The sequence below is a fragment of the Haliotis rubra genome, unplaced genomic scaffold (genome assembly GCF_003918875.1).
Source record: "Haliotis rubra isolate DU_JTF1 unplaced genomic scaffold, ASM391887v1 Scf281, whole genome shotgun sequence".
In the NCBI taxonomy this organism is placed as follows: Eukaryota; Metazoa; Mollusca; class Gastropoda; order Lepetellida; family Haliotidae; genus Haliotis; species Haliotis rubra.
Window position 1 is genome coordinate 1017072 of NW_025766903.1, and position 122463 is coordinate 1139534.

The 122463-nt window shown below is 44.3% G+C and overlaps 6 protein-coding genes and 1 long non-coding RNA gene across 13 annotated transcripts in view; 3 read left to right on the forward strand and 4 right to left on the reverse strand.

The window, feature by feature from the left end:
- LOC124281272 overlaps nucleotides 1–1364 on the forward strand; it is a 16107-nt gene extending 14743 nt beyond the window's left edge. Inside the window, exon 14 of the mRNA XM_046717302.1 lies at nucleotides 669–1364. Within this exon, the coding sequence (XP_046573258.1) occupies nucleotides 669–1008 (340 nt within the window). The 3' untranslated portion in view covers nucleotides 1009–1364. The remainder of the gene's footprint in view (nucleotides 1–668) is intronic.
- Nucleotides 1365–3096: 1732 nt separating this feature from the next.
- LOC124281270 (gamma-tubulin complex component 2-like) lies at nucleotides 3097–75223 on the reverse strand. 3 transcript variants are annotated; one of them, XM_046717301.1, is made up of 32 exons: nucleotides 75103–75223; nucleotides 74376–74480; nucleotides 73727–73808; nucleotides 73525–73616; nucleotides 73085–73142; nucleotides 72673–72804; nucleotides 72486–72585; nucleotides 62357–62445; nucleotides 61475–61552; nucleotides 61134–61215; nucleotides 60524–60601; nucleotides 59191–59258; nucleotides 58737–58790; nucleotides 55672–55764; nucleotides 55330–55391; nucleotides 54461–54503; nucleotides 52132–52203; nucleotides 47146–47207; nucleotides 46877–46989; nucleotides 45519–45669; nucleotides 44930–45021; nucleotides 44565–44652; nucleotides 32416–32489; nucleotides 30946–31046; nucleotides 27098–27168; nucleotides 17214–17388; nucleotides 16459–16602; nucleotides 16223–16339; nucleotides 9455–9618; nucleotides 9246–9334; nucleotides 8854–8882; nucleotides 3097–4812 (listed from the first exon to the last, which is right to left on the reverse strand). In XM_046717301.1, the coding sequence occupies exons 2-31, from the start codon at nucleotides 74426–74428 to the stop codon at nucleotides 8866–8868; spliced, it is 2694 nt and encodes an 897-aa protein (XP_046573257.1). In that variant the 5' UTR covers nucleotides 74429–74480; nucleotides 75103–75223; the 3' UTR covers nucleotides 3097–4812; nucleotides 8854–8865. The 3 variants fall into 3 exon arrangements, with proteins under 3 accessions (XP_046573257.1, XP_046573255.1, XP_046573256.1); XM_046717300.1 differs by lacking the exon at nucleotides 8854–8882 and adding an exon at nucleotides 9031–9060 and having other exon boundaries at nucleotides 4703–4812; XM_046717299.1 differs by lacking the exon at nucleotides 8854–8882.
- Nucleotides 75224–76766: 1543 nt separating this feature from the next.
- Nucleotides 76767–89413, forward strand: LOC124281273 (transmembrane protein 138-like). Of its 2 annotated transcripts, XM_046717303.1 has the most exons (6): nucleotides 76767–76895; nucleotides 77491–77729; nucleotides 78268–78439; nucleotides 80545–80562; nucleotides 86915–86993; nucleotides 88543–89413. In XM_046717303.1, the coding sequence occupies exons 2-6, from the start codon at nucleotides 77605–77607 to the stop codon at nucleotides 88650–88652; spliced, it is 504 nt and encodes a 167-aa protein (XP_046573259.1). In that variant the 5' UTR covers nucleotides 76767–76895; nucleotides 77491–77604; the 3' UTR covers nucleotides 88653–89413. The 2 variants fall into 2 exon arrangements, with proteins under 2 accessions (XP_046573259.1, XP_046573261.1); XM_046717305.1 differs by lacking the exon at nucleotides 80545–80562.
- A 5542-nt stretch (nucleotides 89414–94955) lies between these two features.
- On the forward strand, nucleotides 94956–100727 carry LOC124281274 (uncharacterized protein CXorf65 homolog). Its single transcript, XM_046717306.1, has 6 exons — nucleotides 94956–95032; nucleotides 95373–95459; nucleotides 96569–96688; nucleotides 97682–97756; nucleotides 98230–98280; nucleotides 100487–100727. Exons 1-6 carry the CDS (start codon nucleotides 95008–95010, stop codon nucleotides 100615–100617), a joined length of 489 nt encoding a protein of 162 aa, XP_046573262.1. The 5' UTR covers nucleotides 94956–95007; the 3' UTR covers nucleotides 100618–100727.
- Nucleotides 100728–101899: 1172 nt separating this feature from the next.
- Nucleotides 101900–103062, reverse strand: LOC124281275. Of its 2 annotated transcripts, none has more exons than XR_006899888.1 (2): nucleotides 102236–103062; nucleotides 101900–102135 (listed from the first exon to the last, which is right to left on the reverse strand). It is a non-coding gene; the product is annotated as an uncharacterized LOC124281275 (long non-coding RNA). The 2 variants fall into 2 exon arrangements; XR_006899889.1 differs by having other exon boundaries at nucleotides 102200–103062.
- Nucleotides 103063–104362: 1300 nt separating this feature from the next.
- Nucleotides 104363–117344, reverse strand: LOC124281276 (nucleolar pre-ribosomal-associated protein 1-like). Of its 3 annotated transcripts, none has more exons than XM_046717307.1 (15): nucleotides 117272–117344; nucleotides 116625–116645; nucleotides 116344–116414; nucleotides 115233–115402; nucleotides 114129–114239; nucleotides 111428–111491; nucleotides 109974–110136; nucleotides 109272–109368; nucleotides 108351–108623; nucleotides 107802–107908; nucleotides 107242–107385; nucleotides 106924–107033; nucleotides 106244–106390; nucleotides 104953–105938; nucleotides 104363–104672 (listed from the first exon to the last, which is right to left on the reverse strand). In XM_046717307.1, the coding sequence occupies exons 2-15, from the start codon at nucleotides 116640–116642 to the stop codon at nucleotides 104377–104379; spliced, it is 2757 nt and encodes a 918-aa protein (XP_046573263.1). In that variant the 5' UTR covers nucleotides 116643–116645; nucleotides 117272–117344; the 3' UTR covers nucleotides 104363–104376. The 3 variants fall into 3 exon arrangements, with proteins under 3 accessions (XP_046573263.1, XP_046573264.1, XP_046573265.1); XM_046717308.1 differs by lacking the exon at nucleotides 116625–116645 and adding an exon at nucleotides 116927–116947; XM_046717309.1 differs by lacking the exons at nucleotides 116625–116645; nucleotides 117272–117344 and adding an exon at nucleotides 116739–116761.
- LOC124281251 lies at nucleotides 117316–119098 on the reverse strand. The gene is made up of 3 exons (XM_046717279.1): nucleotides 118931–119098; nucleotides 118380–118514; nucleotides 117316–117461 (listed from the first exon to the last, which is right to left on the reverse strand). The coding sequence occupies exons 1-3, from the start codon at nucleotides 119079–119081 to the stop codon at nucleotides 117316–117318; spliced, it is 432 nt and encodes a 143-aa protein (XP_046573235.1). The 5' UTR covers nucleotides 119082–119098.
- Nucleotides 119099–122463: the final 3365 nt, after the last annotated feature.

Below are 122463 nucleotides of genomic sequence, written 5' to 3' on the forward strand. Positions count from 1 at the left end.
CCACACCTAACATATCATACACCCGACATACCATGTTGTATATAGAGTCACGTCCATCACTTGTACATAGTGTCTTATCTAACATATGCTGTATATTGTTCATGCTGCGTCTTATGTCACATCCAATGTGTATTGTATATTGCGCCACATCAGACTTATTGTGTTGTATGTTGCGTCATATATCCGCCCTATAATAAATGTTCCCAATGTTACATCAGTGCACCTACAAATATGTTAACTAATTAATCAATACATAAAGATCAAGATTTTACAAAAGCGGTTGTTGCATACACAGGTCAGGTTTGAATACTGGGAATAATGGATGCCATTTATTTGCAAATTTCTTCATTTCATTCTTTCTTTTGGCAATGAAGCTTTCAACAGAAAAAATATCTTTTAAAGTCTTTATAAAGTTATTGCATTTTGGAATGTTGTTTTTCAAAGAAGAGACATAAATATGTCTTTTTGCTGAAATTATTATATGAAAATTATCTTCATGTACATGTCTACATTTTAACCCGATCGTCGGGGCAGGTGAATTTGAGAATCCTTGATTCTGAAGGTCACGGTTTACTTTCTGTTACTGGTATAAATATCCCATACATAGTACAACACTGTAGACACCAAGTTCTGTACAAGGCACTAATTGCTGTTTCTGTTCCTGGCAGACAATCGCTGGATGACATCATAGCTTCTCTGGCCCGCATACATAGTGACGGGGGTTGCCAGACACAGACACCCTCCGCCTCAGACGGCAACCTCAACACCCCACAGTCGCCAACGTCTCTACAGAGTGTGTCCGACATTGACGTCTTCTCTACAGCCGCCGACGAGCACAATAGAAAGCTTGTACAAGACGCTGAATCCAGTTCTGTAAACGGAGAGATAACCTCACGTACAGATAGTAATATGGAGTCCACCCCCAAACCTACAGACATGGCTCCAACCACAGATACCACTGAACAGACCAGTCCACCTCCAGACGGCTCACCACACAAGGACCAGTAGCAAGAGATTTAACCCAGCCTTAAAAACAGTAGCGGATTTAATATGACAAGTGTCATTGTAAAACAATGCTTGTGTCTCGTGTTACAATATAAACAAGTGAAAGCAGCGTTGGTTCATGAGCACAACCAGCATGTATTGGTGACGTGTATTGTCGGCTTTGATCATCATAGCTGAGAACCATCACCTCTCCCATTAAATGGTGGCGGTCCTATCTGTGTGTACAGGACCTGTGAACGCAGTGACTATCTATGTGGCGGTCCTATCTGTGTGTACAGGACCTGTGAACGCAGTGACTATCTATGTGGCGGTCCTATCGGTGTGTACAGAACCTGTGAACGCAGTGACTATCTATGTGGCGGTCCTATCTGTGTGTACAGAACCGTGTACAGAACCTGTGAACGCAGTAACTATCTATGTGGCGGTCCTATCTGTGTGTACAGAACCTGTGAACGCAGTGACTATCTATGTGGCGGTCCTATCTGTGTGTACAGAACCTGTGAACGCAGTGACTATCTATGTGGCGGTCCTATCTGTGTGTACAGAACCTGTGAACGCAGTGACTATCTATGTGGCGGTCCTATCTGTGTGTAATATTAACCCGTGAACGCAGTGACTATGTGGCGGTGACTATCTATGTGGCGGTCCTATCTGTGTGTGAACGCAGTGACTATCTATGTGAACCCTATCTGTGTGTAAGAACCTGCGCAGTGACTATCTATGTGGCGGTCCTATCTGTGTGTACAGAACCTGAATGAATGAATGTGAATGAATGAATGAAGAATTCACTTTTGCAAGCATATCGACGATGAAGACGACAGCAAGAACGTATCTAAAATGTCAAGTATTGTGTCTATAGGTCCCGGATACATTCTGTCGGAAGGTTTCTGTCATTTCATCATGGATACTGACGTGTCTTGTGCGTTCCGACTGAAACAATGAGCTTGTCCACAAGATGATAACTTTAACGTCAGGTGTCCATGAACAAAAGCATCGCGTGTCTTCAGTATCAACAGAAACGTACATGTATTGTCAAATCTTACTGTGATATTTCCAAGACTGAATTGTGTCGGTCTGATCATTTTCTGTCTCTGCTAAAAGTCGACTGTATATTATCACGACTTATGTATGCCAGTGAACTCTATTGCCAAATTACCATGTAGCCATATGTCCACGTTTAGAATAATTTAACTACTGTTAATGATTTTAATTCCTACTGTTAATCCTCATTGTCTTGTACATGGACTGTCTACGGTCCTGAACGATTCATGTACAAGGTAGGCCACATCGAGCACGCACCTGGGTGATGTACTACGTCAAGGGGCGAGAGCATATCTATAGAGCATGTTTGGGACATTATGGGTCGAAGAATACGACAGAGATCTTCAGTACAAAATCTTAATTTATTGGAACAAGCTCTCCATAAAGACTGGAACGCAATACCTCATCTTCAAATTCAATGACTGATACAGGTGATGAAGTCAGCCAGGGATGTGATTGCAGATGGCGGAGGTTATACCAGATATTGACGTTGTGCTTGGTTATTGACATGTGATTTGTTGAGGATCACACGCCAGCATCTTGCCAATGACCGACCGTGTTAACGTCATACGACCATAGTTGTCAGTACTACAAAATGAGTGATATTTTTGCCATGAAAAGCCTATGAATAAACTAGTTTTTGTTCTTTTTCGTTGAGATCTGACATTTAATTATTCCGTATGGACCAAATATACTATTCACATTTTGCTAAGGATCAGATCATGGATTTAACAGAAAACTATTATCTGGGGTCAAATTTGGTTTAAATATATAAACTTATTGTAAGCATGGATCCTAGGTTCTCCATGCAACACTAATATTTCGCCCTCAGGAGGCAGGAAGAAACATTCCAGTTCTTTTTATTGCCAATACTTCACACCAGGCAATAATCAATCAATGGTGTTGATCATATGAGCAGTGTTCCACTAACTCGGATCACACGTTTCCACTTCAGTCAGCACAAGGTGTTGTGGATGTAAGGGCACAAGTATAGGCTTCTGACCATCAACTCCCCAGGTAATTACACAGTAAGGAAACACAACACACTGCTGTTTCAACATGTATTTATGTTACACTTCAATGTATAAGTACAAGTTATGGTGAAGCAAGCAGGAATCCCTGTCACCATGGTAACAGCTGTCCCATCCTCTGGTAGGTTCAGATGGAGGGGAGTCATCACACAGGTTCTTAAGTTCACTCACAGACAGACACAATCAAACACTAGGCCTTGACATTTGGGACATAACTAAACAATACTTCTTTTCCTTAAGGACAAAATACCAAAATACATATGAACTGATTATATGATAAATCACTTAGTTTAAAAGGGAAACTGAAATCAAATGTGTGTGTGTGCGTGCGTGCACACACACTTTATTTTCACACCTTTTCACAAGAGTTTCAATGGTCATTTAATAAACTTTTAGGACAAAAGGGGGGTGCGCACCCCTGCTCTCCCACTCTGGATCCGCCTATGCATTCTCATCTGTCTAGAAATATATAATCACCAGCCTGTATGTTGTGGAGCAACACTTGTCGTACACAGTCCAGTACTTTGATCATTGTTGTGTCCTAAAGTGTCCTGATACTGTCTCTATACAAGACATGTACCGAAGTAACCCATTTAGTAAACTGACAACCTGACAATCCATCCTGTAAATGGGGATCATGATACAGTTGCTCTATTTCAATTCCCCACGTGTACAACGTGTGACAGCCATCTGGGGCATCTCCAGCTGTGACATCACAGCAACATTGCTGAACGCTGTGTACAACGTGTGACAGCCATTTGGGGCATCTCCAGCTGTGACATCACAGCAACATTGCTGAACGCTGTGTACAACTGTACTCACGTATTTCATGTCTGGTCTAAATATAGAATAATTCTTTCTTTGAGGGCAGATCCAAAAAAATCAACTAAAACATTTGGGTTTTGTTTTTAGCAAAACATGATATTCTGACCAAAGGACCTGGAATCTGTTCTGTTTGATTGGCAAAGGTCTGTGTGAAAAGTAAATTGAGTTTTATTGTCCAGAGACAGGTTTCCTCTGAGATTCAATATTTCTGTACCAGTCAATAAAACACATACATGGTGGCAATACATAGGGATATATACAGTAGCGAATGTTTACTCAGGTTATTAGGGGAATATCACCATTATTGCCTTTCCAACTCACACATGAATATATCCACCAGAAAAACTGACAGCATTTAACAAGTCATTATATAACAAGTCATTATATAACAAGTCATTATATAACAAGTCATTATATAACAATCCAACAAACAAGTTTTCTCATTACATAACAATGACTTCCATCGAAATCTGCATGATAGATATTGCTTAAAAAAACAAAGCACCCCAATCACCCCACTGTCATATTTCAGAGTAGGTAAAATAAATATTTCTGTGTGACCTCAACATGTTTGACCTTGAAATTAGTGACCTTCAAATGATGACCTTAGTCATGAAAGGTTACATGGCCATCATACTATATCTGACTGAGGCTGGTTACTTGGGGCTTGATGTGTTGCCCTTAAATATTGTCTGACACACAAATCTGAAATAGAAGGTCATGAAACACAATCTGGAGTTCTGCCACTTGTTTTGCTTTACAAGATTGTGAAGAGAGAAGTTCCATGTTTCTCCCAGACCCCCCAACAATCAGGACGTCCCAGGCAGGTTCCTGTGTATCCCCGGGACATACCGGGCAGTGTCTGGTCTCTGACTGGTGAAGGTAGCGGTAGGCCAGGACCCTGAGGAACCTGTGGACACAAACATCTCTCACTAGACACAAACATCTCTCACTAGACACTCAAGACAAACATCTCTCACTAGACACTAACATCTCTCACTAGTCACTCTCACTGTAAGGCTGCATTCACAGTTTTACCTGCCCTGGCTACTTATACAATCAATAAAGGAAATGAAGAGTATAATACAAAATGAAACACTGAATTCATGAGCTTTCATATGAATGTATTTGTATGACGTATCAGTGATGGGGCCTGTTTCATGAAGCAATCTCAGGGTTTTACACAATGCAGAAATGTGCTTCCAGTACCTACCAATGTATAGTATGGACACAGAAGCACACATATACTGGGTCCCCTGGGAAGTACAATAATATTCACTGTTCAAAATTTGCAACAAGAGACATAAAGTTCATGTCATTAAAATAATCATTAAACCTTTTTGTAGTCTGCTACATCATTTCATTATGTTCAGGATCCTTTTATTTCATTGGAGGTCCGTAAAACCCTGCAAACTAAACATTTTGTAGAACTATGAAAGTTAAACAGGTGCTGATCTCTGTTTGTAATGTGGCCCACGATCCTTGTTTTGATCTGTGCCACCTGGCCAAGAAATCAATAAATATATCCAATGTCTGATGGCCTAATCAGAAAAATGTCATAAGCAATATGGCAAATGTAAGCAAATGATGAATAGAACTATGACGGCCTTACAACTATTCTTCAAGTTGTCAGAAAAATTCAAAATATTCACAAGACAGTGAGAGAATGGAAGCAAGCTGAAGTGAGGCAGGCACACACAACGCTGCTGGCAAATACAATCAACACCACTTTTACTTGATATAGTGTCTAAGACATCGAAGTCTGTTGTTCTTGCAGAGATATTAATTAGCAACAAACACTCTACCAGGAATGTCCCATAAAAAGTTACATCATCCCAAACCATAAAGATAACTGGGTTTGTTTAATGTTTCGTTGTAACTGTACACAAGCATGCACATAAAACAAAATATTCCGCTGAAAGTGAGTGAGTGAGTTGAGTAAAGTGAGTGAGTTGAGTAAAGTGAGTGAGTGAGTGAGTGAGTGAGTGAGTGAGTGAGTGAGTGAGTGAGTGAGTGAGTTAGTTTACACCGCTTTTAAGCAATATTCCAGCAATATCACGGCGGGGGTCACCAGAAATGGGCTTGACCCATTGTGCCCATGTGGGGAATGGAACCTGTGTCTCGGCATGATGAGCGAACAATTTAACCACTAGGCTTCCCGACAGCCCCAAGAGAAGGAAAAAGCATGTAACTGTATGAATGAGTGAGAAAGAGAGTGAACAAAAGAGTGTGTAGATCAGGAGACATCAGAGAAATAAGTAAGTATTAGTGGGAACTGTTAACATCTTAACATCACATCTACTTTATTTCAGCCATATAGCAACAAGAAAAAAGTAGAGTGAGTGAGTGACTAAAGGAACGTGTGAGTGAATGACTAGAAGAACGTGTGAGTGAATGACTAGAAGAACGTGTGATTGAATGACTAGAAGAACGTGTGAGTGAGACAGTCACCTCACAGACATGTCACCGCAGTCTTTAATCAACTAATCACTAATCAGACAAGCCAGTATAGACAGGTCAGCCAGGTCACACACAGCAATCAGCCTATATCTAGGGGTGAAACGCTACGCCCTTGCGACGGTACGGTACTTATTGCGGTACAAGGCCTTCGGTTCGGTCCGTTTCGTCTCGGTATATGATACACTATCATAATTCAGAAAATTGACAACAAGAGGCTAACCTTACTCTGTTTAATAACATGGGAAACAAATCATCATAATCTTTATTTTGAATGAACAAAACTGTCATTTCATGACAAGATAGAAGAATTAAAATATCACTGGAACCTTGGAGCTCACAGCTGTGTGGCAAAATAGCAAGTAGCCAAGTATGATTAAAAGTCACTAAAATCACATCAGCATTTACTGCAGTGAAATCACCACGTCCCAGAAAATGTTCATGCTTAAAAAACACTAAAAACAATTCACAAATCAGATCTTGTCGAATGTGACTCTTGTTGATGACATATCACGGATAAATAAATTTAACAAATTAACTCAACACAGTTGTCATAAGGCAGTTACAGTCTGTGTGACAGATGATTGTCCTTGATCTAAATCATTTCAAATTCATTCAAAATATCTTTCAAAGTTCACCCAGAAATGTATTTCTCCTTTTTGAAACAAATATGTTTTAGCCTGGGAAAGCTGCTTTTTCTTTTTATCGGTCGTTATGGTTTATTGATATAGCTTGTAATGAGATGGTAGCAACAACAAACAAACATAAGGCATAAGAACTGTGATGGGAAAGCCACCAGATCCATATGGGGGTCTATGGATGATCCCCCGAGTTATGAGACACCCGCCTTTTACATAACCCAGAATAAAGGCCAAGTAAAAATTATTTTCCATGGACATAACAGAACTGCTTTTTCAGTCAAAACTATATCGTATCGTCGGAGGTGAAAAAACAAATTTTGTAAAATAAATATGTGTATAGGAAACCTGCAATCAAATTAAAAATCATTAGACACAATAATTCAGTTGTCCTTCCTGTTATGCTACCTGTTATGTAACTAAGCTGGAAATAACAATCAGCTGTGTAGTGTGTACTCATGTTTTGCTCCAATCTACCGGTGATTCAGTTAAAAACGACCTGAAAATATAACATCAAAGGATTTCTATCCATTATCAGAATAATTTATATCTTAAGCAGTTATTTTAACAGAGATATTATATATTGCTATCGTATTAGTATAATGCATGTTTTCTACGAACGCATTTAACATAATAATTAACATAGGTTCAGCACTTTGGGTTACGTGGCTGGATACATTTTACGTATGAGGCAGTTTGACAAGTCACTGTTGACTTCCCGCGCGGTACCCGTCTCTTTGATTGTAAAAACACAATATTGGCAATTAATTGTGAAATATGACTTCAATGAGTCAATAACACGGGTCTTGGGGTCCATGGATGACGAGGCGGTAATTTGTTCGTGATTGCTGAGAATAATGTGAAATTGGTGCTAATGCGGATTGTGCGAAAAGCGGACCCTTATGAACAAGGTAAGCGGAAGTGGTACGCGTATAGAATAAGGTGATGTCATTTCACACACGTTTTCTCCAATGTTACTGTAAACAGTTTTAATAAATGAAAATGGGATTAAATTTAATGAAATAAAATGAAATTGAGGTAGATCGTTTTATTATGAGTTTTCTGACATTATACGTTTTCGGATGGCAGTGTTTCCTCGTGCTATAACGCGGAGTGTTGCATCACTGCAAACATCGTAAGTAACTTCAATAAGTTATTACAATGTTTCACTGTTCGTCTGATTTGAAATAACTGAAAAAGAAACAGAACTCAGCTATTGATTTGGTATCTGTAGTTGTTGTCTTGCTGACTTTCTAAGTAGACGACTTGAGGCGATCTCGAACTTACTTCCAGGAAAATAGCGGCCGTCAAGCAAAGAAATGCATAGATTTTGACCAAATGAATCAATTTCTAGACATTTTAGAAAAGGTTTAAAATGATTAATAAAATGACTGTATGAAAACCGAAAAAAACGAAGTTTTGGATTGCATTACAGTGTACTGAACTGAAGGCAAAATACCGCAGTTCTACCAATACCGCGGTATACCGTTTCACCCCTACCTATATCCATGTTTGTTGTGTATAACTGCAGGCAGCAATATTCCAGCTATGGACGTCTGTAAGCATCTTCAACAAACCAGGGATTGATGTTACTGGGGTACAGTCACGCACCATCAACAAGTCACGGAGCTCACCATCTGCCTCTCAATACAAGCAGACTTGCCTAGACCAACTGTCACTCAGATACAGTAAACAGACAGAGTGACTGGGGTCCTTCTCTGGGACCAGTGCTGGAGTTGTAGGGAAGGAAGTGTAGTGTAGGAAACTAACAGCTGGATGTGCGGCAAGACGAGGCAGTTCCTGCTGCCATGTGAGATGTGTGAGAGTGGGTACAGGCTACAAGATGTCAATGTTACCTAGAGATGTCATCATGTGTACGTGCCAACTGGAAGTTAGTCAAATATCATGTACAACTGTATCAACTCAAAATAACATGTTAATATAACTTGAACATTTCAATATAAGGGAGTTCAACTGTAATATCATTACAAGCAACACAAACAAACTTTTCCAAACTAATCTACAAGATTTACCAGCTGGTATAAATCAGTCGTCTACTGAGGCTAAAACAAAGAACACAAGGATACATCTAGATATAACGGGAACTGACAGGTAAGATGGTCAGATTTATTCAAACTACTCATATTTAATATCTACTTACTTTGTATTGTGTAACATACTCAGTCAGACGTTTTCATGGAACCAGATACATGTAATTACTTAAACTTTAAACGATGCAAACACTCACTTGACCCCGAACTGACGGATGCATCAAGACGAACCCGCTCTGCAGACTTGGCCTCCAGCTTCTCAGTGTAAAACCCGTTGAAATCCAGTCTGAAAGAGATATTCATACAAACTAGTATGTCTCCACACCAATCTCATTACCTCAACATCACGATGAACATACACACACCTACTAAGATAGAAGGAAGAACGTGTAGTTGTGGTTGCTACCTGTACAGAATGTTGAAGAGCTTGTGTTCGTAGTTTGTGCTACTGAAGTCCATGATCTTGTCCAGCAGGTCGACCAGGAGACGAGAGAAGTTGGTGTCAAAGTTGTGGATCGTCCGCTCAAAGTTCTCACTGCTGGCCAGTTGATCAACATGCTCTGTCACGACCTAATAAAAACATGTCACAGAATTAGTAAAATCTAACTATTTTTTATATTTGTATACTTATCCTGCACTACTTAGTTCCTGCACTTATTGCTTATGGCTTGAAAGGCGTGGCTTGCCAGACGATGTTAAAAGATGTAGAACTGCAATCATTTCCTGGTCTTGGCTGCTACTGTTCTGCGCATGCGTCACCGGAAGGTGACGTCAGCCACCTCAGATTATTGCCAGAAATCCCACAGATGGCATATGAAGCGGGGAGGTAGCTGATAGCGCAGGGTGGGCCCTTATCATAAGTAGTGCAGGATAAGTATACAAATATAAAAATATTTAGATTTTACTAATTTTTTAACTAATCCTGCACTACTTACTTCCTGCACTTTATCCGACAGGCTGGAAGGTGGGCTTGTCATCTGAGGGATCGCCTCGCTTATGTAATAGCAGCCAGCTCAATCCGTAAATCCCGTGCTCGGGAAGCGTTGGTAATGCGCCTATAACAGAGAGCAAATCAGCGAGTGGCGATCAGGTAGTGGTAATTCGCAAATAAGACCAAGTCTTAAATGAAAAGAAACCACTAATTTTAAAGCTGGGGAAGCTTAAGGAATGCAGTAAAAAGCATGGACTTGAAATACAAGGATAACTCCTTAACTGACATACCTAGTAGTTTCTGAAGAAAAACAACTCATTCCCCACATGGTGGTCCGTGGGAAGAAAACACAAGGCAGGAGGGTCACTCTCTTCGGGGCATGGCGAGTTGCTGGGCAACCACCAATGGTCCGAAGCTGTGGACATCGTCAACATCCTTGACGGCCATGTCCGCAAATAATGACTGGCAAAAACTGTGTCCGACCGCCAAAAACAACCTTGCATAATGGATGACACAGTACAAAAGTGCCATAGTCGAAGCAAGTGCTCGAATCTCGTGTGGATGAGAGGACGTGGAGGGTCCAGCCCAGCCGCTTTATATGCCTGAAGAATGGTCGTTCTTAACCATAAGGCAATTGTGTTTTTGCTGACATCTGACTGTGACGCCCGGGATAGGGGAAGAAATAACCGTTTCCTTGTACCACGGACACCTTTGGTGCGATCAATGTAAGTTTTGAGCGCACGAATCGGGCATAAAAGCAATTCAGCATCGTCTTCAGTGCCAACAATAGATGATAATGGCAAAATGGAAAACTGTCGATCAGGTTGACCTGGTAGTTGGTTTTTAGTGATGAAATCCAAACACAGACCCAAATGCACAGAACCATGATGACGACGTTATTAGTCACGTCTAGGGCGTGAACCTCACTCACTCTAGCCGCAGTTGCTAAAGTCAAAAGAAAAGCCGTCTTCCTGGATAAATCAGCGAGGGAAGTGTTCTCAAGAGGTTCATAAGGTGCACCATGGAGATGGTCTAAAACAGTGTTGAGATTCCATGCCGGCGGACGAAACTTCAACTTCTGGTCTTCAAGTCTGAACGAACGAAGCATGGCCTGTAATTCTGGGATTTTGGAAATCCTTCTGTCAGTGGGAACCGCTAAAACTGAGCTAATTGCCGCCAAATACGTGGCAATGGTGCCTCCCTTGAGACGCCTGGACGTTTGGAGATAAAGTAGGAAGTCTGCTATGAACTGAGGAGACACTTTCAGCGGTTCCTGCTTCCTGGTAACACCAAATCGTTCAAACGACTGCCACTTGTCGTCATACAAGTGTCTAGTAGAAGTTCTGTGCGTCGTCGCAATGGCTTTGGCTGCTCTGGCCGAAAACCCCTTAGCACTCAGTGCTTTCTGCAAATGGTCCATGCGTGCAGATTGAACCGATCTGGAGCAGGATGCAAGAGACGGCTGTGAGGGTGCACAAGAACGTTCCTCCACGTGGGTAGAGGGAAGGGATCTCCTACCACTAGGTCTTTTTGAACGGGAAACCAGTTCCTGGCTGGCCACCAAGGTGCGACCAAAATCAGTCGCAGGCAAGTTGTCTCCTTGACTTTTGAGATCTTTAGGTAATAGAACTAATGGCGGAAACGCATACGCGTGAAGCTCCTCCCACGATAGGCTGAGAGCATCCACCGCCCAACCGCTGGATCTGGGACTGGGGACACATACACAGGCAGTTGATGGTTTTGGCTGGTGGCAAACAGATCTATGTTTGGAGAACCCAATGCGTGACTTAGGAGAGTGAAGGCCTCCTTGTGTAGCATCCATTCCGTGGGAGCAACTCTGTCGGGTCTCGAGAGAGCGCCTGCTAGTATATTGTGGCACCCCGGAATATGCCGAACTCCCAACAGAATGTGGAGATTGTCGACCAGTTGAAAGAGACGAAAAGTATGATCGAGAAGAAACTGTGAGCGTGTCGACCCTTGCTTCCGGATGTACCACACCACCGTGGTGTTGTCTGTGGCCACCAGAAGACAAGTTCCTCGTAGTCGATGCGCTCAGTGATGAATAGCGAGGATTACGGCCTTCAACTACAGACTGTTTATATGCCAGCTTTGGTGTTGACCCGACCAAAGGCCGGCGGCTGTCTGGTCGTGTAAGTGAGCGCCCCAACCCTGCATGGAGGCGTCCACGAACAGTTGGTAATCCGGAGGCCGCTCTGTCAAAGAGACTCCTCCTAAGACGTTCAATGGGCGAGTCCACCAAAGCAGATAGCGATGTAACTGAGGTGGAAGACAAAACCGTTGATGAACGTCTGCCCGACCAATGTATGGTTGAAAATAGCGCTGCAGAGGTTGAAGTTGAAGACGCCCTCTGCTGGTAAGATCCTGCGCCGACGTCAACAATCCCAGGAGCGCCTGCCACTCTCGGAGAGACAGAGGTTTGGAGAGCGCACGTGGTATCAGAGACTGAATCTTGTCCCACCTGTCCAGAGGAATCTGAACTAGGTTCTTGTCCGTCTGGAAATGGCCTCCGATGAATGTGTGTGAGATGGGGACAAGCTCCGATTTGTCCAAGTTGACCAGCCAACCTAGTTGGCGCAACAGACGAAGGGTGAAATCCCGTTGTTGTATAAGAAGCAGACGGTCTAACAGGTGCATAAGGCAATCGTCCAGGTACGGGTCGAAATTGATGCCCCTCAAATGAAGATACCGGGAAATAGGAGTTGTGATACGCATGAACAACCACGGGGCTGTTGAAATTCCAAATGGGAGGACAGCCCATTGGAAATGTTGATTGTTGAAAATAAAGCGCAGATACTTCCTGTCGCTAGGGCGTATTGGAACATGGAGGTATGCATCCTGCAGGTCCAGGCTGATGAGGAAGTCGTTGACACATACCATAGTTTGAGGTATTCGAGAGACGTCATTTGGAAGTGCAGAGGACGTTCCAGGAAAGTCTCGTTGAAATAGGACAGATTGTGAATCATCTTCATTTTCGTGGACACTTTCTTCGGCACTAAGAATATTGGAGAATAAAACCCTGGTGTTGTGACGGGATACGGGAGTAATTCGACGGCTCTTTTCTCCAACAGAATCACTATGTTCTCCGCTAAGAGGTCGTGTTGAATCTGGGAGTGATTGTGCCGGAGAGGGAACAGCGTCAGAGGTGGATCGGAGAGGAGGGGGAGCCGAAATCCCTGCCTCAATATATCAGTGACGTATGGATCCTCTAGGATGGACCAATTTTCCCAAAAGATCCCTATTCTCCCACCTACGGGTGTAGGATAAACAGGGACGACTAGAGGTGGGAGTGTCCAGTCGTGCATGTCCCTCACTTCACTTGCCCCTACGCCTGTCGCCTCTGGGCGGGAGCACGGCAACATTGATATCCTCCCCTGTCTGATCTAGGCTTGGCACCACGTCCCCTGCCACGACGGCGCTGGGTTTCTGGCACGACGAACATATGGTCGCCGAGGCTGGTAGGTGTTGAATGGCATGGAGAAAGGACGTTGTCCCTTTTGAAAAGCTTTCAAGGCAGTCTCCCCTTTGGCAAATTCACTCACCTCCCGATAAATGTCATGAATGGCGTTGTTAAATAGTATCGACGATGACCAGGGTTGGTGGAATAATTTCCGTTGAAACTCTGAATCCCATGAAGAAAAGGAGAGGAAGCCTTGCCGACGAATTACGCATGTGTTGGCAAGCGCTGACCGAAGGTGCTCACGCATGTCAGTGAGGACTTTGCCCTGCCATAGCATCATAGTAATCGTCAGAGGTGGCAAAGGTGGCTGGATGCGCTGTAGGAGGGAGAGGCGCCGATGTTGCTGGTGGCATAAATGGCATAGGCGCTGAGGTACCGGCTTGACCTGATAATAAAGTCAAGAGAGTGCTGAGCGTGGACACATCAAACTGCTGGTGGCCGTATGGCGTCTGCATCATAGACACCTGAGGCATTGAAACCCTGTAGATGGTTGATACGCATAAGGCGCCTGCCCCGGGAACACTGGAAAGGACTGCGACACGGGAGCCTGAGCCACCTGACACGGCGCAAACTGCTGACCCATCGGTCGTTGCGGTGACAACATCGGCAACAGCGTAGGAGGTGAGGGAGCGCCAAGCGCCGAAGCGTCAGGCGCCGAAGGTCCAAGCGACGAAGCGCCAAGCGCTGAAGTTCCAAGTCCGGAGGCGCTAAGCGCCAAACGCTGTAACGCACGGTGACATAAGAGGCGAGGTCATCATCTGGATGCTGGTGACAGACGCACTCGGAGAAACAGTGGACGCTGCAACACTGGATGTAGATGTAGCGGTCGTCAAGACCGGCGTCAAAGTAGAAGATATATTCTTCCGTCTCTGTTGTCCCAGGCACTTCCTAGAAACCTGGAGATAAACGGAAAAACTCTTGGGTGAAAGAACAGCGCAGCTGGCACATTTATGGCCATGGGAACATTGAGTGGTACAATTCAAACATCGGGGATGAGGGTCTTTATGAGACTTCCCACCCCTACAATGTATACAACTTGCGCTGTACATGGATCTGCAATAAAGCAGAAAACCCAGTAAACGCACATAAAAACATTACATACAATGGTAATGAATACAACAGCATAATTGAGAACAAAGTCTCAAAAAACTGAATGATAAAGAGACCATAATACAGACATTATAAATATACCACTATTATATGGTATAGTATATAAGCCTGAACCAAATAAAACACAACGACTACAAATACGGTGAAGTGTTGTAATGGCGAAGTGATAGAGTGATGACGGGACCGTGTTATAAATGAACGACATCACTAAACAGAACTACTGAACTAAAATAACAAGAGAAAGTGAAAGATAATACCTACACTTCTCGTTGAGGACAAAAATAATAAGTTTATTAAGCACACACAAAAAATCCCATAGGATACAATGAACAGCTGGCAACCCACGCGTCCAGCGAGGCGTGCAAAAAGCAATAATCTGAGGTGGCTGATGTCACCTTCCGGTGACGCATGCGTAGACGAGTAGCAGCCAAGACCAGGTAGTGATTGCAGTTCTACATCTTTTAACATCGTCTGGCAAGCCACGCCTTTCAAGCCATAAGCAATAAGTGCACTAAGTAGTGCAGGATTAGTTGCTGCAAAGTAAGTGTTGTTTGAACAATCAAGTAGGGCCTTCCAAGTGTTGATGTATTGTGTGAAAATAGTGGATATTGAGCAGGTACTTACCAGAATCTCCATGAGCTTAACACACAATGTCCCAATGTATGTCAACATGTAGACAGACTGACTGGCAGACCCACATGTGTAGTTGACAGACTGACCTGCAGACCTACATGTGTAGTTGACAGACAGACATGCAGACCTACATGTGTAGTTGACAGACAGACATGCAGACCTACATGTGTAGTTGACAGACAGACCTGCAGACCTACATGTGTAGTTGACAGACTGACATGCAGACCTACATGTGTAGTTGACAGACAGACCTGCAGACCTACATGTGTAGTTGACAGACAGACCTGCAGACCTACATGTGTGGTTGACAGACTGACCTGCAGACCTACATGTGTGGTTGACAGACAGACCTGCAGACCTACATGTGTGGTTGACAGACTGACCTGCAGACCTACATGTGTGGTTGACAGACTGCCTTGCAGTTGACAGACAGACCTGCAGACCTACATGTGTGGTTGACAGACTGACCTGCAGACATACATGTGTAGTTGACAGACAGACCTACATGTGTGGTTGACAGACTCCTGCAGACCTACATGTGTGGTTGACAGACTGACCTGCAGACCTACATGTGTAGTTGACAGACTGACCTGCAGACCTACATGTGTAGTTGACAGACAGACCTGCAGACCTACATGTGTAGTTGACAGACAGACCTGCAGACCTACATGTGTAGTTGACAGACAGACCTGCAGACCTACATGTGTAGTTGACAGACTGACCTGCAGACCTACATGTGTAGTTTACAGACAGACCTACATGTGTAGTTGACAGACTTACCTGCAGACCTTCATGTGTAGTTGACAGACTGACCTGCAGACCTACATGTGTAGTTGACAGACAGACCTGCAGACCTACATGTGTAGTTGACAGACAGACCTACATGTGTAGTTGAGAAACTGACCTGCAAGCTACATGTGTAGTTGACAGACAGACCTACAGACCTATATGTGCAGCTGGCAGACAGACCTGGAGGCCTACATGTGCGGAGAGGATCACAGTACACAGTGTGACAGACTTACCTTGGTAGCGGCCTTTTTCTTCTGGGATTCCTCCCTCCTCTCACTGCCAGTGGCCTGGAGAGTAGCCTGGGTCAGCCGGTCAACCTCGCTCTCCACAGACGTGCTCTGATTCAGCCTCTACAGAGAAAACATTTAACAACAAGATAAATACTACAATACAACATGGAAATTATATGAGTTTATATTTCTCAGTTTTAACAGCAAGACCCAGCAGGTCATCAGACTGTTGTACTGACCTGTATAAAGTTGGAGAAGGTGACACACACCATCATCAGCTTGTGGACAATCTTCAGCAGGTCGGGGTTCGTGAGCATGCAGTCCTTCAGGCAGTTGTTGAGGAAGTCCGTGTGGTACGCCAACACATCATCCACATTCGACACCTGCAACAATCACATTCCTTTACATGTTCTTTCAAGTTTTGTCAAAAGATGGAGGTAAGAATGACCTTTCTTTTGAAAATTTGTACTTTAACATATGTACTCATACAGACTTACAGATATCTAGTCATCAGTATTAACAGTCTGAGGGTCCTCCACTGTAGCCAGCACATGTTAGTCAACATGAATGTGTTACTTGGAACCTTCCCTGTCCTGGAATCAGTATTGACAGATCTTGCTCAGACCTTCATGTCGGGCCTATACCGGACCGTTGCGGAGTGACTCCCCCGAGGGCTTCTATCGTGCCGCAACGGTCCTGTATAGGCCTGACATGTAGAGGGTCGTCGAGGTGAGCTTGGAAGCTTGGGGCGTGAGCCTGAGTGGAGCCGCCTCGGGTGCAGATCTTGGTGGTAGTAGCAAATATTCATCATGCTCATACTACAGACAAGGGAATTTAGGATTCATCAGTTTATTTCATCAACATGTGGCATGTCATAAAGCAGGTCTGACATTGTACTCATGGTGATATCAAATAAGCCCACAGAGAGAACACCTGAACCACGTGGCTGATACCATCATGCAACATGGCTGACAAGTGGTTCCTGCACACTCACGGTCTCCATGTTGTGGCCGAAGATGTGCCAGTTGGGTTCCACCACCTCAAACATCATGTAGTATTCGAAGTTCTGGACAAAGTTCAGCATCCGTTGTCGGAGAGCGAAGGCGGAGGAGTACCAGCGAGACCACTGTAGGGAGGAGCTCTTGGCTGACTTGCTGCCGATCCACACACTGCAGCAAAGGACACATACATAGGGATGAGAATGGGTATGACTGAAAACAGTGGAACATGAGCTGGGGCTGTTGGGGGCCGGGGGTGTTGGGGGCCGTAGGTCCCCATGCCAGATCTAATGCCCCAGCACAATCAAATCCACGCAAAATTTTCATCCCTGCATACTTGGAGGTGAGGGAACTCTTGGCCAACTTCTTTCAATAAAGAGTAAATTGATTTTCACTACAAGGAGCAAACAGATGGCAACATAAACTCCCAGGAAAACTTATAAACAATTTTCAATGTCTTTTGAAGCATTCTGAACCCATCAAAGACAGTAACTGACTCAAAAAACATGTGACAGTAGATCAAATATTACGTCATGTTTGTGACGACCTGACAGCCAACTTGTACACACATTTTTTTCATAGAACAATGACTGACCAGTGTGGAAGCTAGATTTAACACAATGAAATACAGTTACGTCAATTTTATAATGGTGATCTCATGTTATGATCAAAGATAACATTGTGCTTATAGATTAAGGGGAAACAGTTACGTCAGATATTTTGTTTGAATTCAGAAATTATTGATCTATCAATTAAAAAGAAGCCTAAAAATATATGGTGATTATGGATCATGGAATAAGAGATAAGAAAGATTCCTGTTTGGGAGGTGCTAAGCAAAGGCTTCAGGAACAGACCAGGCCATCTCAGTGTGCCTGTTGTCTGCCACCTGAAGGCTGTGGGTCCTGGACACAGACCAGACCATCTCAGTGTGCCTGTTGTCTGCCACCTGAAGGCTGTGGGTCCTGGACACAGACCAGACCATCTCAGTGTGCCTGTTGTCTGCCACCTGAAGGCTGGTGGTCCTGGACACAGACCAGACCATCTCAGTGTGCCTGTTGTCTGCCACCTGAAGGCTGGTGGTCCTGGACACAGACCAGACCATCTCAGTGTGCCTGTTGTCTGCCACCTGAAGGCTGTGGGTCCTGGACACAGACCAGGCCATCTCAGTGTGCCTGTTGTCTGCCACCTGAAGGCTGTGGGTCCTGGACACAGACCAGGCCATCTCAGTGTGCCTGTTGTCTGCCACCTGGAGGCTGTGGGTCCTGGACACAGACCAGGCCATCTCAGTGTGCCTGTTGTCTGCCACCTGAAGGCTGTGGGTCCTGGACACAGACCAGACCATCTCAGTGTGCCTGTTGTCTGCCACCTGAAGGCTGTGGGTCCTGGACACAGACCAGGCCATCTCAGTGTGCCTGTTGTCTGCCACCTGAAGGCTGGTGGTCCTGGACACAGACCAGACCATATCAGTGTGCCTGTTGTCTGCCACCTGGGGCTGTGGGTCCTGGACACAGACCAGACCATCTCAGTGTGCTGTTGTCTGCCACCTGGAGGCTGTGGGTCCTGGACACAGACCAGACCATCTCAGTGTGCCTGTTGTCTGCCACCTGAAGGCTGGTGGTCCTGGACACAGACCAGACCATCTCAGTGTGCCTGTTGTCTGCCACCTGGAGGCTGTGGGTCCTGGACACAGACCAGACCATCTCAGTGTGCCTGTTGTCTGCCACCTGGAGGCTGTGGGTCCTGGACACAGACCAGGCCATCTCAGTGTGCCTGTTGTCTGCCACCTGGAGGCTGTGGGTCCTGGACACAGACCAGACCATCTCAGTGTGCCTGTTGTCTGCCACCTGGAGGCTGTGGGTCCTGGACACAGACCAGGCCATCTCAGTGTGCCTGTTGTCTGCCACCTGGAGGCTGTGGGGCCTGGACACAGACCAGACCATCTCAGTGTGCCTGTTGTCTGCCACCTGGAGGCTGTGGGGCCTGGACACAGACCAGACCATCTCAGTGTGCCTGTTGTCTGCCACCTGGAGGCTGTGGGGCCTGGACACAGACCAGACCATCTCAGTGTGCCTGTTGTCTGCCACCTGGAGGCTGTGGGTCCTGGACACAGACCAGACCATCTCAGTGTGCCTGTTGTCGGCCACCTGAGGCTGGCATGGTCCTGGACACAGACCAGACCATCTCAGTGTGCCTGTTGTCTGCCACCTGGAGACTGTGGGGCCTGGACACAGACCAGGCCATCTCAGTGTGCCTGTTGTCGGCCACCTGGAAGGCTGGTGGTCCTGGACACAGACCAGACCATCTCAGTGTGCCTGTTGTCTGCCACCGAGGGCTGTGGGGCCTGGACACAGACCAGGCCATCTCAGTGTGCCTGTTGTCTGCCACCTGAAGGCTGTGGGTCCTGGACACAGACCAGACCATCTCAGTGTGCCTGTTGTGTCTGCCACCTGGAGGCTGTGGGTCCTGGACACAGACCAGAGCCATCTCAGTGTGCCTGTTGTCTGGACACAGCCAGGCCATCTCAGGCTGTGTGGGAAGGCTGGACACAGAGACACCAGGCCATCTCAGTGTGCCTGTTGTCTGCCACCTGAAGGCTGTGGGTCCTGGACACAGACCAGACCATCTCAGTGTGCCTGTTGTCTGCCACCTGGAGGCTGTGGGTCCTGGACACAGACCAGGCCATCTCAGTGTGCCTGTTGTCTGCCACCTGGAGGCTGTGGGGGTCTGGACACAGACCAGACCATCTCAGTGTGCCTGTTGTCTGCCACCTGGAGGCTGTGGGTCCTGGACACAGACCAGACCATCTCAGTGTGCCTGTTGTCTGCCACCTGAGGCTGTGGGGCCTGGACACAGACCAGACCATCTCAGTGTGCCTGTTGTCTGCCACCTGGAGGCTGTGGGTCCTGGACACAGACCAGACCATCTCAGTGTGCCTGTTGTCTGCCACCTGGAGGCTGTGGGTCCTGGACACAGACCAGACCATCTCAGTGGGCCTGTTGTCTGCCACCTGGAGACTGTGGGGCCTGGACACAGACCAGGCCACCTCAGTGTGCCTGTTGTCTGCCACCTGGAGGCTGTGGGTCCTGGACACAGACCAGACCATCTCAGTGTGCCTGTTGTCTGCCACCTGGAGGCTGTGGGTCCTGGACACAGACCAGACCATCTCAGTGTGCCTGTTGTCTGCCACCTGGAGGCTGTGGGGCCTGGACACAGACCAGGCCATCTCAGTGTGCCTGTTGTCTGCCACCTGGAGGCTGTGGGTCCTGGACACAGACCAGGCCATCTCAGTGTGCCTGTTGTCTGCCACCTGGAGGCTGTGGGTCCTGGACACAGACCAGGCCATCTCAGTGTGCCTGTTGTCTGCCACCTGGAGGCTGTGGGTCCTGGACACAGACCAGGCCATCTCAGTGTGCCTGTTGTCTGCCACCTGAGGCTGTGGGTCCTGGACACAGACCAGGCCATCTCAGTGTGCCTGTTGTCTGCCACCTGGAGGCTGTGGGTCCTGGACACAGACCAGGCCATCTCAGTGTGCCTGTTGTCTGCCACCTGGAGGCTGTGGGGCCTGGACACAGACCAGACCATCTCAGTGTGCCTGTTGTCTGCCACCTGGCTGTGGGGCCTGGACACAGACCAGACCATCTCAGTGTGCCTGTTGTCTGCCACCTGGAGGCTGTGGGGTCTGGACACAGACCAGACCATCTCAGTGTGCCTGTTGTCTGCCACCTGGAGGCTGTGGGGCCTGGACACAGACCAGACCATCTCAGTGTGCCTGTTGTCTGCCACCTGAGGCTGTGGGGCCTGGACACAGACCAGACCATCTCAGTGTGCCTGTTGTCTGCCACCTGGAGGCTGTGGGTCCTGGACACAGACCAGGCCATCTCAGTGTGCCTGTTGTCTGCCACCTGGAGGCTGTGGGGTCCTGGACACAGACCAGGCCATCTCAGTGTGCCTGTTGTCTGCCACCTGGAGGCTGTGGGTCCTGGACACAGACCAGGCCATCTCAGTGTGCCTGTTGTCTGCCACCTGGAGGCTGTGGGGCCTGGACACAGACCAGGCCATCTCAGTGTGCCTGTTGTCTGCCACCCACCTGGAGGCTGTGGGGGCCTGGACACAGACCAGACCATCTCAGTGTGCCTGTTGTTTGCCACCTGAGAGGCTGTGGGGGGCCTGGACACAGACCAGGCCATTTCAGTGTGCCTGTTGTCTGCCACCTGAGGCTGTGGGTCCTGGACACAGACCAGACCATCTCAGTGTGCCTGTTGTCTCACAGGCCGAGCCACCAGTGTGCCTGTTGTCTGCCACCTGGGGCTGTGGGGCCTGGACACAGACCAGGCCATCTCAGTGTGCCTGTTGTCTGCCACCTGGAGGCTGTGGGTCCTGGACACAGACCAGGCCATCTCAGTGTGCCTGTTGTCTGCCACCTGGAGGCTGTGGGTCCTGGACACAGACCAGGCCATCTCAGTGTGCCTGTTGTCTGCCACCTGGAGGCTGTGGGTCCTGGACACAGACCAGACCATCTCAGTGTGCCTGTTGTCTGCCACCTGAGGCTGTGGGTCCTGGACACAGACCAGGCCATCTCAGTGTGCCTGTTGTCTGCCACCTGGAGGCTGGGGGGCCTGGACACAGACCAGGCCATCTCAGTGTGCCTGTTGTCTGCCACCTGGGAGGCTGTGGGGCCTGGACACAGACCAGACCATCTCAGTGTGCCTGTTGTCTGCCACCTGGAGGCTGTGGGTCCCTGGACTGAGACCAGGCCATCTCAGTATGCCTGTTGTCTGCCACCTGAAGGCTGTGGGGCCTGGACACAGACCAGGAGGCTGGAGGCTGTGGGGCCTGGACACAGACCAGGCCATCTCAGTATGCCTGTTGTCTGCCACCTGAAGGCTGTGGGGCCTGGACACAGACCAGGCCATTTCAGTGTGCCTGTTGTCTGCCACCTGAGGCTGTGGGTCCTGGACACAGACCAGACCATCTCAGTGTGCCTGTTGTCTGCCACCTGAAGGCTGGTGGTCCTGGACACAGACCAGACCATCTCAGTGTGCCTGTTGTCTGCCACCTGAGGCTGTGGGGCCTGGACACAGACGAGACCATTTCAGTGTGCCTGTTGTCTGCCACCTGAAGGCCCTGGACACATGAACAAGGGCATCTCAGTGTGCCTGTTGTCTGCCACCTGAAGGCTGTGGGTCCTGGACACAGACCAGACCATCTCAGTGTGCCTGTTGTCTGCCACCTGGAGGCTGTGGGTCCTGGACACAGACCAGACCATCTCAGTGTGCCTGTTGTCTGCCACCTGAAGGCTGTGGGTCCTGGACACAGACCAGGCCATCTCAGTGTGCCTGTTGTCTGCCACCTGGAGGCTGTGGGTCCTGGACACAGACCAGGCCATCTCAGTGTGCCTGTTGTCTGCCACCTGGAGGCTGTGGGTCCTGGACACAGACCAGACCATCTCAGTGTGCCTGTTGTCTGCCACCTGGGGCTGTGGGGCCTGGACACAGACCAGGCCATCTCAGTGTGCCTGTTGTCTGCCACCTGGAGGCTGTGGGTCCTGGACACAGACCAGGCCATCTCAGTGTGCCTGTTGTCTGCCACCTGAGGCTGTGGGTCCTGGACACAGACCAGACCATCTCAGTGTGCCTGTTGTCTGCCACCTGGAGGCTGTGGGTCCTGGACACAGACCAGGCCACCTCAGTGTGCCTGTTGTCTGCCACCTGAAGGCTGTGGGTCCTGGACACAGACCAGACCATCTCAGTGTGCCTGTTGTCTGCCACCTGGAGGCTGTGGGGCCTGGACACAGACCAGGCCATCTCAGTGTGCCTGTTGTCTGCCACCTGAAGGCTGTGGGTCCTGGACACAGACCAGACCATCTCAGTGTGCCTGTTGTCTGCCACCTGAAGGCTGTGGGTCCTGGACACAGACCAGGCCATTTCAGTGTGCCTGTTGTCTGCCACCTGGAAGGCTGTGGGTCCTGGACACAGACCAGACCATCTCAGTGTGCCTGTTGTCTGCCACCTGAAGGCTGTGTGGTCCTGGACACAGACCAGACCATCTCAGTGTGCCTGTTGTCTGCCACCTGGAGGCTGTGGGTCCTGGACACAGACCAGGCCATCTCAGTGTGCCTGTTGTCTGCCACCTGAGGCTGTGGGTCCTGGACACAGACCAGGCCATCTCAGTGTGCCTGTTGTCTGCCACCTGGAGGCTGTGGGGTCCTGGACACAGACCAGGCCATCTCAGTGTGCCTGTTGTCTGCCACCTGGAGGCTGTGGGTCCTGGACACAGACCAGGCCATCTCAGTGTGCCTGTTGTCTGCCACCTGAGGCTGTGGGTCCTGGACACAGACCAGGCCATCTCAGTGTGCCTGTTGTCTGCCACCTGGAGGCTGTGGGGCCTGGACACAGACCAGGCCATCTCAGTGTGCCTGTTGTCTCTGCCACCTGGAGGCTGTGGGCCTGGACACAGACCAGACCATCTCAGTGTGCCTGTTGTCTGCCACCTGGAGACTGTGGGTCCTGGACACAGACCAGGCCACCTCAGTGTGCCTGTTGTCTGCCACCTGTGGGGCCTGGAGGCTGTGGGTCCACCCTGAAGGCTGGACACAGACCAGGCCATCTCAGTGTGCCTGTTGTCTGCCACCTGAGGCTGTGGGTCCTGGACACAGACCAGACCATCTCAGTGTGCCTGTTGTCTGCCACCTGGAGGCTGTGGGGCCTGGACACAGACCAGGCCATCTCAGTGTGCCTGTTGTCGGCCACCTGGAGGCTGTGGGGCCTGGACACAGACCAGGCCATCTCAGTGTGCCTGTTGTCTGCCACCTGAGGCTGTGGGTCCTGGACACAGACCAGGCCATCTCAGTGTGCCTGTTGTCTGCCACCTGAAGGCTGGTGGTCCTGGACACAGACCAGGCCATCTCAGTGTGCCTGTTGTCTGCCACCTGAGGCTGTGGGGCCTGGACACCTGGCCCACAAACTGATGTCTGGGTAATGACTATTGTTGGGGTTTGGGACGAGACGAGAGATATGACAGTGTGACTATTGCTGGGATTGCTATGTGGCACAAGGCAATAGCTTACAATTGTGTGGGCTGTTTGGTATGTGGGAACAAATATAGCATGGAACACTCATAATTATACGGATAGACAGTCTCAAGCAGGATATGTAAACAAAATATTACCTGTTTCTACTAAACATTAGAAACATCTCAAACAAATTATATTTCAGATATTTTGAAGGGTTGTTACATCTATCAGCACTAGTACATACATTACTTGCCAGTGGCTGTAATCTGGGATTAGTAATGCCTACAGGAAAATATTACACACATAATCTCGTCATGACTGCTGGGATTATGACTGATCAGGAGACAGGTAAAAACAGATTACGTGAAGAGACAGACAGAACAGGTTGGATCTTTACACTGACTGTGAGCATGTCTTGATACCATTTTAGTCCCTTGCAGAGTCCGAATCTAAGAAAGGTTACTACCAGTTTTAGCTATAGCAAGGTTACAGGGGATGAAGTGCTGAGCCTCACAGACAAATAATAGTGAAATCTTTTCTTGTGGACATTAACAGATGTCATTGAGGTATCACCATAGAAAGTGGAGTCACATCAGCAAACTGTTTCACTGTGACAAGTCAGTAAAACAAGCAGGAGAGTCTGGGACCTTTAGAAAATTGGTCAAACTTGAGGAGAAGCAGTGATTATGTACTCGCAGAACAAGGGCTCAATACCAAGAGCCACCCATACAGATGTGAGACCTTGGGAAGGACCCTGTTTCTGTGCCAATGTAAAGAGATGGGTCTAGGAGTTTAAGGTTCTAGAAAGAGCCTTGACGATGACCTCTGTCCTGGCCTCAGCAATGCCAGAAATGATCTCGAGAACTCATGGTATGGTGGTGAGTGACGGTGAATGACTGCACATCATAGAGCTACCTCAGTTGTCAGTACCAGGGACAGGAACGTATCACCTAGCTGGGTTCCAAACAACCTGACATCTCATAAAAGAAAGCAACAGGCACATGTCTCATAAAACTGTAGCCCTGTTTGTAGCTGATTCAGAAGGATTCTTGCAATAATTTGTTACTAACTAACTATGAATGAAACCTTAGTTTTATTACTTTCAAGCTGCATCCAAACATCAGCCTGCTTAATCACTGCATGATACAACCTGCTCAGCAGACTCAAGCATCCAGCCTCAGTGGGTATACCTCTACAACATCAAGAAAAGCCCACAACAAAAGATTTCACTCCCTAGTGAGGATTCTCATCAATCATCCCTCAGACATCTGAACGTAGGAAACACGTAGACAAACCAGTCCCGTTACCCTGGAGCATTGCTAGTGATCTGAACATTAGTATATCTCAGACTGACAGGATTATCTTACCAGGAAACTAAAGAAGAGATGACTTACCTTCTGAATCTCTGCATCCTAATTAAGACAAACTATTCATTTAAAGCAAGTCCAATATTCTACCTAGCTCACTTTCACAACTGTCAAAAGGAAATGAGGTTCCCAGGGGGGCACTTGTTCCTCATAAAACAGAAGTTGATGTTGATAAATGTCCCCCTTTCATTTGTTAACAGTATTTTACATATAACCTATGTTATATTTGGGATTACACTTTCTTAGTAAAGTACAGATTCTAGTACTTCTGTTGGGTTGAGTCCCATCCGGGATTCGAACCCACACTCCCAGAGTCAGGCACCTAATCGCCAGCACATAAAGTACACAAAGGACTCAACCCAACAAAAGTACTAGAATCTATACTTTACTAAGAAAGTGTAATCCCAAATATAACATAGGTATTTGACTACTTTCTAAATGGCTTTGTGTATTTTTATTGCTGCATTCATAAGAGCTACAACATCAGTTTCTTGATGCATCATGGTAACAGCATGGTGCTGGGCCATGGTATCAGCATTCCATGTCAATGCTGACTTCTGCACATCCAGATTGTTGTACAAGCTGCCTCACACATCTCCTGGCAGTATATCATAACTCTACCACATGCATCTCCATAACATAGCCATCTGAACTCCTGCAACCCTTTAGTGAACTTACAAATGTTAATATGAGTAGCCTTCAGACTGACTGACTGACTGACTGAGTTTAGTTTTACGCCACTTTTAGCAATATTCCAGCAACATCACGGCGGGGGACACCAGAAATGGGCTTCACACATTTTACCCATGTGGGGATTCGAACCCGGGTCTTCGTCGTGACGAGCCAATGCTTTAACCACTAGGCTAGCCCACTGCCCTAGTAGCCTTAAGAGCAGACAGCGGAAGTATCTGGCCCTCTAAGACATTGCGCCATGTTTATGTATTAAAGCTGCTACTGAAAACTATCACCCGGGTCTGTATCTCAGTGGCCATTTACTGTGTTAAACACACATCCAGACTAATTTACAGTCATGTGAACCACAGTCCATCCGACTCTCTTCTCCATCCCGCTCTCTTCCCCATCCCACTTTCTTCCCCATCCCGCTCTCTTCCCCATCCGGCTCTCTTCCCCATTCCACTCTCTTCCCCATCCCACTCACTTCCCAATCCGACTCTCTTCCCCATCCCACACTCTTCCCCATCCCTCTCTCTTCCCCATCCCACTCTTCCTCATCCGACTCTCTTCCTCATGCGACTGTATTTCCATCTAGAATCAGGTCTTTGACAGACATTTTGAAGATGACGATTTGCTTTGGGACAATGTCTTGTGTCTCTATCTATCTTTAATGACTCATAGTTAGAGGCATCACTTAATTGACTCCCAAACCTGAACAAACATGGCTAGACCCCAACCAACACTGCACAAGGTTAAACCACAAAGGTGTGCATACAAAGTCTACCCGCAGTGCACAGACCAACGTATTCCTGCTGTCAACACCTACCTGCACAACTGCCTCTCAACGTGCTTGCAGTAGAACAGGTGACGGAACAACATCTGGTAGCGGGTCAGGGCCTGGCAACGCAACAAGACAGTGTCAGAAGGCTCTTGAAGCAAGTTGTCTCCACGAAGGTCAGGGAACAGTGATGTGGGTGTTACCAGTATCATCAATTTTTAAAGGTCACATAAACCCTAGGGGGTACAAATACATAAATCACTAACTGGCATCGTTATAAATGAAACCCCGTCATTAAAACTACTCATTTCGACCTTTAATTGACTTAAATCGACCTTTTTGACAACAGTGCACAATTCTCACCAGCGAACGAAATTTCAACCAATCAGAGCGGCGAGCCTCTGTGACGTCATATGAGGAATAGCTTTGAGAGCCGATGCAGAATTCATCTACATTTTAGGGGGTAAATTATCGTGTTTACTGGCTTGTATAAACCTGAAATCGCGGATTAATTGTTGTGGAAAATGAAAGCTATATGTTCTCACAATCTACTGTCATTTAATTTTGTCTCCTGCTTTGCCTAGTTTCCGAAGTTACAACTTGTTTTCATAGACGATTCTGACAAAATCGATTGGTGTCGTTAGGGCCCTATTTGTATAATGACTGATCCAAATTGATCCCATTTCTGTGTTGTTTTACCTCGATATTTAATCATGTCATGTAAAAATCTGTTTGTATTCTCAAAACAGTGTCGGCCCATAAGTTTTCACATGCAATACAGCAATTAATACTCCCTCGTTGTAACCCGTGTTAAGTGTTATAAACCTACACATGTTATTTGTCATCATTCACTTGATGGTCAGTTAATGAATTTATAACAGGTATAATTAGTGGTAACACATTTAGATTACCCACAAAGGTTCCCATTTGGCTTTTCTTGTGTCTGAGTAAATATTCAACATTATAAACATCGATCAAAGGATTAACCGATAACACGCTGATTGATTAATTACTTTTATCTTACACAGCGGAATTGTCAAAAGGTAGTGTTTATGTATGTAGATTTACTAATCTATACTGAGTACACTCTGTCGTGGTCGGTGTTCAAGCATTAAAAACAACGCCCTTCTTCAAAGGATTAACCGGCAATACATTGATTGATTGTCCATTATTGGCTAACTAAATTACTGTTTTTAAAGAAAGGCGGACATTACGCAAATTAGTTGCCAGGTGTGCTATCTTGGTGACCAATGAGACTATACACCAATACCTGAAAAGATTTATCACTTTTTCAGATATTAAACTGTTAAAAGACACATCATTTGGAACAGTTTTGTGGATATTGATGGATACATTCCTAACAAGGTAATGGCCTGATATTGTTCCTATAACTTTAATCTGTTTTAGTTTTAATATTTGCATTTTGTTTTTATTCATTTGTCGTGAGCATTCAACAGAATCATTGTTTTCACTGCGGAAGCCGTAATGAGACAGACAACATGCACTAGGTGTGTGTGTGCTTAATTATGATTCACATTGGCAAACTATAAAATGTCTAGATATTACAGTTCTGTTATAAATTACGCTGGTGGGCTTGAAGCTGGCTAAGGCAGTTTGTTGGCTAGTGATCCAGCGAGGTTGAGGTGTCGGATCGAGCCCACCTGTGACCGGTGTAAAACCTTGGAGTCAACTTTGTGTACAGACTCTTTCAGTGTTGTCGCAACCCCTAGTGTACAGTACACAACCCTGTGCACTTAAAAGAACCTACTTAATCCGTTGGTATATGACCAGATGGTGGCTACATGAATACGTGCAAACACCCAGTTGCGGGTACAGCAACGTGCAGTAAACTTGGACAAAGTACTGTGACTATGTGTCCCAGTCCACCCAGCTGTGAATGGGTACCTCGTAAGGATGAGAAAGCCACAATAACTCGGTGCGCCTAGTGGCTGCAAGAGTTGTATACTCCCCAAGGAGTTGAGATTGATAATACGATGTGCTGTTGAGATTGACATTCAATGATCGAGGGAAAAAATACCAGCGCCTTGAGCATGCACTAGTTGCGTGGATATGTGCGCTATATAAATATCCTATAATATAATAAAATATAAATTCACTATAAGTATCAGCAGATCGTCTGCTTTTTATTTAGTTTCCAAATGCATACAAGTGTGATAATAAACTAATTAGGATTATAAGACCAAATATAAAGACGCACATTGACTAGTATCTACATACTGGTGAGTGGACATTAACCATGGGAATGTAGCAAGAAATTTATCGCGCAGTATTGTGACTTCGACCCCCACCTCGCCTCGCGGAAGAAATCGTAAGTATGTTATAAGTTGTGTCATGCAAAATCCGTTTGGTTATGATTCTAATACATATTTGACAACTAGTAGAAAGTAGTCTTGATTTTTCTAACCTTGATGAAAACAAACTATAATCTCATTAATTCTAACAGATTTTTTTATTTTAAAATGATGCTTCGTCGGGAACATCCGGCCAGTCTGAGGATAAATGGTATTTAGGTTTGTTTTCACCGAAGTTACAAAAATCAAAACTACTTTCTACTGGTAGTAAAATATGTATTTTATTGATGGCCAATAGGATTTTGCATGACATAGCAGATATCATAACAATTTCCTCTCTGGCAGCTGCAGGTGGGCGTCAATATAATACTACTTCTTACAATATTATTGTTACTTCGACCACAACCTCACTTCCGAGGAAGAAATCGTTATGTTACAAGTTGTGTCATAGAAAATCTTTATGGTCATCAATCATATGCATATTTTACTACAACTAGTAAGTAGTTTTGATTCTTTAACTTCCGCAGTGGAAGCCGATCTGAACACAAGTAAGATATCGCTTCAGGCTTCCACAACGCCAGCCGCGACTCACAAACATAACCCATTTAGCACAACTGCGGGTCCTGTGGAAATCTGTGCATGGGGACACCATCGCCCGACCCCTAGGAGCAATTGACGACAGCAACGATTCGGCATGTCGCCGCTGATGTCGAGAAATAATCAAAATGATGAGCTGCTACACATTTTCTATACAACTAACTGAAAATCGTTCTCATATGACGCCACTGCAGTGCTCTGGCGACAGAGTTACGTAACCTCCCGTCTGTGGTTTCTTCAAGCATGGCTTAGAGGGAAGCAGGCTAACTTTTGGCCACTTTTAATCGCTCGGTATTAATTAACCACAAGTTTTTAAAGAATAAATTTGGTGTTCCGCATAAGACTAACCACAAATCTTTCACATGTAATGGTTAAAAGAGTAACAAAAAACAAAGTTTAGTGGTTCTTTAACTAATCATATCACCGGACACTAGATATATCACTGGACACTAGATATATCACTGGACACACTATATATCACTGGACACTAAATATATATCACTGGACACTAAATATATAACTGGACACTTAATATGTCAATGGACACACTATATATCACTGGACACTAAATATATCTGGTAAGAAAACTGACATAAAAAACTGGAATGTTCACGTCAGTGGCCATTGATTGGCCTCTCTCTGGTACTACACACTAGTCTTATTACAATTCATTTGCATATTTGGTGAATTGAACCGTATCCATTCATGAATTCACTTCATTATTTTTGGTCACTAGATTCAAATATTTCATACTTTAAGAGTCATTTTACTTGGAACTAGTTTGTATCTGAGTGAGATACTTAAAATGGAATATATCTAAGCCATGCTGCTGCGTAACTTGTGTCATTTTGCCATGGCCTATTACAACACTGTCATTAGGCTATAAGTGACATTGTTCCAATGTATTGCGTTTTTTATTTGCTTAAATTATCTTTGAAATGTTTCAAGCAATTACATGACATGTTTGTTATTTTACACCAGTAGTACCTTCCTATTCAGCACGAGAGACACCGGCCACTTGACTACGTAGTCGAAGGAGAAGGACTCGAGCCCGGACAGGTGGAGATCTGTTGGGTCCACTTTGTAGTCTGAAACAATACTGACAGACTGACGGCACACTTCAATACCCACTTGGCATGGTTCAAATAATACTGACAGACTGATAGCACACTTCAATACCCACTTGGCATGGGCCAAATAATACTGACAGACTGATAGCACACTTCAATACCCACTTGGCATGGTCCAAATAATACTGACAGACTGATAGCACACTTCAATACCCACTTGGCATGGGCCAAATAATACTGACAGACTGACAGCACACTTCAATACCCACTTGGCATGGGCCAAATAATACTGACAGACTGATAGCACACTTCAATACCCACTTGGCATGGTCCAAATAATACTGACAGACTGATAGCACACTTCAATACCCACTTGGCATGGTCCAAATAATACTGACAGACTGATAGCACACTTCAATACCCACTTGGCATGGGCCAAATAATACTGACAGACTGACGGCACACTTCAATGACCACTTGGCATGGTCCAAATAACACTGACAGACTGACGGCACACTTCAATACCCACTTGGCATGGTCCAAATAATACTGACAGACTGATGGCACACTTCAATACCCACTTAGCATGGGCCAAATAATTCTGACAGACTGACGGCACACTTCAAAGACCACTTGGCATGGTCCAAATAATACTGACAGACTGACGGCACAATTCAATACCCACTTGGCATGGGCCAAATAATACCACTTGGCATGGGCAGACTGACAGCACACTTCAATACCCACTTGGCATGGGCCAAATAATACTGACAGACTGACAACACACTTCAATACCCACTTGGCATGGTCCAAATAATACTGACAGACTGACGGCACACTTCAATAACCACTTGGCATGGTCCAAATAATACTGACAGACTGACGGCACACTTCAATACCCACTTGGCATTGTGTATTTCACCACTTGGCATGGTCCAAATAATACTGACAGACTGACAGCACACTTCAATAACCACTTGGCATGGTCCAAATAATACTGACAGACACACACACTTCAATACCCACTTGGCATGGGCCAAATAATACTGACAGACTGACGGCACACTTCAATACCCACTTGGCATGGGCCAAATAATATTGACAGACTGACAGCACACTTCAATACCCACTTGGCAAGGTCCAAATAATACTGACAGACTGACGGCACACTTCAATACCCACTTGGCATGGGCCAAATAATACTGACAGACTGACAGCACACTTCAATACCCACTTGGCATGGTCCAAATAATACTGTTGCTTTTTAATAGGTCACAACACACTCATGTGGTGCAAAAAAAATTCATTCACAAAACTAAAGGTGCTTTCATAAAAAGTATGAATATCAAAGAAATACGACTTGAAGGTATGGAATATTTAAGTTTACCCTTCTCCAGTTTGGTGTCGATTGTGAGGATCTTGAAGAGCTGTGTGATCAGGTCGTAGGGGAGCAGGTCAACTCTGAAACAGAGCGAACAATATCTCTCAACATTGAGGAACATTTTCATGCATTCAGACCTAATCAATTATTTGTACTCCTGAAACACTGGTGAGTATTTAATGAGTCACAAAACACTTTGTCTGGTTCTTAAAATGGTAAAAGTCGATAACCTATTCAATTCACAAACATGTAATTTTTAGAGTAAAATTGATATTTTATACTTATCCTGACTCATGCTCTTTTGCTTGTCTTCTTCTTCTTGCGAACATAGTGGAACACTTGCATCTCCTTATTTGAAGCTCCCTTCAAAATAAAATCACTAATTGGTACTCACCACGAGTTGCTCCCCTTTGTCTCCCCTGGCGGGAAAGGTGTCGCCACCAGTCTGGCCATGTGCTCCACTCTCCTGATTTAGCGAGCCATGCACTTGAATCTGCAGGGAAATCCAAAGTGTTATGTGGGAGGATGGGAGGGAGCTAACCTCATGAGTCAGGATAAGTATAAAATATCAATTTTACTCTAAAAATTACATATTTTTCCTTATCCTGACTCATGCTCTTTTTGCTTGTAGCATCCTACGGAACGGAGGTGGGTAACAGAATACTTTGGATTTATAATTAGTGATTTTGTATAGATATACTGTAATATTCCCTACGGAACTTCATGAAGGCTTAGATTTAGGATGTTTCCTGTATAAAGAAACCATAGGTTATATAAAGCCATTAAAGGGGAATTACATTATGAATATATTGAACAATACATATAAATTATATATATATATATATAGGTGACTCTGATAGAGGCACTGAAATTGACTATACCAAAGTATATGCTTAAGGTTGAATACTTAAGCTGAACATATATACATAGCCCTAAAACTCCATTGAGAGTTATAAGCTAGATGAGTATGTATAAAATACATATTAATCTTGTGAGGATAATATTTTAACGCCTAATGAGGGACTGTCAGTTGCTGAGCGAGGACCAGTGGTCCGAATGGTGAATGCCAGAGACATCTTCTGTAGTGATGTCTCTAGGTAGTGATTAGCAAATACCATGTTAGATTTCCAATAGCATCCTTCCATAATCGTGTTCAAGGAACAGTTACCGTGTAGGGCGAGGGTAGAGGCCAGTGCCCTGATCTCATGTGGATTTGATGCTGTTGGTGGGTCCAAGCCTGCTGCCTTGTAGGCACGGAGAATGACAGTCCTTATCCAAATAGATATTGTGGTCCGTGACACTTCTGTTTGATTCGTAGGCGATAAGGGATGAATAAACGTTTGAGAAATCTTCTCCTTGTTTTGGATCGTCGTGAATAAACTTTGAGCTCTTACCGGACACAGTGATAGGTCTTGTGTATCTTGTGATCCGAGAATAGAGGATAGCGCCGGGATGTGGAATAATCTGTCTGGTTGACCTGGCAGTTGATTTTTTTGCGATGAAATCCCATCTTAACCGAGGTGCGCTGTGTTATGATTGTCATCAAACTGTATCCTCGCGTAATCCAGAGCGTGAATTTCAGACATTCTTGCTGCTGTGGCTAGCAATAGCAGAAACAGTGTTTTCTGTGAGAGAAATTCAAAGTTTGTCGATTCCAAAGGTTCATAGACCTCACTCGTGAGGTGTTGTAACACTACATTCAGATCCCAAGTTACGGCGTGGAACTTCCTTTGGTCCTCCAATCGGGAAGCTCGTGAGTAAGGCCAGTAACTCTGGAGATCTTGTCAATTTGACACCCGTTCTCATGGTGATTACAGAACTAAGCTGCAAGATATGTTGATATCGTTGAACCTTTTAAATGTTTGTTTTGGCGTAGGTAACACAAATAGTCTGCCACTTGAGGTTGTGAAGCCTCTCTTGCTGTAAACCCTTTCTTTGTTGCATAATTTTTCGAAACTGTGCCACTTGTCGTCGCCGCATGTTACGAGTTGAGTAACGTAAGCAAAGCGTGACTGCTTTTGCCGCCCTGGCAGAATATCCTCTCTTGTTTAAACACATTTGTATACAGTCCATAATGCAGTAGTTGGAACATTGCTGGGTTTCCGTGGCACTTGTTTGGTGTGAGGATGAATTAACAGGTTTGCGCGCTTGGGTAGCTCCAGTGTTGGTTGACCGATTTCTTGAATTAGTATGGGAAACCACGTTCTGGCCGCCAGTAGGGCGACCAAAGTGAGTTGTAGGCTCTGTGTTTGTCTGATTTTCTGTAATACTTTGAGGTATTATTGCTGGCGTAGCGAAACGCCGCACGCATTGAGGCCTTCCCATGATAGACTTAGAGTCCGTTGCCCAAGCTTGGGGGTCTGGGACTGGTGACACGAATGTCGGTAGCTGATTGTTGAATCGCGTGGCGAATAAGGTCTATTAGCGGCTCCCTAATTGCTTGATTATCTGTGCAAAAATTTCCTGTTGATCATCCACTCTGTCGGTGATGGTAGATGAGGCCGAGAGAGCCGCCTGCTAGTATATTTCTGGCTCGAATGTGCACTGCTCTGACATGTAGATTTAGATCTTGTATTAAATCGAACAGTTGAAAGCTTAGGTTCAAAAGGTTCATCGATCTCGTTGAGCCTTGCTTGTTTATGTAGAACGCCACTGTCTAATTGTCTGTATGGATCATTAGGTAGCATTTTGTAGAAATGTGCTCCAATGTAGAATGGCGCTGATTACAGCTTTCCTTTCTAGACTGTTTATATGGAGTTTGCATTCTTGCTGATTCCATAACCCTGATATCGCAGGTGGTTGGTGAGATGAGCTCCCCAACCTTGGAGTGACGCTCTACATACAGATGGGTTTTTGCATTCTGCTCTGCTAAACAAATCCTCTTCGCAGACATTCGATTTCTTGGTCCACCATAGTAGATGAGGTCTGAGATGTTTCGTAGACTGAATGGTTGTACATAGTTGAGATGTGCGTTGATGAGGACCTGTAGGGGCGTGAAACTGTAATCTGCCTGTGACAGTCATGTCTTGGGCTGATGTGAGAAGACCTAGTAGGCTCTGCCATTGTCGCGAGTGGTAACGGAGAGAGTAGAGCTGGTGGAATGGTCTGCTGTATCTTGAGCCAACGGGTCTTCTGGTACCATAATACGGTTGGCGATTTGTGATGAATCGATTACCTAGGAACTGCAGGTCTTGGCGATGGTACTAGGGTCCGACTTGGCGTAAGTTTACTAACCAACCTAGTTGTGTTAGTAGCTTTATGATGTAATTCTAACTGTAGTTTGAGACGCAGTGGATCTTGATCTACTTGTATCCCGTGCAGTCGAGGTAAAACGCTGCGTGCGAGCCCTTTGACTCCATGTAGAAATTTGATAATCGGTTTCGTTATCCTCGTGAATAGCCAGGGGCTGATGATATTCGAATGGGAGTACTTTCCACTGGTAATGTAGCCCTTCTAGAGTAAATCGTAGGTATTTCCTGGAATCGGGATGAATGGGATGTGCAGGTAGGCATCCTGTAGATCTATGCTGCCCATGTAGTCCATAGGGACGAATCATCTGGCGTAACTGAGGTAAATGTATCATGCTAAACTTCGTGGTTTATGAGATAGTTCTTGTTGAAAAGCTCATGTTGTAGATGAGTCTGTATTTCTCCGTGGAGTTTTTCTTGGGAACTAGGAAAACTGGGGAGTAGAAACCTGGTTCGACGCTTGCTTGATCTATTACTTCTATGGCCTGTTTGGATAGGAGTGATGAAACAGCCTCTTTATCTTTGGTAGTTGCTGCGCTTGTAAATCGAACTTGGGGGTTTGATTGTCACGGAGGCTTGGCCTGTAGAGGAATATACGAAACTGTTGAAGAATGTTGGAGACGTAGGGTCTTGCAATATTCCCCAGTTTTCCCAGTGTAGTTGGAGCGCCCACCCACTTGAGCTGGCTGTACTGGAACGGGCTGGGGTGGAAGACTCCAGTCGTTCCTAACCTGTGTTTCAGCGTCTATAATTGGCGGGAACCTCTGGGTGTCCTGCCTCTTCCTGATCCTCCTCTATAGTTGCCATATGGGCTTACTCTAAAAGAATCTTTACCTCTAGAGCTGGCTATCTCCTCCTCTCTTGCTCTTTGTAGGCCCGTGAACTTAGATCTGCCTGAGTATCTTTGTGAAGTCTGACGAATGACGCTGGCTAGTGTGTCCATCGATCTAATCATAAGGACTTCCTGGAATCCTTAGAGACTTCCTTTTAGACCGTTGCGACTTTGTCGATTTCTCCGTCAAAGATGGATGTTGTCGACCACGGGCTGTATAAAGTGGGGCTGTAAAGTTCTCCCCAATTACAGGAGGCGAGGAGGCCTTGACGACGAGCTAAGGTCAGTGCTGCTGAAACAGATGTAAGATGATCCGCTAAAAACTGCTGCTGATCTTTCTTTGCATAAGTAAGGCAGAATAAATCATTCTATCATCTTCCGTCGTGGAATCCCGAATCTAGTAATAAGAGTCTCATTGATCGCCCTAGATCTATTTAACCCAAAGAACATAATGCGTCTGCGCCATGGTTTCTATATGAGCCAACTTGCGATCATCCATCTTGTAAATCTTGTTCTTTACATCGCTGATGATCTTATAGTTCTCATCGATGTCCTGGGCCTTGTAGAAGGAGTCCATGTTGGCGCGTGGAGAACTTCTTTGGCTTGAAAGTTGGGCAGATGTGGTATCTGAACTTTCGTAGCTTTCTGAAAAGCTGCATCTAGATTCTGTGGCACTGCCGCAATCGGGTCGATCGGGGTAGAGTGATTGCATCTGGATCATCTTCCTTCATCAAATACGCCTGCGCTTCTGTATTGCCACTTTTAGATGGTGATGTGAGATCTAGGTTATTGACCATCCAATACCGTATTCTGCATCAGAAAATATGATTCCTCCATCATCCTTAAAACCATCATCATTAACAAATTGTAGATGCTCTTCGACTGCGTGTAGCTGTCTGTATATCTGATGAGGTTTGTGGCGATCTAGTTGACTTGTGCGCCGCTTCTATGTGGAGATCTGACGGGTGATCGGCCTGGTGATGAACGGTATGGAGATCGCCTATGGGATGATCTTCGAGACTTGTGAGGTGAATGTTGATAGCTTCGCCAAGCTCTTCGGCAGTCCCTCGATGTTCTTCTAGATGATGAGGATCTGAATCATATGTCCTTCGCCGAATGCCTTCGCTTAAGCTTCATTTGCGTCCGTCCGGGGATCGATGATATGACCTTCGCCAAGGCCTCCGTGATGTCTGATGGTCTGAGTCCATATCTAGAGATGAAATCAAGATGGTGATGATCTCTCCGCCTTCGCTGAAGGCCTTCGCCGAAGGCTGTACATCTAGGTCCTTCGCCAAGGTGGTGCGGACTTCCTTCGCGAAGGTGACATCGCCTTTGGCTGCTACGCTGACGGGGTGCCTCTGGGGTGCTGTTCACGCTGGAGCCTTCGCCAAGGCTTCGGACGCTGCTTGCTGCGCAGTTTGTAGTGGTCCTCCATGATGTTCATAAACTGCCGCATCATGTCTCTCTGGGATGATCTGTGACGGTCGCCGGGCGCTCTTTTCTGCGCATGGGTTCACATCAATGACGCCTGACGTCGGTGTAGAGGCATCAGGCTGCATGGTGATCTCTGCAGAAGTCACAGTCGCTGACACCGGTCGCTTCTTCTGCCGTAAGTCGGGATGATTATCGGCTGATCATCGTGAGAGGCCCAATTCTGCTGCTGGAACGATCTCGGCTGAGAAAGTTCTTGCTGTCTTCGTGAGATTTCCCTTTGGAAGTCTGCGCTGCCCTGGGTGTCCTCAATCTGCGCTTGAGACGACGATGAGGCCCTCTTAGACTTGGTCTGCAATGACGGGATGTCTGGGGAGGCCGGTCGCTTTTCTCGAGGTAACGGACTGCGCCCCACGTTCCTCTGCCGCAGGGGTCTCTAGCAGAACACCAGACGGGAGAGGGTCGATCGCTAGCAGCTGACTGGATGGAATATCTGGACTCTCTGCCATGTTTTGCCCTTTGTTTGCGTGATCTATCTGCAGCACGCCTTAAGACGCAAAGATGATATTTATTAAATGCAGAATGAGATAAATTAATGCAGTAACTGCAACGTGAATTAAACGCATTACACGGGCGTAGAGAACAACTAGGGCATATTACATGTGGATCGGAGGCAGAAAACGTAATCTACAAATCGCACAGATTTTCATCAACGTAAAGCTAGCTGAACAATCACGAATACACGTGAATAAACAGTAGAAATACGATAATTAATCAATACAAATAGTAAAGGATACTAGCTATACCTCTATAGTAACCTATGAGAGGTAAAAACTAAGAGATTATCAAAGGATATGGTGTGTAAGGAGACACAAGGCGCTCTCACATCCTGCTCACTGGGCGAAGAAGGAGAGAGTGGAGCACATGGCCAGAGGGTGGCGACACCTTTCCCGCCAGGGGAGACAAAGGGGAGCAACTCGTGGTGAGTACCAATTAGTGATTTTATTTTGAAGGGAGCTTCAAATAAGGAGATACAAGTGTTCCACTATGTTCGCAAGAAGAAGAAGACAAGCAAAAGAGCATGAGTCAGGATAAGGAAAAATATGTAATTTTTCAAGTAAAATTGATATTTCATACTTATCCTGACTCACGATCTTTTGCTTATCTCCCTTTCCCTTGCGAATGGTAGTGGAACACTTGAATCCCTTGAAGTTCCCGTAGCGGACGTAAAAATACACTCACCCACGAGTTACCTCCCTTTTGCCCTTTCCCGCGCAAACAGGTATGTGACCAGTCTTACTTGTCACTCTCTCCTGATATTTCTGCCCATGCACTTGGATCTGCTGTGAAATCCAAAGTGTTTCCAGCGGGGAGGTTGGGAGGGCTTGACCTCATGAGTCAGGATAAGTATAAAATATCAATTTTACTTGAAAAATTACATATTTTTTCTTATCCTGACTCATGATCTTTTGCTTATAGAATCCTTTGGATTGGTGGTGGGTCAGGCCACTTCCTGGATTCATCAGCTGTCCTTAGACACGTCCTGTATCCCCCCCATGGGAACTGCGAAACGGCATTTCCGGGATCCTATTCTTCCAACTTCCGTTATAACTCGGGGGGACCACTTTCTTGTCTTGCTGCAATCTCAGAGAAGTTGAATCATGTTGATTCATGTGGCTTCAGATATACTAGTATCTTCTTATTACTAGATATCTTATAACAACCCATAGATTATGATAAGATCTTTATCATAAATGAGTTGCGACCCCTTCATGTACAGGTAAGATCTTTACCCGTACAGGGTCTTTAATCACTCATACTAGTCTGTCCTAGACTGTGCGCATGGACTTTCAAACTAATACTTTTCCTTAGTAAAAGTTATCAACAAGTCAACGTGATAAAGGGTGAGATTTTCCAACTCAGTGCCTTTGTGGAACCGTTATTTGCTGTGCTACAACGAGAGGCCCAATTTGGTGAATGCCTGAGACGTCTTCAGTGGCTATGTCTCGGAGGTAGTGGTTGGCAAACACTGTATCCGACTTCCAAAAGCAGCCCTCCATAATTGTTGATATAGAGCAATTTCCGTGCAGAGCCAATGTTGACGCCAGTGCTCTGACTTCGTGTGGGTTGGAAGCCCTAGGAGGTACTAGTCCTGCTGCTTTATAGGTTCTCAATATGAAGGCTCTCATCCAGAACGATATTGTCGTTCTTGAGACTTCTGCTGATGTCTCTGTAGATAATGGGATGAACAGGCGCTTGAATTTTCGTCTCCTTGTCTTAGTCTTTTGAAGATATATCTTCAGGGCTCTGACCGGACATGGGGCGGTGTGGTAGCCTAATGGTTAAAGCGTTGGCTCGTCACGCTGAAGACCCGGGTTCAAATCCCCACATGGGTACAATGTGTGAAGCTCATTTTCTGGTGTCCCCCGCCGTGATGTTGCTGGAATATTGCTAAAAGCGGATAAAACCAAACTCAGTCAGTAAGTCTGACCGGACACAAGGATAAGTCCTCTATATCCTCTGGTCCGAAGATTGTGGATAGAACTGGTACGTGGAACTGTCTATCTGGTTGATCAGGTAGTTGGTTCTTGGCAATGAAGTCCCATCTAAGTCCTAGATGAACTGCAGCATGTTGCCCCGTGTCGAATCTGGTTCGACCAAAGTCCAGCGCATGTATCTCTGATATTCGAGCTGCTGTGGCTAGCGCAAGCAGGAACAGAGTCTTCTGTGTCAGCAGCTCGAAGGTAGTCTGGTCTAGAGGTTTGTAGGCATCACTCGTAAGATGACGTAGATTTACATTCAGATCCCAGGCCGGAGCTCTGAATTTCTTTTGCTGGTGCTCCAGTTTAAAAAATCTCAGCAGAGCAAGTAATTCTGGTACTTTCGTCAACTTAGGTATTCCGCCACTTGAGGATGAGTAGCTTTCATAGCAATGAAGCCTTTCCGCCTTGCATACGTCTTGAACTTCAGCCACTTGTCATCATACAGGTTACGAGTAGATCAGCATAATGCTAAGGTTACTGCCTTAGCTGCCCTGGCGGAGTATCCTCTCTTCTTCAAACATGTTTTGATACGGTCCACACGTGTAGCTGGAACAGAGCTGGGTTCCCCTGGACTTGCTTGGTGTGCGGATGTATAAGTAGGTTCGGCCAATCTGGTAACTTGATTGTTGGACTTCCGAGATCTTCTATTAGGTCTAGGAACCATACTCTCGCTGGCCAGTATGCCGCGACCAAAGTCAGTTGTAGCGCCTGTGTCTGTTTGATCTTAAACAGTACTTTCGGTAGTAATATCGGGGGTGGAAACGCGTAAGCATTTAGTCCTTCCCATGATATGCTCAGTGCATCTGTTGCCCAGGCTTGAGGATCTCGAACTGGTGAGACAAACGTCTGTAGTTGTTTGTTGAACCTCATGCCAAACAGGTCTATGCATGGGGTACCTATTTCCCTTATGATGAGCCGGAATGCTTCTGGATGGAGCATCCATTCCGTATGTGACAGGTGCAGTGGTCGGAGAGAGCGTCTGCAAGCACGTTCTTGGCTCCGGGTATGTGACACGCCTTTATCCAGATGTTTGCTTCCTCCGGGATGTCAAACAACTGGAATGTGAGCTGTAGAAGGCTTGTAGACCTTGTAGATCCTTGCCGATTTATGGAAAAATGCCATTGTAGAGTTGTCCGTGTGGACCATCAGCATTCTTTTGATCAGCGAGCTCGACCATAGTTGTAAGGTGTTGATCACAGCTTTCATCTCCAGCAGACTGATGTGAATATGCTGTTCTATTTTGGACCACCTCCCTGATGCAACTTGATTGTTGAGATGCACACCCCAGCCTTGTATCGAAGCGTCTGCGTAGAGATGTGTGTCGAAGGCCAGCTCTTGTAAATAGGTCCCTCCACAAACTTTCGACCTGTGAGTCCACCAAAGTAGGTACCTCTTGAGATTGTCTGGCACCAAGATAGGGTCGACGCTGTCTAGATGTTTTGTCAGGAACCGTTGCAGCGGTCTTAGTTGCAACCTTCCTGTGCAAGACAAGTCCTGCACAGAGGTTAGTAGACCGAATAGACAATGCCATGTTCGTAGTGTTAACAGAGAGATGACTGCTTGTGGAATCATGGCTTGTATCTTCACCCAACAATCTTCTGGGACGACAATACCATTCTGTGTTGTGATAATTCTTATTCCCAGCAAGTGAAGATCTTGTTTTGATTCTAACTCCAACTTCATCAGGTTCACTAGCCATCCTAGTTGCGTGCAACTTAATTGTGAAGTTCAGCTGTAGTCTGAGTTGACTGGTACTTTGGTGAACCTGAATGCCGTCGTCCAGGCAGAAGGCATTGCGTCGACCTCGATGATGTAGGTAGCGACTATAGGCTTGGTTACTCGTGTGGATAGCCACGGGGCCGAAGATATTCCAAACGGTAGGACGTTCCATTGGAAGTGCTGCCCTCTGAATAGGAATCGCAGATACTTTCTTGATTCCAGATGTATGGGGATGTGTAGATACGCATCCTGCAGGTCTATGCTGGCCATGTAATCTGCTGAACGGACGAGTAGTCTGAGTTGAGGTAGGTGGATCATTCTGAACCTGTCTGGTTTCAGTAGATAGTCTTTGTTGAATTTGCGCATGTTGTAAATCAGTCTAAACTTCTCTTTGGAGTTCTTCTTGGGTACTAGAAAAATTGGGGAGTAGAAGCCTGGAGTGAGATGCTGCTGATCTATTATCTCTACCGCCTCTCCATCCCTACTTTGTGTTGTTTTTGGTTGTGATGAAATCCTCACCTGAGGTCATCCTTCAACAAGAACCAGATTCTCCATCCCTACCTGAGGTCATCCTTCAACAAGAACCAGTCTCTCATCCCTACCTGAGGTCATCCTTCAACAAGAACCAGTCTCTCATCCCTACCTGAGGTCATCCTTCAACAAGAACTAGATTCTCCATCCCTACCTGAGGTCATCCTTCAACAAGAACCAGATTCTCCATCCCTACCTGAGGTCATCCTTCAACAAGAACCAGATTCTCCATCCCTACCTGAGGTCATCCTTCAACAAGAACCAGATTCTCCATCCCTACCTGAGGTTGAAGAACCAGATCTCCATCCCTAATTGAGGTCATCCTTACAAGAACCAGATTCTCCATCCCTACCTGAGGTCATCCTTCAACAAGAACCAGATTCTCCATCCCTACCTGAGGTCATCCTTCAACAAGAACCAGATTCTCCATCCCTACCTGAGGTCATCCTTCAACAAGAACCAGATTCTCCATCCCTACCTGAGGTCATCCTTCAACAAGAACCAGATTCTCCATCCCTACCTGAGGTCATCCTTCAACAAGAACCAGATTCTCCATCCCTACCTGAGGTCATCCTTCAACAAGAACCAGATTCTCCATCCCTACCTGAGGTCATCCTTCAACAAGAACCAGATTCTCCATCCCTACCTGAGGTCATCCTTCAACAAGAACCAGATTCTCCATCCCTACCTGAGGTCATCCTTCAACAAGAACCAGATTCTCCATCCCTAATTGAGGTCATCCTTCAACAAGAACCAGATTCTCCATCCCTACCTGAGGTCATCCTTCAACAACAACCAGATTCTCCATCCCTACCTGAGGTCATCATTCAACAAGAACCAGTCTCTCATCCCTACCTGAGGTCATCATTCAACAAGAACCAGTCTCTCATCCCTACCTGAGGTCATCCTTCAACAAGAACCAGTCTCTCATCCCTACCTGAGGTCATCCTTCAACAAGAACCAGTCTCTCATCCCTACCTGAGGTCATCCTTCAACAAGAACCAGTCTCTCATCCCTACCTGAGGTCATCCTTCAACAAGAACCAGATTCTCTATCCCTACCTGAGGTCATCCTTCAACAAGAACCAGTCTCTCATCCCTACCTGAGGTCATCCTTCAACAAGAACCAGTCTCTCATCCCTACCTGAGGTCATCCTTCAACAAGAACTAGATTCTCCATCCCTACCTGAGGTCATCCTTCAACAAGAACCAGATTCTCCATCCCTACCTGAGGTCATCCTTCAACAAGAACCAGATTCTCCATCCCTACCTGAGGTCATCCTTCAACAAGAACCAGATTCTCCATCCCTACCTGAGGTCATCCTTCAACAAGAACCAGATTCTCCATCCCTACCTGAGGTCATCCTTCAACAAGAACCAGATTCTCCATCCCTACCTGAGGTCATCATTCAACAAGAACCAGATTCTCCATCCCTAATTGAGGTCATCCTTCAACAAGAACCAGATTCTCCATCCCTACCTGAGGTCATCCTTCAACAAGAACCAGTCTCTCATCCCTACCTGAGGTCATCCTTCAACAAGAACCAGTCTCTCATCCCTATCTGAGGTCATCCTTCAACAAGAACCAGTCTCTCATCCCTACCTGAGGTCATCCTTCAACAAGAACCAGTCTCTCATCCCTACCTGAGGTCATCCTTCAACAAGAACCAGATTCTCTATCCCTACCTGAGGTCATCCTTCAACAAGAACCAGTCTCTCATCCCTACCTGAGGTCATCCTTCAACAAGAACCAGATTCTCCATCCCTACCTGAGGTCATCCTTCAACAAGAACCAGTCTCTCATCCCTGCCTGAAGTCATCCTTCAACAAGAACCTGTCTCTCCATTCTTACCTGAGGTCATCTTTGAAAGGGTCCACATTTGCTGTGCTTGTCCTCAGGGCCAGCTCCAGGAGGGACTCGAGACGTGTCGGCATGATATGTATGGAGGTTAAGGAGCTCTAACACCTCAATAGGGTGTAGATATCAAACATACAACAAAATACATAACTACTTTTAAACATTGTTCAAAACATTTCTTAATTCATGCACATCAGACAAAAGGCCAAATACTCCACATATCTATTTCTAAAACAATGAACTCCTTCTAGAGTCAAGTTTTCTCAGATTGTAAATATCCACCAAATATTTTGACCAAAGTGAACCACTGTTGAAGGCAGTGTTTAACCTATCTGACTCCATCGTCACGTCAAGGATATCCTCTATGTTCTGCTTCATCTCCTCCTCCGTCATGTCCATGAATTGAACCATGAAGTCTCCCTTGTCCAGCAGAAAGTAGTGCTTTATTGACCTGAAACACAGGAGTAGTGCTTTATTGACCTGAAACAGGAGTAGTGCTTTATCGACCTGAAACATAGGAGTAGTGCTTTATTGCCCTGAAACACAGTAGTGCTTTATTGCCCTGAAACACAGTAGTGCTTTATTGACCTGAAACACAGTAGTGCTTTATTGACCTGAAACACAGGAGTAGTGCTTTATTGACTTAAAACACAGAAATAGTGCTTTATTACCCTGAAATACAAAAGGAAGAAGAGCTGTTTCCACCTCAAAACACAAAGTTGTTAATTATACTGACATACTACTGCACGTGTCATTGGACCGTTGTGCATAATAGACATGATGTTAGATATCTCTGTGTGGTAGCTGACATGGTCAGTTGCAACCAAATGATAAACATTTCATCTCGGGCCAGTTTGTCGCTCTTTGTTTACTGCCAGCATCAGTTCTGATGTACGCTTTTCTAGCCTTGACGATCAAAGACCTTCAGAACCCCAACAACTCCCTCACCTGATGCGTGCCATGAGTTCTTTCTCCTCCATGAGGAGGTCGAGCAGCAGACGACTAGCATAGTGGTACGCTTTATCTATCTGGTCGTAGTACTTCCTCTCCTTCAAGGTGTACACAATCTCCTCGGCATACGGACACTTCACATCACGGGCTATAAACACAGGACACAGATGTACGTCAGGACAAAGGGCTGACACCAACAACACAACCAGGATTCAAACCAACGGTCATATGTGTCTGGAGCATCAAGGGAGGCAACTGTGCACAGTGAACTGTGGTGGCTCAGACAACTAGGCCATCCCTCATCATGGGACACAATGTATCCAACACAAACAACTTCATAACGACCCCTTTCACACAAATACAGGACACCTGGACAACTAATACATCCAACGTTACAACAATCAAATTACTTGTTCCTTCTTCACTAAAACCCATGCAACCAGGTCTACACAAATTACTTGTTCCTTCTTCACTAAAACCCATGTAATCAGGTCTACACAAATTACTTGTTCCTTCTTCACTAAAACCCATGTAATCAGGTCTACACAAATTACTTGTTCCTTCTTCACTAAAACCCATGTAATCAGGTCTACACAAATTACTTGTTCCTTCTTCACTAAAACCCATGTAATCAGGTCTACACAAATTACTTGTTCCTTCTTCACTAAAACCCATGTAATCAGGTCTACACAAATTACTTGTTCCTTCTTCACTAAAACCCATGTAATCAGGTCTACACAAATTACTTGTTCCTTCTTCACTAAAACCCATGTAATCAGGTCTACACAAATTACTTGTTCCTTCTTCACTAAAACCCATGTAATCAGGTCTACACAAATTACGTGTTCCTTCTTCACTAAAACCCATGTAATCAGGTCTACACAAATTACTTGTTCCTTCTTCACTAAAACCCATGTAATCAGGTCTACACAAATTACTTGTTCCTTCTTCACTTAAACCCATGTAATCAGGTCTACACAAATTACTTGTTCCTTCTTCACTAAAACCCATGTAATCAGGTCTACACAAATTACGTGTTCCTTCTTTACTAAAACCCATGTAATCAGGTCTACACAAATTCAACATACATATTACAGTATGTCAGCCTAATGTCGATGTAAGTGGGATGTGTTTGTACCAAGTGGAGCAAGTCAGCATAGGCATGGTAGAGGTCTGGCACAGACAAAACAGAGCAACAGTCCAAGTGTCAGGATAAAGTGACATGCCATCAACCATGTCTCCAGGTCTGAGCACCAAATCCATAAAGTCACCTCTTACAACAAGCATGGGCTACTGCCGCAGAACCATGGTGCCAACAGCTTCATTGCTGACATATCAGTAGAGAGACCACCTACCACAGAGTCGGACGACGTTGAGGTACTTTCCCGTGTTGAGGATCTTGTCGGCCATCTGCTCCAGGAACACAGGGATCCTCTCTCTACAGATGGTGTAGTGCTGCTCCCAATAGGTGGCGACGTTAAGGAATATACACGTCATACTTATATCAGCTTTAGAGAGCACTTCCTTTTGTTATTCATGATGTATGTCTATTTACTTATTCATCATATTTCTTTTCACAGGATAAGAGGAATAACATTTTAAGAGGAATGAGACAAAAGGATATGCATCGTTGTACTCCTCCTGGAGCTTCTCCTTCTGAATCGTCTCATTCTCCTCCACCAGAAACTGAAACACAGATCACTCACTGCACAGCTCCAGGAATACTTGGACCACACAGATATCAATATATTAGTGTCATTCAACTTCTAGCCCAGGAGAAATACTGTGCCAAGCATCAGCACAGCTATGTTTCAGGACAAAAATCGTACAAACCTGTAGAGGTTATTGATTCTTTGAAGAAAGTCCTCCTTGGGGTACATATAAGCACTAACATGTCCGTTTGAAAACCTACTACAGTTGTAACTATAATTTTTAATAAAATATCAACAAAACAAAAAACACGTTTTTGTCTTGTGAGACCACCCCTACAGGGCCCCTCAGGGGCCCCCTACAGCCAAGAGCAGGTAACTCTAGCCATCAACCTCGCACATCACTTTTCATGCTGAAAGTATCAGACAGAATTCTTCAGAGAATCAAAAACCTCTACAGGTTTGTACGATTCTTTTTCAGAAGAAGTACCCCTTGGGGTACATATAGGCATTAGACAGACTCCCAAAGATATTTGAGTCGGGAGTGGCATTCTGTCTGATAGCGATAACGATCCATTGGAAGTATTGGAAAGGGTGGAGGAGCGCGGCTAGGGCGAGGACCCAGAATGTCTAGCTTATCTGTGATTGGATAACGGTGTCAAGTCACTTATATAACCCCACCCCCCCAACCCAAGGTGTGGAGGAGTAAACTATGGGGTACTCGCCAAAACAAACCACTATCAGAAAATGCTCTTTAGCCAGCAAAGGCGTGGTGAAGTGGAAAGAATGAGTAAAGTACAAGACACCAAAATACCAAAGTAGATCGGGGATAAGAACCATCACCATATGCCACCACCGATAAAAAGAGAATGATAAAAACCTGACACGAAGTAGAGTACAGAGTAAATGATCTCGAAAGCTCACTCGGCTAGAGAGGTACTCCTCTGTCCACTGTGGAGAGCCGTCTGGCCAAACCGAGCGCGCTCACGTGAGTGTTTGTCCAGCTGATAATGTTGGATGAACGTACTCGGTCGGCTCCAAATAGCCGCAGAGCAGATCTTTTCAATGGGCATAGCAGCAGCATACGCCTTGGAGGTGGCAACTGTTCTAACCGAATGAGCTTTTAACCTCTCTGGAGGGAACAAGCCTTCGTGTATGTAACCCATACATATCACAGAAATAATCCATCTCGAGATAGTTTGTTTATTGGCGAGCGCTCTGAGTAGCCAGTCGTCCAGGTACAGGTAACAAAAATTGCCCTGTGCCCTTGTGATCTGAGCTGGAAAGAGCATAACTTTGATAACACCTTTGGCGCCGTGGAGATGCCGAAGGGGAGTACACGAAACTGATATCACTTCCCGTCGAAGGAAAACCTGAGGTATTTCCTGAAGTCGGGGTGCATCGCAACATGGAGGTATCGTCTTTGAGGTCGATTGACGTAAGCCAATACCCTGCCTCTACAGACGAGATCACTGAACGCAGTGTCTCCATCTTGAAAGACGGCACCTCTATCATGTCGATCAGCCCTTTGAAATTTAGAATAGGTCTGAACCCTCCGTCCTTCTTGGTAACCAGGAAATATGTGGAGTAAAACCCCAGATTCTCCTGGCCCAACGGAACCATCTCTATGGCTGCCTTGTCCAGCAACGACTGGACCTCGGCACGGAACATATCTGCCTTCTCCTGAGTGTTCGGCACCGGAGTGCAACGAATCCCAGAGAAGGGAGGAGGGCCTCGCTTCCAATGTGGCAAATGGCCATCCCTGAGCGTGGACAGGACCCAGGGATTTGAGGTGACTTTCTCCCACTCCCGAAGGAATAGAGGAAGTCTGCCGCCGACAGGGACATCGGGTAACAGGCAACGAATCCTGGTGGTCAGCAGTGCTCCGACTGCTTGCACCGGGTTCTGTAAGGGCTCCGGAGGAATGTTTACTGGGAAGCCAGGGCCGACTTCCCTTTCCACTGAAAATCTTCCTCAGCCTTGCCCTTGCCTTTCCCCTTGCCCTTGATTGCGCGCCTGCAGTGGAGCTGCCCACTTTGCTGGCTCCTGATATGCATTGGCAAGGACAGGAGGTCTCGTGCGAGGAACGGAGGGTTGTTCGAGCAAGGGCTGAATGTGTGAATTTAAATGGCTCGCTAATTTTACCCCATTCCATGTGCGTACAACTTCCGCTTACCATGTTCATGAGGGTCAGTATAATCTTAGTGTTGATTATATATATATTACATTTATAGAACAAAAACTGTAATTAAATTACGCAATGCTAGGATATATTTCTTTGGGTTAAATAATAGTGTTGTGTATTATATTTTACTGATGACTGCGTCATCCCGTTATATTATTGTGCATGTTTGAACTTGATCGCCAGGAAATGCGTGCACAGCTGATTGCTATTTCCGGCTCAAATACACGCGGTAATGTTAATCCCTGCAAATTTTACAATGACCAGCAAAAACAACTTGGAACTTAAAATGTAAATAATCTTGTCTAGTGATGTTTAATTGCAAATTTGATGTCTTTACTGAAAAAGTTGTTTCCTGTTGTTTGTTCCTGCGAAGTGATACGATGTTGTTTTCTTACCCCTGGAAAAAAGTTTGACGAAAGCGTAACTCATAGATTAGCCAACCCCCTTCTACAGACTGCTTTTTTTTTATCCTCAAAATTCGGCTTATAGACGGTAATATACGGTAAATGACGGTAGGCGCCGGCCTTGCCTAGCCGAAGCTTGCGTGTGACCGGTAGAACCCGGGCGACCAAGGCATAGATGCACTCGTCAACAACAGGAGGGTCATAAGGCCCTCCTCCTCCATCAGATAGCGCCGATTGACATCCGGAAGATTGAATCGTGAGCAACTACCTGACAGGAGAGGGTTAATAACCTCCCCAATAAGCGATGGGAGAATGCGTAATTGGGTCGGGACAACCCGACACGGAGCAAAAGCTTCACCGGGAAGTCGTAACTCTGTGGTGTCGGGGCCGTCCGAAGGGACAACCACCTGAAGCAAAATGGTGGTGATACGCTCGCGCACCTGGTAGGAGAAGAGAGAAGGAAACTTCACTCTAGCGCACCTGACTCCCATCATCATCCATGGCTTCCTCATCCTGCTCCTCGAGGATAGAGCTCTCCGTCTCAAGAGATAACTCTGAGGGAATTGAAGAGGGAGCCGAGGAAAAGGACAAAGGGTCGAGGAGAGCCTAGGCTCGAGGGTATGTGACCTGAGTGACCAGCGCCAGGAAGATGGACTGTGCCGGAGCCAAAGGCAGGGCCAGAAACAGCAGTTCCCGAGGAGTGGCTGCCCCCAGAGCCGAGACTCGGGTTTAACACACTCCCGGAGGATGAACCCGACCAAGGGCTGAAGCTCGTAGGGGGGCATGCCTCCGGCAGATGACCCCGTGCCGCCACTAGTCCCCGGACGGTTGCCGTGTCCGAGATCAGTCACTTAACGGAGGTCATCTGCTGCTGCAAAATTGAAGACAGATCAGATATGGTTAATGGTGCAGGAGCTGATTGTGCAGAAGTTCAAGGGGTAAGGGAAGAGGGTTTTTTTTCCGCCGCCTTGGCCCGCTTGCCTCCACCCTCTATGGAAGAAGAGGAACTCTTCTTTTTAGTAGCTTTATTAGAAGGGGGGTCCCAGATATCCCCCACCCCGCCTGCAGCAAATTTGTGTAAAAAAGCAAGTCAGCATGACGGCTTTTTATTGGTTTGGGTGTAAAAGACTGACAAATCCGACACCCCTGATCACCATTAGCCTCTTCGCCTAAGGAGCAGGAGACATAAAAGGTGTGGGTCTTGTGGTGGAATAGTGGCACTGCATGTAATGCAGGGTTTAAACTGCAACAAACGGAAGCATGTTATGGTAACACGCACGCACGCACGCACGCGACGCGCACGCACGCACGCACACACGCCACACGCACACACACACAGAGCAAAAAATATAACGCACGGGCGATATTAAATGCCAAAAGCTAAAGCAAACATAACCAGCTTAGACATGCCTAACATAAAGTGGAAACGGAAGCCAACTGGTGTACATATAGCAATGAAAGTATATAGCATAACACAAGTAGCATAACACAAGTAAATGCTAAAATACCAACAAACAGACTTACAGAAAATTCACTGAAAGCGAAGATAATAAGGCAAGCCTACCATATAATATACTATATATATCATATACATACATGCTAAGCAGGTGAAAGCCAAGCTAACAACCTAAACAAAGTATGCATGTACGCCGCGGGATCTGCCATATTACCTGCCACATGGCAGGAATTTGGTGACAAGAGGACAAAGTTACAACGATTTATGAATGAAAAAATCAACCTATAACTTCCATCTTGCACCCGTGCATAGAAAAAGGAACCATACATACAGTAGTTGATTCTTGGTCAACTTCCAATGAACAACACACACGTCCTCCTGATGGAACGACAGCATGAAAAGAGAGGTGTGAGGCTGACGTCTAGAGTTACCTGCTCTTGGCTGTAGGGCTGAGGGGCCCTGTAGGGGTGGTCTCACAAGACAAAACATGTTTTTCGTTTTGTAAATATTTTATTAAAACATATAGTTACAACTGTCATAGGCCTTAAAATGGACATTTTAGTGCTTATATGTACTCCAAGGAGGACTTCTTCTGAAAAAGAATCATATCTATATTACTTCAGCATGATTGTGAACATCCAGAAACCCTCCACTACTTCCATTAAGTGAACCCTCTGTGAACACTATGAACTGATCATTGTGGTCAACAGCCAATCTGATATCAGCCTCTAAACAATATCTAAACTGGAAACCTTTGACAACTGTATGTGAAGATAGATATATATATGTGTGTGTGTGTGTGTGTGTGCGTAACGCACGCACGCACGCACACACGCACGCACACACCTCAGATTAAGGATTTACACAAAACTCAGTGTAAAGATAAATACAAACAAGAGTAAAGACATAAACAAACCTCAGAGTAAGGGTCTGATATAATGCCTTTGTAGATCCATTTCTCCAAGATCTCGAAGTACGGAACACAAGCCTGGAATCAAAGTTTGACAATTAGTGTATTACCCTTGTTTACAATCAGAGTATTCCCGTTGTTTATAATCAGAGTAATCCCCTTGTTTACAATCAGAGTATTACCCTTGTTTACAATCAGAGTATTACCCTTGTTTACAATCAGAGTAATCCCCTTGTTTACAATCAGAGTAATCCCCTTGTTTACAATCAGAGTATTACCCTTGTTTACAATCAGAGTAATCCCCTTGTTTACAATCAGAGTATTACCCTTGTTTACAATCAGAGTAATCCCCTTGTTTACAATCAGAGTATTCTCCTTGTTTACAATACCCTTGTTTACAATCAGAGTAATCCCAGAGTAATCCCCTTGTTTACAATCAGAGTAATCCCTTGTTTACAATCAGAGTATTACCCTTTGTTTACAATCAGAGTAATCCCTTGTTTACAATCAGAGTAGTTTACAATCCCCTTTGTTTACAATCAGAGTATTACCCTTGTTTACAATCAGAGTAATCCCCTTGTTTACAATCAGAGTATTACCCTTGTTTACAATCAGAGTAATCCCCTTGTTTACAATCAGAGTATTCCCGTTGTTTACAGAGTATTCCCCTTGTTTACAATCAGAGTAATCCCTTGTTTACAATCCCCCTTGTTTACAATCAGAGTATTCCCCTTGTTTACAATCAGAAGTATTACCCTTGTTTACAATCAGAGTATTCCCCTTGTTTACAATCAGAGTAATCCCCTTGTTTACAATCAGAGTATTCCCGTTGTTTACAGAGTATTACCCTTGTTTACAATCAGAGTAATCCCCGTGTTTACAATCAGAGTTATCCCCTTGTTTACAATCAGAGTATTACCCTTGTTTACAATCAGAGTAATACCCTTGTTTACAATCAGAGTATTACCCCTTGTTTACAATCAGAGTAATCCCCTTGTTTACAATCAGAGTATTCCCCTTGTTTACAATCAGAGTATTCCCTTGTTTACAATCCCCCTTGTTTACAATCAGAGTATTCCCCTTGTTTACAATCAGAGTATTCCCCTTGTTTACAATCAGAGTATTCCCCTTGTTTACAATAAGAGTATCCCCCTTGTTTACAATCAGAGTAATCCCCTTGTTTACAATCAGAGTATTACCCTTGTTTACAATCAGAGTATTACCCTTGTTTACAATATCTATCCAGACACAACAGCATGCAGTATTCCTTCTTGCTTCAATCACAGAAGAGTATAGAACAAGCATTGTCACTAAGGTGACATAATCCCCCGCCGCAAATTATCAAATCAAACTTATAAAGAAATGACACACATATTTTCAAGACTGACTTTGACATGAATGTCATAGTGTATGAAATATGCAAAAATAGTACTAAAGAAATTGCTTTTTGAAAAACATTTAAGGGAAGACTTGAAAGTCTTTGAAGAAGATTCAGTGAACTGTTTTTGAAATATCCTGCAATTCAGGTTAACATGCTCAAATCTTCAAAGTGTCTCTGTGACCTTGAAAATTAAGTGAAGGTCATCAAAATCGACTGGGCCTTGCGCCTTCCATAGATAAAGCTTGGTTTCAAATATGAAGAAAATCCAGTGAACTCTTCTCGAGATAGCTTAACATGCAGGTTTACATGCTGAAATCTTCAAAGTGTCGCCATGACCTTGAACATTATGTGAAGGTCACCAAAATCGACTGGGCCCTGCACCTTTCCTAGATAAAGCTTTGTATTGAATATGAAGAAAATCCAGCGAATGGTTCTTGAGTTGAGATAGCTTAACATGCAGGTAAAACGTTGAAGTCCCCTTGTGACCTTGAAATTAAGGTCAAGGTCACCAAACCTGACTTGGACCTTTCTTATACTGTGATGAACCTAGGTACCAATTATGAAAAGAATCTAGTGAACGGTTCTTAAGATATTCCAATTCATACGTACGGACGGACGGACGGAGCCTAATACTATATCCCCCACTTCACGCTCAATGCGCGGCGGGGGATAACAATGTAGTGCACAGGGTACTGGGTACCTTCAAGAAGCTGTGAGTACCTCCAGTTGTAATGTAATTTGAGAACCAGTTCCACCTGTAATTCAGCATTGTGGTGACACATTACATGACAACTGGAGCTGGCTTCCTATCGACTGCAGTGACTTTAATAATGGGTGCAGATATATTCTGATGAACAAATCCTGTGTATTTTCCCTTTGTATATGAGTGAGCTTTCTTGTCATTCATGCAAGTTTCCTGGTTTGCAACATGCCAGATGTAGGAGCTATACTCACCGACTGTGTTAGGTAGAGGCAGAGCTCCTGACTTTTAGCATCACTGGAAGAAAGACAAGATAGTGTAAACAAAACCATACAATCTTCCATCATAAATACCACAATCCACAGAACCAGCACCCCAAAACAAAGTCTGATTATAAATGGAAACATGCTGGGATCCAATGCAGACAAGTTAACAAGTGTTATTTCCCTCCTTTATCAACATAGTAGAGTTTTGTAAATAAATGCTATAATCTTTAACATCTGTCACCTTCTAGAAACTAATGCCACAGACTGCAGCACTTACCATGGCAGTGAAACCCATGGTGGTGAAACCCATGATGTTGAAACCCACTGGACACGCACACAGTGCTGACAAGGCCAACGATAATGATCAAGGTTAACCTGGGATTCAAACCTGACCAGCAGATCCCAGGGCCTCAAAGAGCACCTGAGAACACACAGCCATGTAGGCTACCCATGTTAGAGATGTCTGGGAAGTGATCAGCCTGACAGTGTATTCTAGTCCGTTTCCCCTGCTACACAGCCATCTAGGCTACCCATGTTAGAGATGTCTGGGAAGTGATCAGCCTGACAGTGTATTCTACTCCGTTTCCCCTGCTACACAGCCATCTAGGCTACCCATGTTAGAGATGTCTGGGAAGTGATCAGCCTGACAGTTTGTTCTACTCCGTTTCCCCTGCTACACAGCCATGTAGGCTACCCATGTTAGAGATGTCTGGGAAGTGATCAGCCTGACAGTGTATTCTACTCCGTTTCCCCTGCTACACAGCCATGTAGGCTACCCATGTTAGAGATGTCTGGGAAGTGATCAGCCTGACAGTTTGTTCTACTCCCTGTTTCCCCTGCTACACAGCTGTGTTTACCCGATGAGAGTGGACGTCTTCTCATGCAGCAGACTGAGCACGGCGCCTCCAATACACTCGCCCTGCAACCACAGACACATGTCACATGAAGGGGAAGGAAGGATACAACTGAATATACTGAACCTTCTCAAAGCTAAAAATCTGGCATTCAGATGATACATACATGTATATCATGTTGTCTTTGACCAAAGGAATGTAACTACAGGAAATGGGCTTCGGCAAGTGTCTGCCCATAGAATGGATGTTCACACTGTTTGAGCTGAGAGAAGGATGAAAGAACCAAAAGGATGAAGTGGCCCCTGCTAACATAACTAACTCCCCCAGCAGCAGAGATGTCCCTACCCTGTTGATGGAGTTGGAAACAGATGCCAGGATCTCCAGGGTCCTCAGCGTCGGCTGGATGTAGAACCAGAGTTTCTGGAGGGTCAGCGTGCCCTGCAATATAACCATGGTTCACTGTACATAGGTTTAACATGGGACCCTGCAATATAACCATGGTTCACTGTACATAGGTTTAACATGGGACCCTGTAATATAACCGTGGTTCACTGTACATAGGTTTAACATGGGACCCTGTAATATAACCATGGTTCACTGTACATAGGTTTAACATGGGACCCTGCAATATAACCATGGTTCACTGTAGATAGGTTTAACATGGGACCCTGTAATATAACCATGACTCACTGAACATAGGTTTAACATGGGACCCTGTAATATAACCATGGTTCACTATACATAGGTTTAACATGGGACCCTGTAATATAACCATGGTTCACTATATATAGGTTTAACATGGGACCCTGTAATATAACCATGGTTCACTGTACATAGGTTTAACATGGGACCCTGCAATATAACCATGGTTCACTGTACATTGGTTTAACATGGGACCCTGTAATATAACCATGACTCACTGTACATATGTTTAACATGGGACCCTGCAATATAACCATGGTTCACTGTACATAGGTTTAACATGGGACCCTGTAATATAACCATGACTCACTGTACATAGGTTTAACATGGGACCCTGTAATATAACCATGACTCACTGTACATTGGTTTAACATGGGACCCTGTAATATAACCATGGTTCACTATACATAGGTTTAACATGGGACCCTGTAATATAACCATGGTTCACTGTACATTGGTTTAACATGGGACCCTGTAATATAACCATGACTCACTGTACATAGGTTTAACATGGGACCCTGTAATATAACCATGGTTCACTGTACATAGGTTTAACATGGGACCCTGTAATATAACCATGGTTCACTGTACATAGGTTTAACATGGGACCCTGTAATATAACCATGGTTCACTGTACATAGGTTTAACATGGGACCCTGCAATATAACCATGGTTCACTGTACATTGGTTTAACATAGGCTTAACGTTGCTGTACCTGCAACTAGGTGTTTGCGCGTATTCATGTGGCCACCATCTGGTCATATACCAACGGATTCGTGGGTTCTTTTAAGTGCACAGGGTTGTGTACTGTACACTTGGGGTTGTGACAACACTGAAAGAGTCTGCACACAAAGTTGACTCCAAGGATTTTACACCCGGTCACAGGTGGGCTCGATCCCGGCACCTCATGCTCGCTGGATCATGCTCGCCCACCGCGCCCCAATATAACCGTGGTTCACTGTACATAGGTTTAACATGGGACCCTGCAATATAACCATGGTTCACTGTACATAGGTTTAACATGGGACCCTGTAATATAACCATGGTTCACTGTACATAGGTTTAACATGGGACCCTGTAATATAACCATGGTTCACTGTACATAGGTTTAACATGGGACCCTGCAATATAACCATGGTTCACTGTACATAGGTTTAACATGGGACCCTGTAATATAACCATGACTCACTGTACATAGGTTTAACATGGGACCCTGTAATATAACCATGGTTCACTGTACATAGGTTTAACATGGGACCCTGTAATATAACCATGGTTCACTGTACATAGGTTTAACATGGGACCCTGTAATATAACCATGGTTCACTGTACATAGGTTTAACATGGGACCCTGCAATATAACCATGGTTCACTGTACATAGGTTTAACATGGGACCCTGTAATATAACCATGACTCACTGTACATAGGTTTAACATGGGACCCTGCAATATAACCATGGTTCACTGTACATAGGTTTAACATGGGACCCTGTAATATAACCATGACTCACTGTACATAGGTTTAACATGGGACCCTGTAATATAACCATGACTCACTGTACATTGGTTTAACATGGGACCCTGTAATATAACCATGGTTCACTGTACATAGGTTTAACATGGGACCCTGTAATATAACCATGGTTCACTGTACATAGGTTTAACATGGGACCCTGTAATATAACCATGACTCACTGTACATAGGTTTAACATGGGACCCTGTAATATAACCATGACTCACTGTACATAGGTTTAACATGGGACCCTGTAATATAACCATGGTTCACTGTACATAGGTTTAACATGGGACCCTGTAATATAACCATGGTTCACTGTACATAGGTTTAACATGGGACCCTGCAATATAACCATGGTTCACTGTACATTGGTTTAACATAGGTTTAACGTTGCTGTACCTGCAACTAGGTGTTTGCGCGTATTCATGTGGCCACCATCTGGTCATATACCAACGGATTCGTGGGTTCTTTTAAGTGCACAGGGTTGTGTACTGTACACTTGGGGTTGTGACAACACTGAAAGAGTCTGCACACAAAGTTGACTCAAGGATTTTACACCCGGTCACAGGTGGGCTCGATCCCAGCACCTCATGCTTGCTGGATCACTAACCTGGCGCTTTAGCCAGCTCGCCCACAGCGCCCCAATATAACCATGGTTCACTGTACATAGGTTTAACATGGGAATTGCAAACGTTGATGACAGATGGACAACCAGATAGATGGATGATGGACAATGTACTAAGGATGTAAGCATCAGGTGAGCAGTAATTGGACGAAAGGTAAACTAAAGTGGATAGATTAGAAATACGTCTGGGTACTTCTGACATTGCAGAAACCATGTACACAAGATATATTACAGTGTAATCATTGTTAAACTGTTAATGAATGTTAGCACATTGTTCCCAAGTATATCATACAAGGATCCCAAAAGGTTCATTAAAGAGTCACACACTGATGACATAAGGATGACACAATGTTGTTTAAAGACCACACACGGACCATACAAGGACCATACAAGGTGTAGCAGGGTACTCACCAGCCTGTACTGGTGTTCCAGCTGAGCTACAAGCACCATACAAGGACCATACAAGGTGTAGCAGGGTACTCACCAGCCTGTACTGGTGTTCCAGCTGAGCTACAAGCACCATACAAGGACCATACAAGGTGTAGCAGGGTACTCACCAGCCTCACCAGCATACAAGGACTGTACTGGTGTTCCAGCTGAGCTACAAGCACCATATAGTCCTGCAGCAGAAAAACAAGTGAACATTACAAATACATACAGGGGTGGAAATAACCCATTGCCCGACGCCCGAGTCCAGTGTTTTTTTCTGTTGGGCAAGCAAATTTGTATATCACACTGTACCGGTGTCCAGTTGACTTTCCAATATTCAATTATGTTGTTTATTTAAAAAATCAACAATAAAACGGACGGTATAGTGGAAAAATTATCAGGGCAAATGTTTTTACATGTGCCACTGTACCGGAGTACACTAGCAATTTTAAAGTTATTTCCACCCCTGACATAACCTCAACCGAGTAGCAATGATCCACTTTCAACTCATCAGATTCACACTGATTTAAGTATGGAGCCATGGTAATGATGAGATGTGTTCAACTAATGCAGACCGCAGCAGTTACCTACCTTGATCAATGTCCGCATGGCCGCACTCAAGGCGTGGTTGACTAGACCGTACTCAAATGCAGCTTTCTCTGAAAGAGACACCAGGAATTCATAACTCCAACACAGAAACCATGGTAACAGAATACGTTGAATCAAAGCGAGGTCATATTACAGCAGATTAGCTGCAGTAACCAATTGACTCAAGTCATTCAAATACTACTGTGAATCCACATGACATGGTGATATAAACCTGTGTATTCAAATGACACAGTGATTTAAACCTGTGTATTCAAATGACATAGTGATTTAAACCTTTGCATCCACATGACAGTGATTTTAACCTGTGAATCCACATGATATAGTTATATATACCTCTGTATCCACATGACATAGAGATTTAAACCTGTATCCAGATGACATGGTGATTTAAACCTTTGTATCCACATGACAGTGATCTAAACCTCTGTATTCACATGACATGGTGATTTAAACCTCTGTATCCAAATGACATTGTCATGACACAGTGATCTAAACCTTTGAAGCCACATGATCAGTGATTTAAACCTCTGTATCCACGTGACAAGGTGATTCAAACCTCGGTATCCACATGACATAGTGATATAAACCATTGTATCCACATGACATGGTGATATAAACCATTATATCCACATGACATGGTGATATAAACCATTGTATCCACATGACATACTGATTTAAACCTTTGTATCCACATGAAATGGTGATATAAACCATTGTATCCACATGACATGGTGATTTAAACCGTTGTATCCACATGACATGGTGATTTAAACCCCTGTATCCACATGACATGGTGATTTAAACCCCTGTATCCACATGACATGGTGATATAAACCGTTACTGATTTAAACCCCTGTATCATGGTGATTTAAACCCTGTATCCACATGACATGGTGATTTAAACCCCTGTATCCACATGACATGGTGATTTAAACCCCTGTATCCACATGACATGGTGATTTAAACCCCTGTATCCACATGACATGGTGATTTATACCATTGTATCCACATGACATACTGATTAAACCCTTGTATCCACATGACATGGTGATTTAAACCGTTGTATCCACATGACATGGTGATTTAAACCCCCTGTATCCACATGACATACTGATTAAACCCCTGTATCCACATGACATGGTGATTTAAACCCCTGTATCCACATGACATACTGACTTTAACTTTGGTATCCTTCATACCCCATGCTTTGAGGCTACTTGTTGTCCCTTCAACAGAGATAACCAACTTGGAACCACCCCTACTACTCTTGTCAACAGAGATAACCAACTTGAACCACCCTACGATGTAGCGTTACCTTCTATAAACCTGACAACAGTGGAATAGTTGGAACACATGGGCAGCACCCGCTTCACCAACTCCTGCAGGGATGGGTCTGTAGATACAAACATGGCAGGCCACATTTAGTGTATAGCAACTATCTTCTTGAAGCAGTTGCCTGACAGAGAGAAAAACAGAGGATAAACATCTTGACGCAATTATTTCATTCTTTATTTAACTAAATATTTCAGGAAAACATCAGTCAGAGAACTGAGTGGATGTTGTTTTATGCACAGCAAACTTTTTATCATGGACTTCAAAACATGGGATATATCTTGCAGTGACTCACCTAGAACCAGTCTATCATGGACTTCAACAACATGGGATATATCTTGCAGTGACTCACCTAGAACCAGTCTATCATGGACTTCAATAACATGGGATATATCTTGCAGTGACTCACCTAGAACCAGTCTAGGACTGGATGCAGTTGTCTTCATGCCACAACATGGGAATATCTTGCAGTGACTCACCTAGAACCAGTCTATCATGGACTTCAATAACATGGGATATATCTCGCAGTGACTCACCTAGAACCAGTCTATCATGGACTTCAATAACATGGGATATATCTTGCAGTGACTCACCTAGACTCTGGTCTATCATGAACTCTTTTGGAGCATATCTCTCTGTGAGGGCTCGGGCTAGGATATACTTTCCCTCTATGCCCTGTAAGCATAACCAGCAGTTTCCAAAGAAAACATATCAAATAGTGAATTTCAATCATTAAGTTTCTTTGTTGCTGATCTCTAATTATTTATTTGTTTTTCCATATATCTTGGCATATTTGCTTAAAGCATCTACATAACACTACAAACCATTTTGTGGCATGAATAATGGACCCTGAGGCCCTTACAGACTACATAGATATTTCTTGTCTAACATTGAACATATTGTATACAGAGCCTGAACCCTGATGTTGACATACCTGCATACAACACAGGATATCATCCAAGATGGCTTGTTCCTGAAGTGCTACTGGCAAAGTTCCCAGAGCTACGATATTCTGAAACACGAGTGGGAAGATGGAATACACTGTGGAGAAGATGGAATACACTGTGGGGAAGATGGAATACACTGTGGAGAAGATGGAATACACTGTGGAGAAGATGGAATACACTGTGAATACACTGTGGAGAAGATGGAATACACTGTGGAGAAGATGGAATACACTGTGGAGAAGATGGAATACACTGTGGAGAAGATGGAATACACTGTGGAGAAGATGAAATACACTGTGAATACACTGTGGAGAAGATGGAATACACTGTGAATACACTGTGGAGAAGATGGAATACACTGTGGAGAAGATGGAATACACTGTGGGGAAGATGGAATACACTGTGGAGAAGATGGAATACACTGTGGAGAAGATGGAATACACTGTGGAGAAGATGCAATACACTGTGGAGAAGATGGAATACACTGTGGAGAAGATGGAATACACTGTGGAGAAGATGGAATACACCATGGAGAAGATGAAATACACTGTGGAGAAGATGGAATACACTGTGGAGAAGATGGAATACACTGTGAATACACTGTGGAGAAGATGGAATACACTGTGGAGAAGATGGAATACACTGTGGAGAAGATGGAATACACTGTGGAGAAGATGGAATACACTGTGGAGAAGAGTGAGTACCTGGCCATTCAGCAAGGGTACATCAAGGATGGACTGCTCAATTAGTTGGAAAGAACACAGAAGTGTGACAGAAAAGTTTTACTGCAGGATTAACCTTAAATCATGTGGATAGTGTGAAATCGTTTGAAAAAAAAACAGGTTCTCGAGATTATGTTCAGTACTCACGTGATCAGTGGGTCCATCCACTCCCACCATGAAGTCCAAGGTCAAAGACGGCCTCTGAAACAGCCACTCTGGCTGCAGTGGAATGTTGACTGAAACGTTCAAATGTCATAATTTACACATGGCAGATCTTTACTACATTTGCATCAACAAGACAAATATTATTTGAAAAATTGGAACTTTTCCTATCTCACGGTATGTACTTCTCTCTCTTCTTCGACCAAGTCGTGGAAACGTGCTGTAGGCTAAGTTGAATCAAATCTTCTGCCTCTGTCCCACCTGACCTCTCCCCCCACTCCAATTGCTGGACCTGTCAATCATCTCTGTAAGCGTGCTAAGAGCTCAGATGGTCACATGATGTCCCACTACTGTCATTCTCATCTTGGAGCTTCCAGTTATCTGTGATGCGGGGAAGGTCGGGTGGGAATCCATCGTGTGAGATAGGACAAGTAAATATACAATTTATAGTTAAAATTTCGAATTTTTAAAACTAATCCTATCTCACAGTATGCACTATCCCACGGTTGGCTGTTGGGCCGCAGATTACCCTGTGTCAACAAAAGGAGGCCGAGAGAAAGCACCAACTCCCGATGTGCTGACTCTGAACTTGTGATGGGTTGCTTCTGTGTGATAACCACTTGGCTTACACAGCACAAAAACTCTTGGAGTGGACGGTCCTGAAATAATATGGTTTTCAGCCGCAACTTTTGACATGCACAAGGACGCAGTTTGGCAAGTTGACCCCGCCTCCCCGCGATTTATCAGGAAGTCCCAGTGAATTAAAGTCGGAGACCTTAATCTGGCCAGCCCCTGCTTCGAAACCATCCCCCACAGACACACGCTGGAAGGCGGTGAAAGAGGGAACAGCCCAGTGCTCAACTCGTTTAACGTTCAGTACTAATCCACCACCTTACCAAAGGTGAGAAAGGACTTCAGAAATAAAAATCAACACTTCGCTGACGTAATTGCTCAGAGAGTAGAGTTCAACAAGTGGAGTGTCGATTACCTCTGCCTTAAGTACAAGTCTGGCCTCACAGTCTATCAAGACATGGGCATGACAGTACTACCAGGCCCTAGGTCAAGCTAGGTGAGGTGGTCTAAGTCTAAGGAAAAACAATACCAAGAAAAACATAAGATCAATATCTCTTTTTGATGTACAGAACGCAAGACCAACGCGAAGCAGGAACTGCATCTTATCTACGTTTGCGAGCTGACAACAACTGCTGCGCCACAACCAAAGGACCCAGTTGGTGAAGACCTTCCACATCAGTGACAGACATATCCTGGAGGTAGGGTGAGGCGAAGACCGTGTCCAATCTCCAAAAACAACCCTCCATGAAGGCGTGAAGGGAACAGCCATCATAGAGGCCAAGGCTCTCGTCTCATGAGGGTTGGCCGTAGTAGGTGAGCGTAGGAAGGTTCAGCGTAGGTGTAGGCACGAAGGATGGTGGATCGCATCCAGGATGCCAGTCTGGTGTGAGAGACCTCTGTAGATGAGGCAGTTGACAGAGGAATAAACAGTCTTTTGCGTAACCTACGACGTTCCTTGGAGGCAGCTAAATAGACCCGTTAAGTCCGGACAGGACATAGGGAGAGATCCTCGGTGTCGTCTGGGCCCAAAATAGTACACAGCGGCGGAATAGCAAATAGTCTATTCAGCTGTCCAGGCAACTGTTTTTTGGTGACAAAATCCCACCTCAAACCAAGGAAGATTTTGGCATGTCTGGTCCTCTCGAAGCGCACCCAGGTGACATCCAGTGCGTGAAGCTTGGAGATGCGGGCAGCAGTCGCAAGAGCCAGGAGTAAGAAAGACTTCTTTGAGTGGCATTTTAGGAGGAAGAAAGCCTTAAACGTGACCTACTCGAAATCCTTCTCCACCAGAGGTTCGTATTCCTCTGATGTGAGATGTCTAAGATCCACGGCAAGGTCCCAGGCTGGTGGCCGGAACTTCTGTGACTGATCAGCAACCTTGTAAGATCGCAGGAGAGACTGGACCTCAGGGACAGTCGACACCTCTACACCCGTTGCCGTGGCAATAACTGTGTTAAACACGGCAAAATATGTGGCTAAAGTTGAGCCCTTCAGCTTCTTAGAAGTAAGAAGATGGTGGATATACTCAGCTACCATCTGAGGCGACGCTGTCGTAGGAGTGTTATAGTGACTAATCCAGGACAGGCATCATCCAAATATTTCTAAAGACCAAAAACTCTGTTGTCCAGACATGTGAGACTTTATTGTAATATATATATGACGTTAACCTGTATTCTTATCACTACCGCATTCTACATTGACTTGTCAGCCCATTAATTATTGTATAAGACATTCATAACCTTAATTATTAATCCCCCTTGGCCGTGTCTGCCATCACATCAACTGGTCAGGGAAGTGCTATTGTTTCTCTATCTGTCCATTGTTGAGTCGTCGCCTGTCCATTGTTGTCAAAACTGTATTTTTATCATCAAACCCTTCCATTTATCATCATACAGTGACCAGGTGGAAGTATGGTGCGCTGTGGTAATCACCATAGCAACACATGTGGAATACCCCTTGGCAATCAACGATTTATGTAGATGCGCCAAGCCAAGCATGTAGATGGAGTGTGAGCAACGACCAATGCAGTTGGTCCGAGTGAGGTTGAACCAAAAGGTCGGTGCGGTCAGGAAGTGGTACGGGGCTTTGGGTGGGCCATTTCTGGCAGATCTACGAATCAACTTCTGGCCGGCGAGTAGTGTCATCCGCTCATCATGCGTAGCTTGAGGAGTACGCGTGAAAGGAGCCCCACTAGTAGAAACGCATATGCGTTTCAGTCTTCCCAAGGAATGGCTAGGGTGTCCTGTGCCCAGGCCAGAGGATCCGTGATCCGTGACACAAACTTCGGAAGCTGAGTGTTGAAGCAAGTTGCTAAGAGATCCACTGTCGGGCTCAACATCGGGAGGCAAAGAGTCTGAAAGACCTGCGGATGTGCGGACACAGAAACAACTGGAGAGGCCGAAGTTGAAGCTGTCCCGAGAGTCAAAGCCTGGGCTGACATTAAGAAACCCAGAAGCTCCTGCCACTGACGAAGAGTCTGGTTCGCAAGAGCGCGAGGGGAACCAGCCGTTGAATTTTGTTGAACTGATCTCTTGAAACAAAGAGTCTGTTGAGACTGGTGTCGATCACTGCCCCGATGGCATGTGGGGACTAGTTCCGATTTCCGCACATTCACGAGTCAACCTAATCGGTGAAGTAGCTGAATCGTGAAGGTCATATGACGAAGCAACAGGTGTTGATCAGTCTGTGCCTGAATGCAATCGTCGATGAATGCCTCAAAGATGATTCCCTTTCGATGAAGGAACCTCGTGATGGGCTTCATAATGCGTGTGAATAGCCACGGGGCCGAAGAAATTCCAAACGGAGCTTGTCCGAGTCTTTCTTCGGCACCAGGTATATGGGAGAGCAGGACCCCGGATCTCTCTCTCTCTGTGTGTGTGTGTGTGTGTGTGTGTGTGTGTGTGTGTGTGTGTGTGTGTGTGTGTGTGTGTGTGTGTTTGGGGTTCGGAGAATCTACTACAGGCAGGACTGAGGGCGGAAAGTCCCGCGGCGCCGCAAAGCCATCCTTCACCTTTCGTAGATTGTTGAACGCCTCATCCAAATAAACAGCAAGCTGGGTGATGCATGGCCGAGGCGGGAACGTGATTTAACCGGCGCCTCATCCGAAATCCCCCTGGCGCATATCAAAGGACGAAAGGAGGTCCGAAGGTGATCTACTTCTGGGTAATATGAGGGTGTCTGCTATCCAGGTCACCAGGCCAACAACCGCATCTACACTCATATCCGACGTGGACAAACAATGTGATGTGGGAGAAGGCGTGGCAGAGGGAACAACGTCATCCATGGAGGGACCCAATGTAGGCTCATAACCAGTAGGTTGCGTAACAGTACCCAGGAGGGGGTCCCGACCTAACGCCGAAGCCACCGCTCTCACAATAGCGGCACACTGGAGGTAAGCGCCGAACCCACGGGAAATGGTGCAGTAGCCTGGGAGGTAGGTTGAAGCAACGCACTGGGGTAGAACGTTGAAGGAAACTTTGCAGTAACTGGAAGCGCCGCACTGGATGGAAGCGGTGTAACAGGGAGCAACGCACTGGACAGAGTCTATTATAGACTACGCCCTTGCGCCATTGACACTAGGTACTAAAAAATGACTGTCTCCCTTGTTTTTTCTGATGACCCACCTACAATGGCAAATGTCCCACTAGTTTCATTACCAATGGGCCCATGGCCCACTTCATCTGAAAAGTAAAATAGACACTGATTGTAAGAAAGCGGCGCTCTGGATACGGGCGGGGCACTGGTAGACAACATAGGATTGAACGAAAGTGGCGCATTGGGACAAAGCACCGCACTGGGCTGAAGTGGCCTATTAGCGTGTAGAGTCGAACCAATCAAAACCCAAGGGGCGCTTGGAAGCGACGAACTGAATGAAAGCGCCACACTGGAGTGAACGCTCTGTCTGTACATACACACTGCTGAACCAGGAAGTGTAACTTGAACACCAAGCGGCGCACCGGTGGAAATTGTAGACTGTGGAATCAACGACAAAGTTGGAAGAATTGTTGATGGAAAACTCGCAGTAGAACCAGTCACTGTAGATAACGAAGTTTGAGAGCTAGCAAACAAGGGCATGTTGACAGCAGGCATACTCATCATTGTAAACGGAGCCTGTGAAATAGTGACAAGTGTTATCGTCCTGGACTGCGATGGGGATGTGTAGAGTATCAGCACTTGAGGGGGAGAATCCAACTGTCTCAAAACAGGACTGGAAGTTTGCGGACGAAACAGACGACGTAATTTCTCACTAAGATACGAATCCGATGCTGCTTCCAAGAAATCTTCATCAGACAATGGCAAAGATCAACAATGGGCGATCTTTCTTAGAATGCTTGGGTAATGAGGGACCCTCGCAAGGCCTCCGACGGTCCCTATCTGCCACTCGCCTTGAAAGAATGCGGTGATAGGCAGAAAAAGCATCATCATCAAGTGGCGAACAGTAGGAACATCGCCAAGACCACTCGCACCATCCTATACAATCAACACACATGTGTAGGTCAGCAGCAGAATAATTGCTATTGCATTTATTACAATGCTTCCTTTTTCTTGACGAGCGATTGCTTTTTCCCATGATGAAATCCAATGAGACAAGTGGCAAACAGAGGGAACAACACACGTCCACCTTGGTGAGCAACAAGAAAGAGAATGACAGTAGTGGGATGTCACGTGACCATCTGAGCGCTGAGCACGCTAAATTACAGAGATGATTGACAGGTCCAGCAATCGGAGTGGCGGGAGAGGTCAGGTGGGGCAGAGGCAGAAGATTTGATCCAACTTAGCCTACAGCATTTTTCCACACCTTGGTTGAAGATGAGTGAGAAGTGCATACCATGAGATAGGATAAGTTTAAAAATGTATACAAACCTGTAGAGGTTATGAATTCTTTGAAGAAAGTCCTCCTTTGGGTACATATAAGCATTAAAATGTCCATTTTAAATCCCACGACAGTTGTAACTATATTTTTCAATAAAATATTTACAAAACAAAAAACTCATTTTGTCTTGTGAGACCACCCCTATAGGGCCCCACTGGACCCCCCCTACAGCCAAGAGCAGGTAACTCTCGCCGTCTACCTCGTACCTCACTTTTCATGCTGAACGTATCAGACAGAATGAGGAGAGGCGGGTGGCCGTACCCCAAGGAGGACTTTCTTCAAAGAATTCATAACATCTACAGGTTTGTATAATTCTTTTTCAGAAGAAGTCCTCCTTGGGGTACATATAAGCATAAGACAGACTCCCAAAGATATTTGAGGCGGGAGTGGCATTTTGTCTGGCAACAACTAAACCCATGGTGGAGTGAAATCTACAACAGATATAGAAAAACATACTTACCGAGCCACCTGACCGCTGATGTCAATCAGGCGGGGCGCATAAAAATAGAGAGCCCAAGCTTATACGTCAATTGGCTCAAATCAATTATGACATAAAACCCCACCCCAACCATTATAATGGAAAGGAACGTAAGGGGACATGCTGAAACAACTCCCAACCTTAATATCCCGAACCCGAGAAGCGTGGCGAGAGGTATAAGGGTAGAGAAAGCGTAAAATACACTTAAAAGCCAATAACCCAGGAGTCGAGCTAATAAGTACTGCAAACTAATGCTCGAATGCACCTCTCCAGTTTGGAAGAGGGCTTGCCGGGACCTCGATAAAACCCAGAGAAATTATTAGCCTCGCTAAAGATTTTCTGAGGAAATCAAATGAGTACAAAAGCAATGCATTGTATGAGTAAAAACCAGGATAAAACACCCCCACCAAACGCCCAAAGTGCTGATTAACACAGACTCCCAAATACCGAAAACTGTTAGCGTACAAAAATCCCCTGAATAGCGAAAAGTGTAGCCGAACATGTGTTGGCTCACTATTACACTAACCTGGTCACGTGACATGCGGCTCGAAGAGAGGCATACTAAACAGTGACCCGTAGGGGGTTCGTACGCAATTCCGTCGCAAGACGGGTTAATAGCATATGACTGGTTATAGCGTTCAAAATCTGCCCCGCCTCTCTTGCCTTTTAAGTGAAGAGGACGATCTCTTCAAGGGACGTGTATTGTCAACAAGTACACCCAAACTCCCCAGTCTTCCATTGTAACCGAACAATTACGAAACAACCAAACAGAACACATGGGTACCCGTACAGATCCCTTTAGTTCGTTCGTTATAGTCACTCCAATGGGTGAGCAATCGAAAGATCGGTCCCCGGTGTGGAAAGCTGGGTAAGGGTTGAAAGTTCAATATGAGCAGTCACATGGAAAGCAATATCGAACTGAGAGTGGTAGGTATCCGGGAGGCAAATACGGACATGATCAGTATAAATACTGTCAGTGTCGGGTCAGTGGGTATCGCATGGATGTACCCGACCCTTCTACCAGAGCTCACCACCACAAGTAAAGCCATCTTCCACGTCAACAAGTGAAGTGAGAGAGACGATATAATTGGCAATTTCAAAGTGGGCTGGGTCGCCGCCGAGGCCGCGAACCCTGTTCATGCCAGCTATGAAGCGCTGTACGAGAGGGTGCTGCCTAGGCAGAGCACCATCGAACAAGGTGTGAAACGTGGAAATAGCCATGGTGTACCCGGGAATGGTGGAGGTCATAAGGCTCTTAACCAAACGAGGTTATAGTAACTCCAATATCCAAACTAAATCCGCAGAATAGGGATTATGAAATCCACCTATCTGCACACCAGCGCGCCCCACCTATCAACACACTAAACGGGTGTCGAATCCCGCCTCGAAGCCAGAACTGTGTCTGCCACGGCTGCAGGAATTCCGCGGTTCTGGGGGTTAGACCTGACAGAGACCAAGCCACCCAGTGAATCCGAGGATTCGGGTGTGGCACCCCGTTCAGAGTGAGAATGTCTGGCCGAAAAGGTAATTGGAATCCCGGCGTGCAGGATCTAACACCAACCTAACTGTTGTCAATTCGAGCACATTGATGTGCAGGTTGTGACTAAGTCGTCAAGAGACCGTAGGTCACCCAGAACATCGCCCCAACCCAGGAGGGATGTATCTGGCTGGACTGAGAGCGACGGTGTTACTAGGCGGAGCCCCTTGGAGAGACGCCTGACGTCTGTCCATCTGACTGCGTGGGGTTGACAATTCGGCCAAGTTTCGTAAGAGTGACCAACACTGATCGTGAGGTTCACAGACTCAACTGTTATTCAAAAACCCTGATGAGCCAGTCGCCTAGGTACGGGTGACAACACCGGCACTGCGATCTGGCTATCTCGGCTATAATAAACCTCAATTTGGTGAACACCCTTGGCGCCATAATGTAGCCTAAGGGGAGCACACGAAACTGGTAGCACGTCCCGTCGAAGAAGAACCGAAGGTAAATCTTGAAATCAGGGTGCAATGGATCAAGGAGGTCACGACCCTCGAGGTCGATTGACATGCGCCAATCCCCTGTCTCGACAGATGAGATCACCGAGCGCTGTGTCTCCATCTTGAAGGACAGTACTTCTATTAACTTGTTCAGCTCTCAGATGAGAATGGGTCTGAACATTCGGTTCTTAATGGCAACAAGGAAATAAATGGAGTCAAACCCCACATTTTCCTGACCACTGGAAACCACCTCGATGGTTGCCTTGCCCAGCAGAGACTGGATCTCGGCACGGAGTATTTTCGCCGTCTCCCGGGAAGCGGAAACTGGCATGTCACACTTCTACCGGGGTCTGTGGCAGAATACAGTAAACCCCTGCAGTCGGCAACATAACGTTTGCCGGTGCCTGGGCACCTGAGGGATTAATGAGAAGCTCGACATCATTTGGCTGGCACAGCTACAATGCAGTCCCTAGCCAGATGAGAGTTGACCTCCGTCAGATGCTGCCCAGAGTCGCCGGCGCTCTTTCCCCTTTCCACCAGCTCTCTCAGCTCTGCCAAGTGGAGCATACAGCGTTGAGCTGTTAAGAGGAAAGAACGACAGACTGACGGTAGAGTGTGAGGCCTTGTCCCGGATGCCTTGCTCGCCTCTGGCTTGCGGGCGAGTGTAAAGATCGAACCCTGAGCTCCGTCACACTCAACAGCCTCCTGGCCTGGGCGTCGATAGACATCAGGCCGAGACCTGAGCTACCAGCGCCGGGGATCTGCGCAGTACCGGGACAGAAGGCCGGGTCGGTGCTAGTCCCCAGGTTCAGAGTGTCCATGGAGCCGGAGCTCGGGTCCGATCGTCCGCGGGAGGTCGGACCCTTCCCGGAGCCGGAGCTTGGGTCTGGACCTCCCCCAAATGATGCGCTGGTGTAATCTCTACCCGCGTACACCGGGTACCAATCTCCTCTCGGAGTCTGGAAACCACGTCTGAGATAAGAGCGTGCACCGACGATCTCCGCTGCTGCTATAAGTAAGAAATCAATTGTTAGTGTAGCAACATTGTTTGTGGGGGAGGAGTAGGCAAGGGGACGATAAAGGGATTTCCTTAGAAACCTGTCATCAAAAATTATCCCCCGTCTGAAGCAGTGAAAAACATAAAATCTGCGTGCCTGAAAGAATGCGCGGGAGGCGCAGAAACCCAGGCAAAAAACACAACCTCGGCCACTATGAGCCACGTTGTGTGTAAACGTATGAAATGTGTATATGTATAACATAACACAATGTAACAGGAATATTGACGCAAGGGCGCTTATTATGAACATCCTTGATCGTCGTGAGCATCCTCGGCTAAACCCCGGGAGCCACACCTTATGACCATCCTGTGGCGGTAGTGTGCACGGCACAACGCACAGGGCTTAAACTGCAACAAACAGAACCACGCCAGTATTACTAGCAGGAACTGTGGAGCAGCAAACATATAAACACAAGTAAATAGCAATAAATATAACGCACAGGCAATATTTAAATGCTACAAGCTACAGCCATTTAAATACTAAACATACAATGCAAAGCAGAAAAAAGGGTAGCTGCACCTGCGTGTACATACTTGTGAGTAAACACTCGAACGAACACTCTTATTTATCAAAATTACTCAACAAACACTTACCACAAAAGAGAGGGAATATAGGCAAGCCTACCATATAATATGCAAACATAATATATGAACTCCCTACTACAAGCTACCAAGAACATGTAGCAAGGAAACCATGATCACGCAGTCCGCCATTTTGCCTGCCACAAGGCTGGAAAACAGAGAACCCACGGCAAAGTTACAACAAAAGATGAATGAGAATATCAACATATGACGTCCATCTAACGCCCGTGTGTAAAGAAAGGAACCATACATACAGATTGAGACTCTTATACACTCATCGTGATCGGTAGGAGAGCAAAGTCGAAACGAACACCACGCACGTCAATTCAACAGAACGACAACATGAAAAGTGAGGTACAAGGTAGACGGCAAGAGTTACCTGCTCTTGGCTTTAGGGAGGTCCTGTGGGGCCCTGTAGGGTGGTCTCACAAGACAAAACGAGTTTTTTGTTTTGTAAATATTTTATTGAAAAATATAGTTACAACTGTCATGGGATTTAAAATGGACATTTTAATGCTTATATGTACCCCAAGGAGGATTTCTTCTGAAAAAGAATACAAACATTTGTATTTACCATTTCTCTTCATTTGTTTTTCTCGAATAGCTTTCCTCAGGAATTCAGACGATGTTGTTGCCGACACTGCCTTGGCTTCTTTCAGCAACTTGTCCTTAATCTGAGGATGTAATCAGTGTGAAACAGTACACATTAGGAAGTAGTATTGTACCGATTCCACTTCAGACAGACAGAGCATGCTCCCTACCTCAGACAGCTCCTGTTCCGTCATCTTGGTTCCGGGGGCTGGCAGCTGAGACGTAATCTTCCCATGAGGCAACAGGGTCATTCCTGCAGCATCTGCTTTGTCTCGGGCGTTCTTTGCCAGGAACTCTTTGGTCTAGAAAACATAGAGACCTTTATTTCCAGTGTTAAGTCACCTCCATCAACCACAACATATCAGAAGAACCAAAACTTTCCACAGAAGCTCAAAATGGACATTTAATCTCTGGCATGATCTAGCAATGTTTATAGCAATGTGATAATTGTTCATCATCCTCATCATTGGGTCGAATACTGAGCAGATTGGGAGATCTAACAATCATGCTTTGAAGGAAGTCATTCTTTGCTATTCTGACAGTTTTACCATGTAATATTTCATGACATCTTGGAGATCCTACCTGTTCTTCTTCGCACAACTTGGCAAAGAAATACACAAGTGCATCCAGATCTCGAACACTGCAACAACAGAGAATTCACTAATAGTATTGACATGTTTCACAAAGATGTTATCCCATTATGTTGCCATGCATGCAATGACTATAAAGGAGATCTCATTAGCCTTACTAATTACAGTGAAAAGTGAGTTTTTTGCCGCTTTTAGCAATATTCCAGCAATATCACGGCAGGGGACACCAGAAATGGGCTTCACACATTGTACCCATGTGGGGAATCGAACCTGGGCCTTCAAGCGTGACGAGCGAACGCTTTAACCACTAGGCTACCCCACCGAACCACACTTTGAACATATTGCACACACAAAGTAACATCAAACCTTGGTTAGCTTTGGTGATGTTAAGACAGAATCTTCACCATATACAATAAAACTCTTCTAACTTACTTTCTTGACTTCATGTCGTCATATTTCGCAAAGAACTCGATGGGAGTTTGTGTTGACTCTGCAATCTTCCTCTTTGCATGATGCGCTGAAACCTGTCACAAATACACTTCATGTGAATTCCATTCGTACAGCAGTCATAAAACAAGAGAAATAGCCTTTCATTGTAATGAAGGATAGTACTATACAGTATTGAGTATCAAACCTGTGTTGTGATGTAGGGTGTAGTATTCTTCAGCAGCATCTCTGTGTAGACCTCAGCACCCACAGAGTCAGTGGAACGAACCCTGGAACCGTACGAGAGTCACAATATCATGTTGACAAAGTCATGTAACTTCACTGATGCAGGTGTGTGGTATGGGAATATCTCTGTACTGAATCATAACTGAATACATCAGGAAGCCCTTGCTGTCTGTACAATAGTAATATGGAAGCAATATTTACAGAAACCTAAGAAACCTGATTTTTTCAACTAGGTAAGAGTACTGGGCATAGGCGGATCCAGGAATTTTCAATGCAAAACATTAATTTCAATGTGGTCTTCAGTCATTTTCTAAAGGCAGGTGTTTGAACCCCTGACCCCCCCACCCCTCCCTCGGATCCGCTAATGCTGGGACTGATTCTGTGCTTCCATCCACCTTACCACAGACAGTCTCTCCCATAGGTGAATGAAAAAGGATTTGTCTAACATTTTGCAATATTTCAGCATATGGAAATCATAACTTTTAAGGTAATCAAAAGTGGATCTTAGTTGTGACAAGGAAACACTTAACCACTCACCCCCATGTCCACAACTAGAAACAATGGTATCTAGCTAACTTCATACTTTAACTGGGAAGAGAAGAAAAACTCACCCTAGGAGGTTCATCAATTCGCTGACATGGTGGTGCACCTTGAACTCACTCATCGTGGGGAAATTAAATGTTGACCTTCACTTTACCACAACTACACTGTGACAACTAAGGACAGAAAACAGAGCACATTCATATCGTCACAGAGAAGGGTCGAGTTGACATCGTTGAATACTGACTGACTGACTGACTGAGTTTGGTTTTACGCCGCTTTTAGCAATATTCCAGCAACATCACGGCGGGGGACACGAGAAATGGGCTTCACACCGTTGAATACTACCATCCTATAGTTCATATGAATAAACTCGTATTCCAGGCAAGGCCTACGTCGAGCACACCTTGGCAAAGTGCAAAGTCGTCTAGTTATATGCTGGACTATACCATCCTACAGCTCTCCCGGCGAGAGGCTTGTCATAAAATATAATTTGGAATATTTGTCATAAAGTCTTAATAGATCTAAATAGTTTCATGAAATTATAAACAATATGTGAAAAAAAGTATTTCGGGTACAGCGCACACGCTGTCATTGGAGCGATGCTCGAGATTTGTGGAATATTTCGGGAAATGAAAAAATGATAAGTTATGATCGAAAATGGGACAATATTTTGAATGGTACTTGTGCAATGTGCTGTAAGATTTTGCGAAAAGATCAATTCAAAACAAAGTGTCTCTTCAGAAAAAAATACGATAATTGGGACCGAACGCAAAAAAATATGAACTAATGTATTACTGTGGTATTTGAGATCATCACTTGTATTTGAGATCATCGCTTCTGTTTGTCAAACTTAGTTTTCCTTCCCGCGTTTCCGGCACAATGTTTCATCCCGTTAACAGTAAAATCCGGAAAGTCCGTATGCGGAAGGCACCACCCGAGATTATTCATTCATTCGTTAGTAAACATTTGACAGTGGATAGACAATTGCGCACACGTTGTTCTGTGGCACATATTATAGTACACAGTATATTTACGACGATGTCATATAAATTGATCACACGAATCTCGCCAAGGCTCTGCTGCTCACCTTCAATATAGATCAACAAACATGTTTGTTCTTTTTTGTGTGGCCATTTTGACTAGGGTCAGTGTGGCCATTTTTGTTGTGTGGCCATTTTGACCTGTTCCCCTTTATATCCCGTCTCAATCATATTGAGAATACTAATGACGAATGCATAAAAACACCTTTCCTATGGTCATTTAATGCATTGTCCGGTTAATAATTTTCTGAACGTACAGTGTATATATATATCACTTTACATGTAAAACTGTCACCACAGACTTATCATCCAAGATAATAGGAAGGCCGAAGGAAATCCACTTACATTTGGCGTTATGTGATAGTGCTGTGGACGTTTTACATGTACAGATACATGCCATAGGAACAGCTACACCCCTCGCAGGGTTTGTTCCATTAAGGGAGTGAGAGAGAGAGAGAGAGTTGGTCTGTTGGGAATATTTTTGTCATGACTGACGCTCGTGTGTGTGTGTGTGTGTTGGATGTGAACATTACGTAAACACAATAGCAGAAGGTCTGCACATGGCTGCAGATAGCACCTGCTTTTAATTGGTCTACAATCCTCTTTCCAAGAGCTCCAAGAGAGGATTCCAGAATCTATATGTCAACATATGAGAAATGGGGAAATAATTAGTCAAAGGCTTTGTCGACTATAATGCCCCTGGGCAAAATGGGATGCACAATTTATCCAACTTTTGATATTGTAACGGGGGCTAAATCATACACCCGCCCTCCTTCAGTAATTACCCTCCGACCCCTTTGCCTAGTCTTAAAAAACTGCGAAAAACAAAATTCACCAACTCTCTAAAGAATTAATTAGAGCACATGTTCCACAATGTGTTGAGCTACAGGTTCCATAGTCAGTCCTACTATCTTCTGGTGTCCCCCGCCGTGACATTGCTGGAATATTGCTAAAAGCGGCGTAAAACCATACTCACTCAGTCCTCCAATCCCCGCACCATAATTGATTATATATCAGTCTTGTCTGGAATGCAAAGCCCTAATTAAGCCAGAGTTTCCTCGGGCTCTGCATCCCCTGACTCATTTGGGCTCCATAGAGCTATTTATTTCTATTGAAACCAATATGTTTTTCAGTGGCCATGCATTTGTCTCCACAGATTCTTGTGGCCCCGTCTGGTAGATATGATCCCGATTTCAGATTTATCCTAAGCTTTTCACTTTCTAATGTGAAACAAAATCTGGTCACGTAATCTGATGATAAAACAATTGGAGTTAGTAAAGATCTAACTAGGCATATTTTGTTGTAGAATAGATAAAAGGAGTGTGACTTGGCTTTAGATATGTATTTATAATACATAAAACCACGAGAACGCGATCGCGCATTATAACAGTAGTACCAGTTAAAAAGTATATCTCGTGAGATTGTACGAGACGTTCGTTTCGAGTGTAAACATGTCGGATTAAGGTTAACAACTGAACTGTCATCACAGTATTAATTCAAACTTTGTTTCAGCGAATGGACTTTCAAGCTGCATGATTTCGATATACGGTAAGGGTATATTCCTAGATCTTCTTTCCTTTAACTACACACATGACTCATCATACCAAGATAATAGGAAGGCCGAAGGAAATCGACTTACATTTGGCGGGTACCTTTCAGATGTACACTATTTGTTCAGGTCTGTGTACTCACAGTTCCATAACTTGTTTATTATCATTATTACCTTTGTCATACTTTTTATGCGGCGTATGACTTCCCCTTTACAGGAAACACGATAGATCTAGGCCCATATATGAGTATAAATATTTCCTTGGGAAAAGAAATTCACAAGTACAAATTGACTCTGACATTTTCTTTTACACTATTGCCTCATAGCAGAAGCTAGGCCATGCAGGTGATGTTTTCACAGCAAGAAGCAACAGTGTTTATTTACACAGTGATACATTATTAATGTTTGACATGAAGCAGGAAGTGCTGTGTTGTTATCACGATAACGTTTAAATCTGGATCTGTTCCTGACAGAAAATGCTAGCAGATATTGTAAACTTGATTACTTGATTTGGATGTGCTGTGAATTATTGTCAAAACTGTTTTCAGGTCAGATGGCATTTTATCATTGTGGAAGCCTTTTTGTCTTTTCCAGAACCTACAATGTAAGCATAAGCATTGTTAATGTACCAGCAGAAAATGGATGGGGTGTATTCCAGTGACAAATCTATAAACTAACCTGACTTAGCCGTGTACATCAGCTGTGAAGATGATGGTCAGTCGGTACCAACCGATCCTGTACCTGCAGTACCTGCTGCTGTTGGTGGATCTGGTTCTCAACTCCTTCACAGAGATGCTCAGATTTGAGAATGTAATCCTGCTCATCATGTTTGTGTGAGTGGAAGTAATATCTTTTGAAACTATTAGTGGTTAGTTGAGTTGAATAATATGTATTTATATAAATCAAGTTATATATATCCATTGTATCGTATCAATAAAATGTCTCTGGTGCAGAATGTTCAACATTAAAAAATGATGTGATATTGTCACCAGAACTTAATTGTATCTGTATCATGTCAACATCAAGAAAACATAACAGGAACATCTGTTGTTTCTTGATACAAGATCATCGTAGCAGTGGAGTATTCCAACTCCACAGAGGCATGGATGGGCAGGGGTCTGATGCATACCACAAAGTTCAGTGCAGAGATGTGTCATCTAACCATGATGAGATCATCCGATCAAGCCCCAGAATCCCTGCGTGTTTTGTTTGTCATCACAAGTCTCACACTGGTGGTTTTCGCCAAAATCAGTAACCTGCAACATTTACGGCTTCCCTCCTAAATCACTGACGTGCTGCAATATAACTTAATAACAGTTAAAATATTTAAATGTTCTTTGTCCAAACTCATCTCTCTTTTCATTATTCCAGTATTCAAGACATCTGCATCCTGTTCGCGGTTATTGTGGTATTCCTCTTGTTCTTCAATACATACATCTTCCAAGCAGGCCTTGTGAATATCCTAGTCAACAAGTTTCGTTTGCCTATCTGCGTGACCTTCATCTACTTCATGCTGAATGTAGGGCTGCATGTCTGGGGAATGGTGAGACTCTACAGTTTTAAAACATTGATCAACGTATTAATCTAATGTCATGGATCTGTTAACATATGTTACATAACAAGGCGACTTGCTCTCTTGAAGTGTTTTATGTTAGGAAATGTTCACATAGCTATTTCATAGAAAAATGTAGGTGAAATATTGCTGTTGTGGCTTAACCCGTTCTCTTACCATTTCAATATGATAAACTTGTCAAGTTTTTAAACAAAACTGTAACGTAATGTGTTTGATACCATCTAAACATTATGAAGTAATACACATGAGGTCTCTATGATTTACATTTGATTGTTTGTGTGTTTTGAAAGGTGATTGTATTAAGCATGAAAAGTTAAAAAGCATGTTTTAAACCAGCATGGCATGAATTGCATTTGACACATTTGTATTCATATTTGCTGCATGTCATGTATATATAACATGTATGATGCCTATTTCAAGAGAGGTGTGCTGTTAACTTGTAGAATCGAAAAGCAAGATAAAGATTTCCATATGATAATGCTGAACATTTAGTCAATAGATCTTTCCCTCTGTAGAAACTAAGAGCTAAATTACTGGTAGAAAGTTAATGTGTAGTGTTCCAGTATCTTTTTGACATTTCCTATTATATGCTCGTAATGTTGGCTTGGTTTTGAATGACCTTCCTGCAACATAGACAACATTGTATCACACACACAGTAGAGCTGCAACAAATACTCAGTGAGGTGAATACAATCATTTTTATTCATATCACAAATACAGGGTGATAATTACAAATAGTTTTCACGAATAGCATAACACTTAACTAGCTGATGTTTTATTCATTATATTCAGTCAAATGATAACAAAATCAATTATTTGATATATTTTGACCATGTTGACAGTATTAATTTCATGTTGACAGTGTTAATTTGTGACAAAAAAGAGCAGTGACCACTTAACTCTCACATGAAATACATTACTGTTGACGTTATCCTGACTGGTTTTGGATACGTTCCAATTTGCATATCTCACTTTGATAAATAACAGACAAGTTCAAGTGGAAAACACTCTTTGAAAAACAACTATGAATATTCGATTCTAGTGATTGCAAATAACCAATTGAATTCATGAAAAATTTGATTCACCAAATATGCACGTGAATCGTAACAGCCCTAACATACGTATCAACATCATTACTGTAATCATACAACTTGGACATCATTGTATCAAACATACAACTTGGACATCATTGTATCAAACATACAACTTGGACATCATTGTATCAAACATACAACTTGGACATCATTGTATCAAACATACAACTTGGACATCATTGTATCAAACATACAACTTGGACATCATTGTACATTACGTATGGATGTCAACATCTCACAGCTACTTGTTGTATTTGTGTAGGGGGTGTCATGGGTGTTACAATGTACTGTACAGAGTTGCATCTCTTTGCATGACAGGATCTGCTGATCATTGGTTTGAATCCCACATTTAGCATGATTGTGATCTATGGGTTGTCCCATGCTCTAATTACTGTGTCTTTCACCAAAATAGTCATGTGTCTATGCTGTGTGTGTTTGGACTTTGGACCGTGTAATACTGACATGCTGTCTTACTGAAACACAGTTTAATGCGGCATTAACCAGATGTTTCTCAGTCTTCACGCGTAAAAAGGTCTTGTTATTGAATATGACTAATAAATGATTCTTTTGTTTATATTTGACGACATTTTTGCATCCATGTATTTCATATCAGTGTTATATTGCACCTTTTAAGCAACTTTAAGACATTGACTTCTCTTGCTTATTTTGTTGATATCTTATCCTTATCAACGTGGTCAATTTTAGTATTTCAAGTAACAATGCAGTTACAAATTAAATGTTTAAGTGATAAACAGTCCGATATAGAAAGATCTTAAAAACATGACATGGTTTGTTTGGAAAATTATTAAATAAAGCAGACAACATAATTATTATTAAAATATCATTGTCGATAGAAATGGAGTAATGTTTTTGCATTACGTCTAGTCATGTTCAAGAATATATATATATCTCTATGATAATGTCAAGATTAATGGACTAGGAATATAGATACATAGCCCAAATGTTTTTTGTGATTTGTAGGTATTGTTTGACTCCCAGGTATGGCTCCAAGTGAAACAAACCCTTTCAATGCAGCTTTAAATCAGTTTCTGTCTCATATGTATATCACTTTTTTCTTTCATTGATTACGTTGTCAGACAAGAATCACAACTGAAATATTGTCAATAATTCACTTCATACACTTTTCTCACTATGTGTATCATTGGGAAGTGAAAGTGATAATGACATCAAATAGCATTAATTTTTAAACTTATCCTATCTCACGACTTGCACCTCTCTCTCTTGCTTCGACTTTTAATGGAACGACTGTAAACTTTTTGCCATAGGCCTCCTTGTCCATTCGCCCGTGCACTCCATGCTGCTCTCCTTAATTAGCTTCCTAGTTCCTAATAAAGCTTGCAGCATGCTCCACTAATTGCCCACGTGACTACCTATCATTCTCTTTCTTGTCGCACGAATGTGTGGTTCAAGAGGATTTTATGGACGCTTCATCAGATTCTTACTTATCTGAGCACGTCCGGCACCTATTACGTACGCATCAATCACCTCCTTCCATAGCGTCAGATCACTCGCGGGTGGTTGTGATTGACAATTCTTCGTTGCCTGTCCCATCTACACTACCATGGGACCTTAGATCGACACTATCATAATCCAGATCATCGGTACATATCCCCTCGACTGTCTCAGTTTGTTTGGAGCCTGGCCAACCGTGTTCAACCAGCCAACTGTCTCCCCACAGTTCATTGAACCGGACGGAGCTGGCTACAACAACGTCGCCGGGGGACGTTCATCATGAATCTACACTTTGGGTTTCGTCACCTAATCGCCGATCCAGATCACCACATCAGGTCAAGATCATCCAGATCACCGTGCCGATCAAGAAACACTGGATCGATCCAGATCACAGTCACGATCCAGAGCACAACTACGATCCACATCACCTGATCAATCCAGATCACCTAACCGATCCAGATCATCAAACGGGTCCAGATCACAACGTTGAAGTAGATCGCCAGACCGATCACCGAATGGATCCAGATCACAACTTCGATTCAGATCACCGGACCGATCTAGATCACCTAACCGATCCAGATCACAACAATCATCATCCGGATCAGAACATCGAAGTAGATCGCCGAACCGATCCAGATCACAACATCAAAGTAGCCCCCCAATCAAGCCAGATCGCAACTGCAAACCAGATCACCTGTTCGATCCAGATCACCTTATAGATCCAGATCACGATCACAGTTTCCAGTTAGTGCATCAAATCGATCCAGATCACTTTACAAATCCAGATCATCTTACCAACCCAGGTCACCAATACGATCTAGATAACCTTACAGAGCCATTGACCAATTGGAATCACAGTACAGATCCACATCTCATGGCCGATCCTATTCAAATGGTCAAACCAGAGCTCCAATCAGAACCAGATCACGAACTAGAACTACAGCAACCCGGACTAGTTCTTCATATCATACCGGATCACCTAGCCATACTAGGGAATCCAGATCACCGGCTTACCAACCTACTTCGGTACTTACCACGTCGAGATCTCAATACAGTTCCTCTGATCGACGTTTGGGTGATCATTGCTCTGATACCACTAATAGGCCTACAGTCTCTTACGATGTTCTGTCTACATGCTCTGAGAATCCTTCGACTCACTCCAGGATCATCGCTGAGTCATGGGAACCTGATAACAATCCCACTCCTACAGCGACTCCGGATCTAAATATGATGATCAGGGCCATAACCTCAGCCTGGAACCAAATACAGCCTTCTACTCCAGCCCATCCGGCTTCGGTAGCTCCTGGCTCTTCATCTGGTCCACCTCCTGAGATTGATCCAGTCCAAATAGCCATGCCTGCATCTCCCGCTCACTCTGAGTTATCTACCCCTGGGGGTAGCTTTGCAGCAGTTGAGACACCTACCACCTCGACCTTGTATTCTTAAATTATCCAGTACACTAAATGATGGTTTCAAGAGCCTGAAACGAATTAAGGACGGATTCTCTGCTCCCAGATATAATCCTTCTACCTCTCATGTCCACAGCCTAACAAAAATCTCTACGGCTCCAACAGTTGATGAGGATATTGGAATCCTGTGTGGCAAACGAGCTGCTTCGCCCTACCTTATTGAGGACCGAGAGTTTGCTCACATGGAATCAACCGTGAGAAAGACGTTGCCATCTATTAGTTGCGTGATTGCAGCAGTCGACGCTGCTAACACTGCTCTGGAGCATACTTACTCTGATCAAGACGCTTACATCCGAGGATGCATGACTTTAGCTCTGGACCAGTTCCAAATTATCCTGGATCAGTTGTCTCATTTTTTGGGCTAGCACTCTTGCTGTTTGTCGACGTGGACCCCTTAACATCTCTTCATGGGAGGAGAGATTTAAAACAGAACTGTTTCGCATCTCCAGGACTTATTAAAATAGCGTCGAACTGCACAGTTCACCCCTACCAATCCGGATTTACGCCATCTTTTTTGTGGCGCATCCACTCAAGGCCGTGGCAGAGGAAACAGATCTGGCCGTGGTGGTTCCTCTTGTCGCCCTCCCAGGACCAGCTCTGGCCCAGGGACCGCTATTAGACAAACTCGTGATAGAGCTCCTAGGTCCATGACCCATCACTCCAGGATTCTACACCCCCATCTTCTTGGTTCCAAGGAAAAATTCCAACAAACTCCGGCTCATCTTCAATATGAAGTTGTTCAATGCCCGATTCCTGCTTCCACCGCCTCACTTCAGGATGGTGTCGATCAACCTTTTACACACCATCCTGAAGAAGGGAGACTTCCTCATCAGCCTAGATCTTCAGGATGCTTATCTTCACGTTCCGATACATCCAGAACACCAGAAGTACCTTCGCCTCGTGTTCAACGGGAATCACTACCAATGGAAAGTCCTACCATTTGGAATTTCCACAGCCCGTGGCTTTTTACCCGAATTACCAAGCCCATAACGAGCTTCCTCCACTTTCAAAAAATTACCTTCGAAAGCTACATAGACGATTGCATCCAGGCTCAACAGGATCCAATCGTATTGCTTCGCCAGCTACAGTTCACCACCACACTGCTCTGACAGTTAGGGTGGCTGTTGAACATCGCGAAACCGGAACTAATACAGACTCAGAAACTCCAATTCATCGGAGCACTGTTTGACAATCGTAAGGGGATGATGTTCGTACCTCACGACAGGTGGATAAAGATTCAGGCAAGAACTTTACTACTTCCTTGTATATACTGAATAAAAGTTGAACTGGATCTCAACCTTTTCTTCTCATTATATGGGTTTAAGAACTACTTCACTTAGTCTCCATACCAAGGCATCGGAATACGGGCCACCTAGCGTGGCCCTACAGACCTGAGGCACAATCAGTATGACGATGCAGAGGTGTTCGACATTCACGCTTACTGACCTCTACTCCACGGAGCAATTACGTCAGTGAAGTGTGACACTCCCGAATTCCAGTGGATTTCGTTGTGTTCTGCCTCCAAAGTTGCCGGGCACATCCTTTGACTAAGCTTAGGCAAAGGAGTGAGGGTCAATTTGATGCTGCCTGGAACTGAACGTTAAACCTTGGAGAAGTCGAGTTGTGTTTCTCTTTCACCCGCCTCGGTCGGTGTCTGGGGGACCTTCTTGAAGCAGGGGCTGGCCCGATTCTAGTCGCAAGAATTTAATTACGGGTGTACCTTGTAGATCGTGGCACGACGAGGCTTACTTGCCGAGTTGCGCCCCTTGTCTTGTACAAGGTTGCGGCCGAACACCACATCACTCGGCAGCACCCATCTCCCTGGGAGTCGTTGGGCTTAGTAAACCAAAGGGTTCCAGAGAACCTACTACAAGCATAGGAGTTGCGTGCATGCGTAACAGGCCTCCTTTGTACATCGCTGTCTACGGTTGTCATCAGTCCACACAGCTCCAAGACCAGCTGTTCGCACTGTCCAGACAGAAGGGTAATCTGCGGCCCTCCGTCCAACCGTGGGATAAGTGCAAGTCGTGAGATAGGATAAGTTTAAAAATTTGGAAATTTTGATATAAATTGTATATTTATATACTTATACTATCTCATGCGATGGATGACCACCCGGCCTCCCCACTACTCAGATTACAACGTTGGCTCCAAGATGAGAATGATCATTCAAGGTAGTCACGCGGGCAATTAGTGGAGCATGCTGCAAGCTTTATTAGGAACTAGGAAGCTAATTAAGGAGAGCAGCATGGAGTGCAAGGGCGAATGGACAAGGAGGCCAATGGCAAAAAGTTTACAGTCGTTACACTAAAAGTCAAAGCAAGAGAGAGAGGTGCAAGTTGTGAGATAGGATAAGTATATAAATATACAATTTATATTAAAATTTTGAATTTTTGCCAGCCTGCTTGCCAGCTTATTTTAACACACTTTTTACTGAAAACATATTTATGCTTATGGGCGATGTGTTGGCATGATGTAGTACAGTTATAGTGAAAACAATTTTCTCTAATTCACAGGATTTTTGGTGCCATTTCCTTCAATTTTTACAGTGGCTTAATTTGTACATTTTGCATTTGCTCGAAAAAAACAACCTACTAACAAGATTGCTGGTAACCATGGTATCCTGGATTCTTCCATCAAGCTACACAACTTCAAAGTGTGTGATAAAATAAACAAGACGTTTCTAGAAGTGGAAGTTTCCTCCCTGTAGTGTATGTAGTTGATCTAGGGTCAAGTGGCTTTGGTCCTTTTGTTGTAGTGGAAACCTGAGCTTGTTTAGTTGTTAAAACTACATGGAACATGATGAAAGTGGACAAGAAATGGTTCGATAATATGTCTTGTAAAACAAGAACAAACAATTATTCCACACATGACTGGAAGAACTTGACCTCTAGTAAAATTTACTTCAGTTCTGAAAGAATGTTTGAATGTTTTCTTTTCGTTACTGAACGTTGATATGTGAAGAAAGATAAAGTCAAAATAAAATTCTAACACAATAAAAACTAGGTGAAGTATTGACAATATTCAGCTGTCTGACAAGGGTCATCTTTCCTGACACAAGCAAGCATGCTATGTGACCTGAAATCTTGGCAACTTTCCTTCCAGTTGATTTCAGACTAAACCATGATCACGTTAACAACATGTTGTGGTTATTGCTATTGTTTCCCCTCAGTTTGACAATGGTTGTTTTACAGCGTGGTAGTTTAGTGACATTCTTCACGATGGTTGTGTAGACGTGTATGTGTTGTATTTTGTCCTTGTAAGATACATGTCCGATATGTGTTATCAAGATCCTCCATCCCAGTCTGTCAACAGTTTGATGGTGTGAACTGACACTCCTGTGTTTTAGGACATGGGGTAGTCTAGTGGTCAAACAGTCCTCTTGTTACAGCAAGCTGCTAGTTCAACTCCCTAGATGCTACAGTATGTGAAGTCCATAGTTGATGTCTCCAATACAATTATTGCTGACAGCAGCTTAGCTGACATTTTTTGTTGGACTGAAATAATGCTAGGTGTATTGTACACATGTTTAATGTTTAAACTTTGACATATTGTTGCTGTTTTTTCATATTTTGATCCAGTGTGAATAGTTCACAAACTTAGTCCTTTTACAGAGCTAGAAAGACGCTTTAGAGATAATAAGTATCGAAGTGTCAGAAGACTGTCAGATCATCATTTCATACTTCCTTGTCATGATGAGATCTCCCTGTCTGCACCACACACACACTCTGCACTCGTCACGGCTCCTGATGCACACTTCACTGCCTCTGCATATGTGTTCTTGTTACCACATGATACGTTGTCATGGTTACATGCCATGAATATTGTTAACTCAGTCGCAAAAAATAACTTCAGATAAAGCTTTTTTATCATACTCTTATGGTATCAATAATATCACAACTAACTATAATAATAAAATTCGCTGAAGAGTCAATAGACTGGTAATTAGACATACCACATACTTATCTATGTTCCGACAGAAGAATGCAGTGTATGGTGTTAGTTTGACATGTTCTGTCAGTGAGATGTATTTTGATTGAGTCGCTTTTGTAAACGTCATGAATCTTACATGTTTAGAATTGTTTTTGTTTTTGCGGACTCGACATTTGCATGTATATCATCTCTACTTCAATACTGCAATGCAGTCGTTAAGCTTGCATTTCATCTTTCATTTGTTTTGTTAGACATTATCCATTGTCATTGCTTACGTGTTGGACTAGAGCTGTGAGTATTCACACAAGCCAGTGCTGCTTGAGTCTTGCTTCCTAGGTAATAAGTTCATTTATCCAAGTAGTCTTGCTTCCAGTTTGATCAGATTTGTCTTCGTGATAAGCTTTATAAACGGCAGTCACTGATAGGGACTTGCTGGACTCATACTGTGGGTTAGATGATCTCCCTGTATATTTCAGACCTTGAGGTGGGACGACCCTGACAAGTATATCTGGGATGTTACAGGGTATCGGGTCCTCTTCATCATTCAGAGAACTGGTACGTTATTTCTTTCACAGTAATATTGGTAGGTTTTATTCTTGTTTCACTGAGATGATTGGATGGTTTGACCTTGTTTATGTTTGGATGGTTTCACCGTGTGTATGATTGGATGGTTTGACCGTGTGTATAATTGGATGGTTTGACCGTGTGTATGATAGGATGGTTTGACCGTGTGTATGTTTGGATGGTTTTACTGTGTGTGTGATTGGATGGTTTGACTGTGGTTATGATTGGATGGTTTGACCGTGTGTATGATAGGATGGTTTGACCGTGTGTATGATAGGATGGTTTGACCGTGTGTATGTTTGGATGGTTTGAACGTTTGTGTGATTGGATGGTTTGACCGTGTGTATGATAGGATGGTTTCATTGTATGTATGATAGGATGGTTTGACCGTGTGTATGATTGGATGGTTTGACCGTTTGTGTGATTGGATGGTTTGACCGTGTGTATGATTGGATGGTTTCACTGTATGTATGATAGGATGGTTTGACCATGTGTATGATAGGATGGTTTGACCGTGTGTGTGGTTGGATGGTTTGACCGTGTGTATGATTGGATGGTTTGACCGTGTGTATGATTGGATGGTTTGACCGTGCGTTGCCCGTGCGTATGATAGGATGGTTTGCCCGCATGTATGATTGGATGGTTTGACTGTGTGTATGATAGGATGGTTTCACTGTATGTATGATAGGATGGTTTGCCCGCATGTATGATTGGATGGTTTGACCGTGTGTATGATTGGATGGTTTGACCGTGTGTATGATTGGATGGTTTGACCGTGTGTATGATTGGATGGTTTGACCATGTGTATGATTGGATGGTTTGACTGTGTGTATGATTGGATGGTTTGACCGTGTGCATGATTGGGTGGTTTGACCGTGTGCATGATTGGGTGGTTTGACCGTTTGCATGATTGGATGGTTTGACCATGTGTATGATTGGATGGTTTGACTGTGTGTATGATTGGATGGTTTGACCGTGTGCATGATTGGGTGGTTTGACCGTGTGCATGATTGGGTGGTTTGACCGTTTGCATGATTGAATGGTTTTACCGTGTTTAAGTCTAACACTGGCTCCTAAGATGGTTTATTAATCGAGATTCCTGTTTAATTTAAACCACAGAATTATTATATAAATTGTTTATCTCACTGAATACAAGCCCAGTACTCTTATGATCTATGCTGGACATTGTGAGAGATAACTTGAATGGAATAGACATCGTTGGTGTTTGGATGTCATCATACCATGTGATGTTGGTGACAATATATACACCAGGTTCCTGGTCCAGACTTGATTAGTTACAGATGTTCTGTTGTCTGTGGAATACTGCAGCATATAACATGAAACCCACATGACATCTCCCTGTGTTATTGTCGCGTGTTTCCCTGTGTTAGTGTCACGTGTTTCCCTGTGTTAGTGTCACGTGTTTCCCTCTGACGAGGTCATGTAGCAGCATCACATACCTCACTTTCATACATCACATCGCTGACATAGTCCACTCCATTCCTTCCATGCATTAATCCTGCTGTGTCTCTTGCTGCAGTGGCCATCCTCTACTACTACTTCTACAAGAGAACGGCGCTGAAGCTAGGTGACCCAAGGTTCTACCAGGACTCAGAATGGATCCGCCGGGAGTTCGAGAAAAGGAGATAGTGGCAGTGTGGCTATAACTTACCGAGTCTTGTCCACCTAGATAGAAAACAAATGATGTTTCCATTATGACTTGTAAGGAAGTGTGATGTCATCATTCTGTCCATGATGGCGACAAAGAGAATCGCTGCCTAAAACCTCAGAATTATAAGAATGGCTTCAGGAATTGGTAGATGTATCATCTTGACAGAGAAACATGAATTCTTGTCAAACTTCCGTAGCATTTGATATTTCTGATGCACTGAGATATTTTGATGAGAAATGATTTAGTTGCTCTCTGTGACACTGTCAAGGTCAAAAGCAGATGTTCTGCTTGATGTTATGACATCCTTCAGTGTTGAGTACATTACATATGTAATGAGATAGTTATACTGGAATAGAACAGATGAAGACAAATTATTCTGTATAAGTCCCATGGTCACAAGTGATTGCACAAGATCTATATCCGTCCACTATAGATGTATCTTAGCCTGACCTGATATCCAAATGGGTACTTAATGTACTGTGTATGGTAGAGACATCATCAAAATGGTAGGATTATTTTGTAACTCCTACAATAGTTATATATATGTGTCTTGTTGGTCTAGAAAAAGTGTCTTGTTGGTCTAGAAAAAGTATCGGAGCCATAGAAAGCTGTCTTATGATATGAATCTTGAGGCAAAATTATTTCATTTCATAAAATGCTCTCAGTGATCTGTATATCTGACCATATCAAAATCTGTGAATACCTTATTGTTTGTAAATAAACTTTTATACTGAATGAATAGAATTTGAAGTTTTGTATCATACTTTCAACTGTTAGTGAAAGGAGCAAGACCAGGAATGGTTGTGAGGGAAGTGCAGTACCTCCCACAGCGGGGTCAGGAATGGGTGAGAGGGAAGTGCAGTACCTCCCACAGCAGGGTCAGGAATGGGTGTGAGGGAAGTGCAGTACCTCCCACAGCAAGGTCAGGAATGGGTGTGAGGGAAGTGCAGTACCTCCCACAGCGGGGTCAGGAATGGGTGTGAGGGAAGTGCAGTACCTCCCACAGCGGGGTCAGGAATGGGTGTGAGGGAAGTGCAGTAACCCCCACAGCAGGGTCAGGAATGGGTGTGAGGGAAGTGCAGTACCTCCCACAGCGGGGTCAGGAATGGGTGAGAGGGAAGTGCAGTACCTCCCACAGCGGGGTCAGGAATGGGTGTGAGGGAAGTGCAGTACCTCCCACAGCAGGGTCAGGAATGGGTGTGAGGGAAGTGCAGTACCTCCCACAGCAGGGTCAGGAATGAGTGTGAGGGAAGTGCAGTACCTCCCAACAGCAGGGTCAGGAATGAGTGAGGAGGAAAGTGCAGTACCTCCCACAGCAGGGTCAGGAATGGGTGTGAGGGAAGTGCAGTACCTCCCACAGCATGGTCAGGAATGGGTGTGAGGGAAGTGCAGTACCTCCCACAGCCGGGTCAGGAATGGGTGAGAGGAAGTGCAGTACCTCCCACAGCAGGGTCAGGAAATGGGTGTGAGGGAAGTGCAGTACCTCCCACAGCCTCCCACAGGTCAGGAATGGGTGTGAGGGAAGTGCAGTACCTCCCACAGCTGGGTCAGGAATGGGTGTGAGGGAAGTGCAGTACCTCCCACAGCGGGGTCAGGAATGGAGTGTGAGGGAAGTGCAGTACCTCCCACAGCTGGGGTCAGGAATGGGTGTGAGGGAAGTGCAGTACCTCCCACAGCAGGGTCAGGAATGGGTGTGAGGGAAGTGCAGTACCTCCCACAGCTTGGTCAGGAATGGGTGTGAGGGAAGTGCAGTACCTCCCACAGCGGGGTCAGGAATGGGTGTGAGGGAAGTGCAGTACCTCCCACAGCGGGGTCAGGAATGAGTGTGAGGGAAGTGCAGTACCTCCCACAGCTGGGTCAGGAATGGGTGTGAGGGAAGTGCAGTACCTCCCACAGCAGGGTCAGGAATGGGTGTGAGGGAAGTGCAGTACCTCCCACAGCAGGGTCAGGAATGGGTGTGAGGGAAGTGCAGTACCTCCCACAGCAGGATCAGGAATGGGTGTGAGGGAAGTGCAGTACCTCCCACAGCGGGGTCAGGAATGGGTGTGAGGGAAGTGCAGTACCTCCCACAGCAGGGTCAGGAATGGGTGTGAGGGAAGTGCAGTACCTCCCACAGCAGGGTCAGGAATGGGTGTGAGGGAAGTGCAGTACCTCCCACAGCGGGGTCAGGAATGGGTGTGAGGAAGTGCAGTACCTCCCATAGCGGGGTCAGGAATGGGTGTGAGGGAAGTGCAGTACCTCCCACAGCAGGGTCAGGAATGGGTGTGAGGGAAGTGCAGTACCTCCTCCCACAGCGGGGTCAGGAATGGGTGTGAGGGAAGTGCAGTACCTCCCACAGCAGGGGTCAGGAATGGGTGTGAGGGAAGTGCAGTACCTCCCACAGCGGGGTCAGGAATGGGTGTGAGGGAAGTGCAGTACCTCCCACAGCAGGATCAGGAGTGGGTGTGAGGGAAGTGCAGTACCTCCCACAGCGGGGTCAGGAATGGGTGTGAGGGAAGTGCAGTACCTCCCACAGCGGGGTCAGGAATGGGTTAGAGGGAAGTGCAGTACCTCCCACAGCAGGATCAGGAATGGGTTAGAGGGAAGTGCAGTATCCCCCCACAATCCGTTCCTGTAGTTCTCACTGTTTCAAGTTTTCTTTAGTTGCGTTTCATCAATATTCTTCTTCCAGAAAAGAAGAAAAGTAAAGGCGGCAACTTGTAGTTATTAGAACCCAAAGGACCTTCCTTTTTAATCGACATCGAGACATATCAAAATCGATATTTTAGGGCTCACCTGAGGGTGTGAGTCAGTATTTGAATGCAGAATTTCTCTCAACTTCTTAATCAGTATGACTGGCTGATGATATCTAAAATCCAACATTTAGGCTGATTGGTTACTTTCATTCTGTTTGGTCAGTTAGAGTAGCACAGCAGGAAAATATTGCATATGAAGATCACAGGAAAGAACCATCTGATGATGTGGACCTGTGTAACAGCTGCAACATCAGGTCGTTAGGGCTCCAGCACAGGCAGAGTCATGACATCAAGTGCAGATACACTGCTGGAAAATAAGATGTACATCGTATGGTCATGGAATTAATATATGGAAGCAGTATGTTTGGTTGAGTATCTTTTGTTGTGAGTGTAGCATCAGTAGATCATCCGACCCATGAAGATCCGGGTTAGAATTGATCTTCAGTAACCCATGCTTGTCGTAAGAGGCGACTAACGGAATCGGGTGATCAGGTTCGCTGACTTGGGTTGACACATGTCATTGTATCCCAATTGCGTAGATCGATGTTCATGCTGTTGATCTCTGGATTGTCTGGTCCAGATCCGATTATTTACAGACCGCCGCCATACAGATGGAATATTGCTGAGTGCGGCGTACAACTAAACTCACTCACTCACTCAGTAGATCATCCATTATGCATGTCAACAACAAACATTGTTCTTTTCTGTTTTCTTCACTGAAGTCCCCGTCATTATGTTAAAATAATGGTCAGATTATTTATCTTCAGCATGTGCAGGTCAAAACATTCAGTCTTGGGTCGGTCTCAGTTTCCTGTCGTATTTGAAAAGACAGTACATTACCAGGCCTGATCTCAATCACCGACATTCCTTATTGGACGTTTAGGCAGCCCAAGTGTGTCTATTCTGTGTTATATTTGTGTCCTGGGTTACACATACCCTTGACGATCCGGGTTAGAATTGGTCTATAGCAACCCCATGATGTCAATCACTGGAATGACTGGTCCAAACTCGAGTATTTACAGACCTCCGTCTTACAGCTGTAAAATTGCTGAGTGCAGCGTTAAACACACACCATGCAGACGCATGTACATTTTGAATGAACTCCCCCTAAAATTTACGTACGAAGTAATTTTTGTGCATAATTTTTTATGTACAAATTGCTGACACACCCCAGAACAAAATGGGTGACACCTCCCACCCACCCTAAAATCACCATCACCCCCCTAGCCATAAATTATGAACGGTCCTTTATGCTGAGGTAATAGAATAACTGCATTTTACCATCTAAGACTGATGCTAAAATACTTTCTACATCAATACAACTGAGAACAACGACGTTACAACTGTAAATACCTATGGATTGACTGTCTTACCAATATGTGTAGCGGAATTTTACAAAGGTTCGCATTTAAGTTTTTCGATTGATACCCCGATGAATCGAAAAATACACCGTCAATCTTAAATAATTGAATTTTCCTTGTGTGCATTGTAATTCCATTTTGATTGGCTTAAGTGGTCACGTGTTATTGCAATCATATATTTCCTACACATGAAAGTATAGTCATGACACAACATACCTGCAGGGTCTGCAAGAATGCTGACATGTGTTTTTTTCACTTGCCTGAGTTATGCTGGGCTCCGTATGGTATATCACAAGTTAACACACGTAAAGGGAGCCGGGAACCAGCTTATCACCTGAGTTACACAAATGCTGTGTATACCCTTTCTCGGGAAACCAGTTATGTTTAAATACTAAAGTACTGTCGGAAATGCTGGAAAAATGCTTTTTGACTTTCAGAGATATTACAGTTACTTAAATAACAAATATCACTTTAAGAAACATCTACCTAATGTAGACCGAGGGAATAACTTTTGAGACATGCCCTAAAATGTGTTTTTACATATGAAAATAGGGGTAGCCTAGTGGTTAAAGCGTTGGCTCGTCACGCCGAAGACCCGGGTTCGATTCCCCACATGGGCACAATGTGTTAAGCTCATTTCTGGTGTCCCCCGCCGTGATATTGCTGGAATATTGCTAAAAGCGGCGTAAAACTAAACTCAGTCAGTCAGTCAGTCGGGCGGTGGGGTAGCCGAGTAGTTACAGCGTTGGTTAGTCACGCTGAAGACCCGGGTTCGATTCCCCACACGGGTACAATGTGTGAAGCCCATTTTCTGGTTTTTACCCGTCGTGATATCGCTAAATATTGCTAAAAGCGGCGTAAAACTATATTCACTCTCTCACTCTAACCATGATTGACAGGTTCTGTGAACTTTGTTTTCATGCGATACCTTAATTGTTTCCAATGGGTACTGACTGTGTGGGCGGGACCAGTTATATGCATAAATAAATCAATCACCTGTATCAGAAAATGGCACTGTAAGAACAACTTGAGAGCTCTAGAAAGGGGCACTGCATAGGCCCCTCTTTCGTCCTGAAAGTTCATTAAATGATCATTGAAACTCTCGTGAAAATTAACCGTGCATCCCCACCCCCGCCCTTCTCAAAAAAGCTGCATCCGCCCCCTGCACTGTTTCAATTTAATGTGAAAGTATCAGAAAACGGCACTTTAATAAAGAAAAGTATTCTACAACTACCTCCGTTTCAATAAGTACAAATGTTTATGTTCTCGAAAGCAGCATCTCTTCCAGGCACCGCTCCCAACGGTGAACCAAACACACACCGACAACATGTAAGGTCTTGTGACTTGTGTTCTGAAGGTGCTCAGCCTGAAGTGTGATAAGTCACATGGAATTGAGAAATTACGTCGCAGGGTATTGTATACGTTTTTATGATATTATTCTGCAGATGAAAATGTCGATCTTTATCATCTGTTAGTACTCCTGCAATGTTGCTGGTGCCGTGTAACGTAATATATACTAACATCTCTCACCAAGTATCTGGAAGCTCTGTGATCGAATCAATGCAATAACTCAGTACAGTGTTACTCTGTTCGCGGAGCACCGAGGGTGTAACGAAATGAGTGTGTGAATGAGTGGGATTTACGCCGTTTTCAGCAATATTCCAGCAATATCACGGCGGGGGACACCAGCAATGGACTTCACACATTGTACCCACGTAGGGAATCGAATCCAGGCCTTCGGCGTGACGATCGAGCGCTGTAACCACCAGGCTACCACTCCGCCCCTAAAACCACACTCCGGCACAGCGATGACTTAACATAACATCACTGCCACAGGCTAATTTGCATATCACGTGACCGGACTTTTCTCTTGTTTGTAAACGAACGCGCATATTCATAATAAGAAGAGACTAGACTGGCTGCATCGTTTGCTCTCCGTCAGCTTCGATGACAGCACGTGGAGCCGTACAACCTATGTAAACAAAGGATCGCTACGCAAATCGAAATAGTGTTACACGTTTTTGGATATTTTCTCAGTGAAACTAAACAATTTTGTTAAAGATGTTTAATTAGATGTGTAGATTCGTCAAAAATAAAAGAGTAAAAGAAATCTGTAGTAACGATTGACGCTGGAAAAGCGCTTGCAACCAATGTCGACAGGGGAGATAACTCTAACCAGTTGTAGGTGGCGTAAGACGTTTCCGTTTCCAGGATTGGTCAGTTTCAGTGCGATAATTATGTTTATTCGTCTTCTCTATGGCGGTAAGTACAAATAAGAATCTCCAAATACTGTTCATTGTGTATTTGAAAATGTTTATGACGCTTATAAATCTTTGATTACCTAATGCGAAACCTTGTATGGCACAAATATGTGACCCAGGTCACGTTATGAACGTAGATCTAGATGTAAATTGCGTTGAATTATTCATGAATGAAATTGTGGCTGCGATGGTTACATATGAGGCCGTGGGTACATTAGTTTTCTATAGTTTAACTATTAGTCAGCTATTGTTTAACTATTAGTCAGCTATTGTTTAACTCCAGCTACAGTTACAACGAAATCCAATGAGATTAATCACTGTGTCATATATCGTGTTTACAGAACAACAGATGATAGTTGTAAATCCGAACTGCACGGCTAAATTATTCATCGACTACATCAAAGCAATATGTAACTTTGATCAAACAGGTAAGACAAATCATTCAGTTTCCAGCTTTGTTTGATACCGGGGCGCGGAACTTCTGTAGCATTGTTTACCTTATCCTGCATAGCCGTCTGCTAATCCCCCGAAGCTGTGATGTCTTGTGGTTAGACAATTCGCCCGGAGAGCGGAAAGATGGAGGTTCGTACCAATAGACGATTAAACACAGTACTTGTTACGCTGTCTGTCTGTTGCTCAACACAAAGGGGATGAAATAAGGACTTGGAGTAATTGTACTGTGTGTGTGTACATACATATACATATATATATATATAACACTAGTTCATAATTAGTTATTCTGATTACCACTGATGTATAAAACACTACATAATGGTTGTAATTTAACATGCAAATGATCAACTTAAATGATCATAGAGGTGATATTTAAATCACACATATTTAATTACATACATGATAAAAGATAATGTGTACATACCCTTTGGGTGACACCAGGTGTGTCTATATACCCACACTAGAATTCTGGATTATTGCATTCCTAAAACAAATAGTAAGTACAATATTTTACTAAGGCTACATTAATAATGTAGAAAGGACTTTCTTGTTCAACATTGCATTCAAACTACCAATCAAATCATGCTCTCACACATACACACATTTAGACATTTCATATTGATAAATTAAGAGGTGCATTGGCTACTTGATATAAAATATTAATATTTACAACACTTTATATTATTTATAACATATTTAATGGATAGGTTGAGATTCTGTTTAGGTTAATATAAAGTAAATGTCTAACCTGAGCTGTGCTGAGTGACTTGTCCTGTGCAGAGTTGTTAGCAGTGTGACTAAAAAGTGTGCAAATGCTATTGAGGAATGCTGCAGTCATATAATGTTAATCAAATCGGAAGCTGGGGGCTATTGTATTGAAAGCTAGACTGTTGAGGCCCTAAACAGACCAACTGCTTGGATAAGTAACCCAAGCTTATAAACTAAATAACACAAAAACAACTTAAAATGATAAATATATAACTTTATTGCTAAAACTATAAACACAATCTTCTGTTACAGTTTCACAATTGTAAGTAGATCCAACTGCTTGAAATTAAGTTACTGTCCTGAGTTTTTGTTTCAGCAATTATTGATCTGTGTGATGAAAGCGGCAACCTTGCATACATCCACACCAAGAACAAAACCGACAACATCTTCAGTCTCACAGTACCAAGGGCAATATACATACCCGTTCTCATAGAAAGTAAGGATGGAAAAACTCCCGCTTTTTCTTGACCTGATTATTGGCAGCTTCTATGTTTTGGAGGAACCTGACGGTGTGAAGGAGTGGTTTCCTGCACCATCAATGTGCCATGCATCACTTTGTGGCCATACTAGTTTTGGGAATCGGAAACCAAATCCACTATCGATTATCGGAGGATTGTGGTGAACGATTATCGATTATAATCGAAATATATACATTTTTAATGTAATGACCAATTTTCCCGTTTTTTTTCTAATTAATGTTTTTTGTTTTTTTATAACCAATGCTGTCATGCAATGAAATGCACGCACACAAGAAAGACACTGGAATTGTAATTAAACAATAAGGATGGTTAAAATTTTACAATGTGCATAGCTTTACGCATGTTTGTTCGTGAATATTCGTCAAATTTGATGGTTAGTTTACTTCATTCAAGGGTGTTACACAAAACAAAAAAGTTCCAATTAATCTAAGAAAATTTTTACAATCGATAATCATTTTTAATCCTTCTTTCGATCGATTTTCGGCCACACACCATGGACTATACTCCTTGAAATATGATCTGATTGTATCTTACCCACCGGAACAATGCTGAACATAGTTACCTGTTGTTGGGCCATTGCTTGATACATTTTAGACATTTGATTTACTATGTTTGGTTCAACTGAAAATATGGTGAATTGTAATCATCAGCCAGTACCTTTATAGGTATTGTGTCTAGTTTGGAATATGTGTGGTGCAGATGTTCATTGCTGGTTTTTCTTCTATCTCAAGGCTCTGTATCCCAGTCTGGTGCTTATCACCTATGGTTTTAACCAAACTCTGTTTGGGTGACTGCACCTTTAGTATACATTATATCACACTGCAGCATGCTGCCTGCACCTTCTGTAGTACAGTCTAAATCAGCTGCTACAGCTGCAGATTCTACTATAATCATGCGAATGTCTCAGTGATGAACATTACCTTTCATTCAGTTTTCCACTTGTCTCACAGAGGGACCAGATGACAGCATTAAGAGCATCCTGCCGCTCCTGGTTGACTGGGACAAGACTTACCCCTCACTGGAGAGTAAGCTCCACAAATTGGTCTACCTTGGTGGACATATCACATATCTGATGATCAATATTATCGATACATTAATACATTTTACCATCATATCTGGGTCCCTGTCAAAACAGACCAGCAAATGTATTCACTGGACACAAAACCGACAGGTGTTTAGTGTTTGATATTTATAATGGATGGAATTCTCTTTATTGTTATATTTGCAATTAGGCGCTGGGTAAAAACATGGTCTGAAAGAAATATATTCCTGGGCGTTTAATGAAGGAAGTACTGAATCACTGATCGGCGAAATATGAAACTGAAAATAAAGTCATGTGTATTAGTTCCATAGTCAGCACGTCATATGGGAAGTGGTTGGGTCTTGATTGAATCTGGTAAATAGAATTCTTTTCTTAAGTAGCACATTATACATTGAAAAAAAGCCATTGCTCTGTACAATGTTGAACATGCATCCATTTTCCCCATATGTCCTGAAGGAAAGTTAAAGCAACACACCCCTGCTGCCGACAAACCCAAGAAGTCTGGAAGTAAGTACACAAGCTCCATCGACATTTGTTTGATGTCAAGAAATCCTTATTTCCCAAGGCTTGATCATGTCTCCTGTTTGCTCTTGTCTTGTGTTTGATCTTATCCTGATGGGCTTCTCATCGGGTCTATTTTGGATCAGTTAATACAGTTATCCAGAAATTAACCAGTAGTTATCATCGTGTATGATTAAACATTCTATTCCTATTACATTAGAGGCATACATTCCTAGTTTGGCTCTCAATCACGCTATAAAACAGCAAACAGACGTACACTTCAGCCCTAGTTCTCCGCGGGAAATGCAACTGGCGGGAATGCGTGCGCGAGGCGGGAACTCGTCGCCTAACCATAACTCCATCAAACAGATTCAGGACTTTGGGGTGATCGGGAGACTAATTCCTGATGAAATATTATAGGTGGTATTCCTGGAATTATACAGTGGAAACTGTATAACCTTTGTCTACTCTACCTGTATTAAATCAGACCCTGAATGCACCAGAGGGAATAGTGGGATCAGGTGTCTAGTAACGCTAGATGGTTGGCAGCAGTGAAGCAAGAATACATGCATAGTCGATAAACTTGGAAAACCGATGTATATTCGCTGACATTTTGTTTTGTTCCAGATCTTTTAGTTCTGGCATCATTTTCTTACCTGTGATGTCACTACCCGTCCTGAAATGACTTTTCGCGTCATTTCTGGTACATAATACGAGTTGCATCTGTAGGTCACCGTAACAGTGTGAAGTTTAACTTTAAGGTTATTTTAATATGAGGTGTTGCACTGATTTCCAGCTGATGACGTCATTCCTTTTCCTGTCGGTGACATTCTTTCCATGCGATGTCACTTCCGGTGGCTGAACATTGACCTATCCTTGAGAATCATGTAGAAACCAAATATCCTCTAGTATGTCTTCAATCTTGGAATCCAGTGTTAGCAAGAGATTTACCTGGTCACTATTCGACCATGGTTCAAAGGATAAAACTTTTGGAAAGTACGTAGCATTTTATTGTCCTTCACAAACAACGACTCAATAAATTGATTTGGTATTTCATCAAAACATTTTCCATGTAAGCTGATATGCATATTCCTCTCTTTGGTTTCCTTGTGAGTGCCTCGTCAGTCGCCTGATGATTCTGTGAAGAGATAATCTCGAGGGGCGCATGTAGCATCACATTCTGGCGAAGTGCCACCAGTTTAGTTCTGACAGAGGAGCAATTAGAGGTCGAGTTGGTTTGTCCGAATCCGTCTCTCTGTGTTCACGTTAAGAAGTGGAGCTTGATGGACAACTCTCTGATTAGTTCTGGGTACAGTGACTATTTCTTACACAGGAAAGTAGCGAGTGAGGTTTTCCCCATCGCGTATGTGCAATTTCATTTTATAGCATGATTGACAGCCCAAACATGAACGCTTGGCTATTATGTAAAAGAGGATGTGGTTTCAAATGAATTATCACATTTATTTAAACATACTGAAGTTGTGATAGCGTCTTTGATCTTTATGGTGATCCAGCTGTCAAACCAGATGGTCAAAAATACTCATCAAAACTTGTTTCAATTACATTTGTTAGGCACTAGACATACTGTGCAAACGTCCTTCAAAATTCCACTCAGGATGGCTGTCATCTTTCAGCGCCCTTGAACCTAATCTGATCAAATGTTCCTAATGATGCTTGTTATTTGGTAACAGCGTCTGGGAATATAAGGTGAGGTGAGTTGAAATTGGGTTTTACGTCGTACTTGAGAATATTTCGCTCATATGACGACGTGCATGCGTGTGTATGTGTATGTGCGGCTGCTTGTACTAGCCCAGACTGAAGCTGGTTTTATAGTGCTAGCCCACTGAGATACCATGCCGCAGTGAAGCATGAATACCCCACTCAGACACATTATACCGACTCCGAGCCGACCAGTCCTTGTTGTACCCATTAATGCCAAGCGCCAGGTAGGGACCAACAGGTACCATATTTTTAACGTCTTTTGGTATGACGCGGTCGGGGATCGAACCCACGACCTTCCGCTCTCCGGGCGGACGCTCTAACCACTACACCACGGAGGCGGTCTGGGAATTTAAGGACAATGGGAGGACGCCATGTATGAAAGCACCATTAAAAACAAGAATTTAGTTCTATGTTTCAGCGTGATAGGATTTTCTTGAACATAGCAATATGGCAGTTGATTTCAAGTCCCATGTTTGAATCCTATTTTCAGACGAAACAAAGAGCAAGCGCCGTGAGAGACTTGGAGATCAGTCTCCTTCACGTCGTAGCAGCTCATCTGGGAATTCCAACGAGATGGTCCCCAAACCCAGCAACATCGGCAAGATTTCCCGCAAGAAGTGATACACATTAACGCTTATCTTCATGTGGCGTAACGTGTATTCATCAAAAGTTGTTCCACTGTTAAAATGGCTGGAGCTCAACACCAGTTTTGAGAATAAATTTTGGATTTATATTTCTGTTATGCAAAAATATAAACACACCAGAACAAATTTAATTGAAAGCCTAACCTATACAGATATTGGTCTTTGTTTTGTGTAGTACAATTCCCAAAACATAGACATATAAAACAGTGTGTGAATACATTTCTTACACATATCTTCTAGAGAGGTGTGTACACATCTTGCAATGCCACAATGAAACCTGGTGACCTGGTAGTATGGCGGTCTGTGTAGCCTGCTGATGGAACAAGTCAAACACTCACATCTGTACAATTTGGGTGACTGATTATTCGACTGTGGCACTTCCATGATGCATTGTCAGTTGAGTTATCCTCTGTACAAAGAGCCCTGTTATTATCCAGGTTGTTCTGGCTCCTCACGCATGTTAGGTCAACAGATTGGATTGTTGCAATTGCTTTTAATCACCTGCTTCTCCAGACTTGACTATCTACATGCGGACCTGTCGTCATATAGATATATAGATATTTTGTGTTATGGTTGTTTTGTTATCGTAGATCTATGTGTGGGGATACAGATGTCATGCGGGGTGATACAGATGTAACCAGGGGGTGATACAGATGTAATCAGGGGGTGATACAGATGTAATCAGGGGGTGATACAGATGTCATGCGGGGTGATACAGATGTAACCAGGGGGTGATACAGATGTAACCAGGGGGTGATACAGATGTAACCAGAGGGTGATACAGATGTAACCAGGGGGTGATACAGATGTAATCAGGGGGTGATACAGATGTAACCAGGGGGTGATACAGATGTAACCAGAGGGTGATACAGATGTAATCAGGGGGTGATACAGATGTAACCAGGGGGTGATACAGATGTAACCAGGGGGTGATACAGATTAATGGTGTGTGGGTGGGGAGGGGGTAGTGTGTGTGTGTGTCTTAGTGGGTATGTGTGTCTGTGTGTGTGTGAGAGAGAGATACAGATGTTATGTGGGAGGGTGTCACAAATGTAACCAGGGAGTTGTACACATGTAATGAAGGGATGATAAGGGGCGATGTACATATAAGGAAAGGGTGAAACTGATGTAACAAGATACTGTCTTGTGCAGCAGTCAGCAATATTCAGATTGACCTGTAACCAATGCCCAATGTTAGTCCACTCCTACCACCAGCATAGGTTGTCTGTATGGCAGGAAATCATTCACTCACACAATGCTTACACTAGAAACCTGAGGGTATTTTATCAGTGTCTTTTAGTCATACATGAACCCTGCAGCCAAACAAGTAACAACTGCCATGTCTAACAGAATCAATATGAAATATCACGGAGTCGTTGCAGATCAGCAGTTTATCATGATACATCTTCATCTTCTGAGATTGATCACTTGTCCCCCTCTAAACACGTTATACAGTGGTTCATTCTGCTGGTAATACAACACCAAACGCTATGATCTCGCTGATGTAACTGTTTACTGGTGACATCCTGATCTCGCTGATGTAACTGTTTACTGGTGACATCCTGATCTCGCTGATGTAACTGTTTACTGGTGACATCCTGATCTCCCTGATGTAACTGTTTACTGGTGACATCCATGAGCACAACAGATGACTCACTGAGGGTCATAATCAGTTCAAACCCGTGACAGCAGTCTAGAAGCAAACATCACATGAAGTAGGGACACCTCCCACCACTGGGCCACCTGACCATCTGACTCTGCTGCAGAGCCTGTCTGACACGTAGTGAATATTGGCAATCGCTATCATCAGGGCTGACAGTGTGACAATATACTTAACTGTCAAACTGCTGTTGTCATCTTTCATATCCATACATAACTATGAAACACCCTGTGAGAGACCCGGACAGCCAGTGGATTGGTGTGTCTAATATAATGACCACTAGTCAGTGGATTGGTGTGTCTAATATAATGACCACTAGTCAGTGGATTGGTGTGTCTGATATAATGACCACTATTCAGTGGATTGATGTGTCTAACATAATGACCACTAGTCAGTGGATTGGTGTGTCTGATATAATGACCACTATTCAGATGATTGGTGTGTCTAACATAATGACCACTATTCAGTGGATTGGTGTGTCTAATATAATGACCACTAGTCAGTGGATTGATGTGTCTAATATAATGACCACTATTCAGTGGATTGGTGTGTCCAACAAAATGACCACTATTCAGTGGATTGGTGTGTCTAATATAATGACCACTAGTCAGTGGATTGGTGTGTCTAACATAATGACCACTATTCAGTGGATTGGTGTGTCTGATATAATGACCACTAGTCAGTGGATTGGTGTGTCTAACATAATGACCACTATTCAGTGGATTGGTGTGTCTGATATAATGACCACTAGTCAGTGGATTGGTGTGTCTATTATATAATATAATGACCACTATTCAGTGGATTGGTGTGTCTAATATAATGACCACTAGTCAGTGGATTGGTGTGTCTAATATAATGACCACTATTCAGTGGATTGGTGTGTCTAATATAATGACCACTATTCAGTGGATTGGTGTGTCTAATATAATGACCACTATTCAGTGGATTGATGTGTCTAATATAATGACCACTAGTCAGTGGATTGGTGTGTCTAATAAAATGACCACTATTCAGTGGATTGGTGTGTCTAACATAATGACCACTATTCAGTGGATTGGTGTGTCTAACATGATGACCACTATTCAGTGGATTGGTGTGTCTGATATAATGACCACTAGTCAGTGGATTGGTGTGTCTAACATAATGACCACTATTCAGTGGATTGGTGTGTCTAACATAATGACCACTATTCAGTGGATTGGTGTGTCTGATATAATGACCACTAGTCAGTGGATTGGTGTGTCTAACATAATGACCACTATTCAGTGGATTGGTGTGTCTGATATAATGACCACTAGTCAGTGGATTGGTGTGTCTAATATAATGACCACTATTCAGTGGATTGGTGTGTCTAATATAATGACCACTAGTCAGTGGATTGGTGTGTCTAATATAATGACCACTATTCAGTGGATTGATGTGTCTAATATAATGACCACTATTCAGTGGATTGGTGTGTCTAATATAATGACCACTATTCAGTGGATTGATGTGTCTAATATAATGACCACTAGTCAGTGGATTGGTGTGTCTAATAAAATGACCACTATTCAGTGGATTGGTGTGTCTAACATAATGACCACTATTCAGTGGATTGGTGTGTCTAACATGATGACCACTATTCAGTGGATTGGTGTGTCTAATATAATGACCACTATTCAGTGGATTGGTGTGTCTAATATAATGACCACTATTCAGTGGATTGGTGTGTCTAACATGATGACCACTATTCAGTGGATTGGTGTGTCTAACATAATGACCACTATTCAGTGGATTGGTGTGTCTAATATAATGACCACTAGTCAGTGGATTGGTGTGTCTAATATAATGACCACTAGTCAGTGGATTGATGTGTCTAATATAATGACCACTATTCAGTGGATTGGTGTGTCTAATATAATGACCACTATTCAGTGGATTGGTGTGTCTGATATAATGACCACTATTCAGTGGATTGGTGTGTCTGATATAATGACCACTATTCAGTGGATTGGTGTGTCTATTATAATGACCACTATTCAGTGGATTGGTGTGTCTGATATAATGACCACTATTCAGTGTTAGAGAAGCTCAAACTTATGTTCTCTTTTTCTTCTTTGCACTGTCAGCTGACTGAGGTTCATGTAACGAGCTCGAGTTAAGATCCTGGGAGCGTTGATTTCGTCGTTTCTTATTTTTGGGAGTTTTTGCCCTTGGCTCATTTTGGTCCTGTGTGACAGCCTGTGTGACATCCCGTGTGACATCCTGTGTGCTGTCATCAAAACCAGCTATACCACATCCAGTGCCTGTGCCTATCACACTTGGTGTAGACTGACCAACTGACCCTAACAGATGCTCCCGCAGTGCCAGTGAAGATCTTTCCTGGGATGACACTGGAAGACAGAGAACAGTAGCAGTATTTTGACGATGATGGATGATTACTAAGCAACATTCCAGGTACATGACTGTAGTCTGTAAATAGTCAAGTCTGAACCAAACAATCCAGTGATAGACATCTGAACAATATATGTCAAGTTGAGAAGGCTCCTGTCTAGAAACCAGGTCCTTACGTGGGTATAACATGTGGATCATTTACTTGGTGTGACCTGGCTTGAATAAGGCTACACACTGTCGAACCCTGCATTCATAACAAAAGCAAACAAAGCAACTTACGTGAGGCATCGTCCTGCACAGATTTAGCTGCGTCCAGAGCTTTGTGTTGTGCTCTGCCTCCTCCAGATGCTTCCTCCAACACACACACAACAATCTTGTTGAGCAGCTTCAGTGATGACTGCACACAGTCTGTATTCTCTGCTGGTCTGCCATCTGGAGATGCCTCGGTGTCTGACGTGTCACAGTCCAGCTGCCTCTCCGTCTCACAAGGTAAGTCTAACACACTGTTGTATACAGATACCAAGCTGGACAAAAACTGGCGGGAGAAATCTGACAAGTCAGTAACAACTTTCCTGCAGACTTGACCAAAACTATTTTCATGACACAGAATACTTAAAACCCAAGAAAGAATGTCAGATTTTAGTTTGGGGCTGTTGGCACTGGGTTGGTGTTTGAGAATCCAGGCCATGGTGACAAGGGCACTGGACACCTGCACATCCTCCTCCATCGCCCACTCGGTACAGCTGTCCTGATGTGCTGCAGGAGATGATGACACACATCTCTGGGGAGCCCAATACAGGCAAACCCGACACACATTGTTCAACACCTTCACTCTGTTCCCTATATCTACATCCTTTTCACCGATGTCTGATGTTTCACCAGTTTTCACAGACTCTGGATTAGATTTCTCCGTTGATGCCATATTTTTACCATCTGCATCTACCTCCATCTTCTCCTCCTCTTCCTCTATGAGGTCCACCTCCTCCACATGGTAGTCCTTGCGTTTCCTCTCAACCGTTGTCTTGGCGACCTGTATGTGTATACCTAGAGAGCTGAGTATGTTCTTCAGCTGTGCAGCTGTTGTGAGGTCGTTCTGCAGCTGGCTACAGCTGAGCAGGAGCAGAAGGACCTCCTTGACTGTGATAGTTTCTGCAGGAGAGCAGACACCCTGTGCTGTGTCCCCTGTGACATCCGCGAGCTGTTGGAGGGACGACACCATTGTCTCTGTTAGCAGCTGGAGGGAACGGCAAGAAAACTCATGATGTCTGGAACAAATAATGCCAAACTGTGCAGCACAGGGAAATTGTTTTGGGAAATCTCAAAGAAACAAAACTTCTGCTTCACATTTACTGGAAGCGACTCATCTACTGTTAATGATATCTAAGAAATGACAACAGTCTGTCAAGGGCGGAGGTAAATGTTACCAAGGAAAAAGTCTGACAGTTGCCCTCCAAACAACATGAAGGTTATCATTGAATTAGTGTGAAGGTCACCCTCTAAATAGCATGAAGTTCATCTTGTAAATTGGATGTAGGTGACTTCCTGGGGATGTCTGAATGTTCTCTCCTACCTGATGTGAGTGATGAGCCTCTTACAGCACAGCAGCACCTCCCGGACAAACTGTGAGGGCAGCGTCCTGCCCCCCTCCCCCACCATGGTGGACCACAGCGTGTGGAGGATGGAGGCCAGCAGCTCACAGTGCTCCACGTCATGCAGCCTGGAAGGATGCCAGTCAGTCAGTGAGTGAGGGAGGGAGTGAGGTAAATGCTAAAGATAACAATACTACTGAACATATCACACAGCCACATCTAACCAAATCTGACCGAGGTGAACAGGATCCTGACAGTGTGCAGTGCTGCAGATTACAGTACAAGTCAATATCAGAACTGAAGAATAAAAATCATGCTTTTTCAAACCATATTTTTTTTTAAACACAATCAACAAGGTTACATGACCACATGATTGGCATCAATGGGCTCTTAAAACGAATCCACCCACTCTAGATGTGGACATAATTCTGGATACAGCTTTGTGATCACATATGAAATTCCCTACAACCTTCATCTGGTAACTGGACAGGTGATACTTCAACACACACAGTGCAAGGAAACACTTGAACACCCGGCAATAAACACATTGCCCTTCATCGTAAGTAAATGGAAAGATAACCAATGTTCCCTCAAATCCCTCTAATCTAATACCGACTGAACAAGCAAGTTGTGACATTACTATTGGCGCCAAAGGTCTTACCGTTTCATGAGGATACCACTGATCCAGGTGAGGATACCATGGTTCTTTGCCAGATCCACTGCCATCGGGCGACCCGAACAAGCTGCTTTAACGATCCTCAGCACACGCACCTGAAACACAGCATCACTACACTGATAGGAAGGATAATCTGTGAATACACAGGGTAAACTGAAATTCTGTAAATTATGGAAACACTCTAACATCCTGCTAGGGACACCAAGATCCGCCTCACATACTGCTCCACCACAAAGAATTCTGGTCTATGGCACAGCACATTTAACCTGAAGATGAACTACTACTTCACCATCGTGTACAGACCTGGGAGAATTGGTCGCTCATGGCGGAGTCACAGAACCCCTGCAGTAACTTGAAGGTGAACCTCCGCTCCATTGTCTTGTAGTCAGACATCTCACGCAGACCATCCGCCAGGAGACTTACAATCCACGTCCTTTCCTTCCTGTGCTGAAACGATGAGCAATCACCATGGTAACACAAGTACTCTCTTGATGAACAATCACCATGGTAACATAAGTACTCTCTTCCTTCCTGTGCTGAAACATTCAACCACAGTAATATGTCACTCCTGTAAAGTTGAATCTTCGGCAAGTTCCCAAACCTTTGTCTGAACCACTGTCAACAGGCAGGTGTAGACTAAACGTGGAAGATAGAGCTTCGTAACCTGTAGATCTGACAGCACTAACGTGAATTAGGAACTGAACATGCAGGTAGAAACACCGTCACACTGGATAGATCAGGATCATGAGTATAGCGTGAAAGTAGGACTGTGCTAGCATCTTCATCCTGACATGATAAAACAGAGGAAACCACTACAGCCCCACTTACTGCCAGGTAAAGCGGTACAACGTTGCCATGGTTACCTGTAGGTCAGCACTGTTGAAGAGCTTATAGAACTCGGGTACATTCTCTGTGTCCAGACTCGGCTTCAGCAGCAGGAAGTTGTTCATCTGCCGGTACATGTGTTCATCTGTAGAGAAATAGCTTGGTTTCAAATTCAAAATACATAAAAATAACCTGCATTATATGTTTACCTGATGCCAGTATAAACATACAAGTTGTGGACAAAATCTTATCCATATTGATCAAAATGTCTGGAAATGAGTGTTGAACCAATTTGAGCTATAACACGTGACCCGATGACCCTTGACATCATCAGGCTCATGTGACCTTTGATCTTGTCAGTATCAACTCATATAGCAGATTATCAATCTATCATCATCGACTATTTACCTGTCAGATCTGGCTAAATTCAATCAACATTTCTCTTTCAACAACACGACAAAGGTATCAACATCTACAGCAAAAGTAAAATTGCAAGAGTAAATCTATGAAACTTGTTGCCATGGAAACTAAAACCTATAGCCATCAAAAAAGTACAATGTTCTCAGTTGTCCTGTTCCTGTCAGTACCTGGATGCAGCATGAGACGCGAGACACGGGCCAGGAAGAGGGTGATGAGACAGGATAGACGTTGGTTCGGCTCCTGTACGCTGTTCCGTAAAGTGTCCAGCAGGTATGTCACTTGAAGACGTTCATGGAACTTGACGCCGGACAGATGGTCCACATAGCGAGCCAGTACAGTGTACGCTGCCTTCCGTATGCTGGGTTCATGGCTACTCAGAGCAGTCAGCGTGTATGCCAGACAGTGACTTGATACGAACTTCCGACAGTCTACCAGGGAATCTACAAACAAAATGGAGAGAGTCAAGATGTCAGGTCCCCGATTCATCTACTTCCAGTTATTTCAATTAGGTGTGGAGTATGACAGACGGGTACACATAACACCCTGATAACACGTAATGTGAACACACAATATTTCTCACTTCAAGGAGTCATATTCCATCACCGCATCAAAGATTATCAGTGTGTCAACAAAAATGTAAGAAAACCTCCCCCCCGATGTTGCTGAGACTTGGTGGAAGATGACCACCAGTTGACTAAAACTCTCCAACCTATTTCTTTTAGCTAATCATTGGTGATAATTTCAGCAGCCATTCTACTGGTAACGGCTGTGGCCAAAACAGCAACCACATGTTCTGATTTTGTAAAACCGACTCTATTGGACTATTGGCATGTTGGCATGCGTGATGATAGTTCACTCACATTGTAGTACAGAAATGTAGGCTTGAAATGGCAATTGTGGAAACAAATCTTTGACTGAGCTTGATGCATGCTTTTCTTGGGAAGACAAATGATAACATTCTGTCAAATTAGATTAAGTGTGAAGATATTTTCTTTCAGGAACTTCAAAAGAATGAGACAGTGAAGAACTTGAAGATTGACAACAAGCAGACCCAAGGTACTGATTACTCTCTACACCAGATGACGTACCTGACCTCAGGAGTCCGCAGAACAACGGCAGCACAAAGCAAGGGTCATACACATCAACAGTGGCCTTGACCTCCTCCGATTCCATGACAACTGCAGGCTACACAGAGATACAGAGACATGAGTTGTGTCCAGCACAACTATAATACTGAAGTCTTCAGTATAGACAATACCCTCTTTGAGAAACTACTGTTAGGTTCCAAGATTAAGACAAATATATATAACGAGGACAAATTCCAGATTCAAAACAATAAACAGTGAATCCAGGCACAACCAAGGGATGTAATTCTGCAAATATATTTCTGCTGCCTTAAACTTGTGGAGCAGTAACACAACTGACTGAGATGACAGTAAGGACAGTACATGTTCAACACCAGGCACAAACACGAGCGTACACCACAACAGGTAGCAATGCATTTCAGTTCTACAGTTGGACAAGAGGAAGTAATCTTGTACCTCGATCTCTGAATGAGTGTGACATGTTTACAATAGGCACATGGCCAAACACTGTGACTGTTCCTTTATACTAATCAGCAATCTTCCAGTTGTATAACAATACAGTCTTGGACCCATGCCACCAGACGCTGTGTCACACAAGCTCACAAATCACCACTTGATGAAATAAAAGAGAATCATAACCTTATCTCATAAAAATGTCCCCAGAACCCATAGAGTAACATTCGATATCAAAACGTTTCAGTCTACCGTGAGCTTCCTGCTAATGGGGAAGTTTAAGGCTGACTTGTACATGTTGCGGACATTGAAGGCGTCCACAATCTGCTCCATGGACGGCTGCTTGAGGAGAGAGGAAGCCAGGGATTTCCTCAGGGCGTAGTGCTCTAACGCCTTGGGACCCCACAGGAACGGCCTGAGGAACAACAGTTACAGTGAACATTCACATATATATAGAACACCAGGTTTATTAATCACATAGAGAACACCAGGTTTATTAATCACATAGAGAACACCAGGTTTATTAATCACATATAGAACACCAGGTTTATTAATCACATAGAGAACACCAGGTTTATTAATCACATATAGAACACCAGGTTTATTAAATAGAATGATTAAAGTAGCATTACAAGTCAAATGTGATTACCAAAAACTACGATCAAATATAATATTGAACATAACAAGACATATTAACACACTACATAACAGCAACAGAGCTCTAGTCCACATTATATGGTCTCAATGTGGCACTGTCATGTGCTACATATTTCACAAGGAGCCATGATTATGCATCCTGATTCATGCAAAGCCACAGAAGGGATCCATCCCACCCCAGACTCACCACATGGGGGAGGAGATAAGGATATAGTTAAAGACACAAGGGTGATATAGTCCTGTTATAATCAAACATCATTCCCTCCAACTCTTCAGTAAACAGAAACAACCATAGGACTGAATGTGTAAAGCTAGCCAGTTCCAGTGGAAGCGAGATGAGTGATGTCCGGTAATTGTAGTGTATTGTAGTGTCATGGTAACCCATGGTAACGAGTGTCATGGTAACCCATGACATCACAATGGTCAGCAAAGCATTATGATCTAATTTCATTGTAGCAACATTACTGAGATCATCTCATGTGGCTGCCATGTTCTCCATGATAACTGGTTGGTTTCCCAGGTGTGTCTGAAACTGTTCACTGTTGTGGGGAAACAGACCTGTACAGACTTGGAGCAGGCAAACCGAGGTGGATGATGAGTCCAACCCTTGACCTCAGACTCCCGCATATCAAGGGAAGCAACTCTGCTGAGTCAACAGCTGCACTATAAACAAGTCCCTGCATTGTACTGTACAATGTTAAGGAAGCTCGGACTATGCTCCTGGGTCCACTGCGTGAGTGAGTGAGTGAGTGAGTTTAGTTTTACGCCGCACTCAGCAATATCCCAGCTATATGGCGGCGGTCTGTAAATAATCGAGTCTGGACCAGACAATCCAGTGATCAACAGCATGAGCATCTATTTGCCCAATTGGGAACCGATGACATGTGTCAACCAAGTCAGCGAAACTGACCACCTGATCCCGTTAGTCGCCTCTTACGACAAGCATAGTCGCCTTTAATGGCAAGCACATGGGTTGCTGAAGACCTATTCTACCCCGGATCTTCACGGGTCCACTGAGTATTTGAAGAAAGTCATCACTGTCTACATACCTGGCATCACTCAGCCCTTTACCATGTTTCTCATACACGAACATCATCTTCAGGAGTCTCTGGTCTGCAAATACAAGCAGCATGGTAATAGGTGGGATTGGGCTATTGCTAGGTACTGTATTGTGACAGTCAAAGAATCGTCTAGGCGTGGCTACAGATCACAGATGTATACAATGTTTACCTGTCTGTGACAATGTGGCTCCATATGCCCCCTGTAACACGGTGTAGTGACTAGGATCACAGATGTATACAACAGTTACCTGTCTGTGACAGTGTGGCTCCATATGTCCCTTGTAACACGGTGTAGTGACTGGGATCACAGATGTATACAACAGTTACCTGTCTGTGACAGAGTGGCTCCATATGTCCCTTGTAACACGGTGTAGTGACTGGGATCACAGATGTATACAACAGTTACCTGTCGGTGACAGTGTGGCTCCATATGCCCCCTGTAACACGGTGTAGTGACTGGGATCACAGATGTATACAACAGTTACCTGTCTGTGACAGTGTGGCTCCATATGTCCCTTGTAACACGGTGTAGTGACTGGGATCACAGATGTATACAACAGTTACCTGTAGGTGACAGTGTGGCTCCATATGTCCCTTGTAACACGGTGTAGTGACTGGGATCACAGATGTATACAACAGTTACCTGTCTGTGCCAGTGTGGCTCCGTATGCCCCCTGTAACACGGTGTAGTGACTGGGATCACAGATGTATACAACAGTTACCTGTCGGTGACAGTGTGGCTCCATATGCCCCTTGTAACACGGTGTAGTGACTGGGATCACAGATGTATACAACAGTTACCTGTCTGTGACAGTGTGGCTCCATATGTCCCTTGTAACACGGTGTAGTGACTGGGATCACAGATGTATACAACAGTTACCTGTCTGTGACAGTGTGGCTCCATATATGCCCCTTGTAACACGGTGTAGTGACTGGGATCACAGATGTATACAACAGTTACCTGTCTGTGACAGTGTGGCTCCATATGCCCCTTGTAACACGGTGTAGTGACTGGGATCACAGATGTATACAACAGTTACCTGTCTGTGACAGTGTGGCTCCATATGTCCCCTGTAACACGGTGTAGTGACTGGGATCACAGATGTATACAACAGTTACCTGTCTGTGACAGTGTGGCTCCATATGCCCCTGTAACACGGTGTAGTGACTGGGATCACAGATGTATACAACAGTTACCTGTCTGTGACAGTGTGGCTCCATATGCCCCTTGTAACACGGTGTAGTGACTGGGATCACAGATGTATACAACAGTTACCTGTCTGTGACAGTGTGGCTCCATATGTCCCCTGTAACACGGTGTAGTGACTGGGATCACAGATGTATACAACAGTTACCTGTCTGTGACAGTGTGGCTCCATATGCCCCTTGTAACACGGTGTAGTGACTGGGATCACAGATGTATACAACAGTTACCTGTCGGTGACAGTGTGGCTCCATATGCCCCCTGTAACACGGTGTAGTGACTGGGATCACAGATGTATACAACAGTTACCTGTCTGTGACAGTGTGGCTCCATATGCCCCCTGTAACACGGTGTAGTGACTGGGATCACAGATGTATACAACAGTTACCTGTCTGTGACAGTGTGGCTCCATATGCCCCTGTAACACGGTGTAGTGACTGGGATCACAGATGTATACAACAGTTACCTGTCTGTGACAGTGTGGCTCCATATGCCCCTGTAACACGGTGTAGTGACTGGGATCACAGATGTATACAACAGTTACCTGTCTGTGACAGTGTGGCTCCATATGCCCCTTGTAACACGGTGTAGTGACTGGGATCACAGATGTATACAACAGTTACCTGTCTGTGACAGTGTGGCTCCATATGCCCCCTGTAACACGGTGTAGTGACTGGGATCACAGATGTATACAACAGTTACCTGTCTGTGACAGTGTGGCTCCATATGCCCCTGTAACACGGTGTAGTGACTGGGATCACAGATGTATACAACAGTTACCTGTCTGTGACAGTGTGGCTCCATATGTCCCTTGTAACATGTAGTGACTGGGATCACAGATGTATACAACAGTTACCTGTCTGTGACAGTGTGGCTCCATATGCCCCCTGTAACACGGTGTAGTGACTGGGATCACAGATGTATACAACAGTTACCTGTCTGTGACAGTGTGGCTCCATATGCCCCTTGTAACACGGTGTAGTGACTGGGATCACAGATGTATACAACAGTTACCTGTCTGTGACAGTGTGGCTCCATATGCCCCTTGTAACACGGTAGTGACTGGGATCACAGATGTATACAACAGTTACCTGTCTGTGACAGTGTGGCTCCATATGCCCCTGTAACACGGTGTAGTGACTGGGATCACAGATGTATACAACAGTTACCTGTCTGTGACAGTGTGGCTCCATATGCCCCTGTAACACGGTGTAGTGACTGGGATCACAGATGTATACAACAGTTACCTGTCTGTGACAGTGTGGCTCCATATGTCCCTTAATAACACGGTGTAGTGACTGGGATCACAGATGTATACAACAGTTACCTGTCTGTGACAGTGTGGCTCCATATGCCCCTTGTAACACGGTGTAGTGACTAGGATCACAGATGTATACAACAGTTACCTGTCTGTGACAGTGTGGCTCCATATGTCCCTTGTAACACGGTGTAGTGACTGGGATCACAGATGTATACAACAGTTACCTGTCTGTGACAGAGTGGCTCCATATGTCCCTTGTAACACGGTGTAGTGACTAGGATCACAGCATTCTGAGTTGGTTTCAACCAGAGTCAACAGGAGATTCACCATCTGATCTGAAGAAAGGAAAATTTTCTTAGATTAAATCTTATTAGATCCAATAATGGCAATACACGTTAAATGACATATTGGAAAGCCATAACTTGAGCCTAGTGACTGCACGAGTTGTATGATCCCCAGGGAGTTGAGATTGAAAATATGGTGTGCCATTGAGATTGGCATCCAATGATCGAGGGAAAACAAAGCACTTTGAGCATGCATGTGAGTGAGTGAGTGAGTTCAGTTTTACGCCACACTCGGCAATATTCCAGCTATATGGCGGCAGTCTGTAAATAATCAAGTCTGGACCAGACAATCCAGTGATCAACAGCATGAGCATCGATCTGCGCAATTGGGAACCGATGACACGTGTCAACCAAGCCAGCGAGCCTGACCACCCGATCCCGTTAGTTGCCTCTTACTACAAGCATGGGTTACTGAAGGTTCATTCTAACCCGCACCTTCATGGGTAGCATGCATGTAGATGGGATGGACCATAGCACTATATAAATACCCATACGGTGTTCAGAAACACAGTCTCAATCTGTCTGTTCAAAGGGATACACATTTCAAAAGAAAGCGACTTTCCATGCTCCACGGGATGTACTGCCATACAATCTCCACCATCCATTACACATTCCAAAATTGTCTTCTGTTCAGTTCAAATTTCTAATGGATGAAAGTTAACAGTTTGAATCAAGTTTGAAGCTTAAAGCAACTTAGCATCTTAATTGTCAGCCCAAGTTTGCAAAGGTCGTCCGATGTGATCTGTAAAGGATGTCCTCAAACCTTTGTGAAGTGGTAGTGACAACTAAGATCTGATTTTAATGAGATTGGTTTACTTTTTATCGTTCAGCAGAAAAAAGTCCTTAAGTCATACAAACAGTATGCAGTGGAATCTGGAATTACATGAACTACCGTGAACCATGCAGCAGTACTTCTCTATGGCTGCCCGAGGTGTCATGTTGAAAGTACCGTGCAAGTAGCTGAGCAATCTGAGAGATACTTACCTTTGACCTCCTGACCTTTCTCCCCAAGCATGACCAGCATGAACTGTGAGTGGCTCATCAGCATCTCATACAGCATTGTGATTGGTGGAGACACGTCATGTGACTCTACATACACCAGTGGAACCAGCCTGTCAATCACCTTCAGTAGCATGGGTTCACAAAATAGAACTCTGAAAAAAAAGCCCAGGTCAAGGTGAAGGTCAACATTGTTAACACAACTAGCAACCACTACATGGGCTGATGGAGGAAGATGTTTCAAACTATGTTCCAAAAGCATGGAAGCTGAAACAACATCAGGGATAGTAGACCAGTGGTCTATATATGCTACAGTATGCTATGTGTTGCAGTATACATGGTGGTATATTTCTGCTATGGTATGGTATACCAGTATGTATTTCTGGTATTGTATGTTCAGGATATACTGCTATATATGCTACAGTATGCTATATGTTGCAGTATATACCATATGTATTTCTGGTATTGTATGTTCAGGATATACTGCTATAGATGCTACAGTATGCTATATGTTGCAGTATATGTCGTACCCATGAAGATCTGGTTTAGAATTCGTCTTCAGCAACCCATGCTTGTTGTAAGAGGTGACTAACGGAATTGGGTGGTCAGGCTCGCTGACTTGGTTCACATATCATTGTATCCCAGTTGCATAGATCGATGCTCATGATGTTTGATCACTGGATTGTCTGGTCCAGACTCTGTTATTTACAGATTGACACCATATAGCTGGAATATTGCTGAGTGTGGCGTTAAACAACAAACAAACAGTATGTGGCTTGATAAAGGCTGTGCTATATGTTGCTGAACATATGTTGCGGTATATGATAGGTGTATGTTGCATATTTTGTGAATTGTGGTATAACATGTTGTTATATTCTACAGTGTGGCTTGAAACCATTTCTGACAAAACTGAATCCAGGCATTTCTAGGATTAGCAGCGATACTAAATCCACCATTAACAGTTAGATCCTGTAGTACATGGGACTGAATCATACATAACGGAAGATCAGAACATTGATAAGTTTGTCGTTTGCCTGAACAGTAACAAATCTAAAGCTATTCACTATAAATCGCATGTGTTGTATTCTCCACTTACTTCAGACCAACTTTGACAAAGTCCAACCACTCAGCCAGAATCTTGTCTGTGCTTGTCACACTTTTAGCATTCTGAAAAATAATCACATCATGATCATGAACAAAGTTTTATTCATCAAGATTATTTCAGGATATAAAACCTGGAGAGAGTGTGCTCACCTGTATCACCTGATGTTGTGCTCACCTGTACCTAGAGTGTGCTCACCTGTATCACCCTGGGCCATGACCTTGAGAGTGTGCTCACCTGTATCGTCTGGGCCATGACCTTGAGAGTGTGCTCACCTGTATCACCTGGGCCATGACCTTGAGAGTGTGCTCACCTGTATCACCTGGGCCATGACCTTGAGAGTGTGCTCACCTGTATCACCTGGGCCATGACCTTGAGAGTGTGCTCACCTGTATCACCTGGGCCATGACCTTCAGAGTGTGCTCACCTGTATCACCTGGGCCATGACCTTGAGAGTGTGCTCACCTGTATCACCTGGGCCATGACCTTGAGAGTGTGCTCACCTGTATCACCTGGGCCATGACCTGACCTCACCTGTATCACCTGGGCCATGACCTTCAGAGTGTGCTCACCTCACCTGTATCACCTGGGCCATGACCTTGAGAGTGTGCTCACCTAGTCCTTGAGAGTGTGCTCACCTGTATCATCTGACCTGAGAGTGTGCCCCTGTATCCCATGTTGAGAGTCACTCCCAGCACTCACCTGTATCACCTGCCATGACCTTGAGAGTGTGCTCACCTCTGGGCCATGACAGTGCTCACCTGCCCCTGGGCCATGAGGGGCCATGATCCCGGGCCATGACCCAGAGTGTGTATCACCTGGGCCATGACCTTGAGAGTGTGCCCCTGCACCCCGACAGTTGATGACGCACACCTGTATCAGCCTGGGCTGCCTTGGGAGTGTGCTCACCTGTATCACCTACCTTGAGAGCATAGTCCTCTACATCTTGGTCCCTCCCAAGCACTCTCAAGTGTCCTCATCAGTAGCCCGAGGGAGATCCCGGTGTCCCCCTGCACCCCGACAGTTGGGTACAAGTACCTCCAAATGACCTCTCTGGTGTCCACACAGACCTGATGACAGCTCAGACCACATCTTGGCTGCCTTCTTTTCTCCTGTAAATACATCGATGTGATCAAGAGGTTTTCCTTTCTTCAATATCCACATACATGGAATGTATCTGTTGCCATCCCTCCAGTGTATTCAGTGAGTTGATCAGTCAAATTTGTTTAACACTGCAGACAGCAATATTCCAGCAGAGGTCTTCATTATTTGAGTCAGGACCACAGAAACTAGTGGCATCATCAAGAGGCAAGAAAGTGAACTGACTACCAAGACTGGAATTGTTGTAGTGAAACCATTCCCTCCAATTGGTCAGTCAGATTCCATCTATCATATTACTTGCATTACAAGACATTCCGACCAACTTAAACAAAACAATCTTAGCAGTACAATTATTGTAAATCCTTAAGATCGTGCTTTAGGCATCGGAACCACTTGCACAAATCACTTGTAGGCCAAGATCATTGTAAACTACACACAAAACATCAAGAAAACTGCATAGACACTAAAACTTCACAGGTGGAAATGAGACTTGTATACTCTCATGCCTCAGGGAGCCAAACATATGGATGAGATCTGAACCTTCATCTCACACAACTGGGGTATCAAGCAGATCCAGTCCATCTCTAGTGACAAGTAACACCTTGTCTGTACTGATACCAGTACCGAGCCAGGGTTATCCAGTTCATCTCTAGTGACAAGCAACACCTTGTCTGTACTGATACCAGTACCGAGCCAGGGTTATCCAGTCCATCTCTAGTGACAAGCAACACCTTGTCTGTACTGATACCAGTACCGAGTCAGGGTTAATGCAGACACAAATGATAATAATTAACGCTTCTCTCCTTGAAATCATGATACACTCAGCTTTGCAAGATCACAGTGAAAGTATTCAGGATTCCAATGTTTACTGCACTAGCAAGGAAAAGAGAAAGGAATGTTGGATCTAAAGTGTCCCCAAACCGACTCACCAATACAGTTCTCCTGGACAAGAGTACACACTATGTTGATGACAGCAGCATCTGTCTCGGTGAGAAGGTCTACTGTGCTGGTCAAATACATCTTCTCCACTGTCTTCACACACTGCTGGTTACTGGGGTTCTTTCCTGGAATGTAATGGAATAACAGATGCAATTTCACTCATGCCAATTCATAAACACCAAGGATGAATTTGTTGACAATTCATGAATTTTAGAAACATTACCATAATGACAAAGGCTGTCAAACAGACATTCCCTTCAACAATGTGGTATGTGCACTTCCAGTATCACAGTCTAATGTAAGAATTGAAAACAGGATTCTGTGCTTCCAGTTACATCAGTAAGAAAGCTGTCCACCCATGGGCCCTGCTTACCTCTAGACATCATCAGGACATAAGAGGAAGCAAGATCCTCCAACTGCTACTCTCAAGCTTTAACAACACAACAGATTTCTGGATACATGCCTACAGTATTCCCGAGTGGTTTCCTGACCCATCACACTAATCTGGAATTGGAACCAGAGGAATCAAATAAAGCAGTACCTGACTCCTTCCTTCCTGCCAGACGCAGGTAGGTCATGATGACCTCACCATATAATCCCCTGTCCTTCCTCACTCGCTCCACAGATCTCAGCAACCAGTCCTCAAACTCTGTCCTCAGTACCATGTTCTGGCACAGTATTCTCGTCACCATAGCAACTCGACCAGTGGTTAAGTTATCCAGCATATAGTTCCACAGCTCCCTACTCACAGCCAGGCAATAAGCAGGCTGGACTTTCAGTAAATTACGACAAAAATCCTCTAAAATTCATCTCTGGATGCGGTCATCAAATCCATCAAGGTTGATACTTTAGCAAAAGGCAGGAGTTGTCTCCCTTTAGACCTCTCTTGCAATTCAGCAAGTGATTTTGTGGCCAGATTTATCACAAGCTCACCAGCTTTGGAAAGTTTCTTTGATTTACCCTTAGATACAAGAACACTGGATGGAAACTCCAGCAGCTGTTCCAGGAATCTGCCAAAATAACCAGCAGGGTCTAGGAATGGCAGGAGAGCTTCCACACACCGGAACACAAGCTGTCGAGATTCTGTACTGGATTCTGTGAGAACAGCCTGTAGTGACTTTAAAACCCGTTCTGCGTATACACTGAAAACGTCCCACAGGGTGGGGTCTGCTACAACATCCTTCAAGTCCATCAGCAGCGTCATCATCTGCTCTGTAAGGAGAGAGTCAACATCCAGTGTTTTGAAGGAGATGGCCCCAAGGAAAGCTGCTTTCAGTGTTGGGTGCTGGAATATGGTGTGAAGAACACTGGTCAACATGTCCTGGCCCGACTTCTGACTGGCCTCAAGTATCTCAAACTCAGCTGATATTTCCCCAGCTTCTTGGGACTTGGTACCTTGGGAATACGAGAGCATCTTCCTGACAACAACTCTCAGAAGGTTGAAGTATGTCTTGAGTGACTTCTCGGCAGTGCTCTCCATCTTTGGGAGAAGAAATGACATCATCATTTTGTGATTTGAAACTGAAGGTAAATATTCATCCTCATTATGGAAATTACAACTATTACAATATAGTTTTAAACACCCAAAGAATGCTCCATAAAATGTCAGAATTGGAAATTTTAACCATAAATTGTATATTTATATACGAAGTAGCGACAAGAAAGAGAATGACAGGCACAGAACGTCACATGATCATCTGAGCGATCTGCACGCTTATTGAGATGATTGACAAGTACTGCTATCAGAGTGGGGGCAGAGGTCAGGTGGTCAGAGGACAGGAAGTTTTGATTCAACTTAGCCTACAGCATGTTTCCACACATGGTCGTAGAAGAAGAAGAGAGGTGCATACCATGAGATAGGATAAGTTTAAAAATTCAGTCTCTAGAAACAGATCATGACATAAACATTTGGAACTTTTCTTGAACATTTTAAAATTACTTACATTCTTCAACAGTGATACAGATGATTTCATACAGAAGTCACTATAAGTCTTCATTAACAGAGTGAACATTACTGGCTATAGTTCTATATATTTTATTATATTTCTTCTTAATATTTCCTCCTAACAACTGAGATCTCTGACTAGAGTGAATGTCCTACCTGCTGCAGGTTGTGCACAATGTGCCTGACACACAGAAGTAGTTGTTGGGCCAGCAGTACTGACTCGCTCACACCGACACTCTCCACAGCCGACACCAGGGAGTCGGTCAACTGGTCGGCCACCTGGGGGTCACTCCACAACACCTGCACCAGCACAGCAGGGTTGGACGAACGTCTGTCGGACTTCAGAGGCTTCCAAGGCTGATACAAATGATCGAGGTCCTCATCTTCATTTACATTGAAACTACTGATACTCAGAATACAGGGCGGATACAGCTTTTTGAGAAAGAGGGGTGCACAGTACCGTTTTCACGAGAGCTTGAATGGTCATTTAATAAACATCCCTGCACCCCCACTCTGGATCCGCCTATGGAACATACATATTAATTGATATTAAACTGGGTCTCATGTATGCCATGTGTTGTTTTACCTTGTTCACATCCTGGAATCTCAAGCTAACATCGTCAGTGATGAATGGTGTGACCAAGAACACACATTCAACCATTTGACTGGTCTTCACTATGGCCACATCCCAGCACTTTCTTACACCACCACCTTTCTGCCTACCAGTAAACTTGCATTACTGCTCTGATTATAACTCGTCTGAAAATGGTCCTAGTGGATCATATTGATAGGAGTGAATATACCTTATCAATCTGTATGTGAAATTAAACTATCAACATACAAATGCCACTATTGAAATATCACTTTGTCAGATTGCTTCAATAGGAAAAACCAAATATCCTCTATAAATAATAAAATACTGACAGTATTCCAGCTATACAACCTGTCAACAGTCGGGTCTGGTCCAGACAGACCAGAGCCTGATACCATGAGCTACGATCCACATCATCGGGATACAGCGATATGCTGCCAACCATGATACTGTGCCCAACCATTCAGTCCACCAATTTTATTTAATGACCATTGAAGCTTCGGTGAAAAATGAAATGTGCACCCTCCCTTTTCTCAATAGTATGCACCCCCCCTTTCTAAAATGCTGTATCCGCCTCTGGACAAGCTCTACGTTGCTGGAGACCAGTTCTTACTATCCATGATGGCGACGTACCTTGGAACTGTGCATCCAGGAAGTGATGTACTGAGCGTGTGTGGAACTGGCTGGCTGGTGTCTACTCACTAGGGTAGCGTAGGCAATCGGGTCAACTTGGGTGTGGAAGATATCCAACATGGCAGCCGAGAAGTAGTCCAAAACTGATGCAAGATGGCAGATTTAAAAATCCAGACTGTACATACTGTGATAGCAGTCAAATGTGTCTTTGACACACATATCATTCAATGGGCAACAACAACAGCAGAACATCAACTGTCTGTCATGACTAACAAATCTGTCACTGACCCTCACACACACCTGTCACTGACTCACACAACTATCACTGACTCTCACATAACTGTCACTCACCCTTACACACATCTGTCACTGACCCTCACACACAACTGTCACTGACTCACACACAACTGTCACTGACTCACACACAACTGTCACTGACCCTCACACACAACTGTCACTGACTCACACACAACTGTCACTGACCCTCACACACAACTGTCACTGACTTACACACACCTGTCACTGACCCTCACACACAACTGTCACTGAACTTAACACACCTGTAACTGACCCTCACACAACTGTCACTGACTCACACACAACTTTCACTGATCCTCACATACAACTGTCACTGACCCTCACACACAACTGTCACTGACCCTCACACACAACTGTCACTGACCCTCACACACCTGTCACTGACTCACACACAACTGTCACTGACCCTCACACACACCTGTCACTGACTCTGACACACCTGTCACTGATCCTCACCCTCACACACAACTGTCACTGGAACTCACTGACCCTCACACCTGTCACTGGACCTTCCTCACACAACTGTCACTGACTCACACACACACTGTCACTGACCCTCACACACAACTGTCACTGAACTCACACA

Coding starts and splice junctions, on each gene's coding strand:
- LOC124281270 (XM_046717299.1), bottom strand. CDS start 74,428: ATGAGTGAGTTCAAGGTGCACCACCATGTCAGCGAATTGATGAACCTC. Junction 73,809..74,375: donor GAATTGATGAACCTCCTAGG/GTGAGTTTTTCT, acceptor GTACGGTTCCAG/GGTTCGTTCCACTGACTCTG. Junction 16,603..17,213: donor TCGGCCACAACATGGAGACC/GTGAGTGTGCAG, acceptor TGATTGTTGCAG/GTGTCGAATGTGGATGATGT.
- LOC124281273 (XM_046717303.1), top strand. CDS start 77,605: ATGATGGTCAGTCGGTACCAACCGATCCTGTACCTGCAGTACCTGCTG. Junction 77,730..78,267: donor ATCCTGCTCATCATGTTTGT/GTGAGTGGAAGT, acceptor TCATTATTCCAG/TATTCAAGACATCTGCATCC. Junction 86,994..88,542: donor CTTCATCATTCAGAGAACTG/GTACGTTATTTC, acceptor CTCTTGCTGCAG/TGGCCATCCTCTACTACTAC.
- LOC124281274 (XM_046717306.1), top strand. CDS start 95,008: ATGTTTATTCGTCTTCTCTATGGCG. Junction 96,689..97,681: donor CATACCCGTTCTCATAGAAA/GTAAGGATGGAA, acceptor CTTGTCTCACAG/AGGGACCAGATGACAGCATT. Junction 98,281..100,486: donor CAAACCCAAGAAGTCTGGAA/GTAAGTACACAA, acceptor TCCTATTTTCAG/ACGAAACAAAGAGCAAGCGC.
- LOC124281276 (XM_046717307.1), bottom strand. Junction 107,386..107,801: donor TCAACAGTGCTGACCTACAG/GTAACCATGGCA, acceptor TCATCGTTTCAG/CACAGGAAGGAAAGGACGTG. Junction 105,939..106,243: donor AGGCTCATCACTCACATCAG/GTAGGAGAGAAC, acceptor TATTTGTTCCAG/ACATCATGAGTTTTCTTGCC.
- LOC124281251 (XM_046717279.1), bottom strand. CDS start 119,081: ATGGTGACGAGAATACTGTGCCAGAACATGGTACTGAGGACAGAGTTT. Junction 118,515..118,930: donor GGCAGGAAGGAAGGAGTCAG/GTACTGCTTTAT, acceptor ATTACATTCCAG/GAAAGAACCCCAGTAACCAG. Junction 117,462..118,379: donor TGTCCAGGAGAACTGTATTG/GTGAGTCGGTTT, acceptor ATGTATTTACAG/GAGAAAAGAAGGCAGCCAAG.